This window comes from Thermobia domestica, chromosome 1, assembly GCF_964235325.1.
Source record: "Thermobia domestica chromosome 1, izTheDome1.hap1.1, whole genome shotgun sequence".
Taxonomy (NCBI): domain Eukaryota; kingdom Metazoa; phylum Arthropoda; class Insecta; order Zygentoma; family Lepismatidae; genus Thermobia; species Thermobia domestica.
Genome location: NC_137454.1, coordinates 117,119,921 through 117,258,509, shown reverse-complemented (window position 1 = coordinate 117,258,509; position 138,589 = coordinate 117,119,921). Strand labels below are relative to the sequence as shown.

The 138,589-nt window shown below is 34.8% G+C and overlaps 3 protein-coding genes across 5 annotated transcripts in view; 2 read left to right on the top strand and 1 right to left on the bottom strand.

The window, feature by feature from the left end:
• REPTOR (repressed by TOR) overlaps positions 1 to 22,216 on the top strand; it is a 44,896-nt gene extending 22,680 nt beyond the window's left edge. For both annotated transcript variants that reach the window (XM_081762261.1, XM_081762271.1), the window contains exons 7-8: positions 4,214 to 4,336; positions 5,523 to 22,216. In XM_081762261.1, the coding sequence (XP_081618387.1) occupies positions 4,214 to 4,336; positions 5,523 to 5,617 (218 nt within the window). In that variant the 3' untranslated portion in view covers positions 5,618 to 22,216. The remainder of the gene's footprint in view (positions 1 to 4,213; positions 4,337 to 5,522) is intronic.
• An 11,566-nt stretch (positions 22,217 to 33,782) lies between these two features.
• On the bottom strand, positions 33,783 to 60,619 carry LOC145688261 (spermine oxidase). 2 transcript variants are annotated; one of them, XM_081762248.1, is made up of 5 exons: positions 60,412 to 60,619; positions 49,081 to 49,250; positions 46,774 to 47,816; positions 42,130 to 42,250; positions 33,783 to 34,937 (listed from the first exon to the last, which is right to left on the bottom strand). In XM_081762248.1, the coding sequence occupies exons 1-5, from the start codon at positions 60,581 to 60,583 to the stop codon at positions 34,908 to 34,910; spliced, it is 1,536 nt and encodes a 511-aa protein (XP_081618374.1). In that variant the 5' UTR covers positions 60,584 to 60,619; the 3' UTR covers positions 33,783 to 34,907. The 2 variants fall into 2 exon arrangements, with proteins under 2 accessions (XP_081618374.1, XP_081618364.1); XM_081762238.1 differs by lacking the exon at positions 33,783 to 34,937 and adding an exon at positions 34,967 to 40,068 and having other exon boundaries at positions 60,412 to 60,618.
• Positions 60,620 to 60,780: 161 nt separating this feature from the next.
• Positions 60,781 to 116,503, top strand: LOC145688256 (transmembrane anterior posterior transformation protein 1 homolog). The gene is made up of 9 exons (XM_081762224.1): positions 60,781 to 60,989; positions 75,501 to 75,667; positions 83,159 to 83,256; positions 90,360 to 90,537; positions 95,087 to 95,222; positions 96,348 to 96,445; positions 99,797 to 99,947; positions 104,345 to 104,514; positions 111,263 to 116,503. The coding sequence occupies exons 1-9, from the start codon at positions 60,833 to 60,835 to the stop codon at positions 112,040 to 112,042; spliced, it is 1,935 nt and encodes a 644-aa protein (XP_081618350.1). The 5' UTR covers positions 60,781 to 60,832; the 3' UTR covers positions 112,043 to 116,503.
• Positions 116,504 to 138,589: the final 22,086 nt, after the last annotated feature.

The following is a 138,589-nucleotide window of genomic DNA, read 5'->3' as shown; positions in this document are numbered from 1 at the left end:
GGTTAGTTCAAAATGAACTAATATATTGTGTAAATTATTATTTTGTGGATAACCTTGCGAAATTATATTACTTTTAGGATAGTAGTTTTAGTGAGTCATATCATTTACGTGTGTATGTATTATTAATATCTTACTGAGGTCGTTTCGCCATAAATATTAGATTATTATGTTATTTAAGAGTGTATGTTGTCATTTTCCATCGTTTTTGTGGAAAAATCGAAACAGGGCATCAACTTAAGAAAGTTTAAAATTCTATTTTCGTAAATTCTAAATTTTCATTTCCTAAAGATCAACCATTTTACCTTCATGAACTCCTTTATTTCATTGAAATTATTCGGATTGGAAGTGAAAAATCTCTGTTACGTCGAGAATTACGTAATATCTTATCATTGGGTCGGTATTTTTTTCATCTTTCGAGATTTAGGAACATCATATTGTGACATCAGTGACTAGCTAATTAGGGATGGTCTCTTTGTTATACCAACGAAGACATTGACTTTGCATTTTCAACGAAGACATTGATGAGATGTGGTCGACATGTAGCTGTCATCGCTAAAATTGTCTAGAACTTTAAAAAATAAAAAAAGAACGCAAACGTCACTAACTGAAAATTGTTATATGGACTAAATTGATTGATGTTTTTACGCAACGCAAAAATCGAAGTGGATTTCGCGTAGTACTCATTAGCGAGGTGAATTTTCGTAGCAGCTGAGGTTGACGCAGTGTGGCAGATTGCCATTGTGGCCGCAGTTTACTATGTTGTGTAATCCAAGTCTTCCAGGAGCTACATTTACTATCATCTGCCATGTGACCATAGAGTGCGTATTCGAAAATGGGGGGTATATTGAATGTCACATTGCTTAGGTCTACGTACCTTGTGTGCGTAAGCTCCAAATCTTGCGTATATTAACTTCAAGATATAAATCACTCACATATTTAAATTCAAAAATAGGATACGGTAGATACAAACTTAGTTTTCCAAATTCTAAATGCAGATATGTTTTTAATTTTATTTTTGTTGTGCAGTTTTGGTTAGAATTTACTTTTTCTGTTTACCGGGGACACAAATTATTACTGATTGTTAAATGTGCGTCTGCTCTAGCCCAGTAGACTGTGTATAAACCAGTCAGTGTATCATATTTGAGCAACTCATGGTCTAAAGCAAAGCGAACATCATAAATCTTCACCCAGGAGTTCTATTTATTTATTTTACATTTTATTTTATTTTATTTTTAGTTATTTTCTTTTTTTAAGTAAAAGATGTATGTTGCAAACACGGTCGTTTACTTTGAGCAAACAATGCTAATAAAAATATTTTAGATTAAAACCGTGGGGCGAATGTTCAGACCCAAGAGGGACGGGAATTGGGAATTGCGGAAATTTTATTTCATTCCATTCCAAACTTAATGACATTCTTTGGGGAAGTTTCTATATTGTCTGGGACGGTTGAATATCTTCTTTATTTTCATTGGTATGACCTCTCAAGGATAGCCCAATCACCTCGCTCCGCGTGGAGCGCCGTTTTTGTTTGTTAGTTTGTCCGCCGTTTTTGAAAGTTGTACTAATTTATTTATTTAAGCTTTTGACGCTAATTCAGAACATATTACTAAGTAGCTGTTTAAGGATAGATACAACTCTTGAAAGTTAAATTCAGGAAGCCCACATTGCACACACCACACCTTAATTACGTTCTAAGAGCACCAATTCAATCAAAACTTGGAGGTATGATTCCCACCTATGGTGTAAGTGTGTGGATTAAATTCAGTTGCCACTGTCCATCTAGATCCAAAGATACGCACTTGCAATACTAAGGTAATAAATGTTCTTGATTACTCCTATTTTAGTCCGCAGATATTCAATCCGATGCATTACGAAAAGCATGAACAGTAATGGTATCATGCAGAGGCAGTCACTAATCTCACATGTATTAATATTCTGAAGTTCGTTTCTACCAACATAATTACCAAAGGGATTCAGTGTGGCTAATGAAGTCCTTGGATACCATCTTGTACAACAAATGAGTAGTTTCCGGTGAAATCCATCAATATGATCACTTCATTATGTGCAAGATTAGCTATTTAAGTTGTAAACTTTGGTGTTTTGACAGATAGTGATGGCTTGTCAAACTGGCAATTTTTAAAACCACTTCTTTGTGACGTCTTGAACAGTTGCATGGCATACCTGCAATGCCTCTCTGTCAGTATGAATCCATTGCTTGCATTCTGCCATTTCGTCTGGATCATACGAAGCATCTGGATCTTTGGAAACATCTGAATGTCTCGAAGTTGAATTTTTCGTAGGCATTGTTTAAATTGTTGCTGCATACAGTCTTTTGCTTCCAAACTACATATAGTTTTCCTGATCATTTCCTTATAATCATCATTGTTGTTGCTGCGGCCGACATCAGTTTCACATTTTGGTGAATACACATATTGAATATATTCCAGAAACTGATTGTCATATTGCATACAATACGCTAAGAACATTTCTACCAATCTACAGTGAAGTAGACTTCGATGATTTTTACCATTAATTCTTAGTGAGGGATACAATCCTTTTTGACTGGACACAGACGAGAAAACTCATCTTCAAACAAACTGAGGACTTTCTTTCTTTCTTTTTTTTTAAAAAAAAATTCATTTAGGTATTCTTTCCTGTTCTCAAGTGTTGCCAGGATTCCAGGTTCTACCTTTAAAGTTCCCTGCTTCATTATTGTAGTTGAAACAGTATATATATATATATATATATATATATATATATATATGCAATCACCTGAATGATGCTGTAACCCATTGAGTCCTTTTTACAAATTTGTTGAAGCTTCAAACATGACCCTCTAAATGATGATAATGAAGTGCTTGCTGTGTAGCATCCATCAAGAACATCCATGTGTTCAGTAGACGCTGATTCTTATTCGTCCTGAGGTTTCAACTGTTTTTGAGCTGAGGTAGTTTTTGTCTACATTTGGCACAATTTTTCTGATCTGGCCTGAGAACATCGCTAGTCAATAGCTTCAACGTATCGGCTGTTGAAGTGGACATCGGTTGTTAACCCATGTTGACTGTGTGCTTTTCGTTCCCAAATGGGTTGCAGTAAGACTTCGTAGAAATTGAAATTTGGTCAGCAGCAGAGCGTGATCATAGGAACAAATTTAGGCATCTTCAGTAAAGTCAAATCCAGACTTGTGTTATGAAAGTTCCTTGTCCATTGATACCGTTTCTGTTACTGGCTTTAGCTTACTTTTACCGACATAAAATATTGATGGCTAATGACGATCAGTGCCATCTGCGTTTCCAAAACAACAGGATTCAGGTGTTTCTTGATTCAGTTTTTGCTACGATAAACAAATATTTAGTAATCGAGACAAGTGTCACTATCTACAACGTTACCACGAGCAAACAACTTACAATTAAATCATTACAAGAGCTTCACAAGAGCAGGTAATAGGGCAGCTAGTTCTAATATCGTAACTTTATAAATACTTTCAATTTGCTTTACGAACATTCTTACACAATCTAACATTTCAAACTTTCTATTATTATTATTTATTGTATTCTTAAACCATTGAAAATAGAACAAAAAGGGACAAATATTATAGAAGCACATTCCATAGTTTTCTAGATTATTCTATAATTAATTCAAATTGTTCTGTCATTTTATCGATGATGACTTTCCAAATTTTTATCGTAATTCTTGTTATTTATTAAGACGCAGGGTTTTTAAATTAAACTATACAGCTTCTAAAGCATGAATCATGTTCTTTGGCACCGTGGCAAGAAAATGATGTGGGGGAGTATACAGTGAAGATAATATCCCCCAAAATTTGCATCTACGAGATTTTGACCAACCTTGGAAGTGCGTATCTTTGGATCTAGTTGGACAGTGGGAATTACATTTAATCTACACATCGACATCGTAGATGGGAATCATGCGTTCCAAGTTTTGATTAAATTGTTGTATTTACAGCGCAATTATATGTTCAATGTGAGCTCTCTGAATTGCTCAAATACTTCTTTACCAAATTTCAAGAGTTGCATCTGTACTGAAGTATACTTAGAGGGCTTATTAGTAACATATTCAGAATCCGACAAAAGTTGCAATAGACCAGGTCTTCATGTTTATTACAGCTTTCAAAAGTGCAGGGCAGATTCTTCTGTCTATTAACCAAGATGAATATATTACAAAAGTGATTTTTTTTTTTTTTTTTTTTCAGAGAGACTCCTTCAGGCAATTTTTCAAATGAAGCAGCTGCTGGCAGCAAAGTGCACGCAAGAAAATGCGCCAAGCGCAGAAGAAGTTTCTAAGATCATGGATAAGGTGGTGAAGGGAGCAACAAGTATGTTATATTTTATTGTGCTAAAGGTGTTCTGTAATTTGAAGTGAAGGATAAGATATTTCAGTATAAAATCAGTGAAGACACGAATAAATATAAACTAGGATTGCTTACGGTATAAGAATACAGCTTACAGTATAAAAACTTCTGGATTCTTCATTAATGCTTTTTTTTTTCCGTCGTCGTAAATTAGGGTTGCCAGATTTTACGTTTTCCGTAAGTTTTACATTTTTCTGGCATGTTTTACATTATATGCTACTTTGCACGTAAATCGATTTCTTACATTGTTTTAATAAATAGAAGAAATAATAGTTCTGGAGACTTAAAAAAAACGTTAGTGCAAAAGAGAAATGTTGAATTAGAGGAACACATACTTTTAAGAACGGAACTCAACGATCCCACTTAGTATTCAGACAGAAAATACAACAGATTGAGTTTTGATCTCTTACCTAATCAGCGCCTGAAACTTGATTAAGAATAATTTGTTTTTGCTTATGATCGAGAATAATTTAGTTTTAGCTTCTTAGGTTTCCTCTGTGAACACCGTCTGGATCGTATAGCAGTTCCGTCAACAGCGATATACTGATATCAGGAACAGAAGCTACTGTAAACTTAAAAATGAGACAAACTTAGTTGCGTTTGAAGGCGGCACCTCGAGTTTCCTTTAAATGTTGTTAGCGAATTAAGAGAGCAGCGGTGTTGCTATGTCTTTGTATACATTCAGGTCAGTGTACGTATCTGCTGCATGCTCATCCGCTTAAGCGTGTCGTATATCAGTGACAACACTAAACCATACACATGTTTAACGATCCGTCAGAAATTGAGGGAACTTGGCTTGGGAGGCTTTAATGCATCCGCTGTAGAGGCACTGTCGGACTATCATTTCTTTCGGTCACTGCATAACTTCTGACTGGTATTAAGTTTGTTTCGAAAGGTCCTATGGAAACTGCGTGTCACAATTTTTTGACCAGAAACCATAAAAATTCTATAGGGACGGGATTATAATGTTAACGAAAACATGGCAAAAGATCGATCAAAGTGGTGCATATGTAATTTCATAATTTTATTTCCATAAATGTATTTTCAACTTTGATCTCCTAAGGCTCAGTATTGTTAGACAACATGATATATATTGCTTTATTCTGTTACTGGTACTTAATGACTTATTACTAATTTCTTGTATTTACAGAGCTAAAAATAGCTGGCCATACAACTGATTTTGTCAACAAAGTGTTAGAGAAAGTAAAGAGTGGTGTCCCAGATGGAGGATTAGCTGACATGTAAAGAAGAGTCCTTGATTCTTTTTCCGATTGAAGCCAGTAGCGGACACATCAGAATGGGAAGTTAGTAGTATTGGAAGGTAGAAATATTTACACTTCGTTCAGATGTCTTGTTGTGGAACATTTGAACAGAACTTGTGTTCAAAATCCCGTAATAATGTTAAGAGGGAACTGTAGTTTGGCTGTGAAATTAATTACATGTATGATGTATCTGATAAGCCTATTTTAATTAGTTAAGTATAATGTAGTCATCCTTTAATAATTGTACGTACATATGTATATGCATGTATGTACAGTATATATTTGTGTACAGTGTAGTAAAGATAGACGATTCATAAGTGTTTTTACTGATATGTATGAAAAAAAAAAAAAAAAAAAGATTGTAAGCTTGTGTGCTTGCATATTGAATCAGGGATTGCGGCTGTTTTGTAAGTGGATTTTATATGGTTAACGAGAAGATTTTGCACCTTAAAAGCAGTTGAAGTATATGTGATTAACTTATATTTGTAGTTTTATTATTTGTTTTAATCATGCTTATAAATTTACCAAATTGAATATCTTACATTGCTACTTTTACTCATGTAACGATATCATATTTAATGGCAGTGCCATTAAGATTCTATTCTATTGTTACCCCGAATTTGTTTCTTCTTTGTGTAAGATCTTTATTTTGTTAAGGTGTGTTGTGTTTTTTCGTGGATAAGTCATTTTGTATCTATTGACAGTTCAGAAAAAGTGTAAGAATACGATCACTCAGCATTAGTGTAAGTAAACCATGTGAATGAGATGGGGAAATAGGAGGAATCAAATTATTTTTCTCACACCATAGGTCGAATTCCACAGTGTTTTTCCTATAGGTGCGAATCCAATCAAAATTCAGAGTAAAAAAAGTGCGGAACTCGGCCGGGAATCGAACTCATGTCTCCGGCTTTCCATGCGGGGGCGCCAATCACAACACTAGGGACTGGGTAGCATTGTAGTTAGCGCACCAGCATGATAAACTGGAGACTTTGTTCCATTTCTGGGTCAGTCTTGCGCTTTTTCACACTTTCAGTTTTCATGCGAGTGATGGTTTACTTTTATTTATGTTGTGTGATAATGTTTTTTATTATTTTCTGGCAAGTACTTTGTATATATATTGTGTAATTTGTATATAAACGATAGTCTTATTTTAGAAATGGATTTTGGTTGACACTTGGAAGACTACAGTAGTATCGTTAATCCGAACATTGTAAAATTACACATTTTTAAAGAAAATCATCCACACAAGTGCCATTGTGGTTATTTAAGCTGTTATTGGACCAATAAGATTAGAGTTACATAATTAGGGGATAGAATTTTTTAAAAAATGATGCTATATCGTCTAAGTAGGTTATTGAACTCATTGTTTAATAGGAATGGGAACACTAGTTTCCTGTTTTCATAATATTTAATGTGTACATATTTTTCACAATTCTGTTCTATATAAGAAACTATTGCAATTGTTCTACAAAATCGTGTTAGCCTGATCTGACATTTAATCTCAGAACGATAAAAGTAAGTTCCGGCTAAAATAGTTTTCATCAGAAAAGTTTATTTATGATAGTAAAGTTGTTATGATAATTATAGCGAAAGATATTCTAGTGTTAACGTTCTCAATCAGGAGTGAAATCAAGCTTTTTTTTTTTCTGATCAATAGCTAAGTGATGTAACCCATTTTCGCTAGAGCTTTTTTTTTTTTTCCTCTGATTTTGTTGTTACTATTCTGTTAGAATTCTTTTCATATATGGAGAATAATTTGGGGGAATTTTGGCTTTGTGAGTAGGCGGTTTTCGTAATATGTTTCATGTAAATACGAACACTCTGGGTAGAAGTGTAAGCAATTTCTGCTATCTTATTTAATGGAGGTCTTGGAAATTACAATTCTTTATTTATTAAACGAAATATAATAGTTTTATTTCTTTAAAGTCTGTTAGTTTCTAAAAAGGCAACATTGAACGTGCGAATGATATTTAAGCAGAGAGCATCTTCATAGCGTCTTCGATTACAAGGAGCTTATGATATTCAAGATGATACTGCTTGCTGCTGCGCTTAAAGACAGATTTTAACATAGAGGCGTTGTTTCATATTGTAAATATATTTATACACTGTTCGTACGAAATTTTAAATATATATTCTGGTTGTTTCTAAAGGAGACCATGAATTACGTACAAATGTATCAATAATCCAAGTGAATAGAATTCACAAGCTATCTAATGTATCTACGCACAAAATTCCGTATAATCAAAAGTTTTTCTGAATCACGCTTTCTGATGGCTAAATGTCACCGTGTAGACCTCTTTAGAATGCATCCATGCTGCTAATGGCATACACATTATTAATCTCTTTCAGCTTTGCTGGAAAGCTAGCGTTGAGTAACTTAGTTGGTAAATCTGCTGCCATCCTCTTTTTCCTGATTCTTTATCGGAAAGCACAGTTACTTCTGGGTATTTTCACGGAGATACCTTGTGAACTCCCTCGTGACTAAGCGGTTAACGTGCGCGCCTTTGGCGTGGGAGACCCAGGTTCGATTCCCGGTGGTAGCTCATGTGGTTCAAAACCCACGTTAAGCTGTAGGACCACGTCTCATATAGCTCAGCTGCTGAAGGGGACGCTGAACTGAAAATGGGATCGGACCAAATTGAAGATACCTTATACATCTTGATACAATTATTTGGTTCAAGAGGATCGAGTGTTTCTTGAAGCTTAAGAGGTCTGGAAATAAAATGAAATATAAGTAACACAGTTAAAAGAATAAAGCAAATCAAATAAGGTAGCAGTGAGTAAAAATGTTATTATTTGAGATTCTGTGAAATAGGAAAGCAAACTCCCCCCCCCCCTTTTTTTTCCCTCCTGATAGAACTGCTTGAAAATATGTACCTCTAGTTTACGTAGACACCTAGCGTATTCAGATGATCGGTTATATTAAATTGTAGCTCCATTCTTTTAGATAATTTCAGAAACAGTAAGTTAGCACTCTTCTTCAAGACACTGACATAGGCACGGAAATATAACAATTTTATAGTGCGGTACTTCTTGTATGGTTCATTTTCCCTCAGCTGAAGCTACGTTGACATTATTTCATAGACTCCCATTAAAATACGCAACGCAACACTAAACAACTCAAATTAGTTACATAGTCTTCATTTTTGAAGTTGTCATTCATTTTATTCATATGATAACGCACGGCGGAAATGGGTTAGTCAATGTAAACTACTTATATCTTTAACGAATTGAGTAATTTAAATATTGTGATTCAATAGTAATAATTAGCATTGTCCAGTTCATTTTTTTAGGAAGCTAAATTTGTTTTGTTTAATAGTGAATATTAATAAGTTCCGATTTCCTTTGGTTCAGTCACGTAACTCTTCAGACACCATAGCCGGCTTAAGTTTGCTAACGCCTTATCATAACTTTGATTTCTTTATAATTTTTTACTGAAACCGTATTGCTTGCCATGAATTGTTAGTTAAGTTTTAAAGGGAATATATATATTTTTTTTCTTAAACAGATTGGTGTCTCAGATACCGAGTATAGTTTAAATTTAATTTTGTGGTGTAATGTTATTGATCACAGTTTTCAAATACAATGGCAGGTATGAGATATACTGTAGCTGCTGGATTTAGTAATAGTGTCCACAGTTCTTGAATGAATCTACTTGTTGTCAGAAATTTAATGTCTTCACTTTATTCGCTATAATTGTGACAAGCTGTCAATTACAATATAAATCACTTTTAGTAGGGTAATGATCAGTTGAGGGATGAACTTAGAATGGAAGCTACATACTTTTTTTTTTCTTCGTAAATTTTTTAAATGAATTCTGTCTCACTTTATATCGAAAGTGTTTAGTTAGATAATAAGCTATTAAGATTATGTTTAGAGATTTAATAGACAATTTGGTTTTAAAATTCTGTTTCTATTTCATGTGGTAATATTTCTTCAGTAGCCTTGTCTGTTGTCCCTTTTCATGCTGTTAGTCATCGAAGAAAAAAAGAGTATGCACTGCATTTTAGGTTATACCAAGCTCTCAACCTAATGATACTATTGTACTGCTTGTTCTTGTTTATAAATCCTAGTTTCTATTTAATATGATAAAATATGTTAATTAGGATACTTTCAGAAGATTATCTATTTTCTCAGCATCGATTTGATCACATGTAATAATTTTATTTTCGTGTATGATACATACCCTGCTTTTGTTCTTAGTGAAATTAGTTTGTGAAGTCATAAATGTAGATGTTATTTGAATATATTTTGAATTATTGTAATTGGTGTCTGTATTCTTTAGTACTTTGTTTTTTTATTATTATTAATTAAATTACGAATTGAAATAAAAATCTATGTTTTTGACTCTTCAAAGAATGTATAGAATTTATCTTCGATATAAATAGAAAGAAAAAAGTGTGTCTTTAATGTTTCAAAGATTCAAGCTTTCGTGTTAGCTTTAAGCCTGATAAAAAAAAGAAAAGAAGAAGTACTTATAATCAGTAGGTTGTAAGTGCATACACTATGAAGCTAGTCTATCAGTGTCTCTTTATATCGCGTTTGTTAAAGTTTTTCCATATCTTATTTATACAGATTTCTCATCATTTTAGTTTCTTTACATGAGAGTTTATTGTATGCGGTTTTTCTCTTCAAGAGCGCATCAAGCAGCAAGCTTAGGAAACACTTATGTTACTGTACGCAAAACAACAAGAAATATTTCACATGAGCAGACAAGAATCTGATGGTAAAAATTATAGCAGTTTTAGGAAAACGCAAGCTATTAATCAGGCTTTTTGCATGTTAGTAAGGGATAAGATTAACAAATCTTGTAGTTTCGTTGTTGCGATATTCTAGTTAATATTTTATGGCAGTGTAACAAAACTGTAAATACATACATATACATATATATATATATTTTTAAGTCTTTTGTTGTTGCTTAATGATAATATATCAGCGAGTTTAAAGGCTGTGTAATAAATAGCAAAAATAATGTATAAGATGTATACAGAAGAATTATTATATAGAATATAGAAGTATATTTGTCTATATGGACACTCATGTACGTGCGCGCGCATGTAATGTATATTTATGTATTTTAACATATTACATAGTTCCTGAATATCTATTGTACCTTACTGAATTAGAAATTTTGTGTAGTAAAAGTACTTATATAATATTTTTTATGTTTGTTGGTTATAGAGACTATGTTAATTTCATATATAGATTTAGTGTATTTTAAGGATATGCTTAGGTGAAGAGTTATGTTAAACAATTTTCCCCCCTAAAACTTATCACCGAATGGAAACTTTATTTTCTTAATTAAAAATGTATTTTACTTGGCTTCGTACTTTTATATATATACATAAATAGTTTGTAGTAAGGGAATATGTTTTTTAGTGAGAAGGGAAAAGTTTTGTTTTATATATATATAAAAGAGATAACTTGCATGAAATGCATTATTTGTTGTTGAAAAATAGTGGTGAAGCAGAACTATCAGTCATATATGCTCAATATTAATTCTTGATGATATAGTCTTAAGTGGAGTGTTCTGTTTTTATTGTGTTTTTAAGTAATTAGTAAAACTTACCCATTAGCACAGTTAATGATGTGCTTTTCTTGTTTATTCTTGTAACTTTTTCATGCGCTATGCGAATATGTTTAGGTTAGAGAAAGTAAAGTTTAAAGGTTCATACTAGAGCGAATTCAAGTTGCAGAAGCGATGTTATATTGTTATTTTATGTAGATAGACAGGAAATGTCTTGTATATACTTGTTTTTCAGTAAGAATATTAATAATTATTATGTTATGTTGTTTTGTTTTTCTGTTTTATAGAATTGAGCAGGTCTTACGAATGTTTCTGTGGAAAAAGAGAATCGCGATGTCTGAGAGGGCTTTCAATATATAAGAAAATAAACAGTGTTCTGTAGCACTAATTCTCGTTTTTGTAGATATTGGGTGGATTTCTAATTGTTAGAAAGAACGGAAACGTGATCTTTGAATGTACTTCAATTGGGCACTTGCAAAGCCTTTTATATGCTTAGTAGATATTTACTTTGTTCATATTAAAAGGAAAGAAGGAGAAATCTAAATAATCAGGTACTAATTCCTTAAAAGAATCTTCGAAAGATATTAGTTGATTAGGATGGATTATTAATATAGTTTACGATTACCTGTTGCTATTTGAATTAAGAATTTCTGTTATTTTTGAAAATTTAGTCGTGGCGAAAAAGTGCATCAGAACATATTGAAAAATATGAAAAATTCTCTCGGTTTCCACATTAGTATTTTAGATCCTTTACTATGAAAAAAAAAAAAGTCATGTTAAGAAGATGCTCGTTGAAACTTACTATAGCAGTTTTGAATTTTTTTAAATATCTACACAAAAGAAAATCGGTAAAACTTCTTTGCAGTAGATAAATATAAAATCACAGTGGCTTAAGTTTAGGATAGATTCCCAAAAATTGTAATATGTTGACATTCCATAAATTCAAATTCTATACGTTATTAGTCCTCGAAGATTATTATGCCTATGTACAACATGTATGCAGGTACATGTCCTTGAAACTTTAGTGCATGCATTTGTAGTGTCGTCTGGATTATATTAAGTCCGTAATTTGGACGAAAGAATTGAAGCTTCATTGCACAAGAAGTGATCTAGATATGGTTGAAGAGATGTGAAATTCTCAAATTTATAAAATAACTGGATGGTAAGAGCACGGCGATCGGGACATTTGTCTGTTGTGGGTTCGAATCCCGCTTAGTGCATGCATGTTATGTGTTGTTTCTTTACCAATCATTTCATTATCACCGTTCATTTGTTTCTTGTAACCTAATGGACACAGCAATGGGTGTAAAGTTCAAACGTACCAAGGACAATTATTAATTTGACAGTGATGTAACTTGGTTGTGTATGTCCATTTTGAACGTTTGATAGCGGTGCTCGGGAGTAAGTACATCACGTCTTGGTAACTGAGAATTTTTCACGTGCATTAATTACGTAATTGCTTTGTCTAATCTTTTTATCCACTTCGTGATGCATTGGATGTCGAAGAGTGTGACCCTATAACCGTAGCATTAACCCAGTGGGACTTTCTGCTATTCCTAAAGGGAAGATTTTGTTTGACTGTTGATGTGAAATTACCTGTTCTATAGTTTGGTCATGGCCGTGTATTGTAAATTTACTAAGAAAGCTGAAATTCTATTCCAGCAGTTTAATAAAAAGTAATTTACTCTCAGTTATTCATAATTCGTTTGCTAATAGTTCTCAGCTGTTGTCAACCAAATAACATGTGTGCAGAACAAGACACGCAATCTTCATTACATGTAGGAAGGATATTTAATAGCTATTGTGATGTATTGAAGTAAAAATTTTGCAACGGTACAGATTTAGAGTAGATTTTTTCCCCTCACTTCAGATGTTCCATATAAGTCGTTTCCAACTGGCCGATGTATGACTCGAAGCACGCCTTTATGCTTGTGCAGTGACGGAGAGAAACCGCTGGAGCACGGGAGAGGAGTGGTCGAGTCAAAAGAATAAACTACAGTAGTCATGAGTCCATCACAGGTGGTGTATCTGTCAATTTCTGGTCTCTGCCTATTCTTTGCCTGTTCGCACTGAGAATGAGAGCAGCAGACTAGGACGTCACAGAAACATCGATTTGGAAGTGACTGCACTGTACATTTCAGATTTTTTTTTCTTAATTTGATTAAAATATGTAACAATTATCTCATGTAGAGTTTTAATAATCATGTACATCGTATGGATGTAGCTATATTTGTGCTTTGATGTTAACATGCTAACACTAAGTTAGTGTTTCTAGTTACCAATGTGGCCAGACATTAGTGAATAAATACAACTGGTCCTTGTTTTTAGGTATTAGCCATATCAATGAATTAATGAAGAAGTGAGAGTTGTGCTTTATAATTGAGTGTTTTTGTATGTTTGAGTGTGTTAACAATATAAATTGATAATCAAAATTTGATAAAAGAAGTGTATAATAAATATATACATACATATGTAATGGTTGTAACTCAGGAAATGTATGCAAGCAGTATGTGATACCAAGCTTTAAAGGTTATGTTTTAGTTGCTAGAAATTTGCCATTGTGTATATATAATATAGATGGATTTATTAAAAATAAGAGTTCTGACAATTTGTTTGGATTTTTTTAATATTATAGTATATGCAACCGAATTGAACGATGTACGTGTTTGCAGTCATGATTTTATGTCAAACAATTTGCTCAGCTAACTATATTTACTTCGAATTGTGTATATGTTCAAGTTTTTTGATAAAGTAACAACAGTCCCAGTTTGTTTATAAAATTACCGGAGTGAGTGAGTAAAGTAAGGAAACTGAAGATTATGTCGTTTATTGGGAATATATCAGTCTTGTTGCTGTGGATAATGCATTCCATGTTGTTTAACTTATTTCTTTCCATAAAATGCCTCGTTTTAAATTGGTTAAAAAATTAAAGTTGTGAGGCGCGTGTTCTTACAAAGAATCAGTACAACACAGAACTGGAGCTATTTACATAAATCAATACATGAATTGTTTCGTTATCAATAAATGCCGAGGTTGCGTCTAGAATATGTACTTCACAATCTGAAAGGAAAGAAAATTGATTTGCTTTTCGCTTAAAGTACAAAATTTCGTTTATGCCGTAGAGAGAATAGTTGTTTGCACTATTTACCATGAATCCGCATTATCTCGTGTTTTTCTAAATGCGAACATCAAGCAAATAAAGCCATCTTCTTCAATATAATGCTACTAAGTTGGTAATGTTTAAGACAACATAAAATGAATGTCACTTTATTAACGAAGATTCGATTTCGCGTGTAATTAAGAGAACTTTTCTACACGTTTCTCCGTATTGTATTCACTTTCACTATTTTTGGAACGATTAATAATAGTTTCACCTTTCTTAAAATGAGTTTGAATGTCTTCTATTGAAGCAGAGCTATAGTGTGTATTAAATTGTTATGTTCAGCAGCAGCATATTAGTGGAAGATTGTATTGAAGGAAGGAAGTTATATTTAAGGCGTTTCTAGTGTTTATGATGCAGTAACTTAATCAGTTTCCATATTTGTGAACGAAGAGTTTTTAACAGAAACGTGTATTCAGGGCATTTTAAAAGAACGTTCAGTCTTACAAATATTGACATTTCTACATGTAAACACTGTTTTCTGTCAGAACAGTTTTATATGATGGAACGTATCAAATTTCTTTATATCACTTTCTACATGAAATAAATACGTGATATAATTATCATACTTCTGAATAAATAGCTTTTGTGTAGTATGGCGTAGTGTTCCACAAATAAATGACTTTCCAACACTTTTATTAATAGCTAAACATTCACACTTTTGGCAAAAATATCAGATAATAGATTGCAAAATATATTTTTTAATATATTACAGCTTACCGGACTTCGTGTGTCAAATGCAGCATTTTTTCCATATTTAAATCAGGCAATGCAAATTCTTCTGCTTAAAATACTGTGATCATGATGTGATGTTTCTTACTTATTCCAATCGTAATAATTCACATATATATATATATATTTGTATTTGTACGTATGTATGTATATTAATTTGAACTTTAAGAGTTCAATGACCTCTGTTTACTACAAGGCAAATAATTTTTCAATAAATGCTGGTCAGATATACCAGCTTAGGCCGTAATCATTAGAGATTGTCAGTGGTTATATATGAGATCCTTCGTGGCTAAAAGGCAATGAGCTCTTCCCTTGGATTTGAGAAATTCGGGTTCGATCCCTGTGAATACACATGTGGTCCAGATCCAATGTTAAACTTACAGGTTCATTTTTAGCGCTGGTGCTAAAATTTATATAAATAAACGGACATTTGTGATGTAAAGGAAATTTAAAGGAAGCAAATCGTACCCATTTATTATTATTATTCTACACTTATGACTGGACCTCTAATATAACACCCTTTCAGCCAGTTAATTGACTGAACTGGACATTTTTTTTTTCAAGTACATTTTTACATATATTTACAGTAACGCTTGAAATTTAACAGCAGCAGCACGTAAAGCTCAATGTCATATTGTGACCAGCAGTAATAATAATAATAAACGTTAATGCTGAGGCGTTAAGCACAGAACCATCGTCTAGCATTTTATCTGTTTATTCCTTTGGCCTTTATGCGCAAGTTGGACCTATCTTAGTATAAAATGATCCATAGTGACGCTAATGCTTAATGCAACGTTGAAATTATTGTTTTAGTTTACCACGAACTTCGGAACTTCATAATTTAGCATAGACAAGCCTACTGAATGAAAATTCCATTGAGGACATAAAAGGTGGTTCATGACTTTCGCCAGAGATTAAATGAAGTTACGAACTTAGTCTGAAACCAATAATGTACTTCTAAAAATTTCTCTTTTTTTCAGTTGCTGCATTTTGATTTTCTGATAATTTGTTTCAATTTTTTAAATAAGAGTGTATGTAATACGTTTAACTTGTAATAAACCTATACATTGTATTGCTGGAGGTACTATTCCAAAACTTCTTAAAGGCCGCGAATATATTTTTGACGTACATATGTCCGTGAGTATAAATCTTTTCAGCTAGATTTTATTTAAATTACTACAATATATTAACAATTTACAGTGTAAGGAAACAAAATGAAAATTAAATGAAATCTTTAAGTTTTACGTCCCACGGTTATGCCGGTTAGGTAAAGGAGACGGTGATGATGAGAAATGAGTAAAATGGTGGAATGAAGAAAGTGGGAGGAAACGGGAGTACCCCGAGAAAACCCACGAGCACGGTGTTTGTCCACCACAAAGTCCACACGGCGCGAGCTGGGATCGAACCAAGGACCCCAAGCACCGGAGGTGAACGCTCTACCACTGAGGCACCGCGCCCCCCGTGTAAGGAAACAGTCCCTGTTGGTCTACTGGGTAGCACTTTAGTGGATGAGGTCCTGGTTCGAATCCCGGTAGAAGATCCTGAAAATTTGAGTGCATTACGGCACTTCGGATTCTACCTTAAAAAATTGTAGGTCGACGTCTCTTATGTCGACCTGACAGGGATGGTAAATTCAAATCCAATTAATATAAGGACGTGGCAGCAATAGTGATATAGGGACAGTTAATCGCACCGCGATTCTTTTTATTTCAGTGCACATTGCGAGGACTATACTGAAGTTACAGCTCTTAGTAAAAACACATTGATGTAAGAGTTTGTGACATCAGTCTAGCTAATACAGGCTTATGACGTAGGTTGTGATGATGACAATACCGTTTTGTAAATACATATATTATTGGACGTATTTATTAAACAACTATTATGAAAGTGTATGCGAACTATTTTTGTTGCATATGCAGTTATAATTTTATAAATTAGTGTGTTTCAAGTACGGTTTCTGTTTTAAGGATGAAAATAAATAATGAGTGTGTATGTGAAAATCTGTTAAGAAATATTTATGCAGTCTGAAGTGTGAAGTTTGTAAAGTATTCGTTGCTATTTGCATTGAAATCGAAAAAATACAACATTGACGATTGCAAGATAGAATTTTGACGATGTTAGAGTAGACAGTTTAATTGTGTTCACAAAAGTTGCAGATGTTTATGCTATAGGGCTGTAGATTTTTGATGTGGAGAATTTTTGTAATAAGAGCTGTCAGATCTCACTTTAAATCGTGAGATGATGTTGACAAAAATACTGCAATCTTATCAGCAAGATCAGTAAGGTTTTGTTTTCGATTGGGCACTATCTTCATAAAGTATCGTTCATATATTTCAGTTTTCAGGTATTTTAGACCGCCACGGTTATGTAATGTTTGTAACTCAACGATTGCGCCATTCATTATTATTATTAATAGTAGTAGTAGTATAAGGTGACTAGCCTTTTATATTGACCACACTTCGAAACTCGGCAAGGCCTCCACGCTGGTTGCGTGTACGTTCGTTGCCCAGGTTAGATTTCCAGTGGGATAGCATTGACATTTGAATACATTAGATGGTTCGGGCTGCATATTAAGCTGTAGGTCCCCTTCTCATGTAGCTTCAGTGTTTAAAAGAGACACTAAATGTCAATACATAAACAAACAAATACAAAACCAGACTTCATTCATTGTGTTGATTCTGAATCCAGATTCTTTCCAAACACCTTTTCGCTACCTTCTTGTAGTAAATTAGACTTTCCTTCTCTGCCATTGTATTATGAGTTATTTCCGTGGAAAGTTCATGTGGCACATTAAATTTCATGTAGCATCGTGCTGATAAAGATTAAACTCGAAAACAAACAAACCATAGATAGACAGATTAATTTCAGTACAGACTTTGACGATTTAAAAACGAGATTAAAAATAAAACATTACTTCAATTACCGAGTTACCCCAAAATGCACTATTTAAGGAGGAATTTCCTAAATAAGTCTGATTTGAATTGTATAAGTTGGTATTAAAATGGAACTTACCAATCAAGGAGTTGAAAACAAAACATATACGTATAAAATAAATAATTTCGTAAGTTATCCGTAAAACTGACCTCAGCTAACTAGGAAAGTATTTTGAAAGAGGATTCCAAGTCGTGTGGGTGGGTGATATTTTGATATAATTAGAAACTACTTTCCTTGTAATCTAATACTTAAATTTTCTTAAAATGTTGCCATTAAAATACTATATATAAATATAATGTATATATTATCAGTGTGTGAAAGAGACTGTTAATCTGTAATATATTCAAGGTTGAGAGCTTATATTAGTTGTTTTTTATGCAAGAATTAAGGTACTATAAACAAAATATATTGCTCAAATTGAAGAAATACCAACATAATTAAAAATACAACTTTTCTAGTACTTCCACTGCTATTTGTTAAGTGAACAATCTGATGCCATATCTTTTAGGCCAAGAAAATTTTTTCTTGTCTGTTTCAATGCCATGCACTATGGTATAGTATTAAATACTGAAATGTATCTAAATTTTTGTTACTGAGAACTAGCGTTAGATAGTAAGTAATAAATTTCACAAGTACAATTGTAAGTAGTAAATAATTTATTATATCGAATAGTCGTGGACGCGCTGATATCAGGCGTTTATATGTGATTATTTCTCAGTGCATAGAACTAAACCTAAACTATTTAAAATATAAAAACACAATAAAAAAGAATAGAAAAACTAACATCTTTTGTGGCATAATGATTGACAATTTCGCCCTTAAGTTATGTGCTTTTTTAGGTCCACGTCTGATCAGGATCGGTGCTAAAAAATCAATCAGTCCTAGGCTTTGAATTCCATATTAATTTATTCAACATGGTGCCCACCCAACCGTAAAACCGTGGATTTCGTATGCCGTGAAAACACCTGGAATAAGACTGCGAGTTTCATTATCCAACCTTGAAAATTCGCAAAAATTTCAAATTAATAGAAAAAAACTTACTAGGATGGCTTTTGTTGTTGTTGTGCAGTCAGTAAAGGTTATTATTATTTTTTTAAAATAAACTTTTGGACCGTGAAAAATCCGCAAATTAGATTTTTTAGTTTGAGTAGGAACTTTAATAATGGGACATGTAAATAAAGATGTTTAAAACAGGCGAAATATCTCGTGCGCTTGAGATTTATAGAATTGCAATAGATATGCTTCTGAAAAAAGAAAGAAAGAAAAAAAATCAGATAAACTAAGTTGGTGGAATAGTAATATCAAAAGAGAATCTGAAGATGATGATAACGGATGATAATGGTTCTGATGAGATTGAATGGGGACAGGATAGAGTGCATCGACAGACTTTTGTTTCTGCAGTAGTGAACTTTCTAGGTTTTTAACGTATGTGATAAGTTATAACAAAAGGAAATCATTACTTGAGGCAGATGTACTGTGGTACAACTACTGTTTGAGATTATGAACATTTGATTGATTAATAACAAAGTCTGGAACCTTCCATGACTTTGGCCTATTATACTTTTTGCTGAAGCTTTTTTTAAAATCAATTTCGTTTCCTTATGCGTAACGTTTTTACTCGGGTTTCTAATCTAATCGACAGAATGTAACATTTCTCCTTCCTCATTAATATATTTACTTTCCTCATAATATATTATACTTTCCTCATTAATATATAACTGTTGTGAACATTATCAATATTAGTGCTAGAAATAGAAAATAAGGTTACCTCAGCATTATAAATGTTAACGGTGAACTAGACCAAAGTAACGTATAAACGTGTTCATACAACAATATCTTAAATACTCTATAAATTGTAGTAGTAGTAGTAGTAGTGGTAGTAGTATACGACTGCGAATAGGTTTCTTGATAGGAAAGAAATCGATTTTTAAAAGTAGAAAAAGAAGAAAGAAAGAAAAGATGCTCACTATACAATGTAGATCTGCCTTTGTGTTCATATAATAGAATTTGAATTTTAAAAATAATGCCAAGTAAAATACATTTTGGGTTCGGTGTTACAATTGCCTATTACTCATAATACAACTGTTACTTTGAAATTAAAATAAACATTACATTCTAGAGTATATAATTTTAGTATTACAAGACATTACACTTAACCGTTATTGCAGTTAGAACGTTATTAAATACACAGTTAATTCTTGTTAGAAACAGTATTTTTTAAAAAAAATACATGCTGACTGTTTAAATACAAAAAGCAGTAAGTTTTTCCATGTTAAGTGTTCGGCAACTTATTTATATAAATATTTATGATTCTATTTTGTCCTTATACTGTATCGATGTTCTTCGCTGCAAGTTGTGAGTTAAGTGTAAAATAATCATAGTTTCCGTTGTCATCATTACTTAAACCATTAGTAACATGTTTTGTCAGTATTTTTTGGTGTCTATGGTATCCTTCCAGTATACTATGTGATTCAAACAGTGCCATGAAAAAATATATTCGATCGAAAAAGAAAACAAAATATTGTATGAGGAAGTGACCTTGTCTTTTTGCTTAGGTAGAAAATAGAAATGGTAGTTCAAAAGGGTTTTTTAAGGTATGGGAAGTAATATTCTGAGCTTTATATGCTATTTACTTCGTGTAAAAGTTGTATATTGCACATTGCTGGCAATATATTAGGTGTGAATTACTTCTGTGTACTGTTTGGTGGTTGATAACACGCAGAAAAAAAATTTAGATCATCAGCATTTTTGAAACCTACCTACTTCTGTGTGTCCTTTTTAATTGAATTATGACTGCTTAACTTCGTTCGATTTTCTCACATTTATACAGGTTGTTGTTCCTTTTTGGGGGGAAGGGGGGGGGGAATTCGTACATTACCTTTAGGAATTTTGTATCATGATCTTCTGTTAGAACAAAATTGAAAATTATCAAACTAAAAATATGTAAAATTATCGTTTTAAGGATCAAGGAGCAAATGACTATTCTAGTTTTTGATTTTCTTTAATGATTGCTCAGTACATAAAAGCATTAGTTATGTTTACAGTCATTTGTTAAAATATGTTTGATATCTGTTATTAGAGAAATTGCAGATTTATGTTTCTAAAGTTAATTTTAGAGTAAACTTCCGTTCATTATTATAGACGTTACAGTTGCATAATTTTCTCGAATTGTTGCTGTTTTATTAATGGTAAATGTTTTCCTTCTAAATCTTTCATACATACATATTCCATGTTTCGATAGACCGTATTCTAATAAAGCGCCAAGATGATGATTTGTAAGACCTGTCGCGGGTCCAAATTCCGTTCATGACACAAGTGTTACATATTGACTTTTCATCATTAATTTTTTTTTTTTTTAATCATCGTTTTGTTTAGCCTAATATACATAATTTTTAATGGCTGTTCTGGTCTGTTTCAAAAATACTGATGAATCTTTTAATCTGACAATTTGGAATGCAAAGATTTTAAAAGTCTTCTTCTGATAGGAGTGTCATGAGTCAGCAAACCATGATTGTTTTACATGAAGACAATTGTTTGCGTTTCTATTCTAATTATATATTAGTCGTAAATTTATAATAGTCACTAAGTACTAAGAGATAGTGATTGTATATTTAAATTGTGTAAGAATAATGCTAAACCTGTAAGAATAATGCTTCTTAAATGTGAAAAAATACATGCGCATGTACATATACATATATTTAAAGAGTAAAACTTTATTTTTATTACTAAAACACTGTGGGTAACTATAGAAAAAGCTCATAGTTTAAGGTGCATGTTGCAGAGTCTATTTTGATCAGCTTAATTAGGTCAAAAGTGTACGTATATATGTAAAAACTGTAAAAGAAGAAATAAAACCTGTTCTCCTTTAAATGAATTATGGCATTATTGAATTGTTAATGGAGCACTAACATTATGCAGTCAGAATGAATAAATGAAAAAAAAAAATTATTGTAGAACGAATTCTTTCGTAGAATTTTAATATATATCCTTATTTATAGATCTTCGATCATAAGTAGCGTTTAATGATAAGAAATTAAAAGTTATAAAATATTGTTCTTTCTCTTTTGCATGTCATTCCCAGTTCGATTTTTTTTTTTCGCATTTATGTAATTAAAATAGTTTCATGTTTTGTCCACTTCCTTAGGCTTTGAGTGACTTTTTTTTCGTAATGTATTTCAAACCGTGTTATGTTCTGAGTACATGTAAAATAAAGATCAGTCATAAATTTTGTTTCATTTTTATTATTAGCTTCGGAAGTAAAGTATATGTACACTCGAAAGAAGTAACTTCATCTCATGTGTGTTCAGAAGTCTGTGTTAATTTAGACTTTGTCATCGCTATATTGTAGCATGGCAAATAATAGTGCAAACCAGAATGGTAAGCGTTTTCGTTTGCGAACAAATGACAGTTTAAGAAAGACACTTTCCATAACACTAACCGTAATTGCCATTTTTTTAAAGTTGTATTAGAGAGTTGATTCTAGCGTATTATGTACACTAATGTTCTCTGCAAATAATAGTTGCAACTCAGAATAGTGATCGTTCTCGATTTCGCACAAAGGCATCTTGAAAATTGCAAATCGTAACACCTCCTGAGACTGACTTGATTGCCGAATTTTTTTAGGTACCGTATATTCATGCCAGGGATCTGATTATAGTAATATTCTATATAAATAGTAATTTCAAACAGAATGGTGATTTTTGTTTTGCACAAATGACTGCAAAAAATTGCAAGTCGCGCCACTTTCAATGAGACTATAATTACAGATTTTTTTAAAAAATACGTTACGTTCATGCCAGAGGATGCTGCCATACATCACAATGGAGATATTCACCATCAACTGTATGAGAGACGTACGCTATTGAGAGACTGCGTACAGTATACTGCTTCGAAAATGTGTAATTACAGTTGATTATGTGGTTTTTCTTACTAAATCCCTATCATCAAAATGAGAGAGGGGATACACTAAAACTCATATTTGCAGTGTGTGATAAGCAGCTTCGAGAAAATTACTTTCAACAACGCCCAAGTGTGAACTAGTGATTTTGATTTTATATATATATATATATAGCACTGTATAGTTCGAAAAGGAGCGGAAACTTAGGCAACTTACGTTACTATTAAATAGCTTACAAATAAGCAATTCAAGTTGAGTTTACCTTCTCGGATATCAGCAACCACTCTCATTACCACTCACTCCAGGGTTATAATCAGCAAGCTATTCTCTAGAAAATTTTGTTCAAGAGAATAAAGTCGGAAAGTGCGAGTGCTGTACTTTGACACTATTTGTTAAAGAATGTGCTCTGCACACTGGCGCAAATCCCGGGGAATGTCCTCCCCAAATCTTGCAACTGGGGTGACTGTCCCCCCTAATACTTCGATTTGAAATGTGTTTTTTGCCTAAGTAAAAAACATACTAATTATAACTATGCATGTATTCAGATTTCAGTGTGTGTTCACGGAACTGATATGTACCTCTACTTCATCTACATCAACTGATATATAATATACAAGTTAACTTCAGAAATCAGATCCTGATCCTCTACTGCATTGTTTCATATATTTATATAAAATATATGGGAACGGTTTTATCCGTCCCCCAATGTTGAAGATAGTTTTTCGCGGATGGCTCTGCCAAAGCTGTCATGTAATCGCAATTTAAATTATTATAGCTACAGGAGAGCCAAAATGCCTTCGGAAATATGCCTGGATTAAACATTTTTCCCAGAGGCAGCAATAACATGGCACTAGAATTGATATGGAAGATTCTGAACGGGTACCCATCAGTGAGAACTTGATTAATCTTGTTTCAGACGGCTTTCGAAGATGTGTGTCTGAAATATCTTTAAACTGACTATTCAACCATGCGAACGTACTGCGTGGAGCGTGGCTGCAGCAACAGGGACGTAGAGGATGTGGATAGAGCTCTCCACGCACAGAAGCAGGAAGATTCAAATGATGAACATACATCCCCAAGTATGGGATGTTTTCTTATGGAAATTTGTCACACTTTGTTTTTTCCCATAGAAAAAATATCGCCCGCAAAGAATAAAGAAAATACAGAAGGTCGAGAGCAACGGAGAGAATCCAGTTGAAATCTGTCGTAAGAAATTATTAGTAAGGAAGCCCTCGATGAACCACAGATTTCACTCCAAAAATTAACATCACACTCTCATATTCAGGGATACGGAAATAAGTTTGGTATCGTCACAATGTCAAAAGTGTGTAATTACTGGGCTATTTAAATTAAAAAATATAATAAAAATATTGTTTCTCCATTTTACGTTAATATAATGCACAATTTTCTACGTAATTCCCTTGCATTTGGTACAAAAATGATGGGCCTTATGCAGAGTCATTTTGACACATGACTAGTGTCATACTAAAGAGTTCGACTAACATGTTTCCTGCAGTAGTCAGGTCTTTAGTATGACGCTAGTCATACGTCAAAACGACTCTTCATAAAGCTGGATGTTTCTATCTTTAGTCTGCGGCGAGTTATGTTTGTTTAAATATTACCCTTAAAATTGTCGCAGCCATATTGATGATGTATCTCCTAAACCTGTAAGTGGATTCTTCGGGACTTTGTGACAGCAACATCTCCTAAATAGTACTAGATATTCCAACAAGCCACGTTTTTTGTCTAGGTAGACCCCTAAAACGCTTAATTTTCCTGTACTAGTACCAACAGGCAACTGAAAGTTCAGGAAGAGCTGAAGGTTGCAGCAGAGGGGCTCAGCCATCCTTTAGCAACGGGCCTAGTTACAGCCTGTCATTGGTTTCTCCGTTTCCTATGACGAATTACTAAGGAATGTAAAGAGCAGATAAGTCAGTCATGTGGAGTTCCGAGTACTGCCAGACGAACACACACACATCTATTCTTGTCTACGCTTTTCCAGTATGTTGTACAGAACAAGAGACCGTGGCAAGGCAGAAAACGAACAGAGAGGCATATCAAGCGTTGTGATTTCAAGCTATTGCCAAATTTATTATAAATCGCACTTAGAGCTATGGACTTCATATTAAAATATCTAAAATTTATAATCGGTCGTTCTCTATTTGTATGCCGTAAACTGGTTACTTTGTACCGCTTTTTGCGATTTTCGTTAATGACTGAGAAGTCTGTGTAGTCGAAAGGTTAGTTTTACATTATTGGTATTCAGTGCTAACTGAATCAAATTATTATATTAAGAAAGGACAGAAGTTCGTTCATTTTTCTAAATGTTTGTTTAAAAATAGTGCAAAATTACCATATGATTCATCTTAACTTTGCATAATTGGTTTCTGAAGATGGTTACAAGCTCTTCTTAATATACGCGTGCAAAATACACCACCGGAGGTTCCAACTATTCACTATATATTATTACCAAAATTATAGAATACAAATACCATATTGTTCAAGATACACAGTAAGTAAAAGAAGAGAACAATGGTTATAGCTTTGTTCCAATAAAATGAAATGAAGTCTCATACGTCCCATGATCATGCCGACTAGGCTAAAGAAGACGGTGATGAGAAATGAGTGGAGTGAAGAAAGTGGCAGAAAGCCCACGCACACGGGGTTTGTCCACCACAAAGTTCACATGGCTTGTTCCAATAATATATTCTGCAATAATGTTTAGAATAAACGATCATTAAAAATATCAAAAGGGAAAGAACTGGAAATCAATACAATTTTGCTGTGCTGAAAATTTTCATTTCAGAAACATCATACAGACCTCTTTTGGATTTCATAAATGATTCTTGAATTTGTCCCAATCTCATGAAATTCGTATATATATAAAAAAAAATCTTTTCTCTTTATTCACTTCCACAATATGTTGCTTCTCTTTATTTTATTTCATTTTTTAAAATTTTGATTTAAGTTTACCGTCCTATTTATCAACGAGGCTCTGAGACTTGGACCGACAGCTTAATGTGGGATCCGAATCACATGAGTTCCCACTGGGAATAAAACGCCTCTTCCGCGCCGAGCTTTTCTCCATGACACACTACCGTCTTTCCGTCTTTGCTGACACTTGCGACAAGATTTGGATAGTATGTTGCAGCATCATGGCCCATCGCTGTAGTGATAGCATTCAAGTCAGGAGTAGGAGTGCGCTCCAGAACAAAATTTGTTGTGGGTTTTGAGTTAGCTTACTTCTGTTTCTTTCCTAAGGCTGATGTAAGTGCTCTCATCTTTACTCTAGATTCGATTGCATTTTCGTGTCTATTGTCTATCATTTTCGTATCTATTTCTTCCTCGTAAGAAATACTTTTCCCTAGTATTAGTACAACCAGATTCATTTCCCTGTTTCTGGTCGTATCATTTTTTTTCTCAATTACAAATCAAAATCAAACGTCACGGTACAATTTAACCGGCTATAATATGTCGCTCATTAAATTCACTTCTTTCACGTGTGTTTGCTACTTTTTAAACTTTATACATATTTTTAATTGCCATTAAATATAAAATTACCACAGATAAAATGCTAACCCACTTATTGCTAACCAATGAAATTATACCGCTTATTTTACATCCCCCCCCCCCGCCAAAAAAAGCTTAACTTTCTTCCTACAGCTCTTGAGCACACCGTGCCAATTTCTTTCGGCCGCTCTCTCCAACTGGGAGCACTAATCAAAAGTGGAAACTCACAGGTTCCATCCTTCTATCTGTAAAGGCTTAGCCTTCACACGAATTTAGACTTTAATTTGCCACCCGTCAGAAATCTGCCAGAATAGTAAATCCGTTCTTTCCCGCGTGTCACTGTACTGACACAGGCGAAAGGTCTACTTTGACCCGCGACACACCGGTTGAGAACCAACGTTTTTGGTTCCTTTCATTGTGGACTATCTCTTCATACAATAAGGCACATCATTTTAAAAAATAAGTGTGCTATTCCTACTTTTATCTAGTTTTTAACAGCGATAAGAATTTAGGTTTGTGATTTTTAAAAAGAATGGCTTTTAAATTTTAAAAAATCTACGTTTCACAAGATTTTATAAATGTTTCGCAGGGAATATTGTCATGGTAATTCAATGTATACTATAGTCGTAATCGCCGAAGGAAAAGAACTTTTTTTTTTTTTTTTTTTTTTTTAACCACTGCTAGGGGTGCGGGAAGAGGCAATCATGTTTTCCTGCCGTGGTAGACTAAACATATGTCGCCACAGAAAATAATTTATGAGTCACGAATAGCAAGTTCATTATGTTGTCTCCATTTCGTTTTAACAAGTGGGCGATATACACAACTTGCCCTCTTGCCCTCCTGAAACCCGCGAGCTCAAACTGCGTCGTTTGTTTCTTGTGTACAAATCCATGTGATTCATTTTCCGTTCTGTGTTAGCTGGGTGGAATTCTTTTACGCAGAAGAGACTAGAATCGAAGTGTTCGCTTTCCTTTTGAGAAGATGGCGTCAACAAGCACAAGTTCCAAAGAACTTCCTTGACGACCATAATAACGCAAACCGCACATTGTTGTGGAATACAATAAACACATGGGTTACGTTGACAATGCTGACAAGATGACAAACACTTATAACAATGAAATGCACAAAGAAGGTTTTCACCTACCTTCTTGACCAAGCTATTTTAAACTCTTTCATTCTGTTACGTTTTCTTCGACCTTCCCGTGCCTTACGAGACTATAGACTTCAACTGATTTATGAACTGGTGGCTCTGGGGACGCCACCAGTTCCGGGACCGTCGCGCATAAGTCGACCTCCACCTCCAAAAATACGAAGGTTGGAAGCTGCCCATTCTAAGCATTGGCCTAAGAAAGTAGACGAATGCAAGGACTGTGTGGTGTGTTCCAATCGTAAAAATAGGAGGAAGTCGAATTATGTGTGCGCGGAGAGTAAGGTTCACCTGTGCGTGGATCCATGCTTCGGGGTGTACCACATGCGACAGTGACCCACACGTGACCTGAGTGCATCATACACAAGCTGTGACCAGGCTGTTGCTAAGTACAAGTACTAACTTTCATTTATATGGCATAATTTTACTTCTTTGTCAATGTCTATAATAAAAAAAAAGCCATTGGATTGTTACTACAGATGTTTGCAATGTTTCAGAAGAAAAACTTATAATGAAAATACTATTTCATTCTAAGACCTAAACCAAAAAGATTTCGCATTCGGAAGGATGTACGTACATTTTCAATAAAATTCTTTACAAACAAAATTAAAAACGGGGGGCTGGGGGTGTTTTCACCCCAAATTTAGCATTTTTTCTAGACTTTTTGATTTTTGGCGCCCCCTCGGTTTGTACCAAGAATCTCAAAGGACCCAAAAATTATACCAGGGACTTTTCTTAAGAACATAAAAGTGATTTCATAACTTAGTCATATTTCGTAACGTCAGAAAAAAATGTTTTCTGATACACTGCAATGACATAAATTTTACACATTTTTTGGGAATTTGCAAGGTGTCAGAAAATAATTTATTGTAACAGTACTATTTCATTCTAAGACCTCAACCAAAAAGATTTTGCATTCGGAAGGATGTATGTACATTTTCAATAAAATTCTTTGCAAACAAAATTGAAAAGAAGGGGGCTGGGGGGTGTTTTCACCCCAGATTTAGCATTTTTCTAGACTTTTTGATCTTTGGCGCCCCCTCGGTTTGTACCAAGTATTTCAAATGACCCCCAAAATTATAGCAGGGACCTTCGGCAACAAAATGCTTTTTACTTTATGTCTCTGTACGCAATAGAAGTTATTTTAGAAGCTTTTGTTTCATACACTACAAACTATTAAAAATCATTTAAATTTCCCGCGGTATAGGGAAGCGTACAGCCTGCTGGCCGGCGAAGGGAGAAAAGAGTGTTTATGCAAAGTTCTCCAACTAGGAGCAAGGTATCCCCAGTTTACGGTACAGTAGTAAATAGGTATTTTAAAAACGTATTGGTAGTTGGGAAAGCATGACATTGTGATTATATCGTAGAGCCATACCTGGAGTACTTTCACTGCTTCCTTATGTGTCCCACGAGGTCGGTCGTCCAACGTGACGCAATACCCCAAAACCATGAAGGATGGGAGAAACATAACATTATATTGAGCGCCACACAAATTCGAAGTATTGTGAAAGTTGTTTGCTGCACGGATTAACGTGTTCAAGAATTTGCGCCATCTGCGCCTAGATCTTTCTGCTGGTCGTTTACCGATTGGATTTCCGGTTAAAACTTTGAAAGCGTTCCTACTTTCTTTTATTCCGGCTACATGACCTGTCCACTTGAGCCTTCTAGAGTTGATGACCCTAACAATGTTTGGTAGGCGGTATGTATAAATTAATTAGCAGTTCCTCGTTATGAAATTTCCGCCATTCCCGTTCCTCTTGGATCCAAATATTGGTTTCAGGATCTTGTTCTCAAATACTTTGTCTACGTTCTTTACTGAAAGTGGCAATGTCTCACAATCATACAGCATTACAGGCTTGATTACCATTTTATAAATTTTAAGCTTCAAATTCCAAATTCCTCGATAGAATTCGCGATGACAAAAGATTTTGAACTGAATAATAACACGTTCCTGTTTCAAATTCCTTGCTTTTAGTCGACATTTAATATCTTCTGAATATGGTTTTCATCTGTTAATATTGATTCTACATATTTGAAAGTATTCACTTTGTCGAATGTATTGATATTTTAACGCATCCATAATTTACAGTATTACGATCTCGATAGACTTTCATGTGTTTAATTTTCTCTGCATTTATTTCTAAACCCATGTCCCTGAAACGTTTAACAAGACCTCTACATTTCTTTCTATTGCTCTCCATTGAATTATCCTCTATTATATTTGCATCATCAGCATTCGCCATAACTTGGTGAATACTATTCAGTCCCAGGTCCTGGTTCCTGTCTTTGATTTTCCTTATAGCGTACTCCAGAACAAAGTTGAATAAAAAGGGCGACAACGCTTCTTGTTTCAAGCCATTCTCAATGCGAAAGCTCGTGGACAAGAATTTTCCTACTCGGACTTTATACTTTGGGATTCATTTAAACCTATCTTAATTAGTCTAACTAGCTTTTTCGGTATTCCAAATTCTATAAGAATGTTATGGAATGTTTTCCTCCTAGTTACTATTATTTTGCAATATATATAAAAAAAAAATTACATGAAATCATCTGAATTTCCATTTGCACTCTGATTTAAATGTAGTTTCAACATGTTAATTACATACAAGACGCTGCGGCACATTCTCTATTCTACCTATGACAATAGAAACAGATATCGTCAGAATATCATTAGGATTCCAGGAAATACTGGAACATTCATGCTATTGCATCCTTATCAGCTCTTCGTTCTGGATTTATAAACATATTTATCTTGCTACTGAGTTTTAACTTCCATCACCAAGCAGTGCGAATGAATTGTGGTTTATATTTTTCTTTCTTAGACTTTGCAACATAAGTCCGATCACCATTTGTTATGAAATTCTTGTACGTTTGCCAGCAGGAAAAGCCTTCGAAACGTAACAAAACAAAACACTCAATAGCTCAATAAATCCATGTGGGCTGGACTGATGGGAAATATGAAGACTTTTCTGTTTATTTACTGCTAAAACATACACAAGAAACAATGAACAGTACCATCACCTCCTAGATTTTAGGAGACGTTACTTTGAATGAACATACCTTTTATTGACCTTCTAAAACAGTGAAAGATGTCAGGATTTGTAAAAAACCAGAGACCGGATATTAGCCAAAATGCCTATTCTTTAATATTAAATATATAATCAAAAATAGCATTTTAAAGTTTATATTATAAACTTTATAGTTTAAGCCAATTTTATTTTGCATATTTCGCTGCTTACTGCCTAAATAATTGCTTTAGTACCTTATGTTACCTATTCTAAGCATTTTCCTCAAAATACGACTTCATTGGGAAAAATATACAATTTCGTACTTCAAGAAAGGATTCTGCCTCTTCCGAGAAATACAAGATTAAGAAAAACTAATTGTGGTCAGGTCGAGGTCAAGCTTCACCTCCTTACAATAAAAGAATGTCGCCAAAAGCAATGACAGTATGATCCACATTTTCCCCTCCATCTTTTGTTTGCAACAGCATTGCATCCCACAGATGCACAAAAGAATTAACGTTCTTGAAGTCCACATTTCAGCCGTGTTCGTCTTCTGCTAGGCAGTGTGATTTTGTGAGCAAAAATAGAGCTTTTTTTCAAGATGCCTAAGGAAGACACATCTTTGAGTAGTAAGTCGAATAATTATGTGAAGACTCGGTTCTGATGTGTTTACAACTGACGGATACATACTTTATTGCAAGTTATATGTAAAGACATTGAATTGTGTGAAAAAAAATAATGTTACACAACATTTAGAAACTGTCAAACCTAAATCTGACGTGGAAAACAGAAATTAGCAAACCCTTCACTGATTACCTCGTACGCTACTACTAGTCGACAGTTTAGTTTTCTGCCGATTTGTGTAAGGCATTCATAGAAGCAGGTATACCTCTGTGGAAATTACAAAATGAGTTTTTGAAGCGTTTCTTCTCAAAAATGTGAACAGTTACCAAGAGAGTAAACACTGCACAAAAATTACGTAGAAGGTTGTTATTTGGCAGTTATGGAAAAAATTAGGACAGAAGTGAATGAGAAAAAAAATTCGGTTTAGATTGAAGACACGACCGATTCCGTGGGACGGTTCCTTGCTAATGTTGTAATCGGTACAATGGAACATGATCAACAGCCCAAAATATTTCTTCTAGCATGTGAGAAACTGCCAAAACAAATAGTACAGCAATTGCTCAGTTGTTCACTTCCTCACTGAATTTAGTTACGCAGGATGGCGTTAAATATATTCTTGTGTTTGTCACGGACGCAGCATTATACATGAAAAAAGCTGTAACGGCACTTCAAGTTTATTTTCTCCAGCTATGCTTCAGATAACGTGTCTCATACATGCTCTGCATCGAATTGCTGAGAAACTCAGGGTTTCTTCACCGAAGTAGGTGCTTTAATCTCCAATGACAAGAAAATATTTCTCTAAGCTCAACTCCGGATCCAGCTATTTATAGAAACTGTCTCTGAACTTGCTTTATCTTCAAACCTAGTAGTAACACGGTTTGGTATTTTGATTTCTGCAGATCTATATTATGCAACCAACTTTCAGACCGTAGAAATAGTAAATTCTCTCTCTGAAGAGGATGCCTCATGAATTCGCATAACGCAACAACTGTTCAACAATCATGTGCAACGATTTAGCTTTCATTACTATCCACTATTCAATTTTGCCATGGGCGATAACGTTTCTGGAAGAGATAAATAAAACCTTGAGCAACTCCCTCGAACATTTTCATTCTGTAGTGGACAAAGATTTGTTCTTCAATCTTCAAATATGCGCCGGTTACATCCGTAAAAGTAGAGCGATCGTTCTCAATTTTGAAAAAAAATGTTACACAATCGAAGACGTAATATATAAGTTGAAAACCTTTAAAAAAAATCCTATAATCATGTGCAATCGTGATGAATGTCGATAAACCAACAGAATGTATTAAATTAAAATACTCTGAACAATTTATCCTTTTGTTTGAAATCTGCCAATATTTTATCTTTTGATTGTTGCATGTTGTGGTATGAACTCCTGTCTGTACAAATCAAATGTAAATTACGAACTGCTGTTTGTAGTGCTAAAATGCCATAAAACTTTGGACTACTATGTGTACTGATAAAGTGATGTAAAATTTTGAACTGCTGTTTGTATTGATAAAGTGTACATAATCTGGATTTTATATATACAGTAAAAGAAGTTATTAACAGAGGTATGTTTCTATATTCTTTGAACATTATCTATAACTTGACTTTATTTTTTTAAAATTGTATTTGAGTATTTATCTTCATTATTTCGAGTTATACTTTAGTGTCTATTTTCCATGTTTTTTTTAAATGCCTGAACATCCAGTCTCTACTAATGAACATAGCTATTTCCAGACCGAACATAGAACCTATACATACTGAATGTTGTAAAAACTCTTTTTAATTGTAGAAGAACTCAATTGAAACAAATATATATTTGAATAAGAAAATTATAACAAAAAGTAAAAGCAAAATTTCCAATTCATGAGCAATTTTGTTGATTATCTCAAATCAGGACAATTACAGGGAAGTAAAAAATCAAAAGGAAAACTCAGAAAAGAAATATGCGTGTGCGTGTATTTGCCTCTACACATGAATTAAAGCATTATTATCCGTTTTTAACATTGTTCTATGACTTCCCCATGGAATGGTCCCCAGAATGAAAGTTCCAAACCAGAAAAGCACACTTTGTCGAGTCTAGAGCCTATTAAGATACGATGCATAATTGGTAGTTGACTAATATGACGTCATCTGGTTCGTCCATATCAAACAAATCGGAAGTATTGACAGAGTATTGATATATATGAAATAATGAAGTCGGATACGCATAATGCACTGCTGATAAAAAACCCTACACTTACGGAGAGGAAAATTCAGCTCGAAATATTCAATTGTAAGGAATACAAAATCCATATCATAATTTTTAATGAAGTTACTCATTTTCGAGTTGACTTCTTAAAGTGCAGGTATAAGACTTTTATATTCATTGTAGAATTACATCAAATAGTACCTTCTTTTCTACGGTTTCCTTTGTTAATATTGCCTAAATAAATCGACAATTACCTATTAGCAGTGTCTATCTAAAAACCCTGTAAAGTCATCGTAAAGAAAAATTGTATTCCAAGTTGAACAGTCGATTTCAACGTTTTACACAAAAGCAACTAAATCAGGAAGATAGTGGTTCTGGCTTGACTGACCAAAATAAACCAATTCTCAGTAGGTATGAAGAAAAAAACATTTTCAAGAATTTGTCAATATTTTTACTAACAGTGTATATTTTTTACATTTTTTTTAAAAGATAACATTTTACATACCATACTTTTAGGGCTGCTTGCTGTATTAATAAATACAAGAGCTTTGTTACTGATATTTTCGGTTACGATATTGTTTTTATGGTCTGATATGTTTTTCATTGACTAAAGTGAAACAAACTATTGATGGCACTAATTTCTTCAAATAGCGAATAGATACATGTTCATAGAAATTATCATTAATTAATTTGAATTGAACAGTACGTCACATTCATTAATATTCAGTTATTTTTACTACCACTAGTTATTACATTTTACATCATTGCTTTATTCGATCTCTTTCATATTTAGAGCTTGTCGCTCAGATGTGTAATATCTATCATTCTTTTTCTTCAAATATATGATTTTCTTTTTATATTTATTTTGAAAGTACATGCATCCTGTAGGTTGTGTATAAAAATATGATGAAAATGTAGAAGCAATTAGGGTTCGATCTGATACCCTTCATTTGAAGCAGGAAATCAATCGCATTTTCAAGCGAACTGCATAAAATACAGAATAAAACAAAACAAGTTCGCTTCTATTAATCGTAAACAATCCGACGGATATGGCATCAATCACAATAAAATCTGGTATACACGATGTATCAAATGCATCATCATTTACTATTAATTTAAAAGTACGATCGTAGACATAAAAACAATGATTTTAGAACCTTTTTCTGTTGACTTGCTCTGATATTCGATTTCAGATTATCATTTTCAAAAATCACAATTAGTGATGTACATATATGGTAGGGAAAAATCTAAAGAATGAATAAAGGAAGGAAACTGCAACAACACACAAAACAAGCTTCCATTTCTCATATTTCCTAGATACAGTCTGAAAACATATTCATGTATATTAATACTGTTATTAAATTAGTTCACTTCAAATGCAAAATATGCCTTATTCAGAACTGAAACCATGAAATATGCATGGATTCCACAGGTCTTTCAGTTCTCTGTCTCCGATACCTTTGAGTTGATAAGGCTTCTATAATCCTACCATCAGATAGCTTGAAAAATGACTGTGAAACGCAATATTAGAAAAATATATTTATTGCATTGCACGAAGTTTTGCTGTTTTCTGACAGAAAAAAAAAAAAAAAAAAAAAAATGGACAATTACACGAATTTTGTATTTGATAGGCTCAAATGTCATACGAAACTATGTATGTTACAATGCATATCCATTTGTACACTTACTCTTTAGTATCAACGAAGTATCTTATCAGGAAATTATTTATAATGTAGCATTACCGACACACTATTTGAATACATTAAATGCAATTTCCTGCGCCATATTATTATTATTTTTTATGAGTAATGCAATATACCTGTACTTTGCGAAAGTTAAATGCTGACCATCGTGGAAATATTTCGAGTTTCCGACGAACACAATATTTCCATAGGTAGACACATCATAATTGTGACATTTGATACTACCACTAGCTCATCCAACGAAAAGTCAAGAATGCTGTATCTACTGTAATTAAGGTCTAATTTTATTCATAACATTACTCCGTAGAACATGCATTGCATTATCACTTACTATATGTTCTACCATTTGTAAAGAATAGAAATATTTAAGTTATTCTGATAGTGAAAGAACACTTACCTAAGTTTATATATACGAAAATGAATGAATGAATAAATAAAAGACTATGAGAAAACCAAGTTCAAATGGTGAAGTGAAAAAATTCGCTATAAGTTGTTTCGTACGTATTCAGCCCCTGCAGGATAACAGAATCCGACATTTGCGGTGATGTTCACTTGTAGATTAAAGAAATGATATCAGATATTTAAATTCAATTAAGAAGATTCTCGTAATTCTATCCACAATATTTCCCATTAGATCTTTAAATTCAAAGCTTTTTAGTGTCTTGGAAATGTCTTTCATTACATAGCGAAATCTTAACGTAAAGTTATATTCATCTCGTGGTGATTGAACTTCTAAGCTGTGTTAATTGAAGCGATTAGAGGATGAATGTGTCATGTTACATTTTTCGAAATGATGAATTCTGACGGTTCATGAACATGTTATACGTTAATCTTGCTATATAATATGCCATTTAGTGAGTTCTCGTCTGAGTGAAGAAATTCAGAAACGATGAAGGGTGTATGTTAACAGCATTGTGGCCTAAATTTTTCTCGAAAAATGCACAATTTGTTATATACCACCTTTATCCTCTAACCGTTTCAATTATTGTTTACAATTTCACCTTACGGGAACAATAACTCTTTGAACTTCAATATAATTTTACCTACAATAAAAAGTAAGTTCTTATTGCCTATATTTGACAAATATACAGTATATAATCATAGACCATTTTTGAACCATAATATATATATGGGAGCACGTTGGCTCAGCAATAGAGCGCTTGTCTAGTGCAACGAAACCTGGTTTGGTTCCCTGTCGTATGAGTTAGTGGGACATCACAATGTCTATTGGCTTTCTCAGGGTTCTCCAAGTTCTGGATTCCACTTTCAATCATTCGTCTCTTTTAGCCTACAGGGATATCCATAGGGCGTAAACGCTAAACGAAGAACGACTGAACCATCATATGCACGTAAAATTACAAGTTCATGAGCTAAAAATAATATTCTTCCATTTGCTTAAGTATTTCAACGGAAGTTTTGGAGTCTTTCTCGAATTATTCCTTTAATAAAGTTAGCCTGCCTTTTTGGTATACCTTTATAGTAAAATTAAATAATTTTCAAATTTTAATACTTAAGAGAACATATACAACTAGTTGTATCAGATTCAGAAGTACTACTTACAAATGAATCTAACAGCAAGCAGCATACCTAGAAGTCCATAACATATAAATGCATAGTTCAAGCTGTCTTTTTAATTTACGGCTTCAATAATACTCCATACCAAAAAATTACACCATGTGAAAATTAAATTGGTAATGTTAAAGCCTACATTGCAGAATATCCAGAAACAGGTACATACAACATATCCGGTATTCTCGCTTAAAAAATACCATCACAGAAAAATTACAATTTTAGATGACGTCACTAACAGGTATTAGATTCTGAACAACATACTGTGTAATATGATGCAAAATCTTCTATAAATATAAATACAACAAAATCGGAATTCTAAAAAATATGTCACTATCTTCAAAGTCAGCAAATATAATTATGGTAACTCCTTTAAATGCTACACATATGGAATCGAACTAACGAAAAATAACGTCCAATGTATAATATATACATTACACCTCGAATATTAAGAGACTTGGTCTATATATTATGACCAACATACAAAATAAGACACGTTCTAAGTTGGATTTTAAATATTGTTATATTCAATATGAAGTGATGTGCAACAAATACGCAGTAAATTTAAACGTAAGGCTTTAATGTAATTAATTATTTGCTTAAAGCACATAAATTAACTTACAAATTATAGGATTATGTATGTAGGAGTGAAACCAAAAAACTTTGGTAATGCAGAATTTGTCTTTCAAACTACAATCACTTGTATCCTGTAATCAGAATTCCTAAGCTAACCCTACCATGCTCTGAGCTACAGTTTTCGTTTCCAATTCATATGATCCAGCACAATTTTGCCACAGCCATTACGTTTATACATGTCGACAATGGTGTTAATTATTCTGCTATATTGGAACTTCCCATAACAGATAATGACACACTTGAGTTAGAAACCCTAAATTTCTAAAGATTTCTCTACTTCCTATAAATTACACAATAACTAGAGTATTTTTATTTTAACGTTACTTGGTGTACAAGTTATAGCTCAAAAGTGACTGACCACTAACGCTTGTATCGGAAAACATTTAAATGTAGTTTACGCAGCACATCAAGAATCATTATGCATATGGCAAAATTATAACAATATTCTTTCTATTATGTTCTTTCACTTTGACGTGGAAAATATAACCAATAGTTCATGAATGAACTATATAAATTATTCCTTATGCTGAAACATTTACACCTTACACTTAAATTTACCCCATATTTATTGAAAATTATCAATGCTAGCATATGACAAGATAAACGAAAGTGACAGATTGGCATATGCTGAGGGATACGATATAAACACCTAAATATGACTAGATATATATTTAAAATCCCACATTGCATTATGCGTTGTTTTGTATATGAGAAAAATACACCTGAACAAATCTTACCGTTCGAAAATGAACAAAAAGCAAACAATTTGACATTAGAAAGAACTGAATTATGTATCTGGAAACCGCAGATTCATTAAGGAAAGATGCACACAAAATTCAATGTAAGTTTCTCAGTAACAGTTTATGTGAAACTGCTTGTATATTCTTCATATAAAGCTAACACTGCACATGTAAATTCATTACAAGATTATTAACTTCTGTATATCAATACATTATAGTTCAAATAATATTGCCTGGAACGTAAGGGTTTTTAAGATTTTTCAATATGACAAGTAATAATGTGTAAACTATACAATAAATGTCAACTAGTTCTTCAATTAGAGAACTGAATTTCATATTTAGATGAGAAGTTTACATGGTAACAACTGTTCTTAAAATTATGTTAGAGCTACGCTTTTGCACACTAGCTTGAGACTCTTCAGTTGATACTGAACTGCAAATAATTACGATTAAAAACATATTAATCTAAATTGTTGAAATGTACCACGAAGGTTATCAAAAGAAAACGAGACTTTTAGCTTTGGTATCTGCGGATTATAAGTATTAAATCTGTTAAAGGAATTCTTTAAAAAGATGGACTAACGAAATTGTATGTACTGTGAATCAATGATAATTTAACCTTCTTAGTATCTTTCTTCTGTATTATTTTAGAAAAATACATACAGAACAGTAACGATGAAAGCTGCTTTCATTCGAGTGTAATACTGAACAAAATTGATCTGCTAAATATAACATTATTTACTATTTTTCTTAGTTATTTACATACAGTAGAAACCGGGACAATGGCACTCAGCACTCTTCAAACCACTGAAACTTTTTTTTTTAATTAAAAAACAAGCATTTAGTGAGAAAATATTGGTCTCTCACGGTGCCTTTTGTTTTAGTTAATCCTATAATCAACATGAGCACACACAAATTTAAACAACTATTCAACAATTCATATTCTCCTTTAATTTGAACAGCATTCAGATATTACAACTCTTCATTCTCTTCAAAATAACAACGTTTAAGAAACGAACGAGTAAGCAAAACATTTAGTCACAGCACTTGTACGCTGGAACAACGAACCCCAATTTAAAACGTTGGTGTACGTTACGAACTTACTTAATACTCAGCGCCGATCTCCCTCATTGATATATGATTAGTATATGCACTTACTTTATTTCAAACAGAACGATTTCCAAATACAGCGTACAACGTTTGTAGGATTGTTATTTGATATGCATCATCCCACAGTGAGATAAAACAACAAATTCTTCGGGCGAATATTATGAATTTAATACAATATATTAGGCTCATTTTGGAAGAAAATTCACAATACCTATTTACATGGGAAATTATTTTTAACATTTTGTTACATGAGAATTTTGGATCTGATTTTAGTGATTTCTCCTAACTGCAATTTTAATATTATCCGTAATTATAATAATAAAAACAGATAGCTTTGGAAGTATCGTAGAAGAAAGAAGCAAGGAAAAGGAGAATTTGTATTGCGAAATTGTCAACGACCGATTTCACATCATTAAAAAAAAACTCTTTGTGTATCTTTTAACTAGCGGAGTTCTATGTACTTTACTAATACACACTCACTAGACTAAAGTTAAAAATAAATTATTACAGAGAGACCATTATAATATCACTAAACACATAATGTCGTTATTTTCTATATCCACACACGCTTTCAGTATCACACACTCACAGATACACCTATATACATGTGTTCTCACTCATACTATATAGATGACAGCGTCCATACACACATATAAATACTCATATTAATGCTTCATTACTACAAAAGTATCGAGCAAACGTTATGACAAAAATCCTGTCATTACTATCACAACCTAAACATGGCTACAGTAATCCTCTAGCTCAAAGCAATGCCTTGAATCCAAGAACTAAGGTCACTAGTTCCCTCGACTTCCACTACAGTCTCCTCGGGAGTATCTGGAGCCAACAACACTTGGGCAGCACTACGTCCAGTCAAAAATGCTCCATGAACGGTAGAGTAAAAACTACTATGCGTGTGCTCTCCAGCAAACAATACCGAAGGCTGAAACACACAATTATTAAGTTAATGACTCTTCGTGAGAAGACGACCTGCACTCTATATTGCTTTTACTTTACACAGGGTGGCATATACAATGATCCAGGGTTTGATATCAAAGTGAATTCTAATGTTTTATACGTAGATTTATATATAGTTAGGATGTAATATGCGTGTAAAATGTGTAACTTCCCTGGAAAGTTAATACATGTTTTCCCTTGTGATCCTGGTTGAAGCAGTTGTGCTAAAGAACCAATGAAACAAATGGAAGACTGAAAATCAAATGGAATCTTTCAGTTTAACGTCCTATGATTATGTCTTTTAGGCTAAGGGAGACGATGATTAAAGCAAGTGAATCATGATGGAAAAATTGATGGAATGAGAAAGTGGGAGGAAATGGAATACCCGAGAAAACCCACGGACACTATGTTGTCCACCACAAACTTGGCCGGGGATCGAACCAGGGTCTCCACACTAGAGGTAAGCGCTCTACCATTGAACCACCGTGCTCCCAAATGACGGACTTGGGGTAGATTTTCTAGGCAATAATGTTCAAAAACAATATTACTATTTTCATAAAACGAAAAATGTCGTTTTCATTTCAAAACAAAGAGGGGTCTGTGTAATAAAATAATACACAAACTGTATGGGGCGCTAAAAAGGGAGGAGGTGCAGTGTTGGATTCCAAGCGTCCTCGGCCTGTCATTGCTTGGTCTCCAGAAACCGTCGCGGTTATATATGTGGCGACACAAAGGAGTTCCGGAAAGTCAACAAGGAAAATTTCTGCAGCATTACGGGTATCTAAGCAACGAACATTAAAATGAGATATGAGTTTATTTCCTTATAAAATTACAGTATTTCATGAACTCAGCGATACATACATAGAAAAGTGATTGGCATTTTGTGACTGAGCTCGTGGAAAGGATGAAGTTGTGAATAATATGTGGTTCTCAAATCAGGCCCGTTTTACCTTGATAGTATCGTAAACAGGCAAAATGTTCGCTTTTGGGGTACCGAAAACCCAAAAATATGACACGAAAAATGTCACATGCTCCAAGAGTTACAGTACAGGCAGCTGTTTTCAGTCATGGCACGATTGAACCTTTCTTTTTTGAGAAGAAAATCAATAGTAAGCTATTTGAAAATGCTTCATGGTATTTTCATCCCACATCGTTATGCAAGAGCCTTGCCCTTTAATATGCAAAAGGACAAGACCTCACACGTCGAACGTTGTGCTTGATTTTTTGCATGAGACATACGAAAAAACGGTGGTTTCAATCTATTTCCGAATCTGTTCTATTGTGGACAATCGTGGCTCCCAACGGCTCAGATTTGAATCCCTGTAACTTCTTTCTTTGGGGATTTCTTAGGAAAATGAACACAGGTCATTCAGGCATGCAGAGATATCACTGTGTCGTCGCGTAGTGGGAAACATAATTGTCAGTTTCGAAAAGGTTATCAGTGAAAATGGTGGACATATTGAACATGTGCTAAGTGAAATGCATCTCCTGATTGTAATGTGTAATGCATTGTCATTCGAGAAGAAAGAAAAGTGGGGGAGATAAAATTTACGATTGATTTAATTTTTATATTCTTTGCGAATCTTTCACTCTTTTTAACACTAACTCAATCTTAGTATCACAATATTCATCTGCCAGAAATAACGAACACTTAGCACAAGTTTCAAAGATATTAGAATTATGAAACAAACAGCAAGGCAACACAATATAGATATTCTACATAAGTTATGACGAGAACTGAAGCAATGCTCTGAATTATTATAGAACTTATAATGCTAAACAGAAAGTTATATTGAAGGTATAGATCTGTATAATGAATCTTCAGTACTTTTAAATTAACGCATGAAAGTAAAGCCTATGATATCTTAGTGAGACGTTAAGTTATATATTTCATTCGTTACATTGATTAAAGAATCTTGTCAATTAACAGAAAAGTGCTTATTCATTGACACATTAATTGTTTATATTATCTGAACGAATTTGCTAATTCAACATTTAATACTTACTAATTTTGGTTAACTACTGCAATATTGTTTATTTTGCTTACCTTTTTCTGTTGTGGCTGAGAATATAAAGGATGTGCAAGATGTTCTATATCTATTTGACTAGCTCCAACAGCAATTGCTGTGTATGAACCCTTTGTGTATGGCTGACTGCGCCAACTTGTACTGAAATAGAAGACAAAATAATGAAAAAAGTGAATTAATTATTCCATATTTCTAAACACAGACAAATTCCAATGAGTAAATTCTTTTGCATATCCTATAAAAAACTGCAAATCGAGAACTAAAAGAGTAGGTGAAGCGCTTCATGTGAAATCACATAATCCTACACTAGTTTCCTAGCCAAAACCATGATTATAAATTCGTCAGAAGACTTTTTCTTGCCCTTTGTAGAACTATTTGAAGGTGTGACAAAGTGAAAAGTTTTAATACGTTCAACTGGCACTACATTTTATCAGGGACTTTCAGATCTTATCACTTCTTCTATGTAGTTAGCAGCAACACACATCACTTCAGTCTGTGTATTTAAGTTTTTTGCAACTTCTGCGAAATCCTTTGACGACTGAATAATTATACTTCCTTGAGATATCATCTTCATTCGAACAAGGCGTTTAATATTTCCACCAACACCATTTACCATTCCATTATGTTGTTTTGAGATAGGGTTTGGAGCAGTTTTACAAGTATTTATTTTTAAATTCTGTTGATGGCCCATCACTACAACTGACTTCTACTGTAGTATCATTTGTGTTCAGATTTGTAGTATATAGCCAGGGTTGGCAAAAACCATGATTTTTATTGAAAAAAAAAAAAAAACAAACAAAAAAAGTTTTTTTTTTGTTTAAATAATTTGCTCTACGTATTTATATTACATATGGATAGAAATAAGTTTGTTTCGCCTTGGTAGGCTTAACATCCTTATGTAATACGGAGGTAAGAAGAAGACCTTCGCTTAAAGTGACATCCGAACCGCTACTTGGTATACACTTGAAAGAAAGGTTGTGGTTCAACCGAGAATTGAACATGCGACGCCTTGATTAAAAGGTGAAAAGGAAATGAAACTAATGTAGGTGGTCTGATACGTGGAAATGTCACCATTAAGTTCATACGATTTAAAGGATTTTTCGTTGTTTTTCTTTTTTTTCGTTTAAACCAGTTGAAAAAAAAAAAAAAAAAAAAAAACATGGTTTAAACCACCTTGGTTTAAACCAGCCAACCCTGTATATAGCATATTTAAAAATGCAAAGACAGTATCTGTTGTTTTTCTTCGAGTTTTAACAATTTATATACGTAAAATATTTGCCATTATGAAGTACCTTACCTTACACATTGGAGCTACAGTGCTTGTAGGACTTGAACCTCCTTCAGGATATATTTTCATTGCCTGTTCTTCACTTTACTTCTCCATGTCATTCTTCTCATCTTTTTAAAATCATTAATTACATCGTCCAACCATCTGAGTCTCTGTCTCCCGATGTTTTTTTATTCTTTCGAGGGTTCCTTGTAGATTTGTTTCACTCCTCTATGATCTTCCATGTGTTTTAGATGTCCGAACCACCTTAATAAACCTTTCTTTTCGTTGCTATATCCATCATCTTTAGGATATCAGCAGCTAATTTTTCATAAATATGGGCTTTACAGTCCTTTTAGTAGTTCTAACTATGCATTTGTTCTTATCCTCCATATTCATTTTTGCATACAGGCCCATATACCTTCCTTAATACCTTTCTTTTCCATCTGTCATTATGAAGTAGTACTGCTGTAAATAAAAGAACACCTGCACGAGACCACAAAGCACCCTGAACTTTATTTTGATATTCAGAGCTGAAGGTTATTGAAAAAAATCAATCGGTAACATTCTTTGGGCATTGCCTGTTTTATCCTTTTCAAATTCTCTTTGTTGTACCCTTTATTGTGTTCACATGTTCTACCATCTTTGGGATATCAGCAACTAATTTCTCATAAATATCGCCTTTACAGTCCTTCTTTATGACAAGTCTTAGGCGATCGTCACCATTTTTTTTCCAGCATTATTTTCAGGTTCACTGGGACCCAATGTTAATTTCCCCATTCATACGTATATCACAAGAATTTCGCCAGCTTACAGAGCTAAAGCTTTTATCACAGAGCTTAGTCTTTCAAAAGTGATTTGAATATGACATCTATAGATTTTCGAGTTTTAATATAAAATTTTCATGTACTAAGCATCTACATTGTTCAGCTGGTGTATTTTTCAGTAGCAAGACATTTTGTGATCTAAGGGTACAACATTTTCAAAACCCTATTTTGAAATGTGGGTCTCTTCTTTAAAAATACGAAAAAAAAAAAAAAACCTGTCAAATAATAATAAAAAAATAAAAAAACTGTCAACTTTCCAATTTTTCTTACTGCACCTTTTGTTTTGTTGGTGAACAGGAAAGTGAACCTACAGTCTTTAACACTGCATTTGAGAATGTTTCTTTGCATCTGTATGGTGACTGCAAAGTTGATGATTCTGTTTTTTCTGTCTCACTACTAATAATACAAACGGTAGTGGTATAAACAGGCGCGGATTGAGAAAAGTAGGGGGTCTCCTTTGTAGAGAAGTGCTGAGGTATGTATTGTGGTGGGAAAAAGTTCAGAAATCGCAAACAGGAACCAATTATGAATGTTTTATATAATTGAGTCTGTCTTAATAAAACCTAATAAACAACACTAGTTCATTGTCAGACACTGTGTATATTCTACTGCAGTTGAACTAAATCTCTATACACTAACCAATTACCAGACTATCGATCAACAATGTAAGCTGTTACGTAAGTGACAAAAAAAGTTTTAAATACAAATTGATATGATGTAGAAATTATAACAGATTTTTTTTAAAAAATATTTTTCTGTAATAAACAAAATGTAACCTCTTGATATGTTTTAATAACATTTTGTAATTATTAATAATAAAAAGCTGATTTTTTTATGTTTAAAACATCACATTAGCAAAGATAGAAGAAACACCATACAGTAAAAATTATTGAAAGCTTCTTTCAAAATTAATTAATATATAAGTTTTTGAAAGTAATAAATCAATTTTGACAATAGTGAGCTATTTTTCATATTTTCACAAAAAATACCTTTGTTTTATGGAATGCTTCATGCAGACATCGAAACAGTTGACGGTAATGTTTAATTCACTTAATGCTAGGACAGATCTCCCTTATTTCAGTTACATTAAGGCTGTTGTAAGTTTCCTTTTGAGTATTTAAAACTATAAAAATGCGATGTGTTTGAACTATTTTTGGTCTTAAATATCAGAGAAAGAAAGATATGTAATAGTTTCCAACTGGGAGATTATGACGTTAGTTCACGACTTTTCGCTCGCGACAGGTACCCAGAGAATAAAATGAGACGGTAGGTAAATGCCAATAAGTGTTGGCAGTTTATACCTAGGTAAGTAGTATGAATCCATTAGTGGTATATCTGCAATAGCATCGACTCCAGCATCGAAGTTCTGGTGTGCGTGTTACCAGTATTTTAACGTCACGACGGTTCATATGTTGTCGATGTTTTCACACACTGGCAAATATCCGAACTTCCATGTATCACGAACCACCGAATATGTAAAACCTAACATGTTGAGTTTTATGTCGCTGTTTATATTAGAACAACTTCTGCTCTGTTTCAATAACGTGTGAAGCTTCCATTAATTTTGCTTCAAATATATATATTCAATGATTCGGAAATGAAATCTTTGAGTTTTACGTCCCACGGTTATGCCGGTTAGGCTAAAGAAGACGGTGATGAGTAATGAATGAAATGGTGGAATGAAGAAAGTGGGAGGAAACGGGAGAACCTCGAGAAAACCCACGCACACGGTGTTTGTCCACCACAAAGTTCACTTGGCGGGAGCAGGGTTTGAACCCGAGACCCCTAGCACCAGAGGTGAACGCTCTACCACTGAGCCACCGCGGCCCCTCAATGATTCGGAAGTAGTGCAAAATATACGACTGTCAATTTTCTTCCCTAAAGAAATATATTGCACATTGCCCAGTTCGTGATGCATGGGATATGGTTCATGGAAACATCCATATATGTGGACAAGCTGACTATGATGTCACGCAACACTGAAAACGCACAAGTTTCGTGTTGAAGTATTATGCTCTTTACGCTAAAAAGAGACGGATGATTAATGAAAAAGAATATTTATGAAGTGGAATGAAAATTTAGGAGGAAACGAGAAAATCCACAGACATAGCACAAACTTGCGTGGCAATAGATCGAACCAGCAATCCCTCGCACCAGAGATGAGCACTCTAATACTGTGCCACCATACCCTCCTTAGGAAACTGAGTTGGAATGAATTGTAACGGTATATTCGAACTTGAAACAGGAAGACATGGCGCAACATTCGCATGGACGTCCAAGCTTAACACCAACAACAAGAACCTAACGGACACCGCTTCGGGTAGTGAATGGCGTAACACCAGATATTTCACATCCCAAATTTCATTCAATTATTTTCCCTTAAGATTTTAAACAAGCTGCCTCTTTAGTACAAATAAAGCTAGAAAAAGCTTCAATAATGAATACAGTGTGCTCGAGTGTGTGGTGGTGATGATGGAACACATATTATGCTACTTTCGAACGGTATTACACTAATATAATGGCAACGCATTAATTGCACAGTCACACACAAATTTTACGTTGATACTCACCATATACACATTTTCGGTTTGGGTACGAAAGGGTCGTTTAGGAACTTCCTAAGGATTTCTGTACATTTTTCTGCTACTTCATCGAACGGCAACGTTTCCATATATTCAGCTTCCTGTCCCGAAATCCAACCCAATAACAAAGTGTCTGTGATCTTCGAGAATGAATATATCTTCTTATACCATCGTTCGCTAATATCACCAACCGTGTTTTCACTTTCCCATAACAACAACACCTCACTCACTTCTGGATTCAAAAATGGTCTATCGTACTCTAAAAGAATTTTATCTACAGTACCGAACAGAAGTTTATTTATAGATTCTAATTTGTAGTCTGGCAACGGTGGCGAGAAAAGCGTCGAAGCTTTTTCTTTCAAAACACCAAGAGGAAGCGTACATATGACATGATCTGCAAAGAAACTAGCACCATTTTCACACTTCACCTCTACATTCATTAACTGTTGTGAATTATGTTCACTATTGCTGGCACCAACATTATCACAGTTTTCAGGTCCATCTTTTCTCTTATCGTTCTCGTGTCGGTCTTCGGGGACATCACCCGTGACCGTTCTGTCGGAATCATCAGAATCATTTCCTTGGTCGTTCAATAAATCTTGTCCGATTCCTGAATCTGAATCTAGACCTACACTCTCTTCTTCCCTATATCTCCACCTAATACATGCAACAGGGTGGCTTTTAAGGATCTTTTCAGAGGGTATATCCCTCATGATAGGTTCCAAAATACTGCTATATCCCGACGGAAGAACTATATTTCCACCTTGCAACTCTGTGTAACTTCCCAGTTCCATAAGGTCAATTTCTTCCATGGTATCACAACCAGAAATACACGTCTCTCGTTTCAGAAGACAATCAAAGATCAGCTGCCTTATTCGACGTTCTTCTAGTGTGGCAAACTGGTCAAGGTACAAAGTGGTTTCTAAAGCGACATGCTCTCCAACACTGTTTATCCCAACGGGTGGCACATACTGGCACAAAAAATACTCCTCACAACGTCGCATGAAGCACGTATATGCTTCGTAAATTTCCTGTAAAGATTAAGAAAAAAGGGGTTAAAACACGCCACGAATTTTATTGTTACAATTTACAATTACGAACACATTCTGAAATTTTACATACACACAAGTATTTCTGAAACTTTATATTTACAAAGTAATTGATTTAAATAAATAAATAACATCATTGAAAAAAAAAATCGAACTACTAAACGATTATCTATTTTACAAGTTTTATTGCACAGAAAATCAAACCAAAAGTAGGCCTAATGATTTTATAACTAAAATATCACAGAAATACGAAACATTCACTTTGTATTCAAGGTACATAAGACTTCTTGGGAGTGGAGAGTGAGAGAGGGGGGAGGCAAGGGGACTAGAGAAAAAGAGGAGTCTTGCTTTACTATCAACCATTATAATATATGCAATCAATACAAAGGAACATAAGCACGTGCCACGGAACGCAAGATAAAAGGTATTTACCTGAAGGTTATTAACAAAAACATTGGGAAGAAACTAAATATGACCACTTAGCTTTCGAGTTTGAAGGTTTGAAATAGCTAACCAGAAACGATAATTTCTAACAGTTCACAGTCAGGCTAATACTTGTCGGTAGATACTTGTAAATTTATTATTATTATTATTATTTTTAAATATGTTACAATACTTATAATAATAATAATAATAAAAAAAATGAAATACACGAAATTTCTCGTTTTCGTCCCACGGTTATCCTTTTTAAGCTAAAGGAGACAGAACTTTTAAGAAGTAGTGATTTCTCTCACTTGTCAGACTTCCTTAAAACCGAGACAATATCATCCATGATATACGGGAAAAGATAAAATAGTTTTGAGCCCCCATAAGAAGTATCATCCAAACCAGCTATACATATTGTGTCTTGTATATTATTTTACTTGCGTGTAAATAGCATTTTTAGGTTCTGAGGTAGAGTACGTGACTACCAACAGTTAAAACACTGACTATGGTATGGTTGTTTTCTTGGAAAAGGACTAAGCTGAATAACGTGTAAAAGTCTTTAGAAGTCAACGTTCTTCAGTTAAGTGCCTGGCGGATGATGATAATAAGAGAGGTCATTGAAATAATCCCAGTAAATTATTGTACACAAAAATGTAAGTAGTTGTTATACTTAAGAATGTGTTGGATTATAACAATTTATCATGCTGAAGAAACATGACGCAGGTACTTCAAATCTGTGACACAAACCTAATTTAAAACACTACATGTTCTACATGAAAGTCAATAAAAGTACTTGTTTAGCAACGTATCAAGAGCTTACCTGAAGTAGAGTAAATGGTACCTGTTTACCATCTTCTGTTGCAGCAACAACTTTGTGAGGTTTTGGTGTATGAACAATGTCAATTAATCCGTTGGCCATAGCCAATTCATACATAGGGTTTCCTAATACTCCATGAATCCAATTCGCTCCTAATTCAACTTTATGCTTATCTAAAACAAAGTTTATTAAAATTAATAAGTATTATGGAACCTATCATGTATTTACTTATACTTTAAACTTTTTAAACAAGATGAGTAGTTTTATTCTCTTTTTCTTCCTATAGCAAATATTCATTTCATTTTAAGAAACTATTACGTAAGATTGATGTACGAAATCAAGTTAATAAATAAAAATACATTTAGAATAAAAATTCATCTTCGTACTCCATCGACGCACAAATGAATGACTCATCGACTATATTTCAAAAAGAAAACCTTTCCATTCTTAGGCCTTGGAAGTATGAACAAAATCAGATTTTCAATGTTTTCTTACATCATTAATGAATATCACTGTAGACCTCTAACATGGATAATACGCCAACTTTTGGGTAGTCGAAAATGTAATAACTTTTTAAATAGATAATTTATTTATATAAAGAACAAAGATCAATCAGTGACATATTGCTCGTTTTGTTTGACAAAATGTTAATCTTTCACTAAGCATAATTCCTCGTTCAAAGCACCTGTCTTTATTGGCGTGAGTCTGAACAAGATTCTGCTTTACAGCTTCACCTAAATTGAACGTTATACCAAACAAAACAGTCTTTAGGAGAGTGACTTGATATATGAAAGGTCAGGGGAGTATGGTTGTGGTGTGGCAACATATTTCTCCCATCCAAGCTCCAATAACTTTTGACGGATGACCAAACTTGATACAGTTTTGCGATGTCGTGATGCAACACAACCTCTTTATGCTTAACGAAAGCATACGGACGTTCCTGGGTAATATAATCGTTAAAAAAGTTCAATTGCCAACACACGTTCGAATTGAGTAAATTGAGTACCTTAGCCGGAGTTCGAAAAACACGACACCTTTGAACATCACTATATTAAGAGCACAACCTTTCTTTGATGGATGTCTGCTTTCGTTGTTCTGTTTCATTGCTCGAGACCAAGGCTTTGTGCACCACATTCTTGTACGCAACCCACTCCTCACCACCAAATATCTGTCGATTCGTTAGAACTGACATTTTTGAGAAGTATTGTCACTATAAATTTTACGCAACTCTCCACAAGCCTGACGCACTTCATTTTACGGAAGTAAATAGTAAATTATGGCGAAAATGCACAATTTGCTCTTCCATCTTCAAGTTGTAATAACTTCAACGCTGAACCAAATCGTTTGTATACAGAATGGGCAATTTATGTTGAGTGGAACTTTTGAGCTTTTAAACATATATACAGAAGTCTGAAATTTGGTATCATTCAAATATAGAGAGGGGGACATTGTTTGACATACCTTGCAAATACAACCAGACTAATACTGTTGCCAATCGAAAAAAGTTGTATTTTTTCAAATGACACTACGTCAGATTATTATATATTTCAACGCTACGTATTAAATGAAAACTTACAATAGCACACTTGTTATGGAGTGTTGCAAATTAAGGACGCTAAAATGTCAGAAACATAAAGAAGAAACAGCCACATTTTGGAGGATGCTATAAAAGTAATAGCCAAGTGAGACGAAGAGGGCAATGCATATTCGAAGTACCCTAGTATCGAATCACATGACGATTTTGAACTAATAAAAACCAAGTTACAAGGAATTTAATTTTTTGACTGTTTTAAAAGGTTATTATTATTTTAAAGCATCAATTAGTGTCACATCCAATTACGTAAACGATTTTGAAAAAGACCATACAAAATTTGATTTCTCAATGTCGTTTACAAAATTTGATATCTCAAACCAGGGTGAATTGATTTAAATCAGTCTGATTTAAATCACTTAATTTTTTAAATAAAAATAGTTGATTTAAATCAAATTCCGAAATTAATTTCAAGTGAAAATAAGTAAAATCCAGCCTCTGTTGTGTTATTTCAATTATGGAAGATAATCATAATACAATAATATGCAAACGTATGTACAGCACAGTATGAAAAAGTGTTTCATGCAAAAGATGATTAGGGAAAATCCCGTTTTGAACGGGTAACGGAGGAATTCTGCTTTCTTATCTTCGTAACATAAGGTTTTTAAATCGTTAACTATTCCAACGAGAAAATCACCATGGACATTTAAGACGAAAATTTTTTTGTGTGCGCGTCTGTTTGTTTCTTCCCAGATAATAGGGGCGTATTTATAAAGGGGTCCGATTCCCTCTCCGAAACTTAGATTTATTTTAGATTTTATAACTTTAGGCGAAATTTGCGTATTTTATATGTATTTCGTGCCGCAAGCTAGTTCCAATTTTTATTTTAGGTATGCCCCTGCTAAATATGGGTAACTTTTGTGAAAGAAAAATATCATTTTGATAAACGACGCTGTACTTTTTCCTTAGTGCTTAAGAAACCTTGTTTGGGATTAGAGATGCAAAATAGCCGGCTGTTTTGAATTGATGATTTTTTTTACATAAAAAACCGGCTTTTTAGGGAAAAAACGGAATGTTTTGCTTTTTTCATTTTCATAATTTTTCTATTTAAATAGCTTTCTTATAGTACACTTTATACTTAAACAAGATTTCATGACCTAAATGCAATATTTCCCTCTAGAATTCACCATAATGATGGATGGAGCACATGTTTTATGAATTAAACATTAAGTACCTAGTATTTGAGAGCAATTTTAGCGGCTTTATAACTTTAGTTTAACTTTTGAGTTATCGACAATTTTTTCTTCTTTAGATCATTTCATTTTTAGTTATTTGTGTTTCATTTCTTAGAGCTTAGTACTCTAGTTTCTAGCACATAGTTAAACTTATGTTTTTCAATATATCCGTCAGAGCATACTTCCACATTTCTGTTATACTGTAGCTGTGTAATGATGTAGCAATAATATTCCGGATGCAACCTTGAATACCATTTTATACAAATAATCAGTACGGATTTAGAAAAGTGCTTTGGGAGGGTTTTTTCTTATTAATGGTTAGTTTTTTCTAAAAATTCCTGATTTTCATTTAAGGGGAGCTTGAAGTTTATGAGTAAAGACATAACTAAAATTTCGTTTGTTTTAGAAATTCCGGAATTTCGGAGAACAGGCTTCAGTCCGAAAGACATCCCCACCCTAACCCCTTTCGCAAATCCATCATTGCTGGTAATTAGTAATTACAACGATTTAAAACATAAGAAATGAAATCAGCCAGGACTCACACAGAACACACACTATCTCTACATTCACTGATGGAATTAAGAACTTTTGTCAGAATGGTCGAATGCGGGACTGAATCCCAGATTTCCTAATAGAAGCGGAAAAGCTAACCACTCATGTTGGTTGTGCTTGACTTTTTTTTTTTAAAAAGGGAAAGTTCCGTAATGACATGTTGAATTCTTTTTAAAAATTCAGAAACCTTCAGAACTGGGTAAACCATGGTGGTGATTATATATTCCAGAGCCTTGGAAACCAAACGCTCAGATGAACAGTATTACGCATATAATCCATGAACAGAAAATTCAGTACTTTCCTGACTAAACAGGCTTAAGGAACAGTCAGTGCATTACAGAATTTTAGACTTTACCGATTTTGCAGGTCCGAAGCACCTGATAGGTGGTAACAGATTATTACATATGTAATAAATGAATAGAAAACACATTTTCAACATTTCTGTTCCATTTCAAAGAAGTTTCTGTAGGGGTAGCAAAGGCGGAAGCACGAGGTGCATTAACAAATTAGGTCATTTTTGAGCGTCCCATACAAAGATTGCATTTTTCAATCTTTTAAAGTAATACGTTATATTGTAATAAAATAATGATTATTTTTCATTGTTACTCTAGTAAGAATGTTTATGAAAGTCTCGGAAGTCAGACATAATAAACTTATAGGCTATAAAAGATTGACGAGGGAATGATATTTATTTATTTAACAATCACCAGATGCAGCTCAGAGGCTATTTTATACTTGATATCTAACAACAACACGGAAAGGATTTGGGAAGGTATCGGCCAGGGCCTGTTTTAGTAGGTACCATCCCGGCATTTACCTGGTAGGACTGAGGGAAACACTGGAAAACCCTAGTCAGGATGGTCGGCAGCAGGAATCGAACCCATGACCTCCCGAATACGAAGCCAACATTGTACCACTTGAGCCACTTGATATACGTAATGAACAAAAAGAAGAACATATTATTTTTGAGAAGGCTACGGCGTCGAAACTTAAATTTGTTTTGTGCGTTTGTTCGGTAAATATATTATTATCTTCCCGATGTGTTATTTGTTTCAACTCATACATAGTACAATAAATTCCGTATGTCATGTAACAGTTTTTCTTTGTTTTTGTATTTTTAATTCACAATAAAAATATTGCTTATAATGCATATGAAAGTTAGAACTTAACTGCAACTTATTATATACATGAATTAATTTTTTGCGATTCATAATAAAAATGTGTTAGAATTAAAATTGTTTGAAATAGGTTTTCGAAATTCATGTTTATTTTCGAGGTTTTTGTATTATCTGCATCCACTACTCCTTCAAAACCTGCCTTATCAATTTAAAGCAGAATCTGGGAAAAGGCCGAAAATTTCCCAAGGAAAAAAGTAAAGCAGAAAAAACCGAGTCCCCCTCCCCCAAGTTTCCGAACCCTTGCGCCTCTATTTGGGATTGAAATAAGTTAACGATTGGCAATCAATTCAAAATACAGGCCCAATACTTTCACTTAAATGGCATAATTAACATTGAATATTAATTCCTAATGTTTTATCTTCAGTTCGTACGCGAGAAGAAAGATTTGATTTAAATAAAAAAAAAATCATTTTTTTAAAAAGAAAATCATGATTTTTCCCACCCTGTCTCAAACCGTTTCTGAGATATGAAAAATTGTAAAAAATTGCTATATTGCGCAAAATGGAGTACAGAGGTTGTTCAGCCTACGTTTGGCCGATTTCGTTCCTTCCCCCTCCCGGGCAGAATGGACTCACCCGACCTGGCTCATGGCGTCCTGCAGTGTTGTGCAATTATTTCCTGGGAACGGAGTTGTTTTTTCCGCGCGGACGACAATAACACACAAAACAGGACCATTGTTGTGAGTGTTGTGTTAAATTTGTTTCCAAGTGTGTGGGTTTCCGCTCTGTCACCAAAATGTCGCCCAAACTATGCCGGTTTTGGAAAGGCTATATTGCGGCTCTTCATGACGCCCACTTTAGTGTTTCTGTCATTAGAAAACAGTGCAAGAAGAATGGTTGCAACATCAGTTTAAGTGGAATAAAAAATGTTATTAAAAAGTACAAGGGCAACTCCACCATTTGGATCACCAACGAAGTTGCATAGGAACCGGGAATGCACCAAGGCCACCTCCACCATGCAGAGGAAATTTCGCAAAATGACAATGCAAGAAAATCCGCCAACACAAAGGTGTATGGCTAATCGTCTTGACGTGTCTTTGGGGACTGTGAGCTGGACGTTACACCATCAACTCAAGCTGGAAAAAGTCATGAAAGCTCGCGGCCACTTCTCACGGATGCCCACCAAAAGGAACGAAAGTGTAACGCCCGGAAGCTGTACGAACGGCATCTGGCAAATTGGGGACTGAGCTGGACGTTACACCATCAACTCAAGCTGGAAAAAGTCATGAAAGCTCGCGGCCATCTTCTCACGGATGCCCACCAAAAGGAACGAAAGTGTAACGCCTGGAAGCTGTACGAACGGCATCTAGCAAAACAAAGGTGGATGTACGTCGTAATGCTCAATGAAGCATGGATTTACTTTTCCGACTGCGGCAAACCGAGAGAAAGGCGCTAAGAACTTCAGAAGGTGGGTCCGTGTCTGTAAAGAATCCTTCCCAAAAGGGTTCATGGTTGTTACTGGCTACTGTTACCGAGGTAAACTGAAGATTCGTAGAGTGGCGAAGAACTGCAAAATAAATTCGCAGTATTTTCAGAAGCAGATCATGCGGCCGATCTACGAGCATGAGATTCCAACAATGTAGGGAAATGACGCCAATCTGGTGCGCATTCACATGGACAAGGCCTCATCACATACCTCAAGATCGTCCCTCGCATTCTACAGGGAGATGGAGGAGGCAAGTGGTATACAGGTGATACCTTTCAATGAGGTACCTGTTAATGCAAGTCCTATGGACTATTGTGGATTTGGATTGCTGAAGGGGGCTTTGGGAAAACGGCGTGTGACAACTGTGGAAGGACTTTGGAAAGCTGTGCAAAGGAAATGGGACAAGATTCCCCTCCCAGATCTTCAGAGAAGCCTATTACAGTGGAAATTACGCTGTCGGGCTATTGTTAGGATCCAAGGGAAACATGTCGAGCACTTACGGACCTGACGCCATGGATTCTTCTAAATTTTTAGGTAAGTCGAAATTGGCCAAATGTACACTGAACAACATCTGTATTTCTAGGAACTTTTTAAAACTGTTGTTGCTTTTCTTTGCTTGTATAACATTCCAATAACTGTTTTAGGGAGGTATAATTTTACAACAAGTTCTCGGAATTATATAATTTTGAGTACTATTGCAACTTTACTATTGTTTATCGTATCTCCAGAACGGTTTGAGATATCAAACTGCTGTAAACGGAATTATGATCTTAATATCTGTGAAACATATCTCTGCGATTGGATGCTATACTAACAGCTTTTCGAAATAAAAGCTCCTGTAAAAGTCAAACTTTCAATCCCTTGTAACTTTGTTCCTATTCATTCGAAATCCATCATTTCATGACGATAATATTAGACACTAAAGTACTTCATATATGCATTGTCCTGTTCTTCTTACTTGCGTAATTACTGTTGTACAGGTCACTAAAATTGGATATTTCTGATATTGCAGTGTTCTTAGTTTGTAACACTGAATAATAAGTGAGATATTTTAAGTTTTCGTTGAACATATAAATCTGAAATGTGTAATAGCCTGACGCAGTGATATTTGAAAAAATACAACTTTATGTTGGGTTGGTAACACCGTTAATCTAACTGTATTGCAGAGCATGTCAAACAATGTCCCCTGCCGATATTTCCATGTATAAAATTTCAGCGCCTTGTATCTAATAGTTAAGGGCATGTCAAGATAAGTGGTCCATTTTGTATGTATATCTTATCCTCATGTTCAATTACACAGCAATAACATTCCTGATGTACCAGCGAAACGAATGCACCATTAGTATCTGAAGGAGTATCCAGATACTCCAACCGCCCGAAGATTTTCGGTAGAGTTACCTTCCACCTTACGTAAACATAAGGGATCATTCGCTTTAAAGACGATCGTAATCGAATGCATACTTGAATTTCAATGCATAATGAAGATATTATTGTGTCTTTATTTAGAAGTTCATAAATAAATTCGACATATAAGAAAAGAAGCAGTTAACTTTTCACAAACATTTAGTTTTCGGTATTCATTTTACTGTTAATAAGTATGTATGTTAATGGGTAGTACGTAGCCAAATGATTTTTAAAGAATCGATTGAGCCACATGATTTGAGCAGTGTTGGGATCATAAATTATTTTCCACTTCTGCTACTGCCGATATGACTTGCTTCTTGCTGAACTCGGGAGCTGGCATTGCTTTAATCCTGCATAAAATTTTCAGCAAATTAGTTTACTGTACTCTTTACCTCCTAGAGGTCTTTCCCGTTACCGTTTGCATAAAAGTTTACCAATGGGTGTTCAAGAATTATTTTAATATTGCTGAGCTTCCGATTAGCCGAATTCTAAAAGCGCGCGTAACTTCTGTTTGGTCCCTTGCTGTATCCCAAATGGAAGTACAGAATATTTTGGAGTTCACCCAGGATCATCATGCATATAATAGGATAGCACATGGTCATTTCCAGAGCATTAATGTGCACGTATGTTAGCAATATGTATGCGATTCTTTGGGCATGTTCCAGGGTAACAACAATCTGAAACATCTAAAGGAATCATTTAAAGCAAGAAACTTGAAATTAAAATGCTTTCTATAGTCTGACAGACTACTTTAATATGCATTGATATATTAGGTTAATATAGTACGATACGTTATGTTAGATTAGGTCAGCAGAGTGGAAAATGAAATGAAAGCTTTGAGGTTCACGCCCTACAGTTATGCCGGTTTGGCCAAAGGAGACATGATGATGAGAAATGAATGAAATTGTGGAATGAAGAAAGTCGGAAGAAACGGGAGCACCCCGAGGAAACCCACACACACGGTGTTTGCTCACCACAAAGTTCATTTGGCAGGAGCTAAAATCGAACCAGAGACCCCATGCATCAGAGGTGAACGCTCTACCACTGAGCCACCGCGGCCTCATCAGTAGAGTGGAGTCAGAGTAGGTTAATACAGCAAGATAGGTTGTTACGTACGTTGTATTTACAAGCAACTTAATATGGATTTCTACTGATACGTGCTTCTACTTCACTTGCAATGGTTTCATACTAGTAACGCTATACTTGTAAGCAAAATGCAGTCCTCTTTCATATACACTCACTCATTTTAATCGTGTCGGAACAATTGTCATCGTTTGAGATTAGTAACCCTGCACTTGTTAAAAGAAAATACACCTTTACTACATTGTGCAGAAATAGTCCGCCGGCGGAAATTAAAACCTAATAGGCCTACATTCCTCGTTTCCACGAAGTTACTCATCTAACCGTAAATTTACAATTTGTGTGATGACCTATTCTCAATCTACACGTATTTGTTTTCAATACAAACACACTTATGCACTGCTAACAGGTACAATACATTTGTGCACTGCCTACTTTCTTCCATCCGTTCCTTAGCATTACCCTACTGTGATGAACTTTATGCTGCTTATTCCATATTATAGGATAATTATTGACCAAAGATATTAATTTATTTTTCACGTAATACATTTTGATGCAAATTTAGTATACGGATCCACAGGATTTAATGCAAATGAAATGAAATCTTTAAGTTTAACGTCCCATGGTTATGCCGGTTAGGCTAAAGGAGACAGTGATAATGAGAGATGAGTGAAATGGTGGAATGAAGAAAGTGAGAGGAAACGGGAGAACTCCGAGAAAACCCACCAGCACGGCGTTTGTCCACCATAAAGTCCACACGGAGCGAGCTGGGATCGAACCAGGGACACCAAGCACCGGAGGTGAACGCTCTACCACTGAGCCACCGCGCCCCCCACAGGATTTAATGTATTTCTAAAATTCACAGAATAATATTTTAATAGAACAGTGTGTAAATAATCTATATATGTTTCGTTTTTACCTGTAAGGTACATATCTACATAGAAATACATTAATGAAAGTGTAACCGACAAGTCTTTACTTTAGGCAAGGCAGTGACAATAACCGATTCATCTGAACCGATTCCCGCAGTTGCAGTTCCCAAAAACGAAAGACAGAAAACAACGTGTCCTGTGGGGCTCCAACCCGCCTTCACTCGCTAACGCTCGCTCCGCAATACTATGTGTATCAGGAACAGCAAGGAATTAGTGACAACCTGTGAATAATATTAACAGTGACAGGATTTCACTACCTTGCCCAAAGTAAAGATTTACCGTCTAACCTGTTAAGCATGGATTCGCCCATAAGGCAGCTTTAATCACAATAAAAGTGAAATGAAGTACTGGAGGTAAAGGATACATGCGTTTGTGAAATTTACGTTAGAAATATGTTATGTTACTTTGGAACACAACTGTGCAAGCAATGAAAAAATATCAGGATATTACCTGTAACGTCTGTGGTAACGTACAAATACGTACTCCATTACGCCAGGTGTTTAATGACACATATAGCGCTTTGCACTATCCTCGTTCATTTGTAAAATCACCGTCGCACCCCTCGCTTTCGCTTGGGAACCCCTGTTACGCTCCTGCCCTGACTCCATTACACAACATTCATTCCTTTTAGTGGCCACTTGCATGTACAAAAGAGAATCTGCACACAGAAATGCAAGTCCATACCCCAAAAATTATTGCTTAATATACAGAGAGTATACTGATTGAAAAGAATTATATATGCTATGAATTTACTTATGGATCCGTTTAATTAATCCGCATTCGAAATTACAGACAAACAACGGTAATAGTATACATGAAAACCCCCTGATCTGCGTTTCTTCTGTGTTCTATTACCACTTCTACATGAAATACCATAAATTTTCTACGTAGTGCAATAGTAAGAAGTATCCACGTGCACAAGACATGCTATATGCGTTAAATTCTCCCCCTCCACACACACATAGATAAAGTACAAGGGCACTACACATGCAAATATAAAGTACAGGTACGTTCTTTTTTATTTTCGTATCAGTCGATAAGTAAATAAAAGTCGCTTTGTTACCCCCTTTGTAAGTTCGTACATACTCAATGAATAATTCCTAAAAGTATGAGTGTCCTGCTTCTTCGGGAACTGATGCAGCTTCATGTATACTATATCCCTACCCTGTTTTCTTACACGTTACTGGGCAAGCAAAACTAGTGTAGGCCTGTGTGAATTGCCAATCAGCGTAATGCACTCTTGATCGTCCACTTGTAGAAGCCAACATGCTTGCTTCTTGAAAAAGAAAGGCGACATGAAGCTTTATTTAGCATGTGGTATAACCATGTTCCATTTAAAATAATATTTGGTTTAATTTTTCCGTCCCATTGAAAGAGGAAGGAAAAGTTAGCTATAGGTCTAATCGCGCCCCTAGGTGTCCAAAACTTTCGGCAAGGCGGACACTGCTACTACTTTGAAAGCTTAGCAAGCTAAACCAACAGGCACTAATTCTCGCACATACGCTCACGGATTCCAGTTCATATTAGGCAACGTTCCGTACTTATTCTTTACATTTCATGGTGTTTATGTGATTCATTGAATGCTCCCTAATCATTTTCGGAACTTAAACTTCCATTAAATATATATGATGCAACACTGAAGTATAAGGCCTGCGTAAATGGTTCCTGATAGTAGGAGTTTTAAGTAGATTGCAGAATTCCTTATCTATTGATTTGTTTAAATGCCATACAGTATCACGCTGGGACTCAAAAGAAAAAAAAAATCCTAAACTACCAGGTAATCTACCTAATATATAAATCCACGATGATAACCACATTGACATATGATTTCAAATTACACACTGATTGAAATACAAATCAATTAGTGTTACATTAGTGTCTACTTATATATTTGCTAGGCATATTCTAGGATTAAATTGAATTTAATGCAAACCTCGTCGATCAGCTGTGCAGTACTAAGTCTGTACCGGGATTGAAATGGGTGTTTATATACTTACTCATTTGCGTTGCAATTATTCTTCCTCCAATTCGATTTCTGGCTTCCAATATTTTAAAGTCGCTAATCCCATTTTTCACTAAATGACTAGCAGCAGACAAACCTGCCATACCAGCTCCAATAATTAGTATTTTACATCTGTTATCTGACTCCCTTTCCACCCAAGAAGCCATGTTTATTACTGCCAGTGGTGCTGCTCACCGTCTTCAATTACGTAATATCACTTAAAAAAGTATTTCAAACAGTTTCTTAGTTTTAAAGCAAAAAACAGCTAAATTATCTTCAATTTTTATTTCATGTTAGTATACATTAACATTTTGTTTATATCAGTTTAAATTAAACATTTTGCTTTATCATTAGAATACCACAACAAATCTGGCAACTATGACTTGATATCGAAATGTCCGCAGAAGCAGTAAGGAATGGAATCGGTAAAATTAAATGAAAAGAAAATTAGGTTTCGATCTACATCAAAAGTTGTCACTGACCAGGAAAACCAACGAGAAGACTTTTCTCAAAACGGAGCATATGTAACAAGAAAGAAATCCGAAAACGTATTACAAGATGCGAAGAAGGAAGGTATGTTTTGATCGTTGCATGTGAATCATTGTGTTGTTATTTGTATTATTATTTCAGTATTACAGAGGAACATATTAGAAATAAGGTGCAGACAGGTATCACAAGGTGTAATCACATCTAATTCGGATCTGACAGTACATGAATGTTTATGTAGAAATGGAATATTTAAGTGAAGGCATTATCTATCATAAATTGTTTCATTAAAGCTTGTCAGCTGTGTCTGTTACTAAATTACATACCCTATTCATATTTCATCGTAATTGTATTCACAAACAATTCTGTGTTGGCGCCTAGATTCTTATTAAGGCATTACTGCTGTATCGCCGGACCAATTTGAAAATCGAAAAAAGTACCAACATGTACTGCATTCGGTTATATTTGGTTGGATTACATTACGTTACGTTAGATTACGCTATTAGGCGTGCAGTTCTACTATACGGGGATGGCATTTAGTATCTCCCCTAACTCGTTTCTTGGTTCCAGAACCGAGTACTTTGTTTTTGTCTAAATTGTGATAAAGGCAGAAGTACAAGGGCCCTGGGGACTTCTAACTCCCTTCGCTAGCTGTCCCTGGCTCTAGTAGTAGTAGTAGTAGGAGGAGGAACGTGTTCAAAGCCCCGCAGGGGTTAGTTGGGCTCTGTTCTCGACATGACATGGGCAAATTAAAGACTTGCCCCTTTTACAACCAATGGATCCATATAGTAAAACAAGTATACCTCTCCGCGAAATAGTCCATCTGCCTCCACATAGAGTGCCGCTTATAACATCAAAAACAACCAAAAAATTCAACCATTTTCTTAAGTTTTACTATTCTCCTTACCAGACTCTCACTCATTCTTCCTCACAAACTTAAATAAATTCTCCAATTGACCTGGTAAATTTCCTAAAATTGGTCCGGCGATACAGCAGTTAACCTCTTATTAATTGTATGTCATTATGTATTGTATATGTTAAGCGCATTTAGTGAGTAATTCAGCAACATGTACAGTTTATGTGCATTTCTACGATCTGACTTTCACTTAGCTACTTTACATAACTTTTTCCGGTTAAGTGCCGCAGAGTAGGTACAGAAATATCGAACCTGCCCGAAACTATACTAAATTAGGGGTATGTTTAAATGAAGGGTGCCAAAAGTAGGTAAAAGTTGAAAATTTTACAGGAGAAATAAGTTAAACTAAGGAAAACGTAGTTGATTTGGACTTATGTCAGCCTGAGGGGGAGGTCATCAATTTTTTTATATATATATAGGGTGTCCAATATACAATGCAACCCGGAGTTTGGGATAAATGAAATGAAATAAAATCTTTGAGTTTTACGTCCCACGATTATGCCGGTTAGGCTAAAGGAGACGGTGATGATGAGTAATGAATGAAATGGTGGAATGAAGAATGTGGAAGGAAACGGGAGAACCCCGAGAAAATCCACGCACACGGTGTTTGTCCACCACAAAGTTCACTTGGCGGGGGCTGGGATCGAACCCGGGACCCCAAGCACCAGAGGTGAATGCTACCACTGAGCCACCGCGGCCCCAGGAGTTTGGGATAGTAGAACTTTTGAACCTGAAGTGATACACGAAGAATGGTTATACCAAAATGAAGCCTTGTTCATGCATATATTTTTAAACTAGGAAGCAACGATTGAAGTACACTAGGAACCACACAGTACTGCCAGATGTAACCGAAGGTGTAAATTAATTTTTTTGCAAAACATGTAAATTGACTCATAACTCATACGTATGGATGTTCTGTCGTTAATTTTCAGTTTGTTTAGTTGGCAACACTGCTACTATCAGAAATGGGTTACCAGCTCTACAGCGGATGCTGGGAGTGTCCCCTGTTTCCATTCAAACACTGGTTCACACGTTTCACCAGGTTGGCAGCAACTTTACGAAGATTAGAAGTGTTAATGTTCTCAATGGCGCTGCGAATGTTCGTTTCCAGGTCTTCAATAGTCCGAGAATTTTCTTGTATACCTTTTGCTTTAAATAGCCCATAGAAATGAACAGCAGCGTTGCCGGGTGCATATAAGTAAAAATTTTATCATGATAATTCCAAGTTTGTTTTTCATTGTTTTCAGGAACTACATATTGTATACAGATCCTTAACACACCTTTTGATGCACTGAAACATCAGCAGGGTTGCCAATTCAGAGTGTTAATTTATGAAAACTACGATTTCCCTAGTTACCCCTTACAGAGGTCTCATCCTATTAGTTATCGGTGGAAATAAGAAATTCTTTTTTCTGTTCCATAGTTTCCAAGCTATTCCAACTAAACAGACTGAAAATTAACGATAGAACATCTATACGCATGAGTTATGAGTCAATTTATATGTTTTGCAAAAAAATTAATTTACACATTCGGTTACATCTGACTACACTGTGTGGTTTCTAGTGTACTTCAATCGTTGCTTCCTAGTTTAAAAATATATGCATGAACAAAACTCCATTTTGGTATAACCATTATTTGTGTATCACTTCAGGTTCAAAAGTTCTACTATCCCAAACTCCGGGTTGCATTGTATATTGGACACCCTGTGTTACTCTTTTAAAATATTGTCTATTTTTTTTTTTTTTTTTTTTTTTTTAGGTAGAGTTAGGTTATCTTTGTTATTTCAATGTAAATTATATCTACTTACGTTGGCCCCCTTGTGTCCAAAATAACCCTTGATTTGTGTTTCATTTAAGAATGGAATTTAAGTACATGTAGAAATGAGAAATGCGGTAGAGACTGTATGCAATTACTGGAAGAACAGAAATTAGTGAAATTATAATATTTTTCGAAAAAAAAAAAAATAGCTACTTGCAACTAAACATAAACCCTAATTTAACCTAATCTAACTTTACTTACCCCACCCTAAGCTAAATTAAGCCTTAACATGCTGGACCGTTCAAGGCAATACAAAGTTGGTGGGTGTGCGTGTAATGAAAATTTTCTTAGAAACTCCAGTCACTACACTTCAATATCAGAGCTTACCCGTGTTCACTTCCCACAATACCTTACATGTCCGTAAGTAGGCCACATTCAGTACATGTTGTAAGGCCGCGACAAAATTGCAGAGAGTTTTGATTGTGTTTTGTGCAACACCACTGTAATCAAGGCATTCACTTTGCAGTTTGCATATGCACTTCCGTTGTGATTTTATGTTTGTTGTTCCTTGTATTTTTCGTAGAGTTTGAATGTACTGTACGTGACATAAATAAATTATCTGTTCCATTCATGTGCTCAGGATTAACAACATTGATAGAAATTCCCAGTAGCACTTGTAATGATTCCGCACTATCAAGTACCGGTAACTCCATTCTTGTAAACATAAAATACACTTTTATTTTGTGTTGGACGGAAGGTATTACAGCACTTGTGGAAATTAGTATCTTATATGTATCTTGTATCATTCATCCCCGTGTACTCACTTATTTCAAGCGTAAGATTACTATCTTTTGGACGGCGTATCGTAAAGGTAGCTACATCTTCTAAGCTCCGACACATGTAACTATCAATTATTTGTAAATAATTCTTCTCTGTAAAAGAGAATGTGCGGATCTAGCGAACCTCGGCAAACTAATTACTTGTTACGTTAACATTTATTACAGTTCATCGTACTACCCTTTACTGAGACATTTTCGTTATGGAACAGAACTCTGAACACTGCAATTTATTTTAATGTATCCACAAGAAGTAGGTCTCTCAGAAACCCTTTACCGATCAATCTAGAAATCATGTACCAACTTACGTGGGGATGTCATTGAAGGTAATTTATATATAATCCGCTTCCGCGGAGGAACAGAAGATGAAGTTCAAAGGTGGCAGAGTGACGAATTTAACCACAGCTGTCGATTTAGCGTTAGTGGATATCAGGGTGGAAAAAAATCATGATTTTTTTCAAAAAAATCATTTTTGTTGATTTTTTTGATTTAAATCGATTTTTTTATTTAAATCAAATCTTTTTCTTCGTATAATACAAGTCGCGAACTGAAGAAAAAACATTAGGAATTAGTATTAAATGTTAATTATGTCATTTAAGTGAAAGTATTGGGTTTTAATTTTGAATTAATTCCCAATCGTTAACCTATTTTAATACCAAACAGTTTCTTAAGCATTAAGGAAAAAGTACAGCAACGTATATCAACATGACACTTTTCTTTTCACGAAAGTTACTGATATTTGACAAGGACATATTTTTAAACAATTAGGACTAGCTAGCGGCACGAAATACATATAAAATACGTAAATTTCGCCTAAAATTAACTAACTCACTCTATGACCTATGGAACCCGGAGGTTCAATGCCATGTTCACAAAAACTCACCACTAACTTCTATCCTTAGTCAACTGGATCCAGTTTGTACTTTGTATTCCTATTTCTGCGAGATGCAACTTAATATTGTCCTCACATCTGCGCTTAGGCCTTCCTAATGGTCGTTTTCCGATTGGACTTCCAGTTAAAACTGAAAGCGTTCCTACTTTCTTCCATTCTCGCTACATGTCCTGCCCACCTGAGCCTCCAAGATTTGATGACCCTAACAATATTTGGTGAATGGTATAAATTATGCAGTTCCTCATCATGAAGTTTTCGCCATTCCTCATTTCCGTTCCTTTTGGTTCCGAATATTCGTTTCAGGATTTTATTCTCAATTACTTTCAGTCTGCGTTCTTCCCTCAGCGTAAGCGACCATGTTTCACAACCATACAGCACAACAGGCATAATTATCGTTTTATATATTTTAAAGCTTCAAATTTCTCGACACAATTCGCGACGATAAGAGATTTTGAACTGAATAATAACACGAATTCCCTGCACGAATTCCAAAATAAAAAAATCAAGATGATCAGTTCGAGAAGAAACACTTGTGATTGTTAAAAATATGCTTTATGTGACGTGAAAAACAGTTCAAATGCGAGTTGTCCGTGCATTTAAGACATCTATACATAGCAGGCACGTTTTTATACTTTTCTGTTGGCTATTTTATTTCCTCTAACATTTTTTTCTGCACAGGTGCGGCAAATTTTCTGCGATCACATCGCAGATCGCGGCATGTTCTTCAATGGGGTCAAGTATCCACTTTATCAAAAGTATTATTCGATATTTTAACGCATCCAAAATTTGTCGTATTACGATCCCGACGAACTTCTATGTATTTAGTACATAAGTTTCGCCCAAAATTTTAAAATCTAATTTTTTTTTTTTTGCTTCGGAGAGGGGATCAGACCCCTCTAAATACGCCCCTATTATCTGGAAACAAACAAATAGACGTGGACACAAAAGAGTTTTCATCTTAAATGTCCATGGTGATTTCCCCGTTGGAATAGAAATTTTAAAACCCTGTGTTACAAAGAGAAGAAAGCAGGGTTCACCCGTAACCCGTTCAGACGGGATTTTCCCTGATCGTTCCCTACATGATACTCGTTTTCATACTGTGCTTACATACATTTGAGTCTCATTGTATTATGATTATTATCTTCCATAATCGAAATAACAGAAGACAAACGGGATTCACTTTAAATTAATTCATTTCGGAATTTGATTTAAATCAACGATTTTTATTTAAAAAATCAAGTGATTTAAATCTTGATTTAAATCAGACTGATTTAAATCAATCCACCCTGGTGGATGTGTGTGTAAACGTTGACATTAAGTTGTGGATTTATCCATCGTTCCATTGAGTACTTGAACTCGTCTGTTAGAAGAGGATTCACTGGATTAAACTCTTTACCTTCATAATGAAAGTTACACGATCATTCAAACATAGGACCAACACCGTAAGGTTTGTTGCTTTTTCGAGTTTGAAGTGGAAGTGTTTGGGTTTTCGTGTTAATTTGTTTATGTCTGACGTGCCATTTTCCCGCTTAGCCCTTAAGTACCCGCGCGGGGTGTTCACAGAATCCCAAACAGGTAACTTTTGTGTTGCGAGCCACAAGTCCTGATAAAAAATTATTTAAAAAATGTCTCAAAACGAGTTCTAAAAATCTAATTGCAGCAAATACTTTTAAAAACATGTCTAGAGTTATGCTACATTGACTTAATTATTTTAAAAATATATTTTTTATTGTAAAAAACTAATATCATTTTGGGGGTGTATTGATCCCCCGCGCGAGTACTGGTGTCACAAAAAAAAGGGCACGATTACTTAGAGGTTAATTAATTAGGTTGATATCTTTGCTACTTGGTTAAGTTTCTAAGCAGCACGGTGACTCAGTGATAATGCGTTCACCTCTGGTGTAAAGGGGCACTGGTTCGATCCAAGGCCACATCAGTTTGATGGTTTTCTCATTTGCTTTCACATTCTTATTCTGCCGATTCTTTCATAATCATTAAAACTCTGATTTCTGTGGCAATGGTATATTTTTATCCTGGCATCTTTTTATATTATTACATTCACACTCATATCTTAGAATAGAATATATTATAAATTTAAAATGAAACAGTAAATTATAACAATACCTGATTGTTAGATATGAAAAATTTAAAATTATAAAATGCAACAATTATTTTTTAAAAAATGGAACATTTTATATATTTTTCACTTTGACATAATATTTATTTATTAAATCTCCCGATATACAAAATCATGTGGTAATTGTGAAAGTCATAAAGAAAAACAGAGAAGGTAGAAGAAAGAAAAAGATAAAACGATGGTGCGTAGAAAAAAAAAGAAAATTATATGAGAAAACAACAAATTTTCCATAGTTAGTTATAAAAGGAAAACCTCTTCTAATAATTTGCTAGGAGGTAATGTACCTAAAATGGAAGCCACATTGCCTCGCTGAACTGCTACTGATACGTTGTGTCAGAAAATTAGTACCTCGTTTGTTGCCAGTAACGTGTGCAATACGTTGGCCTACTTCCTTGATGAAATTTAGACCTTCAAGGCTCCAAGTGCCACTCGATTTAATGGCCACGGTCACGAACGTGTATCTGTTGAGTAAGTATCACAGCAGATGAAATCCCAGAGAAGAATCTTACCCCTCTTCCATAATGCCAGTGTCATGCCATCTGGTCTTTTGCCGTCAGATTTGTTACATCCCGGAGGTTCACGAATAGATGGAAGTTCCACCGATGTGAGTACTCTCCAGATAATATCTTCACTTTCGAATGTCTCACGTGTCTTCCGGAACTACTTATGCAAGAGAGACCGTGTAGACCTTTCTGGTTGACTGATGTACCACGTTTAGAGCAGTTGTGTGATTTACATATGTCTACCCCTAGGCGAAATGCAACTGCAATACAAAAACTTTCATTTAAAAGTTGTAGTCGTAGATTGTGTGAAGGTAAAGACTGTAGCCAAGCACCTAAAATTGGAGATGAGGAGGCGAGAAGTCGGCCCTTGTACTCTTGGCTGTCTGCTTCTTGTAGTAACACTGATTGATGCAATTTGATGATCGGGTTTGTCCAAACTGATTGTGAACTTCTGCCAGTTATTTCAGGAAGACGTAAAGCTACTAGGTTACACCAACCAGATATGCAGTCGTGGGCATCAGATTCTATGCGAGGCTCATTTTCTTACATAAATTAAAATTACATAACAATAATAAAGGTATGGATTATATTTGAATACATATCTGATTTAGGTTTTAGGAGTGGGTACAATAAGCCCACTATGGAAGGTTGGCAACAAAGAGCATTCATTATTGTAGAAAGTTCAAAAGTCAGTAAAACCATAATACAGCATAAATGGATATTCTTTCCATTATTTCCTAACTTACCGTATAAACTAAAAAATGTTGCAATGAATCATAACTTAAAAGTCAGCATGAAAGCACCTATAAATTTGAATAGAGTTATTTCAAAAGCTATTTCGTAGATAGAAATTCTCTTACCTGCATTTACGAAGTATGTTGTTCTTGCCTAGACACTTAACATTAGTATGACGAAAAGAAATATCAACAGTAGAGTGAAGAGACATCTAAGGGAGTCACAATATGATAAAGGAGCTATTTCCGGGCTGTCAGTCATTTACAAAAAAACAATCATTATGTGTAGGATATTATGGTTTTACATCATGCTACATCAAGGATTGAAAGGAACGTTTTTGAGGCTTACTCATTATGACGAAAAGTTCTAAACTAAACACTGAAAAACAATTATTACCAATTTCATTAACAAAAATTAACCTGTTACCCTTCTACCATATATCTTTATTACTCTGTATATACATTAATAACAATTTACTACTTCATATTTCTGCACTACATCGAAATGTCCGTTTATAAGTTTCGTCCATTTTTGAGAATTAAAAATTCACTCTCAGTATGATTTGAGAACAGTGGTTCTCGCATAGATTCCATATTGGTGTGTGTGTAAGGCTGAAGATATATCAAGATCATCGCCAACGAGAATTTCCTTATTTATCATCTAAAAGTTAATTTATTTAGAAAAGGTAATTCTCTTGTAAGTGAATTTAGATAAATTTAAATTTAATGGGACAATAATTCAATCTCGTCCCCCTCTCCCCCCCCCACACACATAAAATTCAGTACATTAAACCGAAGACGCGTCGAAAAATACGTTACAAAAACTTAAAAGATTCCGCTGTATTAAATAGAAGAAACTATTAAGAACTTTTTCATGATATTTGTTAAGCCTCTATGTTCTCGTAAAAGGAAACTCGTGTATGGGTCCGAATCGGTCAGTCTTCTGTTGTTTGTAAGAATACAGTTACGTGAGGAGAGAGACTCACTGTTCATATGTGTAAGGTTGTACTTCATTTCAAAATCTTTCGGGATCTATCATTAGATGCATTCATTAAAAGGATAGTTAAAAATGTTAAAAACGAAATAAATTATCGTACTTATCTTAAACCGTCAATTTAAAAATAAATGAATAAATAATAAGCATCGTGCAGACAAAACCGCTTCGAAATCCATTGTATATTTTGTACACGTATGCATACCTTGAGATTCAGCTTTGGCTGTACTGTATGAGAATTAAATTTATAGGCTAAGATTAGTATCTTTTATGTTTTTCAAAACCTTTTAACCAATTTTTAATCCATACATCTGAGGATAGAACCCGAAAGGTTGTGCAACATCGTGATATAGATCTTTTGAACTTTCACTGACAGGGCATTAATACCAGCAGTTAGGAATTCAACCCAGTCGTGTCAATCAGTTACGAAGCGTGACAAAGTGAGTCAGCATAGTGTAGGAAGATCAGGAAATGCACATAATTTCTCGTTGCCGCATTAGACAGCATCATCAACATTTTATAGCGTCGAAAAAGGGTCGCATTGTGGAGTTACTTGAAGCTGGCTTGGCGTTTTATGTGATTGCCAAACAAGTGAGGCATTCCGATGTCACTGTGGCTCAATGTTGGGAAGGTATCAACTCATAACAGTCGACTACGACATACCGCAATAGACGACCGTCACAGTGTCCAACCTTACAACATTACATAATCCTATGATGTGTGCACCTACCATCCGGACACTCTACAATATCCCGGGGGCCGCGGTGGCTCAGTGGTAGAGCGTTCACCTCTGGTGCTTGGGATCCCGGGTTCGATTCAAGCCCCAGCCAAGTGAACTTTGTGGTGGACAAATACCGTGTGCGTGGGTTTCCTCGGGGCCTTCCCGTTTCCTCCCACTTTCTTCATTCCACCATTTCATTCATTACTCATCATCACCGTCTCCTTTAGTCTAACCGGCATTATCGTGGGACGTAAAACTCAAAGATTTCATTTCATTTTTCTCTACAATATCCCGTGTCATCCAGATACGTGTTTCTTGACGACTGGTATCAGCTGTATTGCAGGTGCACCGTCCCCTGCGTACGTTGTAAACGCCAGTTTAAAGTCGGAATCAGGCAGCATGGAATTCTTATGAATGGCAGCGGGTCGTATTCAGAAGTGTCTCAGTTTTGCATTACGGCAGATGACCATCGTGTACGTCTGTGACAGCGCCAGGGGGAGGGGTTCACATCCAGACAATATTGTGAAATGGCACACCGGCTTTACTTCTAGTATCATGGTATTGGGAGCTATCGCATACAGCTTGTGGTCACCTCTCGTGGTGATTTGCGGAATCTTGACAGCATGGCGATACGTGAGTGATATTCTGCGTCCGCATGTGTTATGCCTCCTGTGAGAGCATACTAGTACAATCTTTTAACAAAACAGAAACACCGCGCTCGTGGGTTTTCTCGGGGTTCTCCCGTTTCCTCCCGCTTTCTTCATTCCACCATTTAACTCATTTCTCATAATCACCGTCTCCGTTAGCCTAACCGGCATGACCTGGGGACGTAAAATTTAAAGATTTTATTTCATTTTCTTTTAACAAAACAACGCTCAGTCACGCAGGCCACGTGTATCTATGGACTCTCTATCTCATATTGAGGTTCTTCCGTTGCCAGCAAAGTCACCTAATCTCTCCTCAGTTAAACGCGTTTGGGACCAAGTCGGACGCCAACTCCGCGCCACTGTCGATCTTCAAAACTAACTTGCCTGAGGCGGCGATACACCGATTGCGACTTCCAAGCCGTATCATCAACCCATATATCTATGTCCTATGAGATACTACAACTTACTGATATGCAACACCACGTATTACTCTCGTACAGCCATACCCGATGTCGGATTGGTCTGATATTGTAGACATTACAATAAAGTTGCATTTCATTTCCTACATTCTGTCTAGGTGTTTTTTGTCAGGGAGTGTATTTGAACGGTGACTGAGATTTATATATTTAATATGAAAAGTTCATTTCTTGCAATTAAGTTCCAATTGAAAGTTTTTTATTTTCACTTCATGTAATCAATGGAGACTATCTAAAATGGATCTTTTAGTTGTACTCGGAAGCTCTGAAGGTACTGTATTTCATTTGCATATACTTTCTTCTTTCCCACCCATAGCGTAAGAAGACAAAATACAAGGTGGGGAGGCAGTTTTATTTAGTCATAAATCCAAAAATACTGTACGTCAATAAATTTAGAATAAACGTTATATATGTACACCAAAGAAATGGAAGGTAATATCACTCTTACCTCTTTCGTTGAACATAGATCTTTAATTCATACATTCTTTGGTTCCGACGATAGATCTTTAATTCGTACGTTGCTTGGTAACGACGAACGTTGATAGGAATAACATGTCACATCCTCTGTCTAGGAAAGATATGTAAGAGAACGATGCAGTGGGAAATATTTTCTTATAATAAAGCATCATCTATTTGATTTATATATATATATATATATATATAAACGATTTCTAAATGCAGAAAACTTTCAATAGCGTACTTAAAAAACATGCGTTAATCTTGTATCCAACAATGATTATTTCTTCGTATATGCTCTCTCACACCTCTCTTCGGAAGGCCTGGAAAGAGCCTAAATGATGTAAGATATAAGGTTAATGCTTGTTATTTAACCATATAGGTATATGAGATGCAAGGGCTCGGAAAAAACTTTTTTTTTTTTTTTTTTTTTTTTGCTTGGGAAATTTTGGGCTTTTTAAAAAATTGTTTAAATTGATAACGCAGATTTTGTTTCGCTTCTCTACAACACAAAAACTCATTTGATTAATGGTTAATGCAGATAATAATATACAATCTCGAAAATTTACCATGAATTTCGAGAAGATATTTCAAACAGTTTTAATTCTTAAGATATTTACTGTACATTATGAGTCCCGAAAGGTTAACCAATGTATATAATACGAATTTTCTAACGTCTTATATACAAAAGTAAGTACATTTAAAAAAACACACACACAAATAACTAACAAAATTGTATGTAGTATTTTTACTTCAAAACATCCCACACCCTCTTTTTGAAACAAAATAAAATTACAATAAAACATGAGAGAAATATTTACATTTATATAATTCGCTTAAAGGCTGCACATTAAGAGGAAAACAAACTGTTACATGATATACATAATTTATTGTAGTATATGTGTGAGTTCAAACAAACACCTGCAAGGCAATAATATATTTACTGAACATAAAAACACAGCACAAAATATAAGTTTTGATATTGTAGCCTTCTCAAAAATAATTATGTTTTGTCTTTTTCTTCATTACGTATATCATTCTGTCGTCTGTGTGTTATAACCTATAAGTTTATTATATCTGACTTCTGGAACTCCCATAAAAATTCGTACTAGAGTAAGAATGAAGAATAATCATTGTTTTATTACAACGGATTAATTTGTAAAAGATTGAAAAAATGCAACCTTTGTATAGGACGCTCAAAAATAGCTAATTTTGTTAATGCACCTCCTCCTGAGCATTAACAGTGAAAGAGTAAAAAACAAAGTTTGTAATTATTAGTTTCGTCCAGTCATTAAGTACATTTTGGATGCAAAAGACTTGAGTAGTTTCGAAATTTGGCAGGATTGTAAACTTGTGACCTTGAGGTACCGCCGTTCGCTTTGAATCTTAAAAAATGGCGGTTCAGAGGTAGCATTACGCATAAAACTCCGTTTCTCCAAAAAGATTTTTTAAAATTGAAAGTTAGGGAGGAGAGGATTCGCAGTGTACATTTCCTACAAAATTAAATAAATTTTGAAAATATCACTGATTTAGCTCATCTTCGAAAGGGCTCCTCCACAGCCTCATGGCCAGAGCGCTCATCTTTGGGCGCGTGGTCGCGAGTTCAATTCCGATTGGGAGCCCAATGCGTGGGATCCCGTCTCAGGCCTCAGTGATGAAAAGCGACGCTAAACACGCTAACAAGACAACTAAACGCACAGATACTTACGGTGAAGCGCAAACTCCTGTTGGCAGTCCTGTAAGTTTGTGCAGTTTTAATAAGACGAATTCAACATGATCATTACGGAACTTTCCCTTAAAGAAAGAAAAAAAAAAAAAAAAAAACACACACACACACATGGATTACATTTAAGTAAAGTCAGGTACAACTGCACAACAAACATGAGTGAGTGGTTAGCTTTTGCACTTCTATCGCGATGTCCGGGATTTAATCCCGCATTCGATCATTCTGACAAAAGGTTTTCGTAATTCCATCTGTGAATGTAGAGATAGTGCGTGTACTATGAGTCCTGGCCGACTTCCTTTCTTATTGTTTTTAAATCGTTATTACTAATTACCAGCAGTGACGAATTTGCGAAGGGAGTTAGGGTTAGGGGTGTCTTTCGAACTGAAGCCTGTTCCCTGAAATTACGAAATTTCTGAAACGAAATATTAGTTATGCCTTTACTGCTAAACTTCAAGCATTTCCGCATATAAAAATTAGGATTTTTTACAGAAAACAAAACATTAATAAGAAAAAATCCCCCAAAATACTTTTCTAAATCCGGCACCGATTTTTTTTATCAGTATAAAATGGTCTTCAAAGTTGTATCCGAAAGATTATTGCTGAATATACAACCGAAACGAATTATTAATTATGCTTCTATTCGTAAATTTCAAGCTCCTTCCAAATAAAAATTAGACATTTTTAGAAAAACCAAACATTAATCAGTGAAACCCCTCCCAAAATACTTTTCTAAATCCGCTGCTTATTATTTCTATAAAATGGTATTCAGGGCTTTATCCGGAAGATTATTGCTAAATCATCGCACAGCTAAGTATAACAGAATTGTGGAAGTAGGCACTAAGAGGATATGTTGAAAAACATAAGTTTGACTTACGTGCAAGAAGCTATAGTACTAAGCTCTAAAAAAATGAACCACGGATGACTAAAAATGAAATGATCTAGAAAGAAAAGAATTTCGGTAACTCAGAAGTTAAATAAAGTTAAAGAGCTTTTAGAATTGTGCTCAAATATTACGTACTTTGTGTTTAATTCATAAAACATGTACTCTATTCATCATGATGATGAATTCAGAGTGAAATACGGCATTTAAGTCATAATATCTTATTTAACTAATAGAGTATACTATAAGAAAGCTGTTTAGATAGGAAAATCATGAAAATGAAGAAAGCCAAAATTTCCGTTTTCTCCCCCAAAAAGCCGGCTTTTTGTATGAATAAAAAACATCGATTCAAAAAAGCCAACTTTTTTGCATCTCAGATATATATATATTCCTATTGCGATTATTAGTAAGTATTTATATAAGGTTCTTATCCCAGATGAACTAATGTGTATTCAAAAGAATTGTTCAGAACGATAGGGATATGAAAATTACGTGAATGGCTACGAATTCGACCCTCAACATTTCATTTTCCTTCATAACTTTTCGATCTGCTTCTAAGGCTATGAAGGGAAAACAATAGACAAATAGAACATTAAGAGCAGCGGTGACTCAGTGGTAGAGCGCTCACCTCCTCTGATGTATGAAGTTCCTGGTTGGATCCTTGTATGCGTCAAGTGGTCTTGTGGGGATATCACTGTCTCCCTTACCTCGGCGCATAACCGTGGGACGTTAAGGAAAAAAATAAAATTTCTACGAGGAAATGAAATATGAAGGAGTTGGTTGGTAAGTTCCTTGCATTTTAATTCTAAATATTTCTCTGCATTAAGCATGGTTCGAAGAATATATTTAGATAACTTCCATAAGTTTTTTTTTTTTTTTTTTTTGTTAAGTTATTAGATTGTTATCTTGTGTATTATTTCAGAAACGTCGCAGAGCCCGTCGCTAGTACAGTTTTTGAAAGTGGAGCTGACTCGAGGTTATCTTTTAGAACATGATGAAGCATTGTATTCTGCTCGTAGAGAGAAGGTCTACTCGTTCATGAAAATCCCTCGAGAAGTGGAAAAGTTTATGGCATATGGTTTCTTTCAGGTAATGCAAGTTTTGAACTTTGGATGGCTCAGGTCTGCACGTAAAGGGGTGTTTTCTTTTTTAAGCAGTACCTCGTATTTGAAATTCTTTTATCAAAAAGTGAAGTGAAAGTATCATAAAGAGTCTGTAGGTGTATTCATGTGTATAATTTTATGTTATTTACCTGTATCTTTGTACAGAGTATTGAATGAAGAATGTACTTGTAAACTTTTTGGCTATGCATCGAAGTGTAGCTCCTCATTTCGAATAAGAATTAATTAGTGATGGCTGTAGGGTGGCGTGGGGCAATTATGTTAGGTATACGTATACCTTATCTTTAATTGTTTCCCAAAATAATCTCTTTTTGTTTTATGAAATGAAATGAAATCTTTAAGTTTTACGTCCCACGGTTATGCCGGTTAGGCTAAAGGAGACGGTGATGATGAGAGATGAATGAAATGGTGGAATGAAGAAAGTGGGAGGAAACGGGAGAACCCCGAGAAACCCACGAGCACGGTGTTTGTCCACCACAAAGTCCACACGGCGCGACCTGGGATCGAACCAGGAACCCCAAGCACCGGAGGTGAACGCTCTACCACTGAGCCACCGCGCCCCTGTCTTTTTGTTTTAATTTTGGCATATAGAGTAATAATTGTATTCTGTATTAATGGTAGAGCGTTCACCTCTTGTGCTTGGGGTCCCGGGTTCGATCCCAGCTCCCGCCAAGTGAACTTCGTGTTGGACAAATACCGTGCTCGTGGGTTTTCTCTGGGTTTTCCCGTTTTTCCCACTTTCTTCATTCCACCACTTCATTCATCTCTTATCATCACCGTCTGCTTTAGCCTAATTGGCACAAACGTGGGACGTAAAACTCAAAGATTTCATTTTACTTCTGTATTATTTGCATCAATTGAGGAGAATCTCAAACCACCGTGAGAAAAATTTGAGGTTTGTTATTTGAACTCCGAACTAATTGCCCCAACTATGGGAGAATTTTGACAGAGTCGCCTAGCTTCTATTGCATTACCTTTGCACTGACTTTTGGGCGCGTATATCATAGGCCTGCTACAGCCATTTAAAATTGTGTTTTTAAATATTTTCTATAAGGAAGTTATGGATAAAAACACTAGCGAGTAAGAACTACTGTTGTGTATTTTTTATTCTACAGAAACAAATGAGAACAATTTATGAAAACTTTAAACTTTAGAACTCTTAAGTCCAAATTTATTTTTAAAAAGTACAGTTCGTGCATATTTTGGAAAATTATATAGCCTATATTGTCAGCTACGTTAAGAGACTTGTTAGAAGCACAACCTAACTAGTGAATTCTAAGTCAAAATCTGCCAAATTCAGATCTATTGCCAAAAGTTCATCTTTATACCTAGAATTCCATTTGTACATTTTCCCTGCCATTTCACTGTCTTCTACTATAAATGATTTTTGTCAATTTAGGATAATAGAACGTAAAAAAAAAAAAAAAAAAAAAAAAAAAATGCATTTCAGTACAACCAATTATCGGCTCTCAGATAATATTTTATGCGAGTGTACAAGACACTTTAGTGAACATTTATTTTTCAAAATAATTTTCTTCGTTGTATAGACTAAAACGCAAGAAGGTTAAAAAGAGTGATTTTTCTTTTTACAAACTGTACTGTTTCTCACTTGGAAATGTTACAGGTGTTCAGCAAACGAATCGGCACCAGCTAAAATTTATGAAGAGAACAGTAGCGCTTTGATAGGGTGTTGCATGTGTGTGAGAATCACCAGTTATCCGTCCGCTTTTCAGAATTGCCAAATTTGTTTCCTTTCTTATGTAAACATGAACTGAAAATAATTTTATTCGATTATACATTATAGATGGTTGGAAACTTATCTTACACAGAATGTACTTGAACCTGAACCCACAAAGTGGGGGTGATGAATGTATTTCCTGAAAGCTTGGGTCAAGGTAAGTTCAAAACCGGTTACCAAAATTGGGGAGGTGTCAAGCAGTCCGCTTGAGGGCAGCACGTTACTCATTTTTATTAACACCTTTAAGTGTGTCTTAGAGCCCGTTGCAACCCCGAAAAATCTGAAACGATGGGACAAATATGAAAACAGAAAAACATATCTTTCATCATTTCAAAAGTATAATGTATCAAAGTAAAATAAATTGTCCCAGATGGGGTCCAACTCAAAATTTTAAATGGAAAGGGGGATCAACTTGCACATCGTATGAATAAAAGAAGATGAATCAAGTCGTGACTCTGTACGATAAGCCTGTGCAAAATAGCGGTGGGTCAAAATATCAACACAATCTTTATTGCAAAGTCAATGGCCACTCGTATGAATCTGAAACGGTGGAATAAGTGTAGAAACAAAAACACGGGTATTTCATTATTTCAAAAGTATGATGATTCAAAGTAAAAAAAAAAAAAAAAATAAAAAAAAAATAAAATAAATAAATAAAAAAAAATAAAAAATCCAGGGTCCCAGACGGGGTTAAACTCAAAATGTTGAAATGGAAAATTGAGTATCGTATGAAAGCTTATGTTAAGTGAAAGAAGAGAAAACAAGTCTTCAACTCTTGATGAAAAAGTCTATTGCCACTTCTATTAATCTGAAACGGTGAGACAGGTGTAAAGACAAAACAAAACAAAACAAAAACTAGAATGTATCAGAGGAAAAAAGAAATATCCCAGTTTCAACTGCAGGATCCCAGACGGGGTCCAACTCAAAAGTTTCAAGTGCCAAGGGGGGTAAATAAAAACATCATGTGAAAGCTCGTGTTAAATGATACAGAATTGGACATTGGACACGTCTCGACTGTCGATAAGCATTGCAAAATGGCACGAGTCATTTCCTTTGATACGTTCTAGTTTTTGTTTTGTTTTGTTTTTGCATCTGTCTCACCGCTTCAGATTAATAGGAGTGACAATAGACTTTTTCATCAAGAGTTGAGACTTGTTTCTTCTTCAAACTCCTCGCAGATAAAAATCAGAAATTTTCAGTAAAACTAAACATTAATAAGAAAAATCCCTCCCAAAATACTTTTCTAAATCCGCCACTGATTATCAGTATAAATGGTCTTCAAGTTTGTATCCGAAAGATTATTGCTGAATATACAAACGAAACGAAATATTAATTATGCCTGTACTCATAAACTTCATGCTCCTACCAAATAAAAATTAGGAATTTTTAGTAAAGCTAAACATTAATAAGAAAAACCTCTCCGAAAATGCTTTTCTAAATTCGCTACCGATTATTTGTGTAAAATGGTATTCAAGGTTGTATCCGGGAAATTATTACTAAATCATTGCTCAGCTACAATATAACAGAAATGTGGAAGTACGCTATGACGGATATATTGAAAAACTTAAATTTAACTATGTGCTAGAAGCTAGAGTACAAAGCTCTAAGAAATGAAACACGGATGACTAAAAATGAAATGATCTAGAGAAGAAAGAAAATGACGATAACTCACAAGTTAAAATAAATATCCTCTAAAATTGCCCTCAAATATTACGTACGTTATGTTTAATTCATGGAACATGTGCTCCATCCATCATGATGGTGAATTCCAGAGTGAAATATGACATGTAGGTCACGAAATCTTTTTTAACTATACAGTATACTGTAAGAAAACTCTTTAGATAGAAAAATCATAAAAATGAAAAAAGCCAAAATTTCCGCCCCCCCCCAAAAAAAAAAAGAAGCCGGCTTTTTATGTTTAAAAAAAACGATTCAAAGAAGACGGCTTTGTTGCATTTCTAAATTTCATAGTGTTTATTGCAGGCGGAAAGTGAAGTTACTTCTGTGTTTACCTATTTATTTTTGTGGTGGAAAATATCCAATAAATACGACATATACGGGTAGTATTTCTGTTTTCTTGACTATGTATGTTGATATTCAACGCTTTATCGCATACATGCACGTATATGAGCTATTTATAGACAGAAATTGAGTCTTTCCACGATTTGATATTGGTTACATAATTATCTTGTATGAGTCGTATCATCAACAATATTTTGTTTTCTAACCACTCCGCTATCTTTTATTTATTTGTTATTTGAATAGCGAAGGTCCACTGAACAGACAGTACCCTAAACCAAGTCTGTAATAATCTCTGTTGTATGAAGACCACACAGCGTTTACATGAGTTGAATGTTGGGCCCATATTATTTTTATTGTATGTTAACAAGATATTCATTCCTTCACAGCAACAAGTGAGTGCGGAATAATTTGTACCACAAGTAGGGATTTTGCTACATCCTTCGCAGACGGTTACAGAGTTCTTCAGCAGTAATGTAAATATCTATGTCACAGATGTTTACAAAGACATTCAAATTTAGCAGATGTTAAGCAGTTCCAGTAAACATTGTTTTGATATATTTCCTTCTTCAAATTTTATATTCTTGCTGAAAGAGAACGTCTCCGTAATTACCCCAGAGAATAACAAAATGGGGGAATTATAACACCCCTGGTAAATCACACCATGTATTATAACTAAGCTGATTATTATTTTATACTACTGTGGAATGTGGTAAAAGCACCTTCATCACTAATCATTTTAAAGAAATGGGTAGCTTAAAAAATTAACGCCAGGCAGTTAAGTGTTATTCTCGTGCAGCGAATGGTAACAGTTTTATTGCGTATATCAGCTACAAAAACCAGTTTTAAAAAATGCTTGCCTTGTGTAGGTGTTTGCTAAATAATACATATTATATACTGAATTGAACTATAAAACTGAAATGAAATTACAGGCAATTGCCAGAATTGCTCCGTCATCCTAATTGTTGTAGGTCGTCCTTAAACAAACAAACAAAAAATGAGATTTTCTTACTAAACTATTTGCAGATAACATAACATAGAAGAATGAACTTTCCAGAAGTTACCCCAAATATTCTTTTCCAATTTCGAAACTTGGCAAAGTCGACTTCTCCTGTCATATTCATATTTGTATATCAAAAGGTGTATATATAAATTTTGTGCCTGTATGCACAGAATTTCAAAAGAATTATATAATAATAGTTTAAAAACTTTTAATCCCCGTATCCATATTTCGTGGTAAAAATTTTGAAATTTCTGACATACCTATGTTTAAGGTATTTTAAGAACATATATGCAAATTTTAACTTTCTCTAAGAGGAACGATTTCGGAAAATCTCGTGTAAGAGCAAGAAAACATTTAAAATGCGATGATAAATTTTACAAAAATCCTACCTTACTCGTAGACTAGAGCAGTGATCATCACCAAACCGTCGATCGCGAGCTACTAGTAGCTCGCGGGGACATTTTCGGTAGATCGCATTTACGTTCCGGTTGGCTAACATTGATTCCTCCACTGATTCATTCATAAACAAATGTAAGGCTGCTTTTTTTAGTTGTCACTTCTTTTGGTTGGTAGCTCACAGTAAGATTTAAAAACGGTACGGTAGCTCAGAAGGTTCATAAGTTTGGCCACCACTGGTCTAGAGTTTGACAAGAGCATTTATACAAAATTTAAGTTGTTACATCGTACATTTTTTAGAGGTCTGGTAAATGAAATAATAATACTAAATCCTCTTACATCTTATCCGTCAATCAACAAATTTTAAAGTTTCTACAATTAGCGACTTTGCAGTCTGGTGAATAACTAAAAATCGGTCAACACCTTTTTTCTTCCCGTAGAGGTCACATTTAGCAAAAGTCCGTCTTATCCACTCCCTCAAGTTCATGCAGAACAAATGTACAAAATTTCATGTTCCTACGCCCAATGTGCAGTTAAAGTTTCAAGCCCCATTTGACCTTGTAGGGTTCAAGAAGAATATTTATATGAAGTTACAACAGGGTATGCTCAGCAGTTTCGGAAATGGTCCGAGAGGTTACATTTCGCAAAACATCGTCTTATCTGCAGCCTGGAATTCAAGGAGAACAGTTGTTCAAATTTCAAATTCCTACTTCTAGTGGGTTCGAAGATCTGGTGCTGAGTGAATTGTGATTTACTCTTTTCTCTATATTTAGATAACACCGAGTTCTTGATAAAATAAAATTAACATCGAGAACTATGAATTCTTAACCATTATTGTTTTGTATCTACCGGTCATATGATTATATATAATAATTTATATGATTGTATCTTCAGCCAGTTACTAGAGAAGATGGAAAGGGTTGTGTAAGTATACTTTTTGTCCAATGTGACAGTTTATTGAACATAAATGTGATTTTCTTGTGTATACTACCAGTAATAATAATAATAGTAATAATAATAGAGTTTGTCTTCAGAAAATCACTTGATACCTCTGATATTTTGTATTCGCATTCGTATTACCCTATGCTCGCGGCAGACATATTTAGGACATGAAATTAATCAAATTAGGAAATCAGTATTTACACGAAGTGTAATATCTTATAAATGAAAAGAGGGACAGTTTGAAGAGTTAATAAAGTAACATTTAATGGAATAACCATTTTTAAGGCTTGAACGTGGTCTAATCCACAATTTTGAGGCACTTGGGATTGGGATAAGTATGTGTTCATGATATTGCAGTAAACAACTTTATTACTTGTACAGTTATGTTTGATTCACGTGCGTACCTTTCTTTGCTTATAAGACATTACATTTTGTGTAAGTATTGATTTTTTTGTACAATTTGGTATGTGCCGTGTATTTAACGTGAACATACATAAAGGGATCCGATATTTAACATCATACCGTTGTGTACCAGAAACAGATATGAATATGTACAAAATATCAGAATTTGCAAAATGGTACTGTTACTATAATCAGCTAATTTTCGCTGGAATGAGTCAATATTGTAAGGGAGAAAACAGTCATGTAGCAGAAGCTGGAGAATTTAAAGTGTCAGGTATACCAAAATAAGACAGGTGATAATGAACAGTCATTAACTTTTTTTTCTCATTTATAGTTGTATTACAGGTAAAGCTTGACATTATTATTATTATTATTATTATTATTATTATTATTATTATTATTATTATTATTATTATTATTATTATTATTATTATTAAAAAAAGATAAACAACTACAAGAACAGGTTAGTAGTTTTATTCTTTGCAAGATACATTTGTTGAGTTTTAGTGACAACCAAATTCCTACTACCTAACATTGGTTTGTTAGGTTTGATTTTGCCTAGAATGTGTAGTTACCAGCAGAAGTGCACACCTCTTGCTACATGTTATGTTGTTAATCATTTCAGAACGAGTAAGCCAAATTTAAATGGAGTATTTGTAGAAGTAAAGAGAACATAAGTATCAATAAATTAGTAAAAATTGCGAAGTGCACTTTTTTTCTGATTACAAATACCTTGAAGTTCATTTAGCTAAACAAGGGATAGGGAATAGTCTTATACCTGTTGCGCCCAACTCTTTGATCTGCTGTATCGGCAAAATAGTTTTAAATCTACAAATTGCTTGCAGGCTAGCGACATCTGTAGGCATCAGGCAGGAAACTCACTGATAGATAGACATGTTTCATCATTACAAAATAAGATACATTTGTTATATGAGTTCTACATTTTTTTTTTCTTGCAGTGTGCAGACTCGTTTTTGTATGTCTCAACGTTTCTTCCTATGAGGTTTATTCTTGCCCTTTGGGCAGTAATAAGTAGACCAATAATGGAGTGTTTTGGGTAAGCCTATACTGTTATTAAGTTACTCTACTTCAGTAATTACTAATAATTAAGTTTTAATAATTTGGATGGAAGGTAGATAAGTATTAAAATATATACAATTATAATTTTGGTGGAGTAAATTTGTAAACAAGCTCTACCAGATGAATTCTTAGACTAACTAATATACATATATATATATATATATATATAGGACCAGAACCTACCAGCCGACTTGTGGCACTCATTCATTTAGGCGAAGTATGTTTGACATATCGGCTCCCTTCGCTGTTAATGTTGGCTTGCTAGACCAGAGTTTACTGCTTCTTTCTTTCAAGTAGCTCCCCAGTTGCCCTCACAACGCTGGTGGACGCCACAGTGCCAACAAGATCTTGTGAGTACGAATTGGTCACCCATCTTTCGTTGTACCAAACGCGGCACTGCTTGACTGCTCTGATCGCACGAGAAGGAGTATTCTTGTGCGGCTAGGGCGTCGGTGATAACTATATACAGTAAACTTACTGTTAACCGATCACCACGGGACCAGGCACGATCAGATAACTAAAACGTCAGTTAAAGCGAAAATTACCATTTCGTAGCCTCTAAATTGTATAGCATCTCCAAAATGGTTTTATAAAGATTACAATGTTATCATTTAATAAACTTAACTTAATACAAGCAGAAATTTCGACCACAATCTGTTCCAGTGACACTGAATAAAGCACACTAGACTATTACACAAATCACACACTTACAGTGTATGTGTATTGATTGAAGAAAAACAAAACTGTAAAAATAGGATTGAAAAATACTAAATGAAGTATAGTACTGTATTTTATAAACACATTTAGGCTTGTATGGAATATTGTGGAAAACCGAACACAGGTGACGAAAATTACTTATTTCTTGGAAGATGGATGGTTAAGCCGATGGACAGTTAAAAGGAAGTCCTCTGTATTATATATATATATATATAAATAAAAGATGAATGTAGCAATATTTGCTCTCTGAACTTTACACCGAATTTGATTATTTTTGGTACTTGAGTACACTATGCCCTAACTTACTCTTTTAGTACATTTTCGGCAAGAGATTAGGTGAAGGCATGAGCAGTTGACATGTAAAAGTAATCGAAAACGACCATATTAGTGTTCAATCCATAGTTTTTGGGATTGCTGAGATGAATAGTGACACTCCAATGCCGTTTAAATTCAAATTCATCCTCTCATGCGTATCCTAAGAAGAAGAGGGGATTCAATAGTTTTCAGAAACCTACTCGTGCTAAGAACTGGCATTTTGTCTAGTATATATATAAAAGAATTCACATGGCAGAGCTTGTAATATAGTACAGTTTATACAGTAAAATTGTCTATGTTGGTCACTATCTGTTCCATTGAAAAGTGACCAACTTACAGATAATAAGTGTATTTTGAAGCAAAACTATAAGCCTTCGGCTCACTTGCAGATTGCCTGTACGCTAGGGACATCTCCTGGTATCATGCAAAGGCAGCACAGCTAGCGACTACTATTAACTTGACTATGAATTATTAGAAATCAGCGTGATGGACAAACAGACTGAGGAAACTTGCTTTTATAGTATGAATTAAGAAGATCTAAATACGAAATGCACACCAAAAATTCGTGCCGTTTCGTTCTAACTTCCAAGAACAAGGAAACACAGGGAACTAACCTATGTCTATTTCTCAACAAATTGTAACGGATCCTTCTGAATCCGTGACATTGATTCTTAGTTATCGATCGTGTGTTTTGTTGGTATTCCACTATTAAAAAAAAAAAAAAAAAAAAAAATGATTTGCGTTTGTCTGGATATGAATTTATGAATTTTCTATAGTTTACAACCGTATTCTCAAGCTGTACCGGGTATTCACCCGTTCGTATATTTCCTTAGGTTGTAGTTCTCAGTTAAATAATTTGATTTATAAATAAGATAAGTTAAAGGTAAATTTAAATTATATATATATTGCTTAAGGACTACACATGATTAGATATATTTTTAAGTTCCAACATTTATAAACTTTTAATCAAAATTTAGCTACAGTAACAAATGTGCAAGCTAAAATTTCTCTATCAGTATAGTGTATTCTGATTATATGTAATTATTTATTATTATTATTATTTTTTTTTACTTGATAACGTTCTTTATTGTAACCAAGAATGAAATACTATCACACTACTAACAATAACAGTTTCTACAACAAAAGCAGCAAAAATAGCATAACATAACAGTTTGCAATTGACTAATAATTATTTCAAAATAATATATTGGGGATAAGTTTCGGAGATATAGCGTATAGTATGTAGTATTTAGAAACAATGGATAACAATATAATATAAAAGAAATAATTTATTGTCATGTATTAACAATGTCATTATATAATATTAATGAGGCCGCACCAGGCATACGCCCCCTAACAATTCAGAATGCTTGTCTTCTGGGTGCTGCTCTCACGTCGGAAGCACTCACTAACGTGCTATTGAATAAAATATCTACTTTAGAATTGTTCTTGTCTCGACTTCCTTCAATTTCAGCCCATTCAGCATTTTTCCTTTTACGAGCATCTTTGTCAATCCCTCGCTTAACCTATTTTTTACGATGCTTTCCATCTTGGCATGAAAGTTCTTTGCTGGAAAAATATGATACTGTCCTGAAAACTGGCCTTGAATCAATTCTGAACTGCTCCTTAAATGAAGACTCTTGGACACAAGCATGTTTACCTGTTGGTTTGGGCGGTCTTGGTATTCGACGAGCTGTGGATATGGCGATTCCTACATTCTTAGCGTCATACCACGGATCTCGGCGTTTAATCGAAGCTCTCCTTCCACAGGGTTATTGTTTGGACCCAGATGGTTCAGTTCAAGAAGGCTCTAATAAGTGGGCAAACTTAGCAAATACAAGCCTTCCGGAAATTAGCAAAAAGTGTTATCAGTCATCTTGGTATACACCAATTGCATGTCAATTACATAACCATTTGTTACAATCTGTTGTTGTTCCGGAAGATAAAGCCAGGCTTCTTGCTACTTCACCACCCGAAGAAGCGGGTGCATGGTTGATGGCGATACCTTCTCCGCCTTTAGGCCTTCATTTGTCAAATGAAAGGTTTCGAATTGCTGTAGCCTTACGTTTAGGCTGAGCAGTTTGTGAACCTCATCGCTGTCCAGCTTGTGGGGATGAGGTTAACCAACGTGGCCTGCATGGTCTTTCATGCATGAAGAGCGCTGGTAGATTCGCCCGACATTCCTCTGTAAATTATATAATACAACGAGCCCTCAACACAGCTGGATTTCCTTCAATACGGGAACCTTCTGGTTGCTGTCGTTCGGATGGAAAGCGACCAGATGGGATGACAGTAGTTCCATGGATGAGAGGAAAATGTTTATTGTGGGACTTCACATGCGCTGATACATACGCTCATTCAAGTCTCCCTCTGTCAGTATTGAATGCTGGAGCTGTTGCTAATCGCAGAGAAGCTGAAAAGCAAAGAAAATACAACAACCTTCTCGAAAAGTTTTTCACTCCAATCGCTATTGAAACCAGTGGTGCTTGGGGTGCAAGAAGTCTTGAATTTATTAGGGAGGTAGGAAGACGCATTTCTTGTGTTTCCGGCGAAGTTCGCTCCACACCTTATCTTATACAGCGCATATCCATTTCTATCCAACGTGGTAACGTCTCGTCGGTCCTTGGCACTTTACCACCTGGCAAGGAACTGGACGAGGTGTTTCTACTCTGAGAAGAATTGTTTTATATATAATAGGTCCTGAACAATAGTTTTTCTTTTGATTAAAATTGTATATCAATAATATTTTAATATTATGAACAATATAATATATATGTAAAATTTTCTGAACGTTGATATATTATTTTTATCATTCTATTGTTAGCTTGTTTCTGTTGTACTAGAGAAGTCTCTTTTCCACACACAGAAATTAATTATTACGAATATTAAACTATTAATATTGCAAATGATATCGAACAGTGCATGAACGTTGATGGCTGTAATTGCTTCTCTTAATTGGTGCTTGCCATTTATTTGTACGGGCAGTTGAAATTAATAGCAACCAAACAACTGACGAGCGAAATTCAAAGAGGAAGTAAAGAAATAGTGCTGTATAAAATAGATATTTTATACATTTTTGGATGAAATAATTTAGTATCAACATTTATTTAGGAATTACGGGAGTAAATTTTGAATGTTAAATATGATTCAAGGCAATAATGTTCTTACAGAGATAAATTCTAGTTTGTTCATAGCTCGGCATTAGTTGTTAGGTGTGACGTATGAATATAATTTTGAAAAAACATAATCGGTTTATGCGTCGTGACGAGTCCTGCTATTATTCAATTTAAGTTATAAAATTACATTTTGGGTCATTTTATCTATGCAAAATTATTGATTGGAACTTTTGTTGAAATTCTTTAGTTGATTATTAAATTTTGTAATTAATGAATGCTAACGTACGAAATGAACTTCGACGGTACCAATCATTCACAGTTGCCTGCCTCAGAAAACCTCTATCTGGTTACAATACGATTCATGCAATATTTAGAAATGAACCAATTTAAGAAATACAGATAATATTGTTATTATCATGTTTTCTTCATGTAAATATCCTCACATTCCTTATTAATTTTTTATTGTTGAATAATTATAGAATTTTCATACTAAGTAATAACTATTCGGAGAAGTAAATAGAGCTGAAAATATTGGTATATTGTATCGCCAATGTCATAAATCCACTGCTCTGCTCCTTCTTAACTCACGATAAATAATTTATTATTAGTAGTAATAATGTATGTGTCATTTAATGTTCGTGTGATGGCATGGCTGATATAAACTTTGTAATATTCGTCAGAATAAGTAATTATAGTATAAGATGACCTTTAAACTAATTATTTTTTGATACTGCAAGACAACCCTGATGTATATCCCAGTTTCTTAGTAGGCCCTATTTATATGTACTAGGTCTAAGTAATGGATAGATGAAGATACAAGCTGCTGTGTTGAGGCCAAACTCACTGTCTAGGCAACTGTCATGTATATGCGATGATGGATGTTTTTTTGTTATTTCTCAGTCAATAAACATATTGAACAGGTTATTTTTTATTTCAATTTAAGCGCAGTTACGAATTTCTCAATTTAATTACTAACCTACAATACAAGATTTGTGTTATGAGAAAGGAATAAAGATTTAATTTCACTAATGGAATTGCTGCTTAGGACAAGATCCTGGTAACTTCTGATCAATAAGCGAGATTTTGCTTAATGTCAGCACAGTAGATTTCGTTCAAAATAACGAATAGTGTAAAATCAGGTTTTTTTCATTAAAATATACTTTCCATTTTTTCAGTGATAATTATTTAATATTTTAATTATTTATTTCTACTTTGGAATAATAATAATTATTATTATCATTATTGCTGTTATTATATTCTGTCGACCGGTAAAAAAAAAAAAAAAAAAAAGAGAGAAAATTATTGGTCGTAACAAAATTCTCCTACTTTATTGATACACAGTTGACATCGCTACATCCATTTTGTGTAGCATGCGGCTGTGTTCCAAACCGTACGAAAATATTCGCATGTAATTGTGTGACCTTTCAGAATAGAGTGGGACAACACTCCCTGGGAATCCCAGAAAATAACATACAGCACCTTCTCATTTTTTTTTGGGGGGGGGAGGGGGGATTTCCATTGCATCGACTACCCGAGGCCGCAGTGGCTCAGTTGTAGAGCGTTCGCGTCTGGTGCATGGGGTCCCTTGGTTCGATTCCACCTCGCGCCAAGTAAACTTTGTGGTGGACAAATACCATGTGTGTGGGTTTTCTCGTTTCCTCTCACTTTCTTCATTCCATCATTTCTTTGATTTTTCATCATCACCGTCTCCTTTAGCCTAGCCGGTATAACCATGGGATGTAAAACTTAACAACAACGGTGAAAGATGTTTACGATGGTTTGTAAAACATGAAGAAGTTCATGCATACTGGCAAATATTCAGGTGGTAACATACTGTTACGCTACGTGGTTTGAAGTTAAAGTAGGAATGTAATATCCACAGATTGAACTAGTATTCAATCAGATTGGTGCAGTAGGAGTTCAAAACCCTCGTGACGGAGAATGAATTATAGCATTTAGAGGCAGAGTAGCACATTTGTAGTCAATTTAGAAATAAAATACAATTAATTATATAAAATAGTAAAAGCGAGACTTGCGTAGGAAGGGAATAGGAAGGAAATTAAAAGTTCGTAATATACCTGTAAAACATCTGTTGCAGTGGCTTGGTAGAAATTTATGCCTTAAAGCAAATAACTTCAGTCGGTTCTGTCTCCTCGAAGAATAATAGTGATGTTATCTCGTTTGATCGTCTGCATCTCTCTCCATTTCCTTGTTTCCTCGAGGATTTTTTTTTTTTTTTTTTTACCTTAAGCATCTGTTGTCATTCTCCTACGTCATCATCGGCACCATTTCTTCATATGTCACTAAGACGATTTTCCTAGTTTTGAAATAAAAACCCATGTGTCAGAAATACCAAGCCTATATAATAGCATGAGCTCACCTGTTATATGAGGAGAATGAAAAATAACTGGTAAAGAAACTGGTTAAATGTGCCAGTTGCTTACCACACTGTAATTGCATAATGTTAACATCAGTGCTTTTGAGGATTCTGGGCGTACAGCGTCAGTCTTGTTCGAAAGCAGGAAGAAAGGCATTTAAAAAAAAAAAAAAAAACATGGGAGTGTCTCGGGTGATCGAATACCTCGTCAGTTCTGGCTTCAAATACCAAATAGAGTCCAAGCAAAGCCAAGTTCCAAAAATAAAGTGTTTTTTCAGGAATCGAAGCCGGGCATCAAATTACCAAATATGAAAATCCTTTTATACCTCCCCGTATCTCTTAACAATACTGTGGTAAGCTTAACAGTATTAGAATAATATTGTTTCAGTGCAGCCAAGTTCCAAGATAGACAACTGGCCAACCTTGTATGGGAAAATGCAGATTTTACAAAAAGGAGGTCAAATAGGTAGGAGTCCAATTTGAATAGGTAGTTAATTTAATATATATATACACAAAATTATGATATAATTTATAATATCTCTATGTATCTTTCAGCTTTCAAAGTGGCAAGTCCCGTAGTATTTTGAAGCCTGCCGAAATCTGCGATTTACTTAAAGCCTGTATTCTAATTGTCTGCAGTATGGGAATGTACTATATAGATACATCTATGATGTATCATCTTATTAAAAGCCAGTCTGTGATAAAGCTTTACATATTTTTCAACATGTTAGAGGTAAATCTGAATTTATTATATTGTATATAATTAACATGAGTTTGTTTAGTTTGAAAGATGTTTTTCAGCCTGCAAATAGGCGTAAAAGTTATATTCCACAATAAGAAGTGTAGTGTGTGTTATGTTTGTTTACTTTCTGAAAAATATCTGATAAAGAATGATGTTTAAGGTATTGGTTTATGCTTCCAACTATAAAAACAAAATAACTTCGATAAAATACTTAGTCACTACGGTCACTAATTATGACACACTCTTCTCACATTTATGATAAAAGAGATACTTTTTTCTTCGTTGCGTCATCACCTAAGTCAGAAACACTACCCTGAAAGAAACACAAATGTAGCATTTAGCAAGAAAAAATACATTTACGCTAAATTCAGAACGATAAACAAAAAGTAAATCTCTTAAAGACTTACGCAGGTTCTCCAAAAGTTTGACAGAAAAAAAAGGTATCAAAATTAAACAAGACACCTTTATGCGCTTAATCGTCACTTCTTGTGCTAGAAATTGTTACGGAATTTTAACCTGAAAATTTTATGAGATAAAGGAAAAATTATAAATTCAAAATTATTAAATGGGTGCACAGCATCTTCAGAAATATTTGTCCATATATGGGAAAGTATATTAGATAACTCAGTTCTGTAATCGTTGAAGTGGGATTTCAAATGGTAACCTTCCGGGCCTTATGCAGAGTCGTTTTGACGTATGATTAGCGTCATATTAAAGGCTTGAATACTGTAGGAAAAATATGTTAGTCCAACTCTTTACTATGGCACTAAGCACGCGTTAGAACGACTCTGCATAAGGCCCTCCGTTTTTATGTGAGACATAGACCCTACTAGTTCTTGCGGGTTGAATTTTTTCGGTCTGAAGAACGAAAACTGGGACAAGTAGGCGTCCCGAAAGCCTGTTTCGGGACAGTTAATTCTTTCACGGTAAACCGGGACGTCTGGCAACCCTAGGTCACCATCCACAGGCGACGTCAAAGCAAGCGGCATACCATTGATATGATCATTTCGTTGACACATGAGAGGGATGTCGTAAACGAAGTCTCTTTAGTTCAAGAGTGGTCTTCCTTGCGAACTACTGAAGAGAAATAAATGCTGCAATTTAAACACTTACCCTCTCTTCTGTGTATTCTAAACAGCAAGGCTATATTAATGTTTTATTTGTTATTCCTCATTTTATAATCAAATATTGTGCTTTGTTATTTTAATTTTTATCGACGTTTATGTAGTTGAAGCCTATGTTTAACTTATATAGCTGGTAACAACTTGAAAAAAATCAACATGTAACAGTTGTAATACAAGGCAAATAATTCTTACCAGAAATTATGCTGCACATGAACTCAAATCCGAAAAACGACTTTGAGCCAAGCAATAACAGTTATAGAGTCTCGGAGAAAAGAATAACCAAAACTTAAGGCATTGTGAAGCCTGCCGAAATTTGCGATTTATTTAAAGCTTTTATTCTAAGTGTCTGCAGCATGTGTATATCTTCAGACAATGTTCATGAATATGATAAGAGAAAATAGGAAGATGACAATTTCAGAAATTTTATAATTAAACCGATAACTGGTATTAATAACAATAACATTTATAATAAGTATAATAGTAGGCCTAGAGAGGAAATTACGTTTGTGGAAAATATTAATTATCATTTGATTTGTCCTGTTCACTATCTGAGAGCCTTATATCAGGTGAATAGTATTTGACATATGCAAGTAAACATCTGGGTAACGATGCCATAAACATTGAATTCTTGTATGTGTTGTATCCCTAATCTTAATTTTCAATCTACCCGCTCTGTAATTCACTCCAGCTCCTTATTAACTGCTTCTTACATAGTCCTAAACACCAGGGAAAAGATCTACCCACTTCATCCCTGCTCATGTACTTCTACTAACTCACTACATATGACACGTAGATATAAACACATGGAGAAACAAATTGCGACACTTTTCTGGCTCTTGGTTCATATAGTTAAAGCTTTACGATCAGAGACTTAAGAAATTGAGAACAGGCAGAAAGGCTATTGCTCTCAGCAAAAAATATGTAGCAGAATTTTCTTCTACATGCAACAGGTAGCGCTTTCGGAAGATGCAACTTCTTTCTTCAGCCTGTGGTAGACTTCAAAAATAATAAAAAACATGAAAGAAGGTAAAAAAAAAAAAAAAAAAAAAAAAAAAAGATTAAAAGGTTAGGATATGTAAAAAAACAAATCTTCTGTCCAATATTAAAACACACGGGAATAGAAACTCACTGACATTGTACACTGCTGTTCACTGTTTTCTGTTCTTGCTTTCCAAATGGTGAAAGTATGTAGTGAAAAGATTACTCCAAATAATATTTATTTCTCCTCTATCCAGGTTAAGTGAGGGCCTTTCTTTGTGAATATAATATGATTCTTTAATTTTTTATTCCGTTGCTGCTTTTGCTTTTTCAGTTAAACATGATTCCACGATATAATGGTTATAATCTCTAAAGTGCGTTGCTAGACCGGATAACTGTTGCGGATTCCGAGATTTCGAGGTACGAACGTGCTGTTATTCTAGTACAAATGTTTCTTTTTGTTTGACCTATATACATTTTATCACACTGACATTTCACCCGATAAACGCCACTGCTTTGTAAAGGGTCAGTAAAAAATGTTTTAAAATGATTATATATTTATCTATAGATTTTGGAGGAACTTCTGAAATTTTGATGTTATGTCTGTGCAATCTTTTTGATTTTTGCTGAAAAATGTGGAACCAAAGGGACACCAATCCATCTGTCAGTTATGGCATCTGTTGTTGGTTGATGGTGGGTGCCGACGATCTTGTGTTGTACTTGTTTGTACCATTTTAACAATAAAGATTTTTGGAAACCATTTTCCTGTCCAATTTGTAATAAATACTGTATTTCCTTGTTGAGATCTTCAGAGAGGTCTGAAAGTAAAAGAGCTCTCCTATAAAAGTTCTTCCAAACATTTAATTTCTGAAGCCATGAATGTGATGATTTGAAGTTGATATATTTTGTACCAGCAGAAGGTTTGCGGTATACCGAAGTAACAAATTTATTGTTATGTCTTTTAATGGTAATGTCAAGAAAGGTAAGAGCACCTTTTCTTCAAGTGCCTTCATAAATTTTATTCTAGGGTGAATTTGATTCAACTCATCGAACAGTTTATTTAATTCTTGAGGGTCCTTGTACAAAATCAAAGTATCATCAGCATATCGAAAATATCTAATACAAGGAAATTTAGGAAGGATATTTGTTTCAAACATGTCCAGTACCGAATTAGAAAGTATTGGAGAAAGGGTATTACCCATAGCGAATCCATCGTCCTGTCAAACAATGGTGTCTTCAAATTGGAAGAAATTGTTCCTTAGACAAAAGGCTATTAGTCAAGAGATTAATTGGATTTCATATGGGTTCACTTTTAGTTTATGTAAAGCCATTCCCACTGCCTGTAGAGCCAGGTCTACTGATATTGGTGGATACATTTCCACAACTTCAAAAGATGCCAAATGGATGGAATTTGCAGCAACAAAGGAATTCAAGGATGTTTTCAACTCCAAACTGTTTTAACCGTGTATTTAACTGGAATATTATATGATACGAGTTTATCATACAGCCATTTTGAAAGTAAATATGTAGGATGATGAAAACCAGCTACTGTTGGTCTCAATGGAACATTAGGTTTATGTATTTTTGGAAGCCCATATATGATTGATAAGGCTGGGTCATGGATTTTCAATTTTGTTTTGATTTCATCAGGAATTATAGGAGAGCCATTAATCAACCGAATGGTTGCTGTTATCACAAAGAAAGGTCCTCACTTAACCTGGATAGAGGAGAAATAAATATTATGTGGAGTAATCTTTTCACTACATACTTTCACCATTTGGAAAGCAAGAGCAGAAAACAGTGAACAGCAGTGTACAATGTCAGTGAGTTTTTATTCCCGTGTGTTTTAATGTTTGACAGAAGATTTGTTTTTTTACATATCCTAACCTTTTAACCATTTTTTAACCTTCGTTCGTGTTTTTTTTAAATCCTTTTTGAAGTCTACCACAGGCTGATGAAGGAAGTTGCATCTTCCGAAAGCGCTACCTGTTGCATGTAGAAGAAAATTCTGCTACATATTTTTTGCTGTGAGTAATAGCCTTTCTACTTTTTCTCATTGAATATAATCACCGCTTGCAATATTGTAAGACTTAAGAAATTATTTATTAAACCTGAATTGTCCTGCACATTATATACAAAATATATTTTTGTTCCTCTTTATTCTACTTAAATAGGGGGAATGGTTATATACACTTCTACACTATCTATTGTTTGGTAATATTGAAAATAAATATTGGTACTTTTTCAGTACCATGTGGTGGATAGATCATATATGTACAGTATTTAAATTAATTTATTTATTAGTATTTTATTGCCTGATTTTTGTATAAGGTACTGCTACAGTGAGGTAAACTGCCCTGCTGTTTTCTGCATCGGTCTGGTACATACACATACAAACTTAATGTTTCATGGCTTAACTTACAGTGTTTCTGTTGTAGGTTGGAGATAGGTTGTTCTCTGCATTTGGACAAGATACTATAGATGCTCTCTTCTGGACAGCTACGGAACCAAGAGGTCGCAAACGAGAACACTTTGGGGTTATATCTCATTTAATTTTTGCAGTATCTTATGTGTGTATCCTTTTCTTGATATTTAAGGATTATCTAAGTATGCAGTGACTCATTTATCATAATAAGTGTGCGATATTTTTCAAACAGTAATTTATTGAGTTAATTTATTGAATATAGTAATGAATATCTTTGCATTACTGCGACTCAGTGGTAAAGCTCTTGCCTGTAGTTTGAGGTGTCGCTAGTTCGATCAGGTCATGTGAGTTGTGGACAATATCGTGTCCGTTATTCTTTTTTTATTATTTATTTATTTTAATCTATCAGTTTTTTTCCCTTTTTTTATTCTCATTCTACTAATTCTTTATAATTGTTCTTTCGTTAATCATCCATCTTATCTATCCTACAGAACATGATCTTTTAATGTGGAAGATTTTATTTAATTTTTATTTATTTATTTTTATAATGACAGTTTTCTGCTTTAAACCTCAGCATTTTAACAGTTATTAAGAGGTGTTAGATACGGATCACAATTATCAATAATTGTAATTATCAGTATCAGTTTTATGGTTGAAGACTTCTTTCTTTAACTTTAGAATTTCTAGAGATGTAGATTCGGAACATTTGCAATTGAGAAATGAGGGTAACAACAGATTTTTGCTGACACTTAACGTCCCTCGGTTATACCCTTTAAGTAAAGGAAACGGATGATCAATGGAAGTGATCGATAATGAAATAATTGGTGCAGTGAAATGTGGGAGGAAACGAGACACGATATTGGCCGCCACGAACTCTCTTGGCTTGAAATAGAACCAGAGATCTCTAACACCACTGAGCCACCGTCGTCATGCGATTATGTCGTACAAACAGCCTCGATGCAAGTTAAGTTGTGACATTATATATACATTAGATCAGCGATGTATTATTTAACTATGAAGAGTATCTCAAAAATGTATGTTGTTTAGATCATAAAATTTTATAAATACCTTAACTAAAGTGACTTATGAAAATTTTTGTGTTATCTATTAACTTTGAAAGCATATTGTGTAGTTCGGTGATATGAATGTTCATGTCAATGGTACTGTTTCTAGTTTTGTTGATTCCTCAGCTTAGCTAATCAGTCACTATTTCGAGTTTCTAAATATATAAGTCACCTTTTGTATAAAAATATATTTTCTTTAACAAAGTGAAGTTCTGCATGGCCTCTTAGTGTTGTTTCAAGCCACGACATTGAATGTTGCCATAAATTCAAACAACAAAGCACTTCTCACAATTATGATGTCAAACAATGTAAGTACATTCTTTACTTTTAAAATATTGTGTTCAGGCACCCAAGTTCAGGCAATTATTCCTATAAACTCATTAGAGATAATATTATGTTATGTGTATGTAGGTAAATGTAGTACAATTATAAACTCCTTAGAGATCATACTATTATGTAAGTAAATGTGATTTTTATAATAATTCGGCTGAAATCGTCAGTTTGATCACGAGGATAAGATGGAGTGTTTGGGTCAAAGTAATGTAGGAGTCCATTATAATAGGTGTCCATCAGTCACGAAAGTCATGAAAAAGTCACAAAATCAGAAAACGGTCATGAAAAATCTAGAAAGAGTCACAAAATCTAGCTTTTGGGTCACGATTTTTTTTTTTTTTAAATCTACAAATATAAGTATAGACTGGAAAAGTTTGTTCTATAAAACGTCAAAATTCACCACCAAAAATGTCTATGGTCGGCTTTAGACGTTACCGAATCGCAAGCATAGCACGCTTCTATCGTATGCATGAAAATTCGACCCAATTCGTACCCAAATTCGCTCTTGAGAATGTTACTAAATTATATGGTTCGGGAAAGAAAAAGTCACGAATTTCATATTGAAATTTTAGTAGATACCCTTATAAGTATTTTGAGGTAGGAAACTAAGGTCGGAAACGCCTATTTCAAACACTACGACATCAGGAACAAGTAAAAAATTGCAATAATTAGTTTGTTTATCGTGTCGATGTAACCTGCTTTATTTTTCATAACATTATCTGATTGCTTAATCATTATTAAAAAAAAAAAAAAAAAAAAAAAAAAAACTACGTCATTGTAAGTACAAACAACTCATAGTAACTGTTTAAAATGTTGACCACCAACCTCGATACATGTAGCACAATACCGTATAAAATCTTCTTGCACTTGCGCAGATATCGCTTGTGTTTGTTGCACTATCAAGTAGGGAGTTAGAATCCTAGCAAACAGGTCTTCCTTGGATTCTACTGGTATTTCATGCACCTATGACTTGATATTTCCCGAAAGAATAATCGACAGGAATGAGATTTAGTGAACTTGCTATTCACTAAATGGGATTTCCCCTTCCAACCCAACAATTAGGAAAGTTGTTATCCAAATAATGGCGAAAATCAACATTGAAATAGGCTTCATGGTACACCCAACTCTCTCACGGACGCCCAAGGTAAAGCCTGCAACAATTCGGGCAGTACAACTCGAACGAACAGCAGATATTGTTGTCCATTCAAACTAAGTGGCAAGAGGTAAGTCCTGTTAGTTGATCTTGTATAATCCCAGCCCGCAAGTAGATACAGAATCGATGCTGATGACAAGACAAGCGAATAGCATGTGGATTGTCATCACTCAAGGCTATTATGACTACTGAAAGTAACATCACGGTTAAAAAGAGCCTCATCCATAATAAACGTCTCTGGATAAAATTTGGTTGATGTCATATTTCTGAATAAACGATTGTAGAACTCCACTTGGGATGTGAAATCATTTAGTCTCATTACTTGTATATGTGATAGGGGTGTAAATGCTGATCTCTTAGTATGCGCAACACACTCCTTCGAAGCGCGTACGTGATGTGCATATTGGCAGAGTTAGCAAGGGCTGAAAGCGTGTGAACAATATGTTCGTTGAGCACATCACAGATGTTCAAAGTGTCCGCTATGGACAGTAATGCATGACAACCCCGGATTATGGATTGGCGAACCCGTTCGAAGATATTTAGGTCATGGCGAACAGTTGCACAGGCGTTACAGATACGCTGTTCCAAATCATTGACATCATTGACGAATAGCATATTGACGAAACTTGTAATGTGTTCCCACAGATAAAAATCCAATGGATCAGGTCCGAAGACCAGACAGGCCAATACACTGGACCACACCACGCCTGATCCGTCTTGGGAAGTTGTTCAGCTTCACACTGAAGTACGCGGAAGCCCGTATCTTATATGTACCACACGTAGCGGAAAATCGCTAGGGAACATTTTCAGCGTACCTAAAAGAAAGGCATTTCCTCCTTCCTTTGAATCTGAGCTCCTTCATGGCTAAGCGGTTAGCGTGCGCGCCTTTGGCGTGGGAGACCCGGGTTCGATTCCACCCGGATTCACAGAGCTCATGTGGTTCGGATTCCACGTTAATCAGTAGGTCCACGTCTCATATAGCCTCGCTGCTGAACGGGAAGCTAAACTAAAATCAACTCAAATATCAACCTTCCTTTGAATCTGTTACCTTTTTTTATTTTATTTTATTTTATTTTATTTTTTTAAATAATTTATCCACACTTATACAACTTATACTAGCATCGATTACGATCCACTTTACATCATTAATCTAAAATTTTTAATACGATGTTAACATATTTTAAACTGTTTAAAACTCATTTTTCTTTTATTCTAAGCACACGTACATAATAATCAAACTGTGTTCTTCTCTTCTTGAAGTTTCAGCATGTGCTTAAATTTAAGCTGTTTTCGCCAATATCACCACATCGCCGCCAACAGAAGCATTTGTAGATAAATACTGCGGGTTTGCTTGCAGTTCAAATCATAACACCAGAATGATTTAAAAAAATCGAATTCGTTCGGATTAAAAACAAAGTAAAAACATAAATATTTCTTCAGACTCCACTGAATACCATGTTTTCGTGTTTGATCTTATACTTATTTAACAATTGCACGACCGTGACATACGTAAGAATAGGACCCACTATAAGAAGTACTAGTAATAATAGTATGGCGATAATAGTAAATGTGATATTTGAATTTGCGGTTTTTAATGCCGTAAGTGTCGAGTTTATTTAAAGATTTAACAAATCGTCAGCTAACTTATCTAATAAATAAGTTGAGTTTTCAAATTTAAATGGAATACTGTCCAATTTCACACTAAATCTGTTTTGTCATTTTGCACTTTTACCAATTTACGAGTCGGTAATGCAGTAGTGTTAAAAATCAAACTATCAAAGTCAATATACTCCACAAAATATGATCTATTTTTCTCAGATTCTAAATGTTTTGATTGTAAGAGATTATTCTGAGATTTTATGGTTCTTTGACCTAAAAAGGAAGAAAATGGGGTGAACAGAAAATAAGGAGTGGGATTACAACTTGGTTGGGGACATGAAATTTGGTGTATGAACTTTTCATCAAAGATCAAATATTGCCCACAGTAACACGGGAGACATTCGCTAGTTTTGTATGTAAAGTAGCTAAAGTTCTGTTTTTATTCTATTAAAAGTAAGCAATTACATTTATTAATCAGTAGAAAAATTTGAATATTTCATTTGTATTTTCTAAATCAAGATTGAGTAAAAATTTGTGATTAATACTTTTGTTTTATTATTTTTTTTTTTTTCAGTTTGTGGAGCTAAAAGGCAGTGTATTTAAGAAATTCGATAAAAATAACCTGTTTCAAGTGTCGTGCAGTGATGTTCGTGAGAGATTCCATTTATTTGTTTTGCTTTTTATTGTTGTCCTCCAGACAATGAAAGAATATGCGTGGAAAGAAGGTGAGACTCGTTGTTCCTTTGATTCCATTGATATAGAATTTATTTTTATTTTCGAACATCGATGGAGATTCTAAAATAAAGAGAAAAAAATCGAATACCGGTTTTCAATGAATTTACATTTTTCAGGCACCTACATGTAGAAATTATATTAATCTCTTTAAGGAAATTAAGTAACCATTTTACACATTGCATTACAAATAGTCACGAACTAAACAGCAAGTAGGTGATTTGATCAACGCTAGCCATATTAAAATGACTTCAATAGAAGTAGTTGATATGCATCCGTTTGTTCCTTTAGAATTGTTGAGTCTGTAACATCAGCTTGTGCCTCAAGAAACTTAATACATCCGAAATAAATGAAATAATGAGGCTCATGGAATTCTATTTATTATATATATATTCCTATAAAGAGAACATTTTTCATCAAGTAAAAGGTTTAGCCATTGACAACTCTTTTATTTCCTTTCTCAGCCTACTATTTCTCCACATCTTTGAAAGTAAGATTCTCAAAGAACAAACTGGAGATTGTACCGTATTATAGATCTGTCGACGATGTGCTTTCCCTATATAAGGAAAGTTTGCAATTGGAATGCTTATTATGTATATTAAATCGAATCTACAAACAGTTTAAAATTTACTATAGAACATAATAATAAAGGTAAACTACACACAGCAAGTATGTTACCAGTGTCCACCATCTGCACATTTGCCCGTTACAAAGGCAAACCTTTGGAAGAATACATTTTGGAGGCTATATGACTCACACATTGGAGTCCGAATTAAGGAGAAGGTTGATACTTGCTGAAGCTAGGTAGTATGAATGGATATCCAAAGTCCATTTTATTAATTTAGTATAATCAGCTTAAAACAGATTTATGTTTCAACTGTCCTGAAACCGAAATCCTGACAAGTGAGTTGGTCTACCGATATAACCTAGGTTGTCAACCGCATTAAATAAGATTTTTAGAAAGAAGTTTCACTTGGTTTGGAGTACAGACACAAGATTTTTATACAATATGGTTTCCATACCGCGTTAACTCTCCTTCTTCTTCTTCTTCTTCTTCTTTTTTCTTTTTTTTTTAAAGTAAACACAGCGAAAGGTTTTATGAAGTAGCCTCCCAGCGAAAAATCAGGTGTTTATGAAGTATAATACAATTTCCAGCAAGAATATATAGATATGACAAAAATAAACCTCAAAATACGGATTAAAGAACGTCTTAGAGACGCCGAAGTAAAATACCCGGTTTCAGGACCGGCGAAACATTTGAAAGGAACACAACACAATATTGATGATTCAAGAATTTTATTTGGGGTTAAAGATAAAAGTGAGAGACTTGTTTTGGAAAACTTGTTTATTTGTCTAAGAAATCCAAAGTTGAATTTAGATCAAGGGTGGTTGACTAAGGAATAGGAGGCGGTAACTGAGAAATATAAACAACATTGGAATAGAAATAAAAACATTAATATGAGTTCGTAACATTCTACTACCAAACAAAACTCCCCGGCATCGTGCTCGTGGGTTTTCTCGGGTACTCCCGTTTCCTCTTACTTTCTCATTGCATCAGAGTTTTCATCATCATTCACTTGCCTTAATCATCGTCTCCCTTAGCCTAACAGGCATAATCGTGAAACTTTGAACTCAAAGATTTCCCTTAAGTAGAAGCTTTGCTTTGTATATAATTACATACTTACTAATTGTTTGCTGAGCATTTCATAGTGTCTGATGAAGCCAAAGAGTTAGTTGGTGAAACTGTAACACACATTTAATTTTTAATGAAAATATATGGTTTTGCTCAGCAAACAATTAGTGTATATGTAATCAAAGATTTCATTTCATTTTTAAATACTAAATAAAAGAATACTCAAATTCAACCCGTCATATTGCAATGTGCTGTTCCACCATTACAGAGTGATCAGAAGATTTGCAAGGTGTCTTTTTGCATTGTTCGACTGTGAGGAGTCCGTTCCTTTTACTTTCTTGATGTTTTTCTTATTCTTTCTTCTATTTTTAACCTCCGTGACCAAGGCTTCAAAGGAGATCCGAATAAATAGTGCAAGGTGTTTTCAGGAATTACAGTTACCTGAATGTAAAATTATTATAAAAATTCCTGAGCGTGTTAATATGTTGTTTACATTTTCTATTATTTTAAAGGGAAAAATTTATTATGGAACTCAAACAGGTTTCTAGAACGTATTAAATTCGAATTCCAAGATATCACTGTTCTTGGGCCAGAAAAGTTGAGGTTTTTTGCTACACTTGCGTAGATTGTTAATTGTGTTGTCTGAGGAGCAGACGTAAGATACTTAAGAATAATTAGTATGAAAGTTTTGCTCAGCAAAACTTCAACATCTTAGCAGTTTTTGACAAGCTCTTTTTCTATAGAAGCAAAACGTTAACGAGCATCCAGAGATCAAGTAACACTGGCTGATGTGTAATATTGTTATATGTTAATTACAGTGGACCCACGGATTATGAACTTAATCCGTTTTGTAACGTTGTTCGTGAGCCAAAATTATTTTTCCCATTGAAATTAATGTAAGTACAATTAATCCACTCTAGCCACAGAAACATTGTATTTTGCGTATTTTTATTTACTTTTTTTTAATTTTGTGCGTTTGTGTGTGTGGTAAAGACTATAGAATCAAAATAATATTATCCATTTTAAAGACAAATAAGTGAACTTAAATAAAACGGTATGAGGGCTTAAAAGATGAAGAAAGAAAAAAAAATCTGAACACAGCATTGTGACAGGTCATGTTTACAGTACATGCTCAAAAACACTATTGAGTGCATGGAATTGTGAGTAATATGTAGAATTCTTCAGAATATTTGTTTTCAAACCGAGGGGTCCGTGTACTGTAGTTCCACAGTATCAAAAGTAACGTGATAGCAGTTACGGTCATAGGTACTCGACTGTAACTAGCCTGTCAATTATTTCTAATCAAGAAGTTTTTGCAGATTACGGTTCCCAGCTTTTCCATTTCGCTAAAATTATCCTCTTTAATATCTCTCGTTAGATTATTTTATCTGCCACTGATTCTTTCGATCAATCATTTTTTACAGTTGTCTTTTTCTTTCCATCATATCTTATGTTGCATCCTTCAGAATACGTTATTTTCTTTTAACGCTTTCACTACCAATTTTTTTCTTAGTGAGAAACATTGATATATGGTTACTTTAAGTTGTTTTCAAACGTATAAATAAATAAATAAATAAATCAAATCTGCCGTTTCGTTTTTCGACGTGGGAAGGGTGGGACATATGTATCCCACTGATATTTTTACGTGGGACCTATATGTCCCAGTGGTAGTGACATAAATTATCATCTTGTATTTTCAATTATGATACGTATATTGTCAGAAAAACAGTTGGGTCGTATTTATGATAAATATTTTACATTTCGGCATCCTTTTCCAAATGACAGTACATGCAATGACTGCTTTATCACTAGCACATTGTTTCTCACTTTTATTGTTCACGTTCACTTCCACTACTGTCTATTTGATAATGTTCATAACAATTCTGTGAACCATTAGCAGGCTTCTCTTTACCAGTGGAACATCGATTCATAGCAATAACATGCGGTAAATAACCACGGGTCCTCTGAGAATGTATCGTAGGACACATATGTCCCAGTGGTAGTGAAAGGATTAAGTAGCGCACTAACCGTCTGTTAATGAAACAACCTACGGATCCTAAACACTTAAATATTTTATTATTTCAAGATATCACAATATATTCCATCTGTGAGCTACAGAGGATGCCAGTGACAAACTATTTAAGAAGAAATCGTGGAGAATTAAATAATGTTTTAACAAATGAACAAGTTTATTTTCCTTTTACTTACTATTCCAGTATTGCTCTTCAGATTCTTACTTCTGCCAACATTCCCTTATTACCTATCCGTTCCATTATTATTTCTGTGTGTATGTACACTTACACAAAATATATTTGCGCCCCTGAATTTTTCTAAGTCCCTTAAAAGAGGAAGTTAGGCAATAATGCGTTCGAAGGAAACAGAGTTGGGGTAATGAAGGATTTCCAAAACACCTCGCTGCTAGTTGTTTGAAATATTCATCTCCTATTTTGTCACTTAATGTAATCATCAGTGAACCCAGTCGAAAGTGCAAGGAAAAATTGGTTCGGCCTGCTGGTGAACCGAGCGTATTAAATGATGTGGAAATAAAACAGTAGTTTATATAATCAAAGGTGAAAGGATAAAACTAACAAGATAACTAATCAGTTAATCAGTTCAAATTAATATATATTCATATTGTAATATTCTGTGTTATTTATTTTGTAATATGATTAGTTTATTTTCTGCCATATTGAAATATTTTTCTGCGATGTCACTGTATGAGCCATTACTAAAAAAATATGTACTTTATCCATGTAGAACGTTTTTGGGTATTGCTTCCTGACTGTGTAATGGTGCTTCTGGCCGAAGTGCTAGTAGACTGGATTAAACACGCCTTCATTACTCGCTTCAACGAGTTACCAGTTGATGTATATAGAGAATATACAACCAGCTTGGCATATGACATGGCACAAACAAGACAGAAACATGTAAGTACTATAGAAATGTTTTCAACTAATTGCATCTTCAGCTATAACCTCCCCCCCCCCCCCCGGTTTCCTGTTATATGGAATCGGGTCTCCACTATCCTACAATATATAAATATAAAACCTAAATTCACCCATTCTTAAGCAAATTAGCAAAAATCTCAGCTCTAAATTTTAAGTTGCCGTTGTTGTAAGTCGGTTCGTTTTGCTGTCAAGTTACCACTGCTGTTTTAATTCAAGTTTTGACCCGTTTTTAAATTGCTGAACGATGTTTATCAATGTAGGTATGTGTGCGTACTGTTGTGTTGCATGTGCACTACCCGAATGGAGGCTCTTATCCGTTTTCGTAAATAGTTAGGTGAGCCACTAAGCTAGTGGAACAAGAGTAAGACGACTAATGTCTTTCTCATGCAATTGAAAAGGTGACCCGGTACTGGTAGAGGACTCACCTCTGATGTGAAGGGTCCCTGGCTCGATCCCGGACCATGTGAGTTTGAGGTGGACAACATCGTTTCGGTGGGTTCTCCAATTTCCTACGTTTTCATTCCACCAATTCCTTTCATAATCATTCACCCATCTCCTATAGCATATAGGGCATAAGTGTGGGATGTAAAACGGAAAGTATTATTATTATTATTATTATTATTATTATTATTATTATTATTATTCAAAGGATAGATTGGCCCAAAAGTAGGTATACAATCTCGTACTGATCTGCTTATTGTATTTGATATCATACAAACAGATAGACCTAGCTTCTTTATTATTTATTCTTAATGTCTTTTTACTTATTTCTTAAGCTCGGAACAGCCGAAGCAAATAAACGGATAATCTAGAGTATTATACTTGATCAATGCAGGGGTGTACCTACTTTTGGGCCACCCTTTTTGATAGTGTTGTTAAATGGTTTTGTAGTAATGCCTTACCTTTAAATCTCAACAAAACACTTTCTGTTGCTTTTTCCAATAAAACCAATTCTGTAATATGTTCCATGAGTAGAATCTTTGCTTTGTATATACTTAATCACAAACAAACTATTTGCTGAGCAAAACAATATATTCACATTTAAAAACTACATACGTGTTGCAGTTTCGCCAACTAACACGTATGTAGTTTCTTAACGTGAATATATTGTTTTGCTCAACAAATTGTTTGTTATTAAACCAATTAAATTTATTATACATATGTTATTGATAAATGTTAAGTATGTTGAATCCATTGAAGATCTTGGTATAATACTTGATAATAAATTTTTATTTAACAAACATCTTGAACAAATTATCTCTAAAGTAAGGAGAAATTTAGTCATTATCAAACGGCTCTCTAGAGATTTTGTATTAATAAAAACTTGTGTTATCTTGTATCTTGCTAATGTTAGAAGTCATCTTGAATATTCGGAACAGAAGCGTACAGTACTTCTATAATGATATAGAATCTGTTCGAAATTTCTTTCTTTTCTGGTTATGCTAGAAATTTTAAGTTTTATTACTCAAAACCAATGATGAAATTAGACACTTACTTGGACTTGAATTTATCAGAAAGAAGAACTTTATGATCGTGAATTATTGCATGAAATTTTAACGGGTATACTAGAGTTAATTAATATTGTTAACTTGCATGTTCCTGACACAACTACTAGGAATCACAAAATTTTTTAAGTGTACCTAACTAAATTGTTGTACGTATCTATAAGTGTTTGTTTTCGGCCAATAACTATTCTCATTTTATAGATATGTTTATTAGAAGATTTTGGTATTATCAAAAACAATTTACCAGACGTCACTTTTCATTATATATGTGAATATTGTTTCTGATATCTCTATGCATGATTGAACTGTTTTTCAATGCAAAATCCTAGAAATGTGGTGCAAATGAAAAATTATGTAGCAAAACCCACTGCATACAGAGTGGTACGATAATACACCGACATATTGGAGGAAGTGATAGTAGACGTGATAGGATTCCCACATTCTGGAAAATCAGGGAATGTGAGGGAAATGAAAACATGTCAGAGAAATCATGCATTTTGTATAAAATGTCATCGAAAGTGAGGGAACGTAAATGTGCAAGTGTAACATTCCTTTTTTCAATCTAACATTGTTTCCTCGGGATTCGTGTTATTAAGCATTGAATTCGTGTTATTATTCAGTTCAGAATTTCTTGTCGCCAATTCTGTCGAGGAATTTGAAGCTTAAAATATATAAAACCATAATGATGCCTGTTGTTCTGGATGGTTGCGAAACATGGTTGCTTATTCTGAGGGAAGAACCTAGACTGAAATTATTTGAGAACAAGATCCTGAGACGAATATTCGGACCCAATGGAAATGGAATTGGGGAATGGCGGAAACTTCATAACGAAGAACTACATAATTTATACGGTTTGCCAAACATTGTTAGGGTCACCAAGTCTAGGAGGCTCAGGTGGGCAGGTCATGTAGCCAGGATGGAAGAAAGTAGGAACGCTTTCAAAGTCTTAACTGGAAGACCAACCGGAAAACTACCATTAGGAAGACCTAAACACAGGTGGGAGGACAATATTAAGATGGATCTCGCAAAGATTGGAATACAAAGTAGAAACTGGATGCAGTTAGCTAAGGATAGAAGTCAATGCGGAGCTTTTGTGATCGCGGCATTGAACCTCTGGGTTCCATAGGCCATAGAGTTATTTGGTCTAGGAATTAATTCGTGCGGGTGGACAAGAGATGGCGCAACGAACGGAGCGTCCCACAGTTCCGTGTATCCACACATGTGTTGCAAACCCCTGTCATCGCGTATCGTTCGTAGTATAGGGCAGTGGATTAAAGCGTCAACAAAACCAGTTTGTAGTTAAGTGAACATGGCGCAATTTGTGCCTGATAAAGTGTTTTTGCGGGGTGTCCTGCTGCATTACTTTAACATGCAGAAAAGTGCGACTGAAAGTCATCGTATTTTGGTGGAAGTGTATGGTGACCATGCTCTAGCTGAGCGAACGTGTCAGAAGTGGTTTGCACGGTTTAGAAGTGGTGATTTCGGCTTGGCAGACCAAGAGCGAGCTGGACAGCCAAAAAAATTTCAAGACGAAGAATTGACAGCATTGCTCGAGCAGGATTCGTGTCAAACGCAGGAACAACTTGCAGCAGCATTAGGCGTTGATCAAACAACAGTCTCCAAACGCTTGAAAGCCATGGGAATGATTCAAAAGATGTCACATTGGGTTCCACATGAATTGAAAGACAGAGACGTTGAAAGACGAAAAACCATTTGCGAATTGCTGCTTCAACGACAGAGCAGAAAGGGGTTTCTGCAGCGAATTATTACGGGTGATGAGAAGTGGATCCATTACGAGAACCCTAAACGAAAAAAGGCCTGGGTGAAACCAGGTGAACCAGGTCCATCACAACCAAAACGAGATATTCACTGTGCAAAGGTTATGCTGTGCATATGGTGGGATATGAAAGGTGTGGTGTACTATGAGCTGCTGCAACCGGGTGAAACTATGAATGGAGAACGTTATCGACGACAATTAATGCGTTTGAAGCAAGCTCTGGCCAGAACACGACCAGAATGGGAGAACAGACATGATAAACTTATTGTTCAACATGATAACGCTCGCCCACATGTCGCAAAACCGGTCAAAACCTATTTAGAAAATGTCGGATGGGAAGTTTTACCCCACCCGCCGTATTCACCAGACGTTGCTCCTTCGGACTACTACTTGTTCGATTGCATGAACAACGATTTGATTGGACAGCGGTTTACTTCTTCAGAAGATATCGAAACATGGGTCTCTGACTGGATCGCTTCCAAGGATGAGGACTTCTTTCGCCACGGAATCTGTACATTGCCTGACAGATGGGCGAAAGTGGTGGCTAGCGATGGACAATATTTTTCTTAAGGTATTTATGTATTTTGTGTTTGTACTACAGCTTCAATGTGTGCGTACCAACCGCACGAATTAATTCCTAGACCAAATAATTAGTTAACATTGTTTCCTCTCTATCACTTGTACAGATTGATATGTGAAGAGGACCACAATGATACAACATTCACATGATGTCAGTGATGCAGTGTTGCTATTTCGTGCTGAGGGAGTGAGGTACTTTGTGTGTATGTATGTGTGTGCATTTGTGTGTGAGACAAAGAAGGGGATAATTGATCATGTAAAAGCAGAAATCGAAGTATGACTTGTCATCTTCATGGACGTCAGTTTTAAGACAAAAAACTACTGAAAGAATTGAAAGCATTAGACAAAGATAAACCAACTTTCAGGCTTGACTGTCGAAACTTTTTGCTGAGCACAGTCGCGAAGATTGTGGAAAGGAGCCCTCTGAAGTACAAACTGGTTCGTGCTCTATCAGCTTTGGACCCCAGGCTACAAAGAACAATCCAGAACTTGCTCAGACTTGGATGAAACGCATCCCATAAACTCTGCATGAGCATAACGGAATATCTGATTCTGTAACTGGGAAAGCAAAGTGTCAATTTATGTCTTTCTGTACTGAAATTCAGGGGCCTCATGACTTCAGAGAATACGAAGAGAAGATGGCCAGCATCAGGTTAGATGACTTCTAGCAGAGGTAATGCCCAAGAAACAAGAATATTCTGATTTGTGGAATGTTGTGAAAATGTTTAATTTGATCCCACAGCAATGTCTCAGTGGAGGGCGAGTTCTTAGCCAATAACACACACATTGTAGAAAACCAGAAAGAAGGTTCCCTGGTAGCACGATGCAATTATGTAATGTGGAAGACTAGAGTCTGTTCCTGTTGATCGAAGAATGCTTCTCTCAGTCTGTTCAGCTCTGAGACGCTATAATGCCATTAAACAGAAACGAATCAAAAATGCAAAGGAAAGTCAAATCAAAGGTGAAAAAAGAAAACTGAGTGCTGAAGTTAAGAAATTGGAAGCAAAGAAGAAACAAATGGAATTATGTTACAGACAAGAACAGACGCTCTCGTAGAACAAATTCAAGAATTCAAAGCAAAACAAAATTCTGTTTAAAAAAGGAAATGTGAGGATTAATATGTCTCAGAGTTGGTTATGTTAGGACTGATGGGGGCCACGGTTTCTCAGTGGTAGAGCTTTCATCTCTGGTTCATGGAGTTCTGGTTCGATTCCAGCTCGCGCCAGGTGAACTTTGTGGTGGACAAACGCCGTGTGCGCGTGTTTTCTCATGGTTCTCCTGTTTCCTCCCACTTCATTCCACCATTGCATTCATTTCTCCTCATCACCGTCTCCTTTAGCCTAGCCGGCATAACTGTGGAACGTAAAACTTAAAAGATTCCATTTCATTTCATTTTAGGACTGATGGTAATAGGTCTCAAGGAGAGTCGGCAATATATTCTTGGGTGCATGTTAAATCGCTTTTTATTGTTTTTTCAAGAAAGAAAAAAAAAAAGCAATGTCAAGGTGTGTGGTACTGTATCGTGCATATATTTTATATAATTACATTATTAATTTTGTGTAAATAACAATTACTAATATTGAACATAACAGATATGTAAATGGTAATTAAAGAAGTGTGTTGGACGGATATGGGGATGATAAAACTTACCCGATATCTTCCCATTTATATTCAAGAATTTGTCAGGGAAAACAAGAATGTGTCAGGTAAAGTCAGGGAAATCGATCTTCACTTTTTTGTGGGAACCCTGCGTGAAATTACGCAAAGGAAAAAAAAAAAATATATATGGATCGAAAGCAGCACCGTTTTCACGTGAGTGGCGTTGAAAAATTCTAGCTTGTTCGAAAGAAGTCTTTTATCTATTTACTTGGACCAAGTTGGAATACATCTGTTTATTTACTAATTGCCGAAATTTTCAGTGGGAAATCCCATCTTTATCTTCGGCATTTTAAAAGCATCTGCAGCAAACTCATCACAGGATATCCATCATTGTGTTATACGATACGTAGAAATATCAAAACTAAATTGCTTCTGCTAATAAAAATATATATGAATACCTCTCTAATATCAGTTACAAAAATTGCACTTGTAAAAATTTGTACTTATACAGAACTACACTAAAACTTTTCATGATATCACTCAAAACTTTCCTGAATTGTGCAGAAGCACTGTACGGTTATCACCTTGAGACTGCAAACAATACTAATTTTCTAGTGAATAACATGGTGCATTCAATAGATTGTCTATTGCTTTTGACCTGCAATAAATATCCGCAAACTAATAATCCATTTTTTCATTTTCTACACAATACAATTTGTTGGCACGCTTTTAGTACCTACTTTGCAGAAAGTTCTAACTGGAGTCCCTATACAGTATTTTTCCGTACTGTTGCCTACGATTCTGCTTGACATTGACATAAACGAACTATGACTGCAGGTTTGCAACTTCAAAGGAAATTTTGTAATTCAACCTATCCTTATTCATCTTCGGAATGAGATAATTAATTACGAATCCGCGGAATAATATAAATAACAGCAGTATCTCACGTTTGATTTAAACACAGTCGGTTTTTCGTTTTTGATGACATTATGATCTGTAAACAGCTAAAAATAATGTTACCAACCAGTTAGAGATTGAATTCCTTCAATATTTGTCTCTACATTATCCCTAGGTTTTACAGTAATTTATTCGAGTGCATACTGTGCTAGGAATTTAAAACATTATATCTTATCTAAGTTTCAGATATTATCTAGCTGTATCTTAAATATTTCCCCTTAAGCTTGTAGAGTTATGTAAAATTGTGAAATATCAGAATTCTTTTTGTACAATTTTACTAATGTATCTAATTTATTTTGTTTTTGGGTAGGCATTTTCTGACCACTCAGATCTTGTGGCTCGACGAATGGGATTCATTCCTCTCCCTCTTGGAGTAGTCATGGTTCGAGTCTTGGGTCAGACAGTTCATATCCAAGGTCCTGCGGCTGTGACGTTACTTATCATTGCCTATTTAGCGTTGACATCTTTTCGAATACTTAACAGTGTGGTGATCCTTGGCAAAGCATGTGATTTGATAGCCCATCATCAACAAGACAGAGCACAACAGCAGCAAATGGAAAAGGGAGATAGCACGAAGTCTGACGGTAATTTCTTAAAACCTGAGCCAAGGAAAACAGCTGTGTCTGAACAAAAGGTAGAAACACTATGCAGTGCAACTATTCTACCTGAGATTATTGAAAATAAGGCAAAGACACCAAATAAAGAAACTGTTTCTAGCCAACCTGTGTGTAGTCTTGGGCCAGCTGCTATTTTCTCTAACAGCACCGTGAGTATTGATACTGTGTGCCTAAATGAGGAAATTTTGGCAAGTGGTAGTGGGGGTAAGTGTGAAGAAGACAAAATAGACGGGAGTGGGGAATCCAAAGTAGCTGTAGAGTCGCCACCTAGTGATAGGACCATAGAAAATCAAACAGAAAAACCAAGTGAAAAGCTTCTTGAGAAAGAAAAATCTCCTCAGGAAGACCAGTGTCCCAAAGAAAAAGTAGTCCCTAGTACAGACATGATTTCTGATAGCTCAAAATTGCATAAAGCGACGCAAGAGTTAGGTGGTGACTCTGTAGCTCGCATCTCTGTGGAAACTCAGCTTTGATAAGTGACTTATCCATGTGTGTGTGTGTTTGTATGTGTGTCTGTCTGTGAAGTATTGCTAACATGATTCTGTGATGTATTGTTGATGATGTACAAAATGAAATGATGACAAAAAACGAAAAGATTTGTTTTATTGATGTTGTGAAAAAAAAGTACTATTTAATGCTAATTGCAAATAGATGCATAATAGATTCGGTTGGTGCGTTAATGGATAAATGTTTACGATCTAAAGTGTGAAAGGATATTTTGTGTGTTCTCTGAATGCAAAACTCAACCTTAATTATGTAAATTTTACAAAGTGCATTAGTTAATGATGAATTGTTGTTCACTCATTCATAAAAGTAACTAGATGAGACCTTCGAACTCAAAGAGTAAATTCAGGACAGTTTTTGTAATTTCAGGAACATTTCATCTCGAAATTGTTCAATGAAGTAAATTTACTTTTGTGAGTGAGTGTACTTATATCAAGTGGTAATGTGATACTGATGTCACATGTATTTTTCATGTGACACTGTAATGCAGGGTGTCTATTAATTATGAAAATGTCAGAAAAAGGCCAGGAAGTCAAAAAAAAACTTTACTACCATAACGTTTTACTTATGTGATAATATTTTCCAGCTTTAGCATCTCGTATCTCTTGGCTGGAATACAACAGACGTTGGTTCCGCATGGGAAATGAAAGGTTCAGTCAATCTTGCAGCAGTATTTTTGTTATAATCAGTAGAACGAGGTGATTTTTTGTAATCAGACCCAAAAAAATGAACAAAATTAATGTTTCTGAAATTCTGATAGACATCCTGTAATATTTCCACAAGTATGGGTCTTTAAGGAAGTACTTCAACTCGGTATATATATATATTGTTGCTATTGTAGTTTTTATGAATGCCCAAGGCAGCTTTGGGATTTGTTATTTGAAAATTGTAAATATTATAACATAAATGGCAACTTTTGATATATGGTGGGAAAGTAGAATAAGCCATAAAAGATGCCATTGATATATATTTAAAAGAAATCTATGTATATCGTCTTTTTAAAAATAGAAAAACCTTATCTTCAGAACGCCATATTTTCGAAATTTTATGATTTTTTTTTTAAAGGGCTTATTATAACGGGGAAATTTAAGGATTTTGTTATCAGTAAAATAGAAGTCATTATGTATCCTGAATTTTGTTTTCTGAAGTCTAGTAACATTCTAATTTCTGTTAAAAAGTACAAAAAAGTACTTCACTGGTCACGTCAGAGGTAGCTTCTGCTAATTTGTTTAATAGAACCTGTAGCCATGATTAGGAACATAAGATAAATGTTATATGCATTTCATATAAAACTAGCGTATTACAAAAAATATCCAATCACATTCGGAATTGAAAGCCGAGGCTTGACGTACTAAATCCTAACGCTGAAAGGCTGTAATTGCCATCACCTCATGTTAAAGCAAGCTCAGAATTGTGAGATAATTTGATAAAATACAAAGATAATGTAGAAACTGATTAACTTTTTTTTTTTTTGGTTGAGATTACCGTATGTTCATTGTCACGTGTCTTCTATTTCGAATCACACAGAAGAACCTACAAAGTAACGGAGAGGAATTGCGTTCAGGTGTCTTTCTTAGATTGCTTGAGATATGGTATTCTCGTGAGAACTACCTTGTACCTACAGATAACGGATTTCAGTAAGATTAGAAGATTGCCCAGTCTACAAATCGTATTTACGTATGCATCAATGTGTAAGTTGGGCACAAAAGTCGAATAGAACGATTAATACCAAATGTTGTGAACCTTTTTATATGACTTGTACAAGATAACCAATTACCAACCTCAAGTTAGTCTATGAAAAGCAAATGAAAAATATACCTGTTATGCATCTAGGACGTCAGTATGATTTCCTTCACGATATTAACAGAGGCAAATATGACGCCATGTTCTGTGTGCATTTTGTGAGGCATTACCGGCGTCACTTAAATGCTTCCCAAATAGCATCTTGTAAAGGATCAGTGCTGCCACAACTTAAAAGCATTGCTGCCACAGCTTAAAAGCAAGAATGTGCTGACACAACACATTCATTGTGTAGGTTGGTAAGGTCTAATCTACGTGGGAGGCCGCAACAATGGCGCAATAACAGTTAATTTTTGCGCCTAATAAAATGCCTCGTGGAAGGTCTCGTCGAGCCATTCGCTGATGATAACTGTGAAGTGTGTGAGTTCATTATCTTGTTACAAAACAATGTTATAATGTCACTCGCTTACAGCTGCGGACATAATCAGGTCTTTAGCATATAAATAAGTCGTTTGATTTATTGATCCTTCAGAGAAATAATGGCATGACAGATGGTTTGAACTTATTCCCTCTCACATTATTACACTCGGAAGATTCTGTGTAACTTCTTGAAAAAAAGTAAAACTTTTCTTTAACCCAGAAGAAAGTATCCTGGCTTCGTGAGTTGCTGTAAATACGTATTCATTAAACTGGAGTAACTTCTGCAGTGCTGGAAAGGTTTCCAGCAGCAATGCGCATAGTCTCGTGTCTTTCCGAATTATGTCTGTTAATTCATTCACAGTCAGAGGGCGGAAAGGCCTTTTTGATGTAGTAATGCATACATTTCGGCACATTACGCTCTTGATTTCATTGCTGATTGAGTTAGTGAATCGTTAACAGCAGCACAAGTTTTCTTTTTCGAATGGAAAATTTCCTACTTTGTGGCGTGACTTTAACACTTCTAATGTTGAAAGCTTTCTTTTTCCCCCGGCAGGAGCTCATGTGGTTCGGATTCCACGTTAATCAGTAAGTCCATGTCTCATATAGCCACGCTGCTGAACGGAACGTTAAACTCAAACTTTCTTTTTCCCACTTTAACAAGTAATCTCTAGTCTGTAGTAACTTAGCTCATGGGCTAACATGACAGGTATGTGTCTCTCTTTTACGCTGAAAACGCTCCCCAATATAATATTCTAATTATAATGTCAATGCGGGAGACGAATTATATAATAACCTAATTTCCAATTTCGTATTCGTAAAATGCGCAATGTGGGGAAACTGCTGAGCTGTTTGGAATGAATTTTTCAATGAGCACCTGCGTTGAGCTGCTTTTTTTTTATTTATTTATTTATTTATTTATTTATTTCATTTTGATAAAAATACATATCCTAAGGGAGGCAATTCAAATTTTTGGCCAAGAATAGTTATCTCATGAGCCCCTGAAGTTAGGGAGGTGAAATTTGGCATATAAATTCCATGTTAAAAATAAATGAACACGTGTTTTAGTGTTTTCGAAATTTTAACTTAAAAGAGGAAAGGATGCATGTTGTAAACCAGAAATAGTTCGTATATACCTTTCAGATATTTCCAATAAACCTTATTCTTCCCTTGCAAAGAACGAGCTCTCAAGCTAGTAGTAATATACATATGACACTTAAAACTAATAACTTGTTAGTCTTGTAACTTCGTGGAAAATAAAATAAACCTCGAACGAGGAACTACAGTTTTGGAACTATATATTTACCAATTGTGTTACAGTTTCGGCATTGCAACAATACCTTCATCAAACTCATGACATATTACAAATAACCTAGTGTATCCTTAAATACAGTGTTAGAGAATAAGCTACGCCCTGTATTCTTATGCAGACATAAGAATATCCCGTGAAAATGCGCCATTACGGGTCAGAGTAGAACAAGGAAAACGTGAAAAGGGCGATAATTTCAAATATTTTTGAAGTATTTTGACGAGAGATGCTTACTGCTCCAAAGAGATCAAGTCAAAAATTGCCATAGCTAAAGAAACATTCAACAAGAAAAGATCACTTTTAACTAGCAGGCTTAATATTTCACCAAAGAAGAAGTTGGTCAGGTGCTATATATGGAGTATTGGACTGTATTGTTCAGAGACTTGGACATCACGGAATTAAAGAAGAAATATTTAAAGAACTTCGAAATGTGGTGTTGAGAAAGATGAAGAAGATAAAGTGGACAGAGGGAGTAAGAAATGAAGGTTTTAAATCGGATAGGAGAGAAGAGGACGCTTTTAGCCAGCATTCTTCGTAGGAAGGCCAATTGGATTGGACACATCTTGCGAAGAAATTGTCTTCTTCACACCGCCATAGAAGGAAAGATGGAAGGAAAGCGAGGAGTGGATGGAAAGAAGAACACAGCTGATCGATGATTTGAAAAATAGAAGAAAATACTGGGAATTAAAAGAGGAAACTGAAAATCGAGAAACATGGAAGAAACATTTCCACGCCAAAACCTTAAATAAATAAATAAAGATCATTAGTCCCGGGACTTGCCAAAGGGCAGAATACTTAATAATAATAATTATAATAATAATAATAATAATAATAATAATAATAATAATAATAATAATAATAATAATAATAATAATAATAATATGTTCTTATATGCAGTACAAAATATACATACCACAGAATCTGACTATTATAGACAAGTTATATCAGTAACACAGTAAATCGTCGTCGGCAATTCCAAACCTGCTATGTGCATTTTGCAGGAGAAGCGAAAAACAGTATCCTGGTTAGATTTTTCGCTTTATAAAAGTGATGTTATAAGTAATATTTGATGCTGCACGTAACTTGATACCTTCTCAAGTAACTTGAGAAGATATCAAGTTACGTGCAGCATCAAATATTACTTATAACATCACTTTTATAAAGCGAAAAATCTAACCAGGATACTGTTTTTCGCTTCTCCTGCAAAATGCACATAGCAGATTTTGAATTGCCGACGACGAAATACTAAAATACACCAAATATGAAATTATATAGTACAGTATAATATAATGTAATGTGCTGACTGTAGGCCTGATTTATCTATGCAGAACGTTGAAGAGTGACAAATTTAACGTCATAAAGTCTCTCTGGATGGCTCTTTATCTTTTATGCATTTTCTCTCTTATATTTTCTAAGCGTTTTCTTCATCTATTAGCGAACAACCATTTCAGTTCATTAACTTATTGTCTTCTTACCTTTTGTTACCTTCTTATTCTTTTTGTTGTTTTCTTCTTAATCTACTTTCTCTCTATAGACCTTTTTTTCCATCTCAGTCAATTTCATGCGCCGTAACCTTGGTATACTTGTAAATAACATTCCATTCCCTCGGTAACCTCTTCAGACCTAAATAGCCATTCTTTCTTAAAACTCACTGCTAGCCTTGTGACTTACTAGAAAAGAATTTTTGTATAAGGCATTACTATTCTTAAATTATATATTTATCAGCTGTATTTGGTTGGTATAATTGGTGTAGTTATTATAACTAAAACTTTCGCTTTCCAAAGCGCTACGAATATTACGAAATCATCGAAAGAAAATAGTATGCATACATAAGAAAGAAAAAAATCAGCAGGTTTCCACTTTTACTTTCATTATTTGTTTCAGATTACAATGTATCCGTTTTACACAGACTTACTTTGTGTGTACAAGTGTCTTTGCAGAAGGTTTTGTCATCTTTGGTATTAAGAAAGTGTCTCATTTCTGCATCACCTAAGCTAGGACAATCTATTTATTATATAAGCGAATAGAAGATTATGAAATATCCGAGTTCTTAAATATGATACTTTTGTTTACATGTGTCCAATAGAATACACATTGAAACTATTAGGCATATCGAAGTATGTACTTACGTATTTTTCACGAGGTTGCAGCGGTGTAACATCATCCCATTAAATTTCTCCTCTGTTAAAAGATGTGATTTTCTATGCAAAAGTTTTGAAAAGAATGACGTCATGTCTTAGAAAATGCTGAGTTCAAATGTTAAACCACATGGCAAGTAATTTGAATTTGTAAACATACTTTTTTCTTTACTGCATGCAGTATTTCTTGTAAGAGAAGTTAAAATTTACTCATTTCGTGTATACATAGTATTTTATTTCTAGTCCTAAGTTTCAAGCTAGTCCTTCATTCTAGTTCATTAATTTTAAGTTTACATACATGTTTTTGAAGCACGGCTTATAGAAATAGTTATCTTATTCTTGTTCGCCCTGTCTACAGTAGGTTAGAAAAAAAAAATACACTTTCAGATGCATTAAAATTACTTTGTGCCGTTTTCTTAATATAGCATCGAGAGTTTGGGCTCAAGAGCTGGAAAAGCACGAAACTGTTTCAAAAAATCAAATTTCTTCGGTATGATACCTCTAGTTTTACTTCCATTATACAAACATTCATATATTTTAAATATAAACTACGACTAAAATAGTATAATTTTTTGTGTGTAAAGAATGACTCACCAAACAAAACTTTTATTGAAGAGTGAAGAGGAGAAGAGGAAGAGCAGAAATAAGGGGAGAAATGAAAATTGTATGTGTATTGAACATAGCTAGGTAATAAATGTAAAATTATAATTTAAAACTCAAAAAGCAAAAGATGTTGTTTATCTGAAGATGCGTACCGAAACTTTGTTTAGTTTTTCAAGTTCAATACATATAAAAAAATAAGTACATGTTACACGTGTTTTTTTTGTTAGTAAATAAATAAATCTGCTTTTTTTTTTATTTTGTAGGACTTGTAAAATAAATAAAATATAAACAAATATGAGCCAAAATTCTGGATACGTAATGATTGATCGCATTTTACTGTTTGTGTTTGTAAAGGATTATATTCAGAAACAACGTTGTCGCGGCAAAAATTTAGAACAGTTATTCTTATAATCGAAAACGTTGATGGATTAATTGGGAGTTATTATGGGAACGTCAGCAGTTATAACCTTTTAACATTTGTTCATATTTTTGGAGAGTTTTGTTATATATATATTCATATATTGTAGTTGATTAAAAAAAGAAAGAAAAAGTGAAAAAAGACAGCAGTCATAATGATTATCCATTGTTATATTTTTATGTCAAACAAGCCAAAATTTTAAACTGTATTGTTTTGCAATTTGATCTTCTGTGCACATAAACGTCTTCGAGAAATCAAGTGCATAGTTTTCTTTCCATCCTTTTATCCTTGTTTGTTTCTAAGTTTTGTTACGCTACAGTAGGATTACGTTTGAGCTCTATGAAGTGCATGGAAAACATTTGAAAAATCGTCGTTTACGTGTTTTCGAACTTATAGAAAATAAACATTATCCTAATTAAAAACTATCCTTAATATTTCATCCGAATTAGATTTAAGGGTGAAGTAAAATAAAGGTTGTATTTCCCCTTTCTTTTCACTTTCGGGACAGGTAATGAAAGCCCAAGGACTGTGCATGACTGAGACACCCATTCAGATGTAGTCAGCACCACGTTTGGCGTCTTTACTTTTTCATGTTGCTGCAGGTACCCATATCAGTCTTAGTGACCTCAAGAGCCTCATTGGAACGGCGGCAGAACAAGATAAATGTCCAGTCCCTATCCTGAGTTCAAACCCAGACCTCCCAGTTGGTAGGTAGCTGCTGTTTTACTAACTACGCTACAATGGCTTTAGATTTAGTGGGTTCTGAACTGAATTTTGTAAGTACTTAGACGTGACGTGCTTCTGTTTCGTGTAGTTTTTTTTATTATTTATTTAAGTAGTAATTCGGTACTACAGTACTACAGTATTTATTTAAGTAATAGTAGTAGTAGTAATCATTTTAGGTAATTCTGTAATATCGGTACTATGTAATATTGATACTTTCTTGTGGCGATACGCTAGTCTTACGCTGCTGCAGATAACTGATACCTGGAATAGGCTTAAGTGGCCGCGTGATACCAACATGTCACCACGCAAATTTCAGCCGATTGTGTCTGGATTTTCATGTGAAAATGCGAACGCATAAGTTAGTAACGAGTTTTGTATAGCGGCAACTTCTGCATGCTTTGTTGTACTTTACTCCACGTGATTGTTCACTTGTCTCTGTTTTCAGTGACTTCAATAATACATTAGACCTTTGGGTAATGTGGAAAGGACGATCTATTTTTCCACTTTGGCTAGAACTATGTGAGACCACGTTGGACTCTCAATTCCACAGGGCAAGGCTATCTCTCGTGTTACCAGACCGCGTACCATACACTGCAATAGTTTTTTTTTTTTTTTTTTTTTTTTTAAGCAGAGTTACCACAGATCATAAGATGATAAGAGGTTGTATGAGACCAACGTGGCACCACGTGGCCGTAAGGAAATACTGTATGAGATCAACGTAGTTTCACGCGGCACTTAACCTGCTAATTTAAATGTACTTCCAGTTAACAATATTATATTCGTAGCTAATAGAAGAGGAAGTGTTCTCACTTCTCCCTTTACCATTGTAAGCAGTACTGTCGGTTCAAAGCAACGACGCAACTGTCGACTGGATCAGTTTTCCGTGGGGGCCGTAAAAAGAAGTGATGAAATATTTCGAAATAACGTCAGTATTATGAATTTGACTCCTAACCCTACATTGTGGTTAGTGAAATGCCATCGTGCATTGTATCGGGCTGTTAAACAGAATGTGGTGAGAAGGACTAGGATGAATTTTGAAATGAGTTTGCTCTCAGTTAGCTGGGTATATTTGTCTATTTTTTTTTTAAAGAGAATTAAAATTTTTAAAACTAGAGGCAAAAAGCAAATAAATAAAACAAATGTGATTGACACTTCATTTAACCCTAGAAAGATACCCTGGGGTCGTCGGTGACTCCACGTGTGTTGACTTACGCATATGCGCCAGGGTTAAATAACCTAAATAGTTCATAATTTGCCTATCTTCAGTGCTTGAGTAGTGATAAAAGTAAGAATATTTAATCGTTGGTTCTGTACATTATTTGTGTTTATTTAGTGCAGCTGGGTCGCATACGACCCCAGGGTGTTCTTTGTGGTACGAAAATTGCATTGTCGGAAATTATTCTTTTTTTTTTTCTTTCTTTCTTTCGAACTCTTTGAGGCTAAAGTGAAACACATAATGGCGTCAATAAGTAAGGGACTCGCAATGAAAAAAATATCTGCAATACTGAGTGAAACAAGATGAGTGTATTGCTTACGCGGCTTATGTGCTGAACATCGCTTTGGAATTTGTGAGTTCTGACGAATGTAAAGATGTGAAATAACTTTTCAATAATGCTGTGAAGAAATCAGAATTCTCTAAACTTGTGTATCTGTTTCAAATAATTTAGACTTATTGGAAAATATTAACATTTGTATGACTATTCAAATAATGAAGCTAGTGAACAGAACATTCGGTATTGTTCTAACTGCTGACGTACCGGGTTATATCTATAACAATAACCTAATCTAACGTATACTAATCTTACCAGTTGCAAAAATACCTGTTAGATTAGGTTAGGTTATAGGGCAATAGGTCACCAGTTAAAAGATTATCGAGAATTTAATAGTAAACCATTAGCACAATATTGGTGTTCAATACTCAATCAATCAATTGTATTTAATAATCAAAGCTGGTCTCAGACTAGGAGAAATTTCACATGTATAAGAGAGACGTACACATGTTATAGTCTAAATAAATTAGCACATGGTACTACCAACTCTTACTCCACTGGTATTTTCTAAATGTATAATTTTGTAATGGGTCGTATATGACCCCACGGTGTTTTTTTGTGTCACGATAATGCTACTGTGCCTTTCCAGGGTTAATACAGCTAAATTAATCTTATTACATAACCTCTGTCATAGGAATTGGCCACTCAACAAAACTAGGGAAACTTTGATAAGAAAAGGGAAAATTTTGTGTCAGTCGAGAAAAAATTTCTTACGAAAACCTACGAACATTCAAGCGGCGTCCTTGCTGAGTTATGAGCGCGGGAAAGTGCAGAAAATTCAACTTTAAGCATTAATAGCGTTAGAAGAAGCGGTATGGTGAATTTGAGAGGGTACCGTATTTGTATTTTCGAAACATACTACATTCAAGATGTTCGGGAAATTACGCAAGATTTATTAAACCTTGACCCATTCAATTCACAATTATATATCAGACCGTGACTTAATTTGTGAAATTTTGTATCTACTTTCCCCAAACCCTTAAACTTGGTATTTTCTGGAAACACAAGTGTGGTACCTACTAAACAGGCCCTGCCCGATACCTTCCCAAATCCTTTACATTGTTATTGTTATTAAATATCCAGTAAAAATGGACTCTGAGCTGTATCTGGTGATTGTTAAATAAATAAAATAAAATAGAACAACAAACACACACAATAAATACAAACACACACATTAAATAAAATAGATCACACCTCAAGATAATCGATATGTATCCCTAGTGGCAAAAAGGAACGGACAGCTCGCTCCGCGTAAGATAGCTGCAGCTCAGTATCTGCCAGAACCATTTTTCGGTGCTTAAATCAGGTTGGTTTGTATGCTGGGAAGCCTGATAAATTAATCCCACTTCAACCACGCCATCGTCGCAAACGATTACAGTGGTGTCAGAAATGTGTTGGTTGGGATCAGCAACAGTGGTCCATAGTGATGTTCTCGGACGAATCCCGTTTCAGTGTGATAAGTGATTCTGGCCACCAGTAACTGTGGAGAGAACGAAAAACACGTTATGCAGAACAGAATGTTCATGAACGTGATCGCTAAGGCCAAGGCATGATGATGTGGGCAGGCATTATGCACAATGGCAGATCCCTGCTTCACATCTTTGAGGGAGGTAACCTGATAACGCAGTGGTATTGCAGAGTGATTCTTCTGAATCATATTCGTCGTTTTCTACGGTGCGGTAGGTTCGGACTTTCTGTTTATGGATGACAATGCGCGCCCACGCAGGACCGCTGAAGTATGGGACACACTTCAACGTGAATATATTACACGTATACAATGGCCTACTTGCTCTCCGGACCTTAATCCTATTGTGCATGGCTGAAATGTCCTTGGCAGATGTGTTTTAACGAACTCCCCCCTCCCCGAACCTTGCAAGAACTAACAAACACCTTGCGAGAGGAATGGGACCAATATCCCCCAAGGATTCCACTAGTCTAGTGGACAGCATGAATAAGAGATGCAAAATGTGCACTGGTGTCCGAGGTGGTCACACATCTTACTGAAGTACTCATATCTGGTGTCCTTCTGGCTGAAAGACCCATTTTGCTTGACTGTTTGGACATGATCCAAAGAGTACCTTTTCCTTTTTTCGTTTTGTTATTTTTCCATGTGGCGCAATCTGTTCCATTTTCCATTAGAATACTTCCACGCTGCCCCTACTGCATATGTACTGCGTTTCATTTCTTTCCCCAATGTCTATTATGAGTTATTCCGAAAAATGTCACTGTTCCTTACATTTGTCAAGCAGGGTAGTCAGATTACAATTTTCGTGATCAGACATATTCTTAGATTTTGAAAGGTGTTTCATCACAGCTTATTAAATTATTAAACCTTGAGCACAATCAGACAAAAGGATTTTAAAAGGTTGTTGTCTGGACTCATAAGTTGGTGTACTATTCCAGCATTCACTTAGTCTGTCAAAGAAAAGCTTGGAAAGACCAGTGAGAATGGCCGGTTATCGATTTTTTAAAAATAGAATTACTCGAACAGCTGTTTCCAGCAAAATTTAAACTTAGGGCCGTTCATACAGATGTAAATTCCAATAATAATAATAATAATAATAATAATTGGAATTTACAATAATAACAACACGGTCAAGGTGTGAAAAAGCCTTTGCAGATCAGATATCCTAAGAGAGGTTTCTCTTCCCTCCACCAGGCAAACGTCGAAATGGAGTTGAGTTGATTTTAGTTTAGCGTCCCTTTCAGCAGCGAGGCTATATGAGACCGGGACCTACTGATTAACGTGGAATCCGAACCACGTGAGCTCCCGCCGGAAATCGAACCCGGGTCTCTCACGCAACACAGGAATGGAATTTATACGCCTTAAGTAATCTCTTTTCCAATGTCTTTAACGAAGGACGTTATCCCACTGACATCATCAACAAGCCGAAGATGCCATAACAACCTTCATAATGTGAAATAAATAAATATAGGGCCTACTTACGTCTTTCTCTGAAGTAATGCCTGGCAAATTAGCATGTTCTTTGTAATTTCTTCGCTATTTCTCATTATCAACGGAATTTACATACAAGTAGTTATTGTCTCTTTTCCTTTTTAACCAATTCTAACAATTTCTTGGACATCTTGCAAATTGCGAAGCGACTCTTAGTTCGTCAAACCAAAAACAAAGTTTACACACTACTAACCAAATATTTTCGAAGTGATGCACTGAAATCATCAAAGATTGCTGTGACACCTCATATGCTACAAGACACGCTCCTGACTTTCTTTTTCTACCCCCTCCTATTAGCAAATTTTCTTCAAATATTTTTTACCTGAACGAAAACGAAATAACAAAGAAAAAAATATTGTTATCCTCTTTTCTTGCGCAGTAGGTTGCAGAAAAACTACTACTAGTACTAGCTGCTGAGTATTTATCGAAATCAATCTTGATGTCAATTGCGGCTACAAATGAGCAGTGCTAATCCGAGGTTCGCTGTTGTAGTTGATGGTATTGTGAACGATGGTGAATGCTTCAAACTAGACCGATGACAGGTCACGTGTTTGGTTATTTTTGTAGAGATTAACGATTTCTTGGCGCAAATATATCCATTTAATTTCCACTTAACCCTTGAATTAAAGTAAAGACCACATTTTTTTCGGAACCTTATTCCGCGATTGGAAAGGAACTGGTTCCGCGATGATAGGTTCCGTATTGCTGTCCCAATCAGTAGACTTTAAATTTGGATCAAAGAGGACGTGAATACTGGTCATTGCCAGGGCCGGATCTTGAATCCTACGAACTACGCGTTCGCAGAGGCGCCAGGTGAAAAGGGCGCCAAACTGAAAAATGAATTTTGTATTTTAAACAATATATATTACCAGTGGCGTATTTAGGGGGAGGGCTTCCGGGCTTAAGCCCCCCCCCGAAATCTTACTTACTATAGTAAAGTATATGAAATATCTTGCAGAATTTTCACATTTTCAGGCAAAGCCCCCCCCCGAAAGTTAGCAAAGCCCTCCCCGAAACAAAATCGTAAATACGCCACTGTATATTACAAAAAATATGATGAATAATTTTCCAAATAGCTGCAAATAAATGCAGACTGAGATACAGATAAAATACAACTGAGATACAGATACAGATGTGAAAAGGACGATAAAGTCGAGTCTTTGCGTAGTTGGCTGTAAAATACCCCTTTACAATTGAAATGGACTCGTACATTAATTGGCACCAATGCCACACTCACAAGTGATGCTAGTTTGAGGAAAATTTTCTGCGGCGCTGGGAGATTTAAGAAAGATTTTTTTTAAAGAAGGAAAAGAGAGATTTTACGAACATATGATAAAATGTAGGGAAATATAGCTTTCAAATACCTGTTATATTAATCGTGCGGCAATACGTCTAAAGACAGCAGCATTCTTTCCACAATCCCACCATATGCACAAAATACAAGTATAATAGACTCTTAATTGCTTTCCCAGCAACCCTTCCGTGATCTTGCTAGAAAATATCATTGTCAAATATGTCTTTAAAATGAGAATGGATCAACAAACAAAAAAAGGAAGTCACTGCATGTGTTGCTTATGGATTGGGTGACATTATCATAGTAGAAAGAAATGTCTTTAATGGTGCTCTGCCTTGTCATAAACAGTGTCTCCATATAGTGCTTCGGTTTAATGCCCACAGTTAAGGGTTCAGAAAGGTAAGTGAAATGCACATTGTCGAAGTTCGAGTCGAGCGACTAGGCTTTTGTTGTGCATTGGTCCAGGGAGGGCGGCGAACACTAAGAAAAGACGGCGGTACAAACGGAATTTTTGATCATCTTTTATGGAAATTTTAACTTAAATTCCTAATATCGGTGACACAATCGCTGCCCACTGGTTAATGCTCAGTGGTTCATTCCCGTTTGGCCTATTCCCGTGTTGCCTACGGCCCTTCCAGCAATATATATATATATATATCTTTATTTCAATCTCATCTGAAATATAGGCCTATTCCCGTTTTGCCTACACTCACTCGACGAGGAATATTTAGTGTCTGAGGGATTTTTTTTTTTTTTTTTTTTTTACAAAGATTTACGAATAAGTTTATTTTTCAATGTCAGCAGCATCTCTGACGTGATTGACTGTGATCCTAGCCAAGTACGTGGCGTGCCACTAGTAGTTCCAAAGGTCACCATTTCAAAATCGATATACGTTCTAGATATACGTTCAAAATCGGGCTCACAGAACAATTTAAAAATGCGAGTGACGAATTCGAGATCAGTTTCTCGAACTTTACAACGCTGGTCGGTACTTCCGTGATTCTGAGAGATGAACCATTATGTCCTCCAACTGCCCTGCTAAGAAAATTTCTTAATGCAATTTTTCAGTCTTAGTGGTGGGTGGAAGTAACTTTGTAGTTTTTCTGCCTGAATGCTGAACTACTAGTAATATTGGAAGTAGAGTAAAATTGAGACCCGGAGAGAAGGCTCAGAATAGCATGAATGCTGGCTATTAAATTCAATTTTGAATGCTTGATTCATGTCCAGAGTGGTGGACGAGCATCGAACCAAAGGTAGCAGAGGTGAAGTGAACGGAGTCAGTTCTCATCATCGATCTTCCTGTTTGTATAAATTGAGTATAAGAGTTTCTCTGAATGGAAAGGTATAGACGCTGTTGTGCTTTGATGGTATTTAAGGCGACAAAGGACATAATGCCTCGAATGGGTGCTAATTACCTTCCAAATCTGAATTTCTTTAAACTTATTTTAGCTAAATTATTAATTTTTATACCAAATTTCTCTTAATGAAGGAATTAGTTTTATAGGATTGATGGACCGGGATAAGTCTTCAGTCAAGGCATAACGTTTATAGTGAATATGGTGATAGATTTGAACTTGCTGAATCACATTTAAAGATATTAGGGCCTAACATACTCAATTAACCTTAATCGTAACCTTAAAAAAAATAAAGTTGAGAAATGTAAGCATAGATACTTAGAAACACTGTAGAAAAGCCAAACTTACTACAGCATTTATTAATTAGTATGAAAATTTTAGACAATAAAAGGATTACTATAAAGTGACAATTCTGGAATTTTTTTTCTGTAAAATTCAAGTTAATTGGTTTAATTTGTTATTCCCTAAAGTGATTAATTTCCATAGATTTATTTTCATTATCTTTATGTTGCGTTCCCACCTCAAACACTGAAATTCCCTCAAACACTAAACATACCTTGTCGAGTGAGAGTAGGCGAAACGGGTATAGGCAAAACGGGAATATCCGTCTTACAGATAAGATGAGATTGAGATAATGATAGAAGTTGCTGGAAGGTTTGTAGGCGAAACGGAAATAGGCCAAACGGGAAGACACCTGCTCACTTTGGTAATGTCTATTTGTCCATTTGTCATTCGTCAACATTTTCGTTTCTATCCTGTGTTGTTTCGCTTTTTTTAAATAATGATGCGTGTTTTCAATAGTGCTTTGTATTTCAAGTAATTCATGTAATAATGGCCAACGATAAAAAAAATCAAGTGAGCATTTTACCGAAAAGAAAACTACGAAACTTGAAAGAAGATGAGAGGCAAGCAAGGTCTCTAAAAACTTTCTTTCGATTTATGCACAAAATTTCGAAAGTGATAATCATACAAATGTTGAGGTGGGGAGTCGTCAATACCAGTTACTGTTAACGAAGCATTTGCAATTCAACAAACTTTTGAAACTGTAAGTTTATTTTATTGATCGCAGTAATTTAATTGTTAAATTAAACTTGAATGGATACGACCTCTTCAGTTATGGATCTAAGTTAAATTTAATGTATTTCAAAGTGCGTTTTAATACAATTAATTTTCACCCAGTATATGCTTATATAACTCTAAAGGATAACTGTAATCAAAATGTCATTAGGATTATAAGTAACACTTTTTTTTTTCAGAACTCTCACAGTCAATGACAGCAGCGTATACACTGATCTTCAGTTGAATTAGAGACAGCAGGACAGTGGCAGAAACCGCCCTGAAAAGTCTTCATCAGTGCATATGAATGAATTGCATCGCGCATGTACTGCTGCCGTGTCCTTCCTTTCTCAGTATCCGTGCCAGTACAGTGTATGACGGGCAAGACGAAGGACCTGAGTGCACATGGGCGTCGGCAGGGGGTCGAAGGGGTCGGTCGACTCCCTGGAAATCTAGCTACCTTGATCTTGAAGTAGTCAAGTATATATATTGAACTTAGAAGGAGTTTCCGGAGACAGGATCCTATGTTCCCTCCGTAGCACTTCACGATAATTCCTGTTTTCCAAATTTCAAACGTTGAAAGAATCAAGCAAGTTATCCTCAATCGTTCCCATAGAAAATGAAGAGCCACATCTTTTAATATTTCTGCAGTGGTTTCCTTTGTAAAGCAGAATAAAAGTGTTTCTCTGACTCATTTGTCTGACCTTTGCAACAATCGGAAAAGTATGAACATTTAACACATATTGATGTTAAAAATAACCCAAGAATTCTGTTTGTGAAGGCAATAATGTCACCGACTCCTTTGCACCTCTTTGCCCTCTGACTAGCAAGGTGATCCTGAATGACCTCACCTCCCTTTAAACCAAGAATCTTGATGGATTACAGAGAGGGGAAGGGGTCGAGAAGACAAAACTGCAAATGGAGCAGCAGGGACAATGATTCTAATGCTGTCAAACATTGTCTTCGTTGTTCTTAGTAGCGTTCTGAGCAGAAAGAAATTGAGCTTTTTTCCCTATGAGACCCCGCGGTTTAAAAGTACAATATTATTTTTAGCGGGGAAGATGGAGATTGACCCTTTTCAAGAGAGAAAGGTTTAGTTTTGCATAGTTGGTTGTGCACAGTTATTGGAAATCCGTGTTTCTGGTGTGTCATATAGGCGGTTTTCGTTTTCAAAACTTTAAAGTTGCTCGGGAGTGTCGGAAAGTGATAAATGTGTGTGGTTTTCGATCTCTTTCAGAGCTTAGTGGGTGTTTTCCCCTTAGCTTATAATTTATTTAATATTTCATGTGTAGGTGAGTGAATTAGAAAGAATTGCTTTTAAAAAATTAATCATGCATAAGCATAAGCAAATGAAACTCGATGTTTTTCTAAAACAGCAAGTGTCCTCAAAATTGGAATATACCAAGCGTGATATTCTGTGTGCTGAAAATCTGAGCGAAGAAAACGAGTTACCGGAGGGCAATATCGTTAGCGTACCTTCTCCCCAAATGTCTCCTTGTGCAACTTTATTAGGTAAGGAGACGTTCTGTGACCCAAAAGACATTGGCAATTATGTAGACTTAAATTTGCAGTCAAGTTTGTCGGACACTGGCCGATATGAAATATTGATGTCGCCGTGGCATCCGACCGAAACATATGATTTTAAACAAGATGTTATGCCACGAAAACGCCCCTTTTTTATATAAGTGGTTTGTTGAATTTCCGTGGCTAGCAATTCTAGAAAGTTGCGAGGGGAATTGTGCAAGCAGTATGTTCTTTTTCGATCTCCGGTAAAAAGAGGATTGCAAGGGTCTTTTATACTAACACCGTTTAGAAAATACAATGATCTGCTCGACAACACGAACAATCTAAATGGCATCGGGCGTCCACAGAACATGCTCAGTTATTTTCGAATGTTATGTCTACGAAAAGTTTGCCCGTTGATTTGAAAATTGATGAAGCGGCTCGGAAGCAAGTTGAGGAAAACCGAAATAAACTGTCATCAATCATTGAGACAATTGTCTTTAGTGCGACACATGATTTGTCTTTACGAGGAAAGAATCCTAAAACTGGCAATTTCTACGATCTTCTACAATTTAAAGTAGATTCAGGAGATATAACATTAAAGCAACACTTTGAAACTGCTGCTCAAAATGCAAAACACTTATCTGTGCAGACTCAAAATGAATTGATATCAGTTGCAGGCAACACTTTACATGAACAGTATATAAAGCCTAAAATTGTTTCTTCTCACTATTATAGTGTGCTTGTAGATGAGACAGCTGATATTGGGGGTGTAGAACAATTGTCTCTAGGTATTCAGTTTTATGACACTTGAAAATCAGATGCGAGAAGATTTCGTAGGTTTCATTCCATTAGGAGAGTTAAACGCCGCATATATTACTAGAATAATTCTAAAAGCATTGGAAGAACGTGGATTATCTCAGTGTGACCTTGTAGGGCAGGGTTTCGATGGTTGTTCCATCACGGCTGGATGTAGTAACGGTGTACAAAGCATTATCAGACGACAATTCCCAAAAGCGTTTTTTTTTTAACCATTGTGTATCACACAAGCTTAATCTTGTCGTTAATAAGCTATGTTCCATTTCTTACATACGAAACACAGTGAATACTATCAAACAAAGTACTGAAAAAATGATCGATCTGGCTCAGCGTTTGCCAACTCACAAGCCCCTGGGAAAATGACCACCGTGCACCGTGAGCCCACGGTCTTTTACGACCTCCATTTAGGGGTGTATTCGTTCTCTTTTATGACCACTTTTTAGGGGTGTACTCATTCTCTTTTACGACCTCCTCCATTTTAAGGGGGTGTACTCGTTTTCAACCCCTACGAACACATAACATTACGTAACACACAGCAGAACATAAGAGTACGTAACATAACAAGGGTGTATTCATTCAACCCCTACGAACACATAGAAGAGAAGATAACACATAACACTACGTAACACACAGCACAACAGATAATACATGGCGTATTTTCCAACCCCTATTTTAAGATAACAGAAATTACGAACACATAGAAGAGCAGATAACACATAACATAGCAGGGGTGAACTCGTTCCCTTTTTCAACCCCTATTTTAACATAGCAGAAATGACATAAGCATGTCCTCAAACTACTGACCATTGTGAACAAAGGTCAATTGGTCATCAAGGTCGAAAACAGAGCCACATTTAGCAATAGGTCATCAGGTACTACATGTCCCAAAATTAGTGGTCATCGAGGTCAAAGACCAAAATACTTAAAACCAAATAACTCTTAAATGGATCCACATATTGATGTGCTGTTTCCACATTTAGTAATCGGTCACCAACTACTACATGTTAAAAAAGTACTAATCATCGAGGTCAAAGGTCAACATACTTAAAACCTAATAACTCGAAAACGGAGCCAAATATCGAAGTGGTGTTTCCACATTTAGTAATTGGTCATCAACTACTACAAGTTCCAAAATACTAATCATCGAGGTCAAAGGTCAACATACTTAAAACCTAATAACACGAAAACTGAGCCAAATATCGAAGTGGTGTTTCCACATTTAGTAATTGGTCATCAACTACTACAAGTTCCAAAATACTAATCATCGAGGTCAAAGGTCAACATACTTAAAACCTAATAACACGAAAACTGAGCCACATATTGAGGTGCTGTTTCCACATTTAGTAATAATATTGCTGAGATTCGGATATTATATTTTGCTGTTTATCTAACTTTTAGAATATTGTAAAATCGTTAATTGCTGTCTTCCAACTATAGAACACCAATTAGTGTTGTTTCTAATAACCTATTATTCTTAACGTTCAACAATTATTCACTGTAAAGCAATGCTTATAGAATTCTTTTCTCGGAAAAATCAGCTGTTGGCATGAAAAAGTAATTGGGGCTGTTCCCACTATAGAACACCAATTAGTGTTTTTTCTAATAACCTATTATTCTTAACGATCAACAATTATTCACTGTAACGCTATATTGAAAGCAAAATTCTTCTCGGAAAAAATCAGGTGTTTGCAAGAAAAAGTAATTGGGGCTGTTCCCACTATAGAACACCAAGAAGTGTTTTTACAATAACGTATTCTTTCTAACATTTTTAGTGATATTTTCTAAACCTGAAAATAGAAAAAAGCAAATTATTATTATTACATTTCTTACATTACAAAATCATCCAAAAATCGCATATTAGGCGTATCCCACATAACTGGCTCAGCATTGGCCAACTCAGGAGCCCCTGGGAAATTGAGCACCTTACACCGTGAACCCACGGTCTTTTACGACCTCCATTTTAGGGGTGTATTCGTTCTCTTTTATGAGCACTTTTTCAACATAGCAGACAAAGAACATAGCAAAGGGGTACGAACACATAACATCCTCCATTTTAGGGGTGGACTCGTTTTCCAACCCTTATTTTAATGTAACATTATTTTCTTTTACGGGGGTAGCAACACCCCCAACCCTCCTCCTTTCTCATCCAGGGCTTGGGACCGGCAATGGCGGAGTTTAAAAAAATAACATCATCATACTCTCATAAATGAATAAAGCATAATATCATTAGCATCAATAGTAGTGAATGAGAATTTGTTTAAAAAATCCTGCATCGAATACCCAGATGCACGACATGCTAGATATAGGAAACAGTAATGTCCACAAAATTGAGATAAATCACCTTGAATACGTCTATTATTCCATGTATAATACAGACAGTTTCGTTTTAAAAACCTTATATGATGTTGTATATAGGGAGGTATACCATAGCTATCGAAATACTCTCCCACACACATATTAGATATATAAACAGCAACCCAATGTTCACCAGGTTTATCACTAGAATCAGTGTTTATAATTATGGCGGCTGGAAATGTATGAATAAACAAAGGTAACTCATCAGCAGCATACACACCAATAAAATGATCTTTAGGCAAATTTTGTTGTAATGCTTCATAAAGCTCAATTGTATTTAACATTTTCTTTCTTTAATTAATATATATTTTTCTCTGGAAATCAATTTCTAATTCTGAAGAGAATTCACCATAAATAATTGTTGTTACAGGAGATGGCAGTGCTTCTTTAAAATGAACCTCTAAACGTACACTTCCTTGCCGTTGCGGACTAGTATGAAATGCAGCACTTGCGCTTGAATCAGGAGTTAAATCAAACACCAGTAGAGTATAACCATTAGGATATTCAGCGAGTGAAATATTATTACCTTGATTAGAATAATAAATACCTGAACCTGTAAATAACGTAGAATATGCTTGTACATATAACTTATTATCAAAATCTGGCTGTAAAGGTTTGAAGGGCATTGGATTTCCATCAACATACAATGTAAAAAATGACATACTAAAATGTTGAAAATTGAATGGATTTGTTTGATAAGTACCATTGAAAGCAGCATTAGTAACAAAACCAATAATAATACGTTTAGGCACTATGCCTGAAAACAGATCTGGAAGTGTACTATCCATAATTCCTTGTGGCAGAGTTTCTGTCTTCACCTGCACTTTTGTTATAGGATATTTTATTCTAAATTTAGGATTTTGTAATACTTTATTTTGTGCTATTTTAACTGCTGGTGATACATCAACCTTTTTCACAAGCAATGTTGCATGTGTAATTACAACTTTTCCATCAGCATCTGCGTCACCCATTAGACAAAATGTAGGTTTAGCTGGAATTAGTTTAATACGCAATTGTACACCATTCAGTAAAAATTTCTCCTGATTGAAAATATCAGCATGAATATAACCCAATAATTCAAATAACTGACTTAAAGCAGTGAGAAGAAAACGCTGTTTAAATCCTACATTAGCATCGGCCACACTGTCCATATGCCCTGCAGTATCTTTAAACCACATTGATGTTTGAAGATGCGTTGTTTTAGCTTCAGTATTATAATTTAGTAGTTTTTCAATATACGATCGATATGGATATGTATGTGAAAGGAAGTGGATTACCTGTACTATCTCTTAAATCAATAATAATTTGATCAAATTGTTTACGTTGCACAGTGACATAATGAGGATTATCAAAAATATGTACATTATTAATACCATGCTCTGTAATATTTGTATTTATAATACGTAACAACGGAGCTACGGTGTCACCCACCATTTGTGGTTCTACAATATCACTGTAAATATACATAAGTGTAGGGAGCGCTTTTTGTAAATCAGGTGGATAACAAGCATGATGAACAAGTGCAATATCTTCCTGCTGTATATGATCAAAACCTAGTATTCTGGCTAGTTCAGGAGATAGGCGTACTTCTATATGCTTCTCTTGATCTTTTATTACTCTATTAACCTCAATTCGTTTCACTGATGCTTTGACTTTTAATTGTAAATTTAATATATCACTTTTATGATTAATTTGAGATAGAATATCATCAACATGATAATAGTGGCCTGGTAAGATTTGAGTTATGTTCCAGTTTTTTGTAGTAATGAGACGATAATAAATATTATTTGTATATTTGGAAACATTCTGAAATGAACTTGTATAATGCACTTCAACAACAGCTGTTTCCCACACTCCCTTCTCCAGTACAATAGGTTGATATAATTTAGTAGTATAACAAGCAAGAGTATTTTGAGGAAAATATTCCATAGAACTATTGCTACATTATTAGCAAAAGCCAATATACTCTTAGAGTACATTGGTAATGATCAACGAATAGATTATATTAGAAAACTAACAGAAGACGAAGAGGACGAAGAGGATGGTCCTCCACCCCGTAAACGCAAATGGTGTACTTATAAGCAATAATAATAATATTCTATTGTAATCTATTGATATTTTTAAGTATATAGAAAGATGAATGAGCCCTACCTTAATTATTACATACATCAAGCAGGAGGTAATTATAACGTGTATAGAGGTACAGCATATCAAGAAGGTTATGGCATTGGTAGTTTTCTAGGAGGTTTATTTCGTACTGTATTTCCTTTATTAAAACAAGGTGCAAAAACTGTTGGTAAAGAATTGATACGTACAGGAATTAATGTAGCAGGAGATGTACTAGATAATAATAGACCTATTGAAGAGTCTTTGCATGATCGATGGCAAGAAGCTAAAACAAATTTAAAAAATAAAGCTCAAAATAAATTAAATCAAGTGTTGGAAGGATCTGGAAGAAGAAAAAGAAAGAAAGTTCATTTTAGTGGTGCTGGTGTGAAACGGATAAAAAGATCCAAAGATATTTTTGATTGATTAATTATGGAGCAAAGTGATAGTTTTTATCTCACACTTCCTAGCAATAGTTCTATGGAATATTTTCCTCAAAATACTCTTGCTTGTTATACTACTAAATTATATCAACCTATTGTACTGGAGAAGGGAGTGTGGGAAACAGCTGTTGTTGAAGTGCATTATACAAGTTCATTTCAGAATGTTTCCAAATATACAAATAATATTTATTATCGTCTCATTACTACAAAAAACTGGAACATAACTCAAATCTTACCAGGCCACTATTATCATGTTGATGATATTCTATCTCAAATTAATCATAAAAGTGATATATTAAATTTACAATTAAAAGTCAAAGCATCAGTGAAACGAATTGAGGTTAATAGGGTAATAAAAGATCAAGAGAAGCATATAGAAGTACGCCTATCTCCTGAACTAGCCAGAATACTAGGTTTTGATCATATACAGCAGGAAGATATTGCACTTGTTCATCATGCTCGTTATTCACCTGATTTACAAAAAGCGCTACCTACACTTATGTATATTTACAGTGATATTGTAGAACCACAAATGGTGGGTGACACCGTAGCTCCGTTGTTACGTATTATAAATACAGATATTACAGAGCATGGTATTAATAATGTACATATTTTTGATAATCCTCATTATGTCACTGTGCAACGTAAACAATTTGATCAAATTATTATTGATTTAAGAGATAGTACAGGTAATCCACTTCCTTTCACATACATATCCATATCGATCGTATATTGAAAAACTACTAAATTATAATACTGAAGCTAAAACAACGCATCTTCAAACATCAATGTGGTTTAAAGATACTGCAGGGCATATGGACAGTGTGGCCGATGCTAATGTAGGATTTAAACAACGTTTTCTTCTCACTGCTTTAAGTCAGTCATTTGAATTATTGGGTTATATTCATGCTGATATTTTCAATCAGGAGAAATTTTTACTGAATGGTGTACAATTGCGTATTAAACTAATTCCAGCTAAACCTACATTTTGTCTAATGGGTGACGCAGATGCTGATGGAAAAGTTGTAATTACACATGCAACATTGCTTGTGAAAAAGGTTGATGTATCACCAGCAGTTAAAATAGCACAAAATAAAGTATTACAAAATCCTAAATTTAGAATAAAATATCCTATAACAAAAGTGCAGGTGAAGACAGAAACTCTGCCACAAGGAATTATGGATAGTACACTTCCAGATCTGTTTTCAGGCATAGTGCCTAAACGTATTATTATTGGTTTTGTTACTAATGCTGCTTTCAATGGTACTTATCAAACAAATCCATTCAATTTTCAACATTTTAGTATGTCATTTTTTACATTGTATGTTGATGGAAATCCAATGCCCTTCAAACCTTTACAGCCAGATTTTGATAATAAGCTATATGTACAAGCATATTCTACGTTATTTACAGGTTCAGGTATTTATTATTCTAATCAAGGTAATAATATTTCACTCGCTGAATATCCTAATGGTTATACTCTACTGGTGTTTGATTTAACTCCTGATTCAAGCGCAAGTGCTGCATTTCATACTAGTCCGCAACGGCAAGGAAGTGTACGTTTAGAGGTTCATTTTAAAGAAGCACTGCCATCTCCTGTAACAACAATTATTTATGGTGAATTCTCTTCAGAATTAGAAATTGATTTCCAGAGAAAAATATATATTAATTAAAGAAAGAAAATGTTAAATACAATTGAGCTTTATGAAGCATTACAACAAAATTTGCCTAAAGATCATTTTATTGGTGTGTATGCTGCTGATGAGTTACCTTTGTTTATTCATACATTTCCAGCCGCCATAATTATAAACACTGATTCTAGTGATAAACCTGGTGAACATTGGGTTGCTGTTTATATATCTAATATGTGTGTGGGAGAGTATTTCGATAGCTATGGTATACCTCCCTATATACAACATCATATAAGGTTTTTAAAACGAAACTGTCTGTATTATACATGGAATAATAGACGTATTCAAGGTGATTTATCTCAATTTTGTGGACATTACTGTTTCCTATATCTAGCATGTCGTGCATCTGGGTATTCGATGCAGGATTTTTTAAACAAATTCTCATTCACTACTATTGATGCTAATGATATTATGCTTTATTCATTTATGAGAGTATGATGATGTTATTTTTTTAAACTCCGCCATTGCCGGTCCCAAGCCCTGGATGAGAAAGGAGGAGGGTTGGGGGTGTTGCTACCCCCGTAAAAGAAAATAATGTTACATTAAAATAAGGGTTGGAAAACGAGTCCACCCCTAAAATGGAGGATGTTATGTGTTCGTACCCCTTTGCTATGTTCTTTGTCTGCTATGTTGAAAAAGTGCTCATAAAAGAGAACGAATACACCCCTAAAATGGAGGTCGTAAAAGACCGTGGGTTCACGGTGTAAGGTGCTCAATTTCCCAGGGGCTCCTGAGTTGGCCAATGCTGAGCCAGTTATGTGGGATACGCCTAATATGCGATTTTTGGATGATTTTGTAATGTAAGAAATGTAATAATAATAATTTGCTTTTTTCTATTTTCAGGTTTAGAAAATATCACTAAAAATGTTAGAAAGAATACGTTATTGTAAAAACACTTCTTGGTGTTCTATAGTGGGAACAGCCCCAATTACTTTTTCTTGCAAACACCTGATTTTTTCCGAGAAGAATTTTGCTTTCAATATAGCGTTACAGTGAATAATTGTTGATCGTTAAGAATAATAGGTTATTAGAAAAAACACTAATTGGTGTTCTATAGTGGGAACAGCCCCAATTACTTTTTCATGCCAACAGCTGATTTTTCCGAGAAAAGAATTCTATAAGCATTGCTTTACAGTGAATAATTGTTGAACGTTAAGAATAATAGGTTATTAGAAACAACACTAATTGGTGTTCTATAGTTGGAAGACAGCAATTAACGATTTTACAATATTCTAAAAGTTAGATAAACAGCAAAATATAATATCCGAATCTCAGCAATATTATTACTAAATGTGGAAACAGCACCTCAATATGTGGCTCAGTTTTCGTGTTATTAGGTTTTAAGTATGTTGACCTTTGACCTCGATGATTAGTATTTTGGAACTTGTAGTAGTTGATGACCAATTACTAAATGTGGAAACACCACTTCGATATTTGGCTCAGTTTTCGTGTTATTAGGTTTTAAGTATGTTGACCTTTGACCTCGATGATTAGTATTTTGGAACTTGTAGTAGTTGATGACCAATTACTAAATGTGGAAACACCACTTCGATATTTGGCTCCGTTTTCGAGTTATTAGGTTTTAAGTATGTTGACCTTTGACCTCGATGATCAGTACTTTTTTAACATGTAGTAGTTGGTGACCGATTACTAAATGTGGAAACAGCACCTCAATATGTGGATCCATTTAAGAGTTATTTGGTTTTAAGTATTTTGGTCTTTGACCTCGATGACCACTAATTTTGGGACATGTAGTACCTGATGACCTATTGCTAAATGTGGCTCTGTTTTCGACCTTGATGACCAATTGACCTTTGTTCACAATGGTCAGTAGTTTGAGGACATGCTTATGTCATTTCTGCTATGTTAAAATAGGGGTTGAAAAAGGGAACGAGTTCACCCCTGCTATGTTATGTGTTATCTGCTCTTCTATGTGTTCGTAATTTCTGTTATCTTAAAATAGGGGTTGGAAAATACGCCATGTATTATCTGTTGTGCTGTGTGTTACGTAGTGTTATGTGTTATCTTCTCTTCTAT

Excerpts from the sequence above, each read along its gene's own strand:
- LOC145688261 (XM_081762238.1), bottom strand. The coding sequence starts at position 60,583 with ATGGCTTCTTGGGTGGAAAGGGAGTCAGATAACAGATGTAAAATACTA. Across the intron at positions 42,251-46,773 it reads AAACCGAAAATGTGTATATG|TACAAGTTGGCGCAGTCAGC; the intron begins GTGAGTATCAAC and ends CTTCTATTTCAG. Across the intron at positions 40,069-42,129 it reads CTCAGCCACAACAGAAAAAG|CCTTCGGTATTGTTTGCTGG; the intron begins GTAAGCAAAATA and ends TGTGTGTTTCAG.
- LOC145688256 (XM_081762224.1), top strand. The coding sequence starts at position 60,833 with ATGGAATCGGTAAAATTAAATGAAAAGAAAATTAGGTTTCGATCTACA. Across the intron at positions 83,257-90,359 it reads CCAATAATGGAGTGTTTTGG|CTTTCAAAGTGGCAAGTCCC; the intron begins GTAAGCCTATAC and ends TGTATCTTTCAG. Across the intron at positions 104,515-111,262 it reads CACAAACAAGACAGAAACAT|GCATTTTCTGACCACTCAGA; the intron begins GTAAGTACTATA and ends GTTTTTGGGTAG.